The sequence below is a fragment of the Lutjanus erythropterus genome, chromosome 4 (assembly GCF_056507025.1).
Source record: "Lutjanus erythropterus isolate fLutEry1 chromosome 4, fLutEry1.hap2, whole genome shotgun sequence".
NCBI classification, from domain to species: Eukaryota; Metazoa; Chordata; class Actinopteri; order Lutjaniformes; family Lutjanidae; genus Lutjanus; species Lutjanus erythropterus.
Genome location: NC_139320.1, coordinates 20,994,972 through 21,139,150, shown reverse-complemented (window position 1 = coordinate 21,139,150; position 144,179 = coordinate 20,994,972). Strand labels below are relative to the sequence as shown.

At 39.9% G+C, this 144,179-nt stretch overlaps 1 protein-coding gene across 2 annotated transcripts; it reads right to left on the bottom strand.

Moving 5' to 3' along the window:
- Window positions 1–52,928: 52,928 nt before the first annotated feature.
- Window positions 52,929–141,451, bottom strand: zbbx (zinc finger, B-box domain containing). Of its 2 annotated transcripts, none has more exons than XM_084716384.1 (21): window positions 141,323–141,451; window positions 132,970–133,103; window positions 132,369–132,482; window positions 118,096–118,198; window positions 116,821–116,872; window positions 115,987–116,102; window positions 111,101–111,196; window positions 103,406–103,621; window positions 100,466–100,691; window positions 96,635–96,791; window positions 90,299–90,399; window positions 81,615–81,736; window positions 81,361–81,413; window positions 80,419–80,627; window positions 79,146–80,012; window positions 74,110–74,339; window positions 70,669–70,837; window positions 65,768–65,932; window positions 62,547–62,777; window positions 59,458–59,539; window positions 52,929–53,215 (listed from the first exon to the last, which is right to left on the bottom strand). In XM_084716384.1, exons 2-20 carry the CDS (start codon window positions 133,032–133,034, stop codon window positions 59,475–59,477), a joined length of 3,357 nt encoding a protein of 1,118 aa, XP_084572510.1. In that variant the 5' UTR covers window positions 133,035–133,103; window positions 141,323–141,451; the 3' UTR covers window positions 52,929–53,215; window positions 59,458–59,474. The 2 variants fall into 2 exon arrangements, with proteins under 2 accessions (XP_084572510.1, XP_084572511.1); XM_084716385.1 differs by lacking the exon at window positions 52,929–53,215 and adding an exon at window positions 54,095–54,233.
- Window positions 141,452–144,179: the final 2,728 nt, after the last annotated feature.

The following is a 144,179-nucleotide window of genomic DNA, read 5'->3' as shown; positions in this document are numbered from 1 at the left end:
AGCAAAGACAGGCCTGGAGCAGCCTTTTCAGGCTCAATCCTGATGAGGGATAGCGGGTCAGTCTACGGTTGACCTCAGGCATCCTTTACTCCTAAGTACATCAAGAGATTTTAAGGTTTGGTTTAGCCGATTGCTTTTTGTGCTCTGTGTTTCAGGGATGCAAGATAAGAGAAGTGGTTTTGTTTGTAGCCTGTGTGCAACAGAAACATAGAGGCTAAAGTTAGAAATATAAGAGAATATTTTGTCAAATAAGAAGTAGAGCTTAGTTACCCCTGCACATTGTAGAAGCACTGGAGAGGAGTCAGGATTTATTTTGTCAAAGGCAGGTGTGCACCACATAAATAGTCTGTCACCTCGAAAGGTACAACCTAACCCAGCAGACCTATCACTTGTGTGTAGAGGAAGCACTTGATCCTTAAATTGACCAACTTTGAAGAGTCTCCTTGTTAAAAGCATGACTCCTGACATGTGCTACTGATGAAATGTGGTGGCAATATCATGTCACCACAGATACCACTCCACTTAGTAGATATTTTAAGCGAGAGAGAAGAGGGAGAGGATCAGTGAAAGAGTGCATTCAGCAGAAAACATTTGGAAAACAATTAAAAAATTGTCTGGGATTTTAGTGGCAGTGCGAGGAAAGGGGACTTAATCCACTGAGCCTTCTGTCCTGCAACTTCACCTGGAAAAAAGACACTAAAGCAGTGTCCCCCATCTCAGTCCATCTGTGCTGTGAGGATCATCTGAAGTCTTGTGCCATACCTTACTAATAAGAGGTAATAAGCATTAAAGAGAATGGCAAAAACAAAAATATGACTACTTTTGTTTGAGCAAAATTCACTTTTAAGGATTTCATACAGCTTTAACCAAAACATTCTGTACTATCTATTTTGGATTTTTTGATAATCCCTGGGTGTCATCAGGATTACTGGGGTCACACTGCCCCCCACAGGCTGGGGATGAAGCTACACATGGCAGACTGGAGAAGAGGGAGCTTCTTTTTGAACCTTTTGGGTATGATATAGAGGTATTTTTTCAAGAGCATGGACTGTCCTTCAACTCTCTCTTTGCTGTGTCTCTCACTGCCTGCGTCTCAAACACATGCCCATAAGATGCATGCACATACCCACACGCACACACACACACACAGGCTAAATTACTGTGCAACACACAGTCATGCTCGAAACAATACTTCACACAAGCACACACACCCAGACACAAAAGGAGACACAAACACACTTAAACTCTCAAGTCAGCAGGGACACATACCTCTGATATGATAAATGGGAAGTATGTGTTCCTCATCAACGTCACAAGCACAAGGATACACACACACACACACACACACACACACACACACACACCCTCACAGCTGGACAGTGCAGAAAGTGTCAGGGGACCTAATTACGAACAGGAATGAGGGAGAGTATGAGGTGTAACATGAGGGTGAGGGAAGGGACAGCACAGAAGTTGATGAAGTCAAAGGATGAATACAAAGGAAGTGCTCCTCAGAAGAGATGTCATTTAAAACTTCTTAACTCACCAACTGTTCATTTTAATAGGATGTCTACACACAACATCACCCATTAGGTAGGTTAACCGGGGAGCCAGTGTCTGCTGTAAAGACGGATACAGCAGTATAATAGGGGAAATACATGTATATGACGCAACAGCCCTGTCCCTGCTAATGTGTTGGGCAAGTTATTTGAGAACTGCAATCAAATTACTCATTATATGTATTACTCACTGAAAAATAAATTCTTACTTTCTTACTTCTACATCCACAGACATAATATATTCTGTATTCTATAGTAGTATGTAGTATATAAGACATGCTCATTAGTCTACATTTACTCCATGTGACACACAGCACTGCGGAAGCCATACAGGAGCCACAGGGCCCTATGTTACGCTGGTCACTGAGATAAATAAAAGATGGACGACACGTCTTTCCTTTCTTCCACCATACAAAACTGAAGCCAAAATATCTGGAATACAATGCCATCTTGCACACCACCCACATAGCCGACTGACTCACCGGTGACCAGAGCTCCGCTGTCAACCACGGCATGATGCGTCCTTTAAGTATTATCAAAAACTAATCAAAACCAAAGTGATCAGATAAATTAACACTCGAGCAAACATAAGTGAGACAAGAACTACTTGAAATACCAGAAATCATCTTTGGGAGAAATTTATTTGATGTGTACTGTGATGTTTTAGTTTATATAGGGGAGGCAGGATTTATGATCTGTACTGCAGCCCACCATCAGGGGGCGACAGAGATGCCCTGGACTTTTAGGGACCTCTTATGTTATCCATTATCATATAGCCTACGGAGGTGCCCCCAAAATACTTCCAAAGACTTCACACTGTGAAAAAAGCGGCTGTAAAATTGTGTATTTTTTTGACCGTTACAACTCCTGTAAAATGACTTGCTACAGTATCAGTGTAGTAGTATCTACTGAACACAAAGAGACCAAATGTATCTCAATCCTCCATCAACCTCTCAGTATGACTCCAAAAAAAGCTAATTAGCTAATTAAGAGATGTAAAGGTTTCCCCAAGCAAAGTTTTTAGGCCCAGTGGTAAGGATCTTTTAACAGAGGGCAGTGAGCAAGTGTCTTTTTTGTTGTTGTTGTTTTGAGTTGTTTTTTCTTTTGACGTGCACTGGATACATGCTGCAAGTAGACGGGGTTGAAACAAAAACAAATACTGGGAGACTCGCCATTTCTGCCTTTGATTTTTGAAATTGAAAGCTCATTTCGATCGGGTGTCAATTTAATATTAGGGATGTCCTGATAGAACTTTTTCACTTCCGATACAATGCCGATATTGCAGTCTTGAGTATTGGCCGATACCGATACGATATCAGCACGAATCATACATACTTTTATTACTTATTTTGTAGTGTGGAATGCTAGAAAAGGCTTGATCAAGTGATGTTACTCAAACAGAGAACAATAGTTAGCAACCAGAGTCACCTATGGATAGAAGTGCTGGAGCGGAAAATGGACTGCTTATCGGAGCGCTTATATCGGAGATTTTAGATGGAGTCCGATAAAATCCGATACTGTTTTTTCGGCTGATATCAGGCCGATATCCGATATCAAAATCGGATTGGGACACCCCTATATAATATTGAAACTGTGAGCCCAATATTTGTTCAGAAATTTAAAAAACATCATAGAAACATATCGCTCGGAAATAATAAATAAATAAAAACAATTCTTACACTTGATGGGTGGTCAACTTATAGCTTGAATCCACTGGGCATGGCTGCATTGCATTATGGCTGTGCCGAGGCCAGTACAGCTGATTGCGGTCGTTCTGCACAATGCTTAATTCCACCAGACACACTAAAGTGCGTCCCACAAGCAGCACTCTAATCTGCTCCAATTCAAATCTACATAGAGTATATTTCTGACAGATGCCGTGTAAGGCTGCACAGAGCAAATCGAGCAGACAGGGAGTCAGAGACAGAAACAGGATAGAGAATCTAGTTAGTTTTTAAAATAAAAGACCATGTGCAGACTCACGACCATACAAACAGACAAAAAAGAAACTACAAAGTACGATTTAACTATACGTACCCATGGTAAAGGCGCAAAAAAGGAAAGAAGACCAAATAAAGCAACTCAAAGTAATCAGGTGGATGAAACTCTCCGCTTCTTAAACATCGCTGGTCGGGCATGAAGCCTTGTGAAAGACAGATCAAAACTGTGTTGAAGACACAACAAGTCGAGTGGAATCAAGGGGGGAAATCCTGGCTGTAGTGGGAATTTCAGATTCTAGGCCTAAACTTGTAATCATATTTGAATCATGAAACCATGTAACAGGTTACTGTCCAATACTCATGCCAAAAAATAGCACCCACATGCAACCTCATCATTTATAGCATGATCACAGAGGTGTGATTGTGTGTGTTTATAGGAAAAAACATTATTAATTTTCAGGCTGGATGTGTTGCCTTTTGTGTTCATGCAGTTCTTCACACAACACATAGTATGTTGTGGCCCAGTGGGAAATTACTATCAATAAATAGCTGCATCAGCAGTCAGTGTGAATGTATTTACATGCTATCAGGACTGAAAATAACCTGCCAGTATTTCCCTCCTTTGGCATTATAGTTAATCACTTCAAAGTTTAAAGTCTTTACACATCTCCTCCGCTGGATTTAGTAAGTGAGGTCCGTAACACTTACCAGCCCTTCACCTGAATTCAACTGGCCAGTCTACTTCATGGAAAACAGGTGTTCCTACATCACTATTTTTCTTGCACCCGCTGTGTATTTTTCAGCATCTGAGATGCAGTATGCAGGCTTATTATTCCAAACAAACCAACTCAGGTGAGCTTGTATCCCACACCACCACAGGCTCTGGCACTGCTGATGCACACACACACACACACACACACACACACACACACACACACACACACACACACACTCACAGACTCACTACCTCAAACAAATAGACTGTAATGCTGTTACCGCAGGCCCAAATATTGCCAGCTCACACAGCTGATGAAATATTCTCTGTTTACTCTCCTCCAAATGTCCTGCTAAATCCTGCGTGTGTGTTTGTGTGTAGAAAGTGGATCCTGAAATAACACAACGTAGTGAAGGCCGCTACCCAGGGCAGAACAACATTTAGACTAACCCATACACAAACACAAAACAAACACACACGGAGGGGAGACCATAACATGATTAATATGATCTTCCATGCTATTGGCTGTTTCCCCTGTAAATATAAAACCAAGGACGCGCAGCCTCATTGAAACCCAGGCTTGACTGATATTTCATGTTATTCCAGAATAATGCATCAAGGATACCATCTCCTTCAAGTATAGCTCTCTTGCCAAGCACATCAGGTCCAATCCAAATCAGAAAGCTTTTTGTAAAATTCCCTTTGAACATGAAAGGCGTAAAAGTCTACCAATATGTCTTTTGTGAAACACACCATTCATTTTACGCCAACTGCAATTCATCTATATATGACTGGAAAAGAAAGTTATAGCAGCTGTTCTGTAAAGGCTACCACTTTTAAAACTGTAGCCTAACTGTAGTATAAGTTTTCTCTGATTAATTTATCTTATCTTTTACGGTGGAGCCAATCAGATTATCCCGCAAACCAGCCCTGCAGACAATCTAAAAGAGGTAATCAATGTGATTGAAGGGACATGAATACATCAGGGAGTCGGCCTAAGATGCAAATTTCAGAAATTGGGTCTCATGCTGGGACTGTGACTCGAGTCTAATTATTAGTTCTTATTGCTGATCTATACATAAGAAAGCCCTATACTGGAGCTTGTTATATCACAAAATCAAATGAGCACCTTTGATTGGTAGTTATAACATTAAATAATACTATTTCCTGATGTCTGAGGACACATTTGAGTTTATGAGCTTGCATCAATTAGAGGCCTAACCAAGAGAGGAAAAGGCCAGAAACCACATAAGTGATTTGCTAAATTGATAATGACACTCTTGGCAGTTTAAGCCAAACCTAAAATAGATGGTGATTAAGAGCTGAGCTCAGCTTTCTTTTTTCCAAACACTGTCTGAAGATGCAGCAGTCCTAAAGGAGTAAGAGTACTGTCTTGAATATCAGCTAACAACTTGCCGAAAGGAGTTGTCAGTGTTGGCAAACTAAGTGTGTTGACATCCAGTAGAGCTTGCGGCAGACCAATACACAGAACACGACAGGAGCGACCCTACTATCATACTGTGATACCAGTGATACTAATTATGGCTCTGTTCCATTCAGATCAAACAGAGTCAGGGTGTTGCTATTGTGCATGTTGGCTGACTGGAAAGTGTCTCATACGCTAACTGCAACACGCCCGTAATAATACAGTTTTTACAACAAAATTAATGCGTATATGCAGTTTTTTTTAAACATGGAATAACTCACTAACGATACTTAATTGAAACTTTTCCAAGTGCCAGTAGACAAGATTGCCTTTTCTGTTTTTTCTGCTGTGCACTGGAAAGCTGAAACACAAATCATGTCTGTGCAAGAGAGCAGAGAGAGTGAGGTTATTAAAGTTTCTGTGTTCAGCCCTCAGTACTTTTGTAGCTTCTAGCTGAATCTCTGTGGTTTGAAGTTTAGTTTCTCTCCTGTGTCACTGTTTGTACTTTCAGGTATCTGCTTTATTTTAGTGTTTCATGTTTGCTCTCATCTGATAGGAGTTGTGTTAAGTTACTGCCAATGAACATTTCTTGATTTTGCTGCCACATAATAAAAGCTTTTAGATAACAAAATAACAGGGGACTTTTACTGTAAATAATTTAGAAGAAATAAAATGTTTAGCCACCATTTTACAGGGGCTCAACTAGACAAACTCATCATCAGTTAAATACACACCTTCAAGTGGGTGCAAACTATGCTGTGCTGATGCACAGAATCAAACAGAGTCAAGGCAAGCAGCAAACATATGAAAAATGGGCAAAAGCACTGCAGGGGTTACCGACAGAGGCAACAAGCTTTCTTTGCCTCTGCCAAAAGGGGCAAAAATTAGCAAGTGTTAATCACTGTTGACTGGAGCTGAAGCTGATAAATACCACTGAAAAGTGCAGTCATTTAACCTGGGAGTGAAAGCCAATCATACCCTTTTCCATTGTTGAGTGTTAGTTGTTTTTCATCCAGAGTAAAATAGGCTTTAGTATCATTGGTAACACTTGCGTTTACCCTACAATATGGTTGCTGTGAAAAAGGTCTACTCTAAGTTCATAATAATGTTCACTATGTTCACCATCTTAGTTTTGCATTTTAGCATGCGAGCAATTGCTAACTAGCACTGAACTCAAAATATAGGTGAATGAAAATGTGAGGCATTTGTTTCATTAAACAAAACATTGGGCAGACTTTGCCCTTTTGATGGTGCTAGATAACAAGTCAGAGAATCATCAGTGATTCAAATTAACCCTGAGGTGGACATGATTGTACAAAGGCTGCTAGCATTACTAAAAATAGTTTTTAAAAAAAAGAAAAAAAACCTAATTTTTCCCATGCTTGTAAAATGGCAAGTTACAATTATCCACCTACAACAATCATCAGCGACCCAGAGTGAAGAAATTGAATACATACTTCATCACTACTGCGCCTCATTAATATAAATGTGTGGCTATTAGCTGATAAATGTTGGATTCCTCAGAGGAAAAAGCTAACAATAAAGCTGACTCCAATAATCAAAAGCATAACATTTAGCTGCTGATGCAAATGTAAGAAAAACCCAGTTTGTGAACATAAATTTCTTTCCTTGGTTTCTAATTTCCTTTTCAATTTACCTGTTTATATTGCACCTACTGTTTGCATTATCTGATCTTCCTGCTGAGTGATTTTGAAATGATTACTTGAAATGGTTCTAATACAGCGGACTCATTACCAATTATCCAAGTTATTGCAGCTTTGTGAGTTTCCTGAATGGGCTTCCTCAACCAAAGCAGGAAATGTGTCTGTAAACATGAAATTGGACTTTAATGATTTCAATTCTGCCGAGATTATGATTTGCATCCCATACTGAATAAATTTATTGTATAGGTCTGTTTGAAGATTTCAGAGGATGTTCACTTCAGAGCATTCAGTACAAAATCATTTTGGGCGAACAGGTGATGAAACTGGAGATAAAAACAGTTGTTGAGCCAGACAGGACCTGTGTCATGATAAAGAGTTAAAGGCCTGCTGCCATGATGATCGGTGCTAAAACTTCAAGGCCATTGAATGGTTCATGGACCGGGCAGGATGCTGATAGTGATCCTGATGCAATATTCCAACTCGTTTGTTTCCAGAACCATCAGAGTCTTCTCCAATGAGAAATGACGGAGGCAGAGAGGCATTAGGAATCGATTCATACACACTCTTTCAGGCGCACCCGCTCTCGTCGAAACCTCCTGCACAAACTCTTGCTTTCTCACACTCTGCAGCAATCAGTCAGCGAAGCCCATAGCTTTGACAGCAGACATATGAGCAGCAGACGCAGAGTGTGCCGGCTTATCAACCATTTAGCAGCCGATGACCTGTGTAGCGAATGGCCCTATCATGATAAAGTGTGTGAACCCTGCACATTCAATTACAGGTCAGAGGGCAGCGCGTACATCAGCATGCAGCATCCATCACCACTGCTATTGATTGCCCTACGATAAGTGTGTATGTCGCGCGCGTGTGTGTATGAGGGCATGTATGTGTGTTAAAATATGTGTGATGGGGCGTGCATGCTGTTGGAGGCAGTGAGGGGTTGTGCTGCTTTAGTGGGCACCATAATTCAACTTGAAAGGCACAAATGGTTCCTGCCCAAACTTAAGCAAAAGTAAAAGAGAAAAAAGAAGGCTAAACGAAAGCAAATTTGGCAAAATGAAGGCAGTGAAACAGCACAATTAGATTTGAGTCAGACGGCCAGTGCCTGCCATTGTAGTGAGTGACCTGCTTGTGTTTTTAATTTCTGTAATCCAATTCAGTTGGGTCTGTGGTTGTCATCTTGATTTTATGTGATTGCTCCCCTCCCTTCACTGCCCCAATAAATTAATTCAAGGTTGATTTTTTTTTATCTATCTGATGCTTATTTGTAATTTATCTTTCCATGGGACATCATTCAGTTTTATCAGTGCAAATAAACATCTAAATTGAACAATATCCTCTATGATTTACCTGCAGTGACCCAGCTTTGATGGCAGCCACAGTTTTTGGTATTATTCTCTTTCAATTCTGACTCAGGTTGCAAATAACTCCCAGTATCCAGTAGCATGTATCAGGGCTGCCTCCTAATAGACGACAAGAACGAAAGAGTCTTCAGGCTCATTTATCCTCCCTTTATGTACGAAAATAGGCACGTCCATTTGAAACAGTAACCGTCACTGCCCACATACTTCCACATGCCCTTTATGTTGCCGTGGATATTAAGCAATACATCCACTAGAGGGTGCTCCTCAGAGTCAACCCAAAAGAAGAGTCAAAGGTTTCTAATAACGGCAAACAACGACACTGGAGGAGGCTGTAATAATGTACCTCTTGAGAAAAAGGCAATAGCAGAGGCACTAGAGACAGAGGTCATCTGTGCATACATACATCATCATCATACATCATTTACAATACTATGGGATTTTTACGACTTCTTTGTCATATTCTGTGGCCCCGTCTTGCTTGAAATACTGGCTACACTGCAACACTGTCCCTGCAACTATAGAAGGCACTGCAGCGTTTGGTACAGACAGAGGGCCCCATCTGTATCCGTACGCACATCTAACATAGAGCATAAATGAGCCTTTAGTCAACGATGTTTTCACTTATTCATTAGTCGTACAAAAAAAAACTCCACTAAAAAAAATGTCCTGGAGCTGCACCTTGCTGTTTGGCCAAAGGGGTTGTTTCATCACAGACCTATGCTCTTGTAAATCTGTAATCACCAGTGAACTTTTGTTAACTGTGCTGTAGCCACCATTAGCTAGTTAGCTCAGTTAGCAGTCTTTTTAGACTGGGATGCAGCCTCTGAGACTGCAGAGGCCAGAATGTGAAGTGATTTAAGGTTACAGCGGCTCTGACCGGACTCTGACACATTCAGACTTATTTCTCTGTAATAGACATCTTGTACTGTGTCCCAAAAATATATATTTAAATAATTGAATTGATATCATAAATATGCAATGACTGGTAATGTAATGGCAACGTTGCAGTTCCACAAACATCCTGATTTTTTCCACACCTTTTAGTTCAACATTCTACAAAAACAGCAAACAGGAGTCATCGGCAGCTATCTACCAATATGTAGGAGCTCTTGATATTTGGGTTTACTAAGCCGACTTAAACTGCTAATGTGATGCTTACAAAGAACCAGAAAGGTGGATTATGAAAAAATTAAACTGCAACAAAAATTTAGGAGCGAATGGAAGCAGGAGTTAGGAAATACGCAGTGTACTGCTCAGAGGTTGCACTAGACTTTTTCGTTGTCTGTCATTTTGACTGACAGGGTCATAAAAATCCTGTCATAATCTATTTTTAACCGTCACTTTAATTTTTAAAATGATAATAATTACATATTCAAAAGCATTTACTTTTCATTCATTTTTAATTAATATTCAGTCCAAACAAGCTGAACAGAGAATCCACACCGTACCTCTTTTATCAACACCATCATCGTTATTGGGCTTTTTGAAGAAACTTCAGCTGCTGACACTCAGCTGCCATGACACTTTGTTGCGTTCGAGATGAGCCAGGCCTGCCCAGAATTGATCAGCGGTGATCGCCGCATAGTGCAAGCCGGTTAGATTTGTGTCCGACTTGATCCCGACTTGCACACGTGGGCAACGATAACCTCACGAGATCGAGGCGGCCACAGTTTGTAGAGCCAGATGCCGCAGCTGCTCTCCACCAACTGCAAACGCCTGGCTGTCACCTGATTGACAAGCTGACAGGCTCTGATTGGCTCCTAATTTTGACAACAAACACCACGTGTTGTATACTAATTTTCTGTGTAATTGTAATATTTAATGCTGGACATATCAGTCTTCTGTTGTGCAATGAAGTTTTAATCTGTCAGCAAGCAGATATTTTGTGTCTGATAATAATAAGGGTTATATATATGATTTATCAAAAGAACAGTTTAGTGCTTTACAAGGCTGATAAAAGAACAGATGTTACAAGTGTCAAAAGGAGAATCTCTTCTATTTTAACTTCAATCAATGATCAAGAACACACTGTATTTCTTCAGCTATGATCATGATCTGCAGACTACAGGTAACCTACAGGTGATCTGACAGGATGTTCGTGTCTCTTCCTCTACTCTCTCCTAAGTCTACTGAAAACTGTCCGACTTGACTGCAGCTTTTTGTCTCCACCTCCTGCTGTGGCTGCCTGAACTTGTCTACTCTCCAGGCGAGGCGCAGTTCATCTCGAACGTACCTAATAGCTAATTAATATGCTCACTCGCCACCAATTGGTCAGGGATGTGAATTGCAACCTGTCAAAATGACAGATGACTTTCAGATTTTTCCGTCACCGTTTTAAAAAAACGGTCAACGACGGAAAATATTCGGTTAACGCAACCCCTGGTACTGCTGTATGTGTCACCAGTTTCCTCAGCTAGCCAAGAGTTAGGTCTTTTCTCATCGGAAACAGAAATGCTTTCTGTCTTGTTTTTACATACACTTTCATTTGGGCCATGAGAAATGTACTTTGGCTACCAAATTTGGGGACTTATATCAGCATCTATCCCTGTATTTCCTCTGTCATGTTTACAGTCACTCAGATGTTTACATGTAGGTTTCATTAGTCAATTCTCAGGTCTGAATAACACATGGATGTTAAATGTTAAATTCCACTGAAGGCTGATCTGCTTCTTCCACATCATTCCTGCTTTCTCCATATCTGATAGCTGCACATCTTCAATGCAGCATTTCTCTTCAGCTTCGTCCCTCAGTTTTGAAAATCAGAGCCAAGTGTGGCGGTACAGACTGCCCTTCCTGTGCGCCCACTAATCTCCTCTTACCGATCAGTCCACTGTCACGCTGCCCTGCACATTATTATATTGTATCTGATAGATTTCATATTGCTTGCCACACTAGAGGTTGCAGCTCATTTACCGGTTATTGATCACCTATTGTTATGAAGGTCCGGGATCCCAATTGCCCATCAGACACTAATGAAGAAGTTACCTAAGTGCCTAACATCTCTTCTTTGTTGTAGAACAATTACTCAGCATACTTCACCTCAGAGCATTTAGCTATGGAAATTTCATGTGCCAACAGTGAATTGAGTTGATCTGCCCTAAGATGTTCTGCACATATCAAATGGGAGCTTCAGCATTTCATTAATTCAGCCTGTTTCTGCAAGCTAAGATTTAAAGTTGCTCCTAAACTTTTATCTTTTTGCTGTGGTTTTGTTTTTGTCTGTCATACAGACAAAATCAAACCATCTAAACTCAGCCAGAAACACGTAGGGCAAGAAGCTGACCATTTAGAGCAAGAAGTGTACAGTTAAATTTGATGGAAAAGGCTCTGCTCTTTGAGAGGGCTGTCAAAGAGTCCAGGCAGCAACAAGGATCCTGCTGGGACAGCTGATCCATCCTTAAAGTTATAGTGTGTAAGCATTGTTGGGATTTATTATCAGAATATGGCAGAAATGGTATACAATATTTATGAGTGTGTTTTCACAAAAGGATAGTAACTTGAAAATAGGAATTGTTGGCTTTCCATTATCTTAGAATGAGCCCTGTAGAGGCCACAGGTCTTCCTCCCCAGAGGCTGTCATGTTGCACCACCATGATTCTACAGTAGCCCAGAATGGACAAACCAAACTCTGGCTCTAAATGGGGCCTTTCACCCTTTTCTTTATTTGGCAGCCACCACTCTACACTGTCGAAAAAGGAAAATAATGCCTTCAGAGCTAACACCCTTGCTAATGGTCACTTAGCAAATTAACAGTTAGTTTGTTAGCTTAGCTTGGCCAGTAACAGGACCAGCAACATATTGTTGTTGTCAGGCGCAAATCTCGTACCTCCATATTTTGACATTTTTATTTTTTATAAGTTAATGTTATTGGTCATCCTTTATGCCTATTTGCCGGTTTTACAAATATTAAATAATATACTGTTGAAAAGTATTCAGAAGAGCTACTAAATTAACTAGGAAGCATTCAGTTGGTTTAAAAACTTTTTTTTCTCATTTCCTAAAAAGTTTTGGACATACCAGGTTTTTGTCTGTCCAACAGCGACAATAAAATTAGAAGCGGGCAGGATCACAGCTCCCCAAAAGTGAAGCCAAAGCCTCTCGGTTGCCCTGTGGTGGAAGTTAAGTTGCTTTACTGTGTGTTACTGGAATACATGCTGATATTCTTTTATTTTGGTTGAATGCATTAACATATACAGTAAACACAGACACAGAATACATTCACTCTTGCCCATGAGACATGCAAAAAACATTGATGAATCAGGTCCAACTATCCAATTAGGCAGGCTCTCTTGTTGACAGTGCATGACTTCCATATGCCCCAATGGAAAATAAGCTATGATGTGGAGCCAGTAAGCTCTTAGAAAGTGCCCAAGACAAGATTATCTACATTATATGACAAACTATACCACAACCATAATGTCTTTATAGCTTGCTTAATTTTTCTTTTCATGGTTTTTTACAGTTACATGCATCAAAGTAAAGGCCCGTGGGCCAAATATGACCCAGGACCTCATTTTATGTGGCCTGCAAGAGCTTGGAAAGAATATCATTTGCGTAATACCATTCTATGATATATTACAGAAAGACAGTGTCCATAAACTACAGAATGTGTCCTAATTTTGTTATCCACACACTTAAGGCATCAAACCATCCGGTTTCAGTATAAATTATAGTGTCTCAATATCATATATCCATTTCCAGCAGTTGCACAAGTGGCTGTAGTTAGTCATGTTAACAGTAGTAGCCTAGCAACATGCTGCTATTTTGATTTTTGAGCAAAATTCACTGCCCAAACTAAAACAGCCATTGCTGTTGTTTTGATTTTAATTATACTAATTTGTATTTCAGTTCTAAATATAAATTGTATTGTTATACATTTTTCTCAGCCTTCTGCCTCCATTGCTAGTTATTAAGTTATTACTTAAACCAGTAATTATTTAATGCACTGTCAAAATGTAATATGATAACAAGTAGATACATGCACTGTATAGTCTTATATTTTTTCTTATAATTCTGATGTATTTTGGGATGAACCTGAGTGACACCACTTCTCTAGGGATGATCTGAGGGATTATAACACATAGGTTTAGTATTGCAGTAGGGAGGGAACCATACATAACTAATAATAAGGTGAACATATAAAACAAACAGGTTAAAATGACTGGAAAGAACAGGGTGTGTGTGTCTGACAGAGAGAGAGAGGCTGTTGAAAAGCATTTATAAGTGCAGATGTATGGATTTGTCCATGTGGCAGTGAGCCTGTCAGCAGTTTTCCCACATCGGCTAATTCCCTCTCCTGCTTCATAGCATGTGAATACGTCACTTCCAGCGACACCACGGCCTGGACATTTCCTGCCTCATCAGGCCCCGTCCTCTCTCCATCACTCTCCCTCTCTCATTAAAAAGCACTTGGACTCAGCACGTTAGCATAAATACATAAATTCATGGCTCGCTAGATGAGACGCTCTCAACATATTGCTTCTCTTCTAAACACACACACACACACACACTTGCATGTGCTTACACATCTCAAAGGTTTATTCTGATGCCTTCCTTCCTTGGAAAAAGACTTTTTTTTCTCGATGTCAAGTCCTTCCAGCTCGCTCTCTTTCCAACAATCAGTTCCAAAACACTGGTTGAGGAATTGCACATGAAGACATGTCTTTTGCAAGCACAGAGGCAATCAATATGCCGATGAATACCGAGATGCAGTGTCGATGGAGATGAGGAGGAGATAAAGAAAGGATCTAGTGTATTGCCGAATGTTTTGAAGTGATATGAAATGGAGGAAAAAAGGCAGGATGAGGAGAGAAAAAAGGTGTGCTTGAGAGATCAGTGTGTGCTCATGTGTGTGTGTTTATATGTAGGATTTTTGCACAGCGGTAGCGCCTTAACTCAGTAGCACTGGAGCATGTATTGTAATCAATAGCACTTCAGCCAGAGAGCAAATCAATGGAGGCTGCACTGTAATGGAATCCATGGTCAAGAGAGACTGGATGGGTGAGCGGAGAGATAGAGAGCAAACACAAAAAGATGTGAACGTGGGCCAAGAAAGACTAAGGAGAGGTGAGGAAATGTGAAAAAAAAAGAATGAGAGGATAAAAATACAATAACTGAATTATAGAGGAAAAAACACAACAGAAAATAGAGGAATATGAGTTCATGGTGGCAGGTAAGAGGAAGGCAAGAGTAAATTTAGGTGTGATGTAGAAAAAAAAAAGCATTTATCAGCATAGGCAGATTCCTGCATAATTGTGCTGCCTTAGCAAGCTTGTTCAAACCCCCTATGAGGCTTAAGAAAAGCAATACAGAGAAATTGGCTCCAATGAGAGAAAAATTAACGATAAAGAGAGACAAAAAAAGAGAAAAGTCAAAGAAAGAAAACAGCATGGAAAGCAGGTGGAGTCTTTTGTGCGTCTGTGATTATTTGCATAAAAATGAAAGAGTAAAAAACTGCATGCGTGTGGGCATTTGTGTGAATGCATCCTCACTTTCAAGTACTTTTTATCCTTCCTCTTTGCTTACCTGACCTGTGAACGCAGCTGACAGCAATATGGTGCAGACATGACTCCTGCCCTCTCAATTATTGGAGTTTATTTGGGGTCTGGTGAACTCCAATAGACACTGCCTTTATGTCCACTGGGACTTTAATGGCAGCTTCACTATTATAACAGCAGTGGAACAACTGTATTTCAACTTAAACACCAGAGCACTCTAACAGCCAAGTTGTGTTCTTCAGTTTAATTGTATGGAACTGGCTCTTAAAAATCCCATTGTGTGTGCTCTTCAAAACACTTTGTAGATAAATACAGGTACAGTCACCAAAACCCCTCTTACAACACAAATGTGGCAAAAGCAAAGTGACAGGCACTGATAGTTTGGAGACGTTGAGTAAGTGCAGATTATGTCGTAGTGCTCAGTGTTGCTCACTAAAGTACGGTTACAGAAAACCTTCCTGCCACTCAAAATCACTTTCTCACTTTACTGGCTAAATGTGTCTGACATCGTAACCAGCTGGACAAAAACATGTCAAATCACAGAAAAGACAGAAAAGAGCTTAGCTGGCATGCAGTGTGTTTACGTATGCAGTGATGGAAGAACTATGCAGATCTTTTAACTCATGTATGTGTGTGCGTATACACACATATATATACATATATATGTAATATGAGTGAAAATTGGTCATATTTAATGTAGAAAATACTTTCTAGTTTTCCTAATGATGTCCTATATCTGCTTCAACTCTTGGTGACTTACAAAGTGTCCTGTTGCTCAAGTAACTAACCGCTAACTGTAACTGTTTTGCTGTTGTTAGCAGGCTCTGCAGCCCCCCTGTGAAAACAGCCGAATGGAGACCGAACAAAGCCTCGGATACTGGAAAATACACTTCATAGCCAAAAAAAAAAAAAAAAAGCCACACACTAATATTTGGTTGGACCGCCCTTAGTTTTAATTACGGCACGCATTCACCATGGCATTATTTTGATAAGCTTATGCAATGTCACAACATTTATTTCTGTCCGGAGTTGCATTAATTTTTCATCAAGATCTTGTATTGATGATGGGAGAGTCCGACCGCTGCATTCAGCACATCCTAAAGATTCTCAATGGGGTTAAGGTCTGAACTCAATGGTGGCCAATCCATGTGTGAAAATACTGCTTCATGCTCCCTGAACTACTCTTTCACAATTTTAGCCCAATGAATCCTGCCATTGTCATCTTGAAATATGCCTGTGCCATCAGGGAAGAAAAAATCCATTGATGGAAAAACCTGCTCATTCAGTATATTCAGGTAGTGAGCTGACCTCATTTTCCCGGGACATAACGTTGCTGAACCTCGACCTGATCAACTGAAGCAACCCCAGATCATAACACTGCCCTCACAGGCACTAGGCATGATGGGTGCATCACTTCATCCGCCTCTTTTCTTACCCTGATGTGCTCATCACTCTGGAACAGGGTAAATCTGAACTCATCAGACCACATGACCTTTTTTTTCCATTGCTCCACAGTCCAACCTGTATGCTCCCTAACAAATTGAAGCCTATTTTCCTGATTAACCTAACTGATAAATGTTTTTTTTAAGACTATATGGCTGTTTAGTCTTAATCCCTTGAGTTCTCTTCACATTGTGCTTGTGGAAATGCTCTTACTTTCACTCTTAAACATAGCTGTGAGTTCTACTGTTGATATTTTAAGATTTGATTTCACCAAACTTTTAAGTGATCTCTGATCACGATCATTCAAGATTTCTTCCAACTACATTTCTTCCTTGAACATGATGGTTCACCACTATCCTTCCAGGTTAGTTGTTTTCTTTGCTTGATGCAGGCCAATATTTTGACCCTTATGAAACAGAGTAACATCTTTTACACTAAAACAGGATATGTCTTCTGACATGCTACTCACTGCATCAGTTAGGGTTAAATAACTTGTTGCCAGCTAAAACATGATGGAAGATAGATATTAAGGATGGTTTCACTTGCTGCTGAAATAGCTAACCACTAACTGCCGCTAGCTCGGTTAGCTGCGCAGCTAAGCTAGCTAGCTCAGCCCCGGGGTGCCAGGAGCTAAACCACGGAGCTCCCAGTCTGGCAAGGGTCAGCTAATAGGACCACTGCCCTCCATCCATGTGAGGGAGGTGTAGCACACATTCAGCACTATTGGCTAATGTAAATGCCAAACATCTGTGACATATTATGGTAAACTGCCGAGGTACACTGTGAAGATAGTTGTAGCTAAACTCATTGGAGCCTTCTGTATATGCCCAGCACCAAAAAGCAGACAAGTTACCAACTTGCTGGTAAACCTGGTGGAGCAAAAGAAGCTAATGAGACAGATATTTCCTCAGGTGTTGATGGATTAAAAAACGTTGGACAAAAGGACTTAACGACTCAAATGAATGCTAATGTTGCTGTGTTTGCTGGATGTGTAAATAAGCAACACCTTAGCTAACATGTGAAGGCGATAAAATGTTATTGTTGTGTTTACAGCTTGTGTTGTCAATTAATGCAGGTTTATGGAAAAGTACATTAGCATTGTGAACAAATGTAAAACCCAATTCCAAAAAAGTTGGGACACTGTAAAATGTAAATAAAAACAGAATGCAACAATTTGCAAATCCTTGAGTACAGAGACAAGACAACAACACACAACACGTTTCAAAAAAAGTTGAGACAGGAGCAACAAAAGACTGGAAAAGTTGTGGAATGCTCAGAAAACATCTGTTTGGAACATTCCACAGATAAACAGGTTAATCGGTTGGTGATGATATAAAAACTGGCTGGAAAAAGGCATCCTAGAAAGGCTCAGTAGTGCAGCAAGGATGGGGTGAGGTTCACCACTTGTATGTGTGGGCAAATAGTGCAACAGTTTAAGAACAGCATTTCTCAATGCACGATTTCAAGCAATTTAGGGATTTCATCATCTACAATCCATAATATCATTAAAAGATTCAGAGAAGGGGCAAGGCCGACAACCAACACTGAATGCCTGTGGCCTTCTATCAGGTGCCTCTGCTTTAAAAACTGCATTAAAAACTGAAATGTTTATATGAAGAGTTTTACTACATGGCCTCAGGATATCTCTGAAACTGTTGTCAGTAAACACAGTCTAAAAATGCAAGTTAAGACTTTACCATGCAAAGCAAAAGCCGTAAATCAGCAACATCCAGAAATACTGCTGACTTTTTTGAGCCTGAATAATTTGAGATGGACTGATGATGGTGAATGTATTTTATTTAATAAAGTTATATTTGAATTACTCTAGAAAAATGCTTGAAAAATATCCCTTTAAGGTACATTTTGAACAAATAAAATCTGCGATTAATTTGTGATTAATCGCAATTAACAACAGACAGTTAAGCGATTAATCACGATTAAATATTTTAATCGATTGACAGCACCAGTGATCATATGTTGTTGTGAATTTCCAAATTAATTAGTAACTAGAGCTGTCAGATAAATGTAGAGGAGTAAAAACTAAATTTCCTAAAATGTAGTGGAGTTGAAGTTACATACGTCAGAAACTTAAAGCACCGCAAAGCTGTACTAGAACAGTCCTCTAGAAAAGTGTAATCATTTACGTTCCACCACTGTGTGTTTGTGTGAGGGTTTGCCGGTACATTAAAATTTTCCAACAAGCCATCATCAGCCCATTGACAAAAAAAATTGCCTCCCCAAAAAAATCCAACCTGGGATGGATGCAGCCCAACGTGGACAGGCGATATATTCGTCCAATCACCCAACACCAGTTTGCGTGTGCACTCGCCTGCAGAAAACTCACACAATTGGCAGAAGATAAACCGTCAGAAATAAAACAACACAATAATAAGTCACCAAAGTTAAAGAGCTTCCCCTTTATGGAAATGAACTTAAGTGTCTCAGACTGCATTAAACACTTATTATTTGTTTGCTGATAGATGGCTGTGTGTGTGTGTGTGTGTGTGTGTGTGTGTGTGTGTGTGTGTGTGTGTGTGTGTGTGTGTGTGTGTGCGTGCGTGCGTGCATGTGTGTAGAGTGGCGGTTTAATGGGGATTGATAATAATGCATTTGTGAGTGTTTTTTGATGAGCTAGGAGATGAGAGGGTATCTCTCTCACTCTCAGCTGCATACATATTAATAACAGTTGGGGTGTTTGGAGGGAATACTACTGCTATTACAGCACGCATGCATGAATGCACACACACACAAGCATGCACACACACACACATATGGGGCTGAACACAGACTTGAGTATTTCTTCTTTTTTTTTTTTTATCTCAATGTCTCTCTTTCACACATGCATGCATCCACCTATTAGGATGCATAAACACAGCCAAGTCAGTACTTTCCCTCTCTCTCACACATACACACACTCTTGTATTTGCTCTCTCTGGGTCTGATAAACTTGCTTATGACAGCTAATAACTCCCCTATTCCCTCTGGTCTTAATTAGGGCCAGTTATTACAGTGTTTGATGCTCTATCTCTCTGTCTCTGGCTTTATCTCTATCCTCTCTCCCATTTCTTTCTCTCCCTTCTTCTCACACTGTTGCACAGCTTGAATCCTGCGTGTTGTTGAGAGTGAAATGTGAAGAGGAAGGGGGGAGGATGACTTCGAAAAACTCCTCTCTGCCTCTCGGTCGGGGGTCTGTGCAACCAGTCTGCACCCCACACACGCATACAAACACGCCATAATTACTATTCCCTGCCTCTTTCTATTTTGCATTTAGGTGTCTTGGCTTAACTTGACTCCATGCAATTTGTAGTTTTGCTGCTTTTCTTGCAGTTCAGAGTTGAGAGTGGTATGATAGATTGAGGGAAGAAAGAGGGCATGAACTGGACTTGAACCCACAAGACGACTGGTGGCAAGTGTGCCTCTTTCATCTCCAAAAACTCCATGTTTGAGAGGAGAAAAAAAGGTGTTTTTTCCTCATTGATATTCATAAATGTTTTCAAATTATACAGCCCATTTTTCAAGTGTTTGCGGGCCCAGGGTCATAAAACTTGTTTAAACACACAAAGAATGCCATTACCTTTAATTTAAAAAGTATTTCAAAATAGCTGAAGTTAAGAATAAAGAGGTTTTTAGAGAGGCTGTGGCATGTGCTTCATCCTAATTAAACAAGGAAGTCTAAAAATGGGTGAATTAATACAAGTCAAAGTCAACTGGTTTACCCCTTGGTAATGACGTTAGGCAGGATGCTATTATTTGATTTTACATTAATAGTCTAAATTACCAAATATAGAATATAGGGAAATAAACTCAATTAAAGCTGCAAGCAGCGACAAACAGGCTCTCACATCCCCCAAAATGTCAGGGTGTGCAACAACCGTGGCCTTGAGACTGGACGGTGACCGGTTGACACGGCTCTGAATTTTCATGTGTTTTGGACACTGCAGGAAGGAGTTCAATATCACTTCCTGTGTCCACTATGTGGTGCCTGAGAAGAGCCACTTAGTGCACATTATAGTCCAGTTCATCAAGTTAAAACACCATTAAAATATCATGTAAATCAAACAATCGTCACACAAGGCTGGCTTCCTGTAGGTGGTGAAATGACTATGACTCCTGATTAGTATGTAGATATCCTTGAGGTGTGACTCTGATCAAGCATGTGAAATTTGGGGTAGATTGGACAATGTGCACTCAAATTACAAAACTTCAAAATTAACCTTGTCACCAGGGCAACACCATCTGATTAAAAGTCACAGTCTTCACAATGACGCATCATCAAGGTCTTAGGGTTTTTCTGATCAGGTAAGAGTTGCATCTGGTCACCATGCTAGGAGGACACCAATGGGTAAGCATGTAATTTCCTGTGTCCTGCCAGTAGTTGCCGCTATGACTATGGCTGACTATTGACCAGTTCATGCTTTCAAGCGAGGACTGTCATCAAATGTGAAGTTTGGAGTAGGTTTTAACATGTACGTTCAAGTTCTAACAACTACCTTTATCAAGGTGAAACACCTAAATATTTGACACAATGCTACAAACACACTATCCAACAAAAACTCACGCTTTGAGGACATTTATATCGTGAAAGTATCAAGACTGTGCACACCATTTCTGAGGTCAATCTTATTAATTCTCTAGGAGGAGATTCTTAAAAAACAATGCATGAAAATAACAAAAACAGCTCAAAAAGTGTACAGTAAATTCTGGCTGACTTCCTATGATTTAGGCTATGGTTCCTAGAGACTATTTTGTAACTCAGAACAAGATACATGTGCTCACCAAATTTTGTACATCTGTGAAACATACTGCAAGGGCTACTTTGTTAAAGTTTTGTAGGGAGGCGCTATCCAGCCATTTTGCCACACCCATTCACAAGGCCCTTAAAACAGCCTGTATAATTTTTCACCACTTCTGACACGTGTGCCAAGTTTCACAAGTTTTCAAGGATGTTTAGCCCCTCAAAAATGTGATTCACTTTGGTTAAGAATTATTCCTTGCATTATAAATAGTAGCATCCTCAAGATAAAGGATAGTTAGTGAATTATACTAGACAGAGAAATTATGTTTTTTTTCAGTGATAATCTGGTAAAAATATCTTATATGGGGCCATTTATTTGGGCCTACTTTTTCCCTGTGCACTCCCCACAAGTTTCAAACTTTTTTTCAGCCACTCAATATTTGATGCAATGCCCCCAGTGTATGGTACACTAAAAAAAAATATAGAAAAAATAGAATACGGAGCAAAGAAAGAGGAGGAAAATCTAGAGGCAGAGGGAAAAAGTAACACGGACAAGGGTTTCAATCAGTGGTAGTTTGATTTGATGAGCGAATGACCTCATGTATTATGCAGAAATTATCTCTGGTCCCAACATGATGTCATGATCTGAGAGAGGAGCATGTAGTGAGACTCTAAACATCAAATATTCATCACACACCCACACACACTCATTCACACACCATCTTACAGCCTGTTAATTGGCTGTTTTGATTGCAGTAGTCTTAAGTTGGACACATCATGCTGAGTCCTACATTCAATACACAAGTTGCAGTCTAATTCAGGAGAAATTTTGCCGGACAACAGCTATTTGTTGAAACAGCCTGTTACTTTATTGTTTCTTTCATACAGTGCCCAAAAGTTATTGTGTTTGTTATAAGCTATTGTAGCTGATTTTCTGTGAAGTGATAGCCAGGGTGTCTTTTTATGGCACAGTCCTCTGTGACTACAAACTGTTTTGCCGTTTGGCCAAACCAGACAGCACAGATGAGCAATAAACCACTGATCATCAATGACTCTGAAATAGTTACTTTACTATACCTTTTGTCACCTGCGATTACGCTTGAGCATGGTGATGTATGGTGATGATATTTCCGTTTAAAAATTTAAAAGAATGGCATTTAAAAAGCCCTCTGTATCTGAGGTAGCATGTTCCTTAGAGCTGCTGTGAGCAGTTGTTGGTGAAGCTACGTCGTTAACATGTGGGAGAAAAAATAAAAAGAAGCCATTGCTACTGGTCATCGCACTCATGTTGTATCTCCATGTCCCATTTATTACTTTGTTATTAAACCTGTGCAGTTCGGCAAATCCAAGATGCTCAGTAACACTGGTTGCAGCGGTGTTTCTTTTCTGCAGACCACTGTTGGTATGTTTCTTCAATCGCAACATTGCTTACGCTATTGTTTTCTTAGCTTAGTTTTCTCAGTATAGCTAGCCGACTAACTTTGTTTCATGCTTCAGAGGATGAACGCAACTCGGCACAAAGATGTGTGCCAGAAACCTGCCAAACAGCGATGTGAAAGTTGATATGGCTGGTGATCAGAGCCACATTTTTCTCGGCTGGATGTTGTCATCAGAGCGACAGTAGGAAACCATGGTGACGACAACAGTAAGCTGATGAGGACGTTGTTATGTGCCAGTTTGGTTGACATCACCCAAAGCCTATAGACACTGTCCTCATTTGGCGATTGTTGTGCACAATAATAAATTGCCTCAATATAGCATCTCTGTATCAGTTTAACAAATTAGGCACAGAATTAAAAAAGGGTAGAGATAATACAACATAATATAAATTATGGAAAGAAAAAAAATCAAATGAAGGGATAATGTATATTCTGAAAGAGCTTACACATCTTAGTGTCTACCTGTATGACACATACTTAAGAAAGATATCTGCCCCAAGAACAATGTAGCCAGGTTTGGAGTTTTCTTTTTTTCTTCTAAATAAGTTATCATGATCTTCTCTCAAGTGTCCTCACCTTTTATTTTGAAGTTTTAGTTTAGCTGCTAGTCTGCAGACAGCTGAGTTGATATTTCTCTTTGAAAACCTTTGCTAGAAGACAGAAGAACTTTTGTTTCTTTCAATCTGACTTGTGGCTATTTCATGTTGGATGCCGCATGCAGTCCCAGGCTTCATTTTTTAATAAGTCAGACTGGCTTCACAGTCCACCCCACTAACTTCATCCCAGAGTCCAACCTGTCTGCCAACCCAGTGAACATAAAAATTTTGGTGTTGTTTATTAAAGTTGACAGGGAAGCTGAGCTCTCTAAAGCTTTTGCAGAAGAAAAAATCTATACAGTACTCAGGACTGTGGTGTCTCTTATCCAGTTTGCCAATTCAGTGGTTTTAATTTCTGTGTTAAAGTTGAAAGTGTCAATTAGAGTGTCCATGGATATCATTAGTGCTCTCTCAGTCTTTTCCATAGTCGCAGTCGGTAAATTGAATGGCTTGTAATTGTGTGTCATGGCAGTCGATGAGGTTATAAGCTGCGATCCAGAATGATCATGGCACAGTAGGTTATAGCCCACATTAAGACTGACAGGCAGGGCTCATTTGAGAGGGGGTACAAGGGGATTGTTGCATCAGAGACTTATCTGGATTCAAAGACTACGACTGGGATGCAATATTTGCTCAGTGTTGTGCAGCAGTCCATTCAGTTGAGTTCACATGGCACTGACTGCCCTATTCTCTGGAATAAAGACAAGATGAGAAATGATGAAATATATTTGTGAATCACTGCATGTTTGTCCAACACAACAGCCGCCTGTAAGGTGGCCAACGAGGCAGAAAACAAGCTCATCAACACTGTAGGTTTGCACCTGGTCAGCACAACTTAAAGAACAAGGGCTTGTATTATCAGACACACAGGACCTAGAGTGTTGGCTTCGGTGGGGTTCAAAAACAGAAACTGCTCACAGTGAGGTGATGGTGCTAACAACTGAGCCACCAGGTTAAAGGTTTCTAAATAAATAGACTTGCACCGATTAATCGGCAATGCTCGGAATCGGGCCGGTTTTCACGTGACTGGCCTTGACCGGTGACCGGCCGGTCAGCGTCACAAATCCGGTTCTGTGCCCGTCATTGTCACACACATGTTCTGCACGATGGTCACGTCATGCGCGCAGCAGACAAACTGACCGTGACGTCAACACAGCGCTGATAACAGCTACACACTCTGACACATGTCTGCTGGCACATGAAGCTGGTGTCAGAGACAGATTCCAAGAACAAGATAAAGAGAAGACAGACAGTCTACAACGAGACAGAGCAGCTGACAATGTCGCAAAACAGCCGTAAACTCTCTGGCACTTCAGGCTAATGCTAGCAAGCTAGCAGCAGACTGCTGTTCACAGAGGGACAGTTAAAATCTCACCTCCTGTTCTGGCTGAAGAATAAACAACCTGTGTTGATGCGTCTCCTCAAACATTTTCTCATCCAGACTCCTTTAACTTCTGTGTCTGTTTTTCTCACGGCAAAGTTTTACTTCAAACTGTTGCACCGCGTTAGTCTCCGGTTTGTTTACATCCGCTTCCACAAAAGATCACGTGAAATCGCGTCCTGCGAAATCCCGCGAGATGATGTCGCGAGATCACGTTCACCCAATTCATAATCTTAATATAAAATTATAATAAGGCCTGGTTGTAATCTGGATGATTTTGGAGAAAGTATTAAATGAATATTTAATAGTCAGTGTCTTATTATGAACACATTTACAAGAAAAGTTGCAAAAATGTTTGTGAATGCTGTCAATTACAGTTCTTAGAAAGACTGAAAATCGGAACCGGCCAAAATCGGAATCGGTAGGTCAGACCCCTCACAAATCGGAAATCGGAATCGGCTAAGAAAGTTGAAATCGGTGCAAGTCTATAAATAAAATATAGCCAGTAAATCAACTTTTCTTACTTTTCCTACAATGCATAATGCATAACATTGAATAATGCCGTTACGTGAAGTAAATCTTGCACTGAACAGATCGTGAACAGCTCACCAGACCCTTTGTGTACCGCTGGCTGTGCCTTGTCATTTCGTTTGTAAAAATCACAGACAGAAACGGCAACAAGGCACATCCCTGACGTAGCCCAGTGCTCACTGAGGATGCACTGCCAAGAATGCAGACACAGCTCTGACTCCCGTGACTGAATGGGTCAAAGTAAAGGTCCCCATACGCCCACATTACAACTCCACAAGTCAGCCCGTAGGACATGGTCAGAAGCCTTCTCCAAGTATACAAATCACTTGAAGACTGGATGGGCGAACTCCCACAGCCCCTCCAGAAATCCTATAAGCACTGACCACTGTTCCACAACCAGGGCAGAATCTGAATTGCTCCCTCTGAATCCAAGGTTCCACAGTTGGCTTTAGTCTCCTTTCCAGCCCCTTGGCATAACCTTTCTCAGAGAGGCTGAGCAATGTTATGGCCCACGAGCTGGAGAACACGCTCAGACCCCAACAACAACAAACAACAACAACCTGTCAGTCCGTAGGCACCTCCACTTAATATTAAGGACAAGCCCCACAATATCCACAGTCTTCACCATCTCGGGGTGAATATCCTCCTCCTCCTCGGGTGCCTTGCCTCGGCAAAGCTTTATATCTACCTCAGCGACCTTCACAGGAAAAATCGACTCTACGCTCTGTCTCCTCTATGGATAAGGGTGCATCAGTAGAGATAAAATAGTATAAAAAAAAATCATATCACGATTATAGTGACCATTGAAATTATCTCTGTTATTATCACAGTATTGTTAAAATATACTGAAATCATTTAAAAAAGCAAAGATACGCAAACTGAAATCACTTCACAAATGATTTGAAATGGCATCTGCAATGTCAAAGTTGTCACTTACGCAAAAAACAAAACCACGTTGCTTCGTTGCCTGCGTCTGGAAGACTGTTGCTAACTTTGGTTGATGCTGGACAATATTTAGTGTGAGTTTTTCAAAGCGTGCTGATCAACCTTGGTTATTACAAGAAGTTTATTTTGAAACTCATTATCGTTTCAACCCTTTTCAGCAGTTCCACTAAGTGTTCCTTACACCGGCTGACAATATCTTCAGTCCAGCACTCAGTTTGGCAGTGGTCTGTGTTTTTCTGTATTTTAAAAAGTAAACGTGTTACAGTTTTATTTACACAGTAATCAAACTAATACAGTATTCTAGTGGTGAGGCGTATGATAAACTGTCATTGTTTGGGTCTAATATAAGACATGTGATGCTTGGTTAGTCTGATAGATGGACATTGACCTTATGGTACTGTACTGTATGTTAATCACCATAAACCTTTCATTCATAGTACTTACACTGAGCGCTGGGCAACTGTCTGTTACCATAACTTTCACTGACAGCAAACACATGTACACACACACACACACACACACATTCAAACTCACACTCATGAATCTCTCACAGACTTAAGCTTGGATGGCTCATTGACTTGCCATTAAAGAAAGAGGCTTCATTAGTTAGGATGTCGCTCCTAAAAGGACACCAACTGTGCACATTTTTGTGTGTGCATGTGTGTATCGGAGGGTTTTTGTATGAGACATATGCATGTAACCACTCGACTGGTCTGCAGCACAACACGCACCCACGAAGGCGTATTCATTAGCAGGAGGGGTGCCATTCCGCGGCACTTGGAAACTCAGTGGAGCGTTCATGGCTGTGGCTGGATGTAGAAAATCAAAACATATTGGAAGAGATTCAGACGAACGGAATGGAAGAATGCAAGCGGAACATTAAAGAGCATTCCAGAACAGAGTGTTAGCAAGAGACAATCAGCTCCAGTCAGGGACAAACAGGATCGGAAATGAATTCAGGCAGAAAGCTCAGACATTTTCCAGGCTAGAAATTTTACAACAGGAAGGACGAATAATGACAGAAATTATGTTCAGTGGCTTGGACATAATATAACGGTAAGTAGGTTTCTATGTCAAGGAGTGATTCTTTCTCACCGGCCTCTGATCTCAGAAGGAGAACTGTAGTCATCAGTCATCAGTTTAATACGTATTACCTTGTAGTAGCTGAAATACATTTTGATTAGTCTCACATGCTTGCATAATAAAAAAAAAAAAAAGCCACCATATACTACAGGTACAAAAGCAGCTAATAAAAATACTGCCAACATCATGCTTGGTTTTCCAGAAAGCTATCCAATTTAGCACTTATGGAAATAACAACAAATAAAATAAATGAATGAAAGACTTTTTAGATGAGAGGGTGAATATTTCGTTTTACATTTACACTGACACAGAAACCGCTGTTACTACGAGGAATTAACTTAACGTTTTTCAGATTGATCAAAGACAAATATTACTTTACGAGCTGTTCTTTCCTGTAAGTTAACTTACAAAGTGTACAGCTTTGCCAGCCTCATGCAAACTATGTTCACTGCGGTAACAGGAAGTGTGATTTGCAGCAAACACTCCTTGAGCAGCGGCTGTATGTGTATTTGTTTTGTATTGCTGATGTGTCTTTGGATGGTTGTTTGAGCACACACCAAGACAAATTCCAATCAATGTTTCATTGCGATGGTAATAAATGATTGAATCTTTAATCTCAACTTCGTCAGATGTACAGTCAGAGATACAACTGAATAACAACTGGTGTATCTGTAGAGAAACCAAGCAAACCAATGTTGTTTTAATGAAGTCAGTCAATAATAATGGCAGCCTCAAAACACCAGGACACAGTAAAAAGCTGGTTATCTTACTGACAAGTTGGCGATGTGCAGATTGTTGCCTGCAACTCTCCATGTTGTTGTTTGTAGAAGCTGCATGATAAAAGCCGCCCCATGCTTCACCAGTTGAACGTTTTTAATGTGACACAGCTGCGTTTGCATTAGCAGTAAGTAACTTAATACAGCTCTGATACAGTAAACAGTGAGGCTTTTAAGATAAGATAATCCTTTATTGATCTCCCAGAGGGGGAATTTGGGTGTTCCAGCAACACAAGGACAGAATATGCACAGAAATGAAGGGTTCATTTGCAAAAACAAATGTCTCAGTTTTTATCTATTTTCCTAAATCATGTTTTTATATTGTGAACTCAAGGGAATATCAATCAAACTGGTGTCGGTTTATTCATTTTAAGAATTGCATTTATCTGGTGCTTCTTATGGGTGGATGCACAACTGGCTGATCAGTGTGATGACAGTCTGTCACCAATGAGTGACTGGCTGAAGAACTACCCATCTGCCACAGCTCATCATGAACAGGGTGAAGGGCTTTCCAGGGCGGCTATGATCTTTTCCTTCATCTTCCTCTCCGCCACTGACTCTAAACTGTCTGGTTCCAGCGCAACCCCAGAGCCGACCTTCCATACAATCTTGTTCAGTTTGTTGGCCTCTCCAGCACTGACGCCACCACCTCAGCACACCACTGCATAGCACAGAGCGCCGGCTACTAATGCAAGAGCCTGTTGCACAAAGAACAGTATGTTCTGTCCAGTGTTGAAGAGGGCATCAGTGTTTTGTGTCCAGTCCAGTTTTTTTTTTTAATTGATTTGGACCCCATGGTACCTATATGAGTCCCCCCTCTCCACTTCCATTCCTGGCTCGTTTCCACCAACAGGGAACCTGATGTGTCATAAGAACTACCTAAAATGACAGTAACCATCTCTGGGAAAAATGTATTTGAAGGGTACTTTGATATTTTAGTTTGGTCCATGTCCCACATTGGGGAGGCAGGATTTATGGCCTATACTGCAGCTTGCCACCAGGGGATGATCGAGATGCTTTGGCTTCACTTTATTGTCAGATTTCTATATGTACAGCCTCTGGACCACACCACCAGACTATACTGGATCACTGAACAAATCAGATGTGGGTGGTATTTCAGAGCTCTGGAATCAGGCTACTTAAAAAAGCATATGGATATGGAAGTCTTGTGTCATTCAAAGTCAGTTCAAAGTATTTTTAACCCATATAAACAACTCTACAGTATTACAACTGTCTTGTGTTGTCCGATGATGTTAGCAAGTTGGAGTGGTAGTCTTTCCTGTCTGTACCATCCATCCCAGATGCAGTGATGCTATGTTCCACCTGAGCTTTTTATTTTTGCATCTACATAAAACCTTGTAGAATAATCTTTGGTCAAAATGTGTTGCATTTTTTATGAAATGCCTAAATTGTGGGCAAAATCTTGCATATTTAAGTGGTGTTAAGAAAGATGCCAGAGGAAGAGGAATAGTGCCATATTTCCAAGACACTACAGTGACTCTTGTTTAGAGGCTTTGATTCATAGCTGTTAGACAATAAGTGGATCGTGGCAGTGGCAGATGTTACAGCATGAGTCGTCCAGTCGCAGCATGTGGTTTCGATGTGGATGATGATCAGGTTACATTAAATATGACAGATGCATACAGTGATGTTAATGCTGTTATACAGACACCTGCACCGTGTTTATGCCTTACTTGAGTCAATGTCAGGATGTGCTTTCAGGTTAACGCACTTTCATTTTCACTGATTTGATTGTTGTGACACGATCACAGCAGCATTAAATTATCATTGGCTGGAGGAATAATACCACTGAGTTCCTCTCAGGTAGCCTACGCTATACTGTCAGACTGAAAGTACAGACAGTTATTAACGGAATAGGTGGGTGTAGTTAATTTAGTCCATAATTAGAAGGCAATTATCAATAAGAAGGCTGGAAAGAATAACGACTAGCAATGATTTAGCTCTTTAGCTTAGCTACCTTTATGACATCTATCGATCTTGGCAATAACAACACACTGATGTTTCTATTTTTCTCCAGTGTTTTTGGAAGAAAATAAAATTCCCTATTCACACATTACCATCCATATTAACATGCAGTCAAGTCTTTAGAGTGTACTTATCCTGAACATATTGCACAATTAGTTTTGAGATAATTAACACAGCAGTTTGACACCAAGCCACTTGAACATGTAAGTAATGAAATGTAAACAGACAGTACTTGCACACATGCTTGTACATGCACACAAACAAAAACAAAACATTATAAACGCACACCCCCACCACTTCAGAGACAAGCACAGGGGGATAGAGCAAAACTCAACAAACCTTGGAAGTTATGAAAAGTAATAACACCTTGAACATAAAGGCTTGAACTTGAAACTGCAAAACAAAAGATTGCTTCACACACACACACAGGCACAACATAAAACTCTTCAATGTGAAAATTAAAGTGTCTCTCTCCTTACACAATCCAGCACGCCTTTTCACAAACCAGATGTCTCAACTTGCCTTATTAAGTAGAAGCCCCCGGCTGTTTGATCATGACCTCATACACTGACAGTGCCAGCTACTACCAGCAACACTTCTTATTATAGAACAGACTGACCAGGTGAATCCAGGTGGATCCCTTTCTGCTTTAACCTTAATTCCACTTTGATAATCAAGCAGAGATGTGGGTAAAGTAGAGGAGACAGGATAAATAAGGATTAAAGCTACAAAGACATGGATTGTGCACAAGTCAGTATTAGGGAAAGGCTTCTGAAAATTTTGCACATTGATTACGTCCTCCCCACCCACCCACCCTCCACCCCCATCTGGGCATTTAGCCAGCATTGCAGCTGCAGCGATCACTGCACTTTATCAGTGGTCAGGCCTGACAGCAAACTGTGTCTCAGGAAGGAAGTTACTCATTGCTGCAGCCTCATAATGGAAAAGATGTGCATGTACACAATATATTTATCTTGCTACCTTGTGCAAGTGTCCACAAATATCTTATTCATTTATTTCACCTTAAGGCAACATTTTCCAAAGTGGGGTACACTAGCTGCCTCTGGAGGTAACATGTAACGGTGGTTCATTCTTAGTAACACAAATTCTTTTCAGGAGCTGCACCCTGCCATTAGGGCCAAGGGACTGTTGCAACACTGACCTTTTCTCTGGTTACACAGAAGTCACTGGTCCACTGCTGCAAACTGTGCTGTAGCTACCATTAGCCAATTAGCTCAGCTAGCAGTCGTATTAGACTGGGACACAGCCTCTGAGACCGACGGAGGCCGGTTTGATAATTGGATTTTTGGTAACGTTAACGAGATGATGTACAGTACAGTACAAGTCTGCACCTTAACAAGTTAATTTGTAAGTATACATCAGCCATTGTGTTGATAAAAATAAATTTAAATGTACAACATGTAAAGCCTCCTTCTGGTTGTTCCGACACAATCATTACATTTTTTTTTTGTTCATAGTAATGTACACTTATCTAACTGAATTAAAATCATGAATGGACAATGACTAGTCGACTAACGGTTTGAACTGACAAATGCTGGCAATTACGAATCAAATGATCAAATGATTATGTGTAATGCAAAATGGGTTGCTCATAGTGGCAAACTCATAGAAAATTACCACAAATATCAACCCAACACCGCAGTACCCCTTATCTACATGGAGCGTTTTAGCGTGATTCAGCTCGTTTTAGTCCTAGCCCACAACTTTATTGTTGTTATGTAATGTTATGTTTATAGACATATTGTTTGATCATAATTAATGATGTATGGTTGTTTTATTCCTGTTTTTCAAACTTTGCCGATGTAAACAAACCTCAGCCATTCAACTATCAATCAATAAAGGTTTTGTTTACGTCTAGCTCAAAAAATGCACCTTCAATAGTACCAGATGTGCAGTGTTTTTGACAACACAAACTCCATTTCTAAAAATCAATCCATTCATGTGGTTCCATCAACTTAAACTGAATCAGTCTGATAACATAATTCTCCAATATTTCCATCTTGTTCATTCTTTTTTCTTCAAAACACTTCTCTGTTTGCCAACTGAAATTGAGCAGCTTGTCTTTTATTCAGATCCTTTTCCACTTCTAAGCACTTTCAATGTTATTGACAGTTCCTCACCTGCTTGATCAGGACCGAAGTATTTGTGACGAACTGGGCCACAGTCTTGCTACAGCAATCTTACTTCAGTGTGGACTGGCGCAATAAATAATTTAACTCGCACCATGACTTGTATCACATGGTGACTTTTTTTAATGTAGAAATTTACTCTCCATCTCTGTGATTAACGCAGTGCACTCACACCAGATGAAAAGAAATGTTACTCCATATATGATTGAAATGTAGCATAATATAGTAGGATCCCCAAGAAATCTGGGTTGAGCGTGTTCAAAGAATAAATGTTCCTTATCACATGCTGCCATGCATGTCATCCATCTCATTATCGTTTGCATTTTCTCTGGATTTGAGTTTGCTCTTTCTCTAAATGGGTCTCCATGCTGAGTAGGTGGATGAGCCTCATGAATTTGCTCTTATAATGTTATCAGAGCTTTCTTTAATTACTTCCGCTGCAGCCTCCTTAAAGGGCCGTCTACACCAAGAACAATATGAACAATTCCTGTAAATATATTGTTTAAAAAATTCTTCTAACTCACCACAACTACAACCCCAATTGTGAAAAAGTTGGGAGCTGTGTAAAATGTAAATATTCAATTTAATATGGTACAAAGACAATAGATTCAATGTTCAAACTGATATACACTCATTCTGAATTTGATGCCTGCAAGACATTTCTAAAAAGTTGGGACAGGAGCAATGAAAGACGGAGAAGTTTGTGGAATGCTCAGAAAACACCTGTTTGGTGTTTTTTAAAAATTAGGTGACAGTATCATGATTGGCCTAGTAGTCCACCAGGTAAAGAATGTTTTTCAGCACAAAACTACAAGAAATTTGAGGACTACACCATCTACAATCCACACCATCATTAAAAGATACAGAGAATCCAGACAAATCTCTGCATGCAAGGGGCAAGGCCAAAAAAAGACAACACTGAATGTCTGTGACCTTTGACCCTCAGACAGCACTGCATTAAAAAGTCACATAATTGTATAAAAGATACTGCATGGGCTTGCTGGGAATGCTTTGGAAGACTGCTGTTGGGTGACACAGTTTGTCACTGCTTCTTGTTAAAATTCTACCATGCAAAGTGAAAAGCACATACCATCAACATCAAGAAACGCTGCAGACTTCTCTGGGTCCTGAGCTCATCATCCACTGAGTGGAAAAGTGTGCTGTGGCCTGATGATTCCCCATTTCAGATTGGTTTTGGGTGTCGTGACCTGCAGGCTAAAGAGGAGAGGGACAATCTAGATTGTTACCAGCGCTAACTTCAAAAGCCAGCATCTATGATGGTATGGCGGCATGTTAGTGCCCATGACATGGCTAACTGTAACATCTGTGAAGGCCCTATTAATGCTGAAAGGCACAGACAGGTTTTGGAGCAACATATGCTGCCATCCAGACCACGTCTTTTCCACAATTTTATATTCAGTCATTATTCTATAGTCTTTACACTGTGCACACTTATTTCAGAAGTATAAGCTATAGAAAAGAGTTGTCAGCCTTTGAAGTGATAGCAAATCATAGATCCCCATGTCTCACTTAGTAATATGATGTAAAAAATCATCCGTCCTCATTTGTCTCAATACAGTTCAAGCTAACTGAACTTTGACCTGTGAAATGTCCAGCCAATTTGAACTGAGTTTGGATTCATTCTCATTCAAAAAGTGCAAATAACCACATATAGGTGTATATTGTTGGCAGTGATCCTACAGGACATTGAGGGCAATGACACTTCTCCACATGTGGAATGTTGTCATTAGCCTCCTGTCCATACTGTAGCTGCTGCAACATTATTTCCTGTTCTGTCAGCTTTCTGCCTCAGCGTGTGAGGACATTTTACCTTCCCAATTTGGCCAGTGTGAAAATGAAGCCTGCAGAGCACACCATTTTGAACACACACTCTATTTAGCAATGCATTAATCCTTATTGATGGGCTTTGTGCGTGTGTGTCTGTGCATACAGTACATATGAGGACAGTTTGACCTTTGTAATTGTGGCGGGGGATGGATGGACGAGCAGATGAATAATAGATAGAGAGCAAATTGAAGATGTGGTACCAATCCCGCGTTCAGAAATGATCTACTGCCTGACTCGTCACACACGAGACCACTCATTCAATATTCGGATGAAGAGGATGTGATTGCCTTCTTTTTCACTACATCATCATCTTGCTTTCTTTCTTTGTCTGCCCTCTTTGTCCACACTAATTCCCAGTGTATCAGTTTCAATTACTCCAATATTTTTATTTGTTTAGTAATATTCTATCATCTCTGTGAGGCAGATGTACCACTATGTCTCCTCCTGCTCTAATCCCCCAAATGGGTTCTGCAATTCATCTCCTTGTAAATTTATATCAAGAATTCCAGCAGTGCTCTTTTTGTGTGTTACCAAACCCGCAAACAAGGTAGGTACTGTGGGCTTCTGCAGTGAAGTACATACTTCAAATGTACACACTATTGCATGTTTTTTTCTGCTGCTGCCTATGCTGGGTGACTCATAACATGTCAATGGGAAAAAAATAACAATTCATCTACAACATGCACTCTGAATGAACCTGTCTCTCTCTTAGCACAAACATTCCCCCCCTTTGAAAACACTAAATGGGAAAATGAGATGACTGCAGGGACAAGAAATATCAGGAAAAAAAAGTGGCACAAGAGAGATTATGTTCACATTTGAATACAAGAAAAAAAATCTTTCATCTCATTTTAGATTTAAAAAAATTACTGTAATGCTGGACCCCTAAATAGATGACATCACATCTCATCTCCTTGGTTACTCAGTCGCCCCGTTTCCATGGAGTCTCAGGGGGAACTGGTTTCAAAAGCAGATTTGATTTGTCGCTGGGGCTGCTTCCCTCTGTGCTGCTAATTAGCAGTCTCATGGCTTCCCTCAGGTCTGTAGTGTTGGTGGGACAACGGGCTTTCATACTGAAACACACACACACACACACACACACACACACACACACACACACACACACAGAAAGAAACCATGCACGCAAAATATATAAATATGTTAAAAACACACATTCTTCTCCAGTGTGGTGCCGGCATGTGCATGTGGTGTAGTCAGCGGGACGACTACACTTCTCTACTTTTATTGAGTTCAACTTGAACACAACTGTCTCCCTCCTCCTCTCGGAAGTTTGTGTGTGGTGTTTTTCTCAGTTTGTGTGTCATCATTTCCACCCCCCATCTCTGCCTTACTTAGGGATGTAATAATAAACAACAAAACAGAGAAAAATAGCAAGAAGGCAGTCAACTCCTGTTGCAAATGAATGGAGACTGAATGTCACAAAATAATAAAAATCTGGAAAATTAAACTCACACTCCGTAACATAATTTACTCTGTTGTTTCTCTCTGTGATAGCTGCATCCTGCTTTGTCTTCCCCATGTAGCTCACTTTCTCTCTACAACTCCCCGTTCTGCTCCTTGCTGCTTCTTCTCTACTCCGCTTCTTTTTGTATCCAACTGAGGAATGAATAGGTAAATAGCTTTAACCCTGGAGTTTCTCTGTTTCACCTCTCATGCTACCATGAGCTAAATTAAATCATACTTACACTACTCTGGTGGCACAAAACTCTGCAGTGTGTGTAGGTAACATTAATAAGCAATGGGAAATATCTGTATGATGCGGCCATGTGTGAATGTTGCGCTGAGGCCAAGGTATAAAATCAATACACACACGTGTGTAAACACTAGGGATTGTAAGGAACATAACAAACAAGTAGAAAAATTAAGGAAACAGTTTACAGAACAGAATACAGTTTATTCACAGGTATTTACTGGCAGAAAATGGCAGAAAATGAACATAATATTTGCCTGAAAATAAGAATTATGTTTTTGTTACATAAGAATGAAGCATTTATACCTACTGATGGTGCGGGTCCTCCACTGAGGCCGCCCTGTTGCATGGCCATGTTTCTACAGTAGCCCAGAACAAACTAACTAAACAACCATACACTGGCTCTTGCAACTTGAGGCTAAGATGAGGTGTCTGTTGGAACAACACTCCTCAACTTGTATTATCCCAGGCGGAAATCTAATATTCAGGGTGTGCCTAATCCGGTTGAAATTCATATTGCCTACATTTTTTACGAGGTAGGAATCCAGTCATCACTAGAGTGTATATCATGCAAGAGAACAAAAACAAACAAAAGTAATGGTGAAAATTGTCATGTGTTGATTTATTCACATCAACTCATGCACTGAGCAGCGTACAAGAAAACAATCTACCTGAAAAGTTGCCAGCAGCCTTTGACTGGCACGTTGAATTCAATTATTTTTCTCTAATCTATAGCTAGTTCAACTGGTAAGGATGAAAAGGCAGAAAAAGATCTCATTTATCCTTCACTCAGCAGATGGTTTCTTTATTTGTGATGCATTTGCAAAGAAACCTATTAGATGAGTCTGACCTCTGCCTGCACAGCAACTTTTCCACAAAACGGATGTTTCAAATGAGGCTTCATTTCCTCTGCACATGAAAATAAATTCAACTGTTCAAAGCACAAACTACTTGTGTTCATTTGCCTACTACTAATCACTACGTACTACATCCATGGTATCACTGCTTAGCATGATGTTTGGCTGACTGCCATAATATTCTCAGTTTTATATAACAGACCGTTCTCATTCCCAAGTCATCAAATACCAATGTTCCACCAAGTCCCTCTGCAACTCATACAGCTATTCCTTCAACATGGGAACACATAATATCTACAACAATACATCAAATAAAGTCTGCTGAGGGCTTTAAGTATCTACAGACGATCACGTTCTAAAATATGTAACACCTTCCTCTGATAAGTAATACCTTCATTAGCATCTATTAGCGTCCATTTGAAGCAGCAGTGGATCTCATTTCAGAACGAACCCCTTCGCCGACATTAAAGGCAGCGCTCAATCTAACAAACAGGATCTCAGAGGCTTTTTTCCCTCTGATGCACTCCCTTGCATCATCCTTCAAACCAGTGTTTATAAGGATCATATAAAAATAAACTGCCATTCTCTGAGGGCCTACATGATGAAACAAATCATTGTCAGGTGTGATGGGATTCATATTCCCAATCAATATGGGCTTATACATCAGGCCTCAACGGCTTCTAACACTTGTAACTCTGTATACTGCAGGTGGTGCATTTAAGGTCTTGATATTTATTTTATTTTTTTCAAAGAAGAGAACGGGGCCATGTTAGGTGAAAGGGAAGTGATGTAAGTGAGAGGTGAAATTTAAAATGCAGTCAAAGACATGGAAGTAGGAGGGATAACTGGGGATGGGACATGGAAAAAGAAGGCGGAGAGCAGGAGGCTTGTGCATAATTTTAAATGAACAATATAAGACGTTCTCAGGTTGTACAAACATATGGATGGGAGGTAGACAAAGGGCTAAGAGAACGCAGGATCCAGAGAGGCAGACGGACAGACGGCAAGAGATATACAGCAGGTTCGAGAGATAATAAAGACATGAGGAAAAGTGAGACAGCAAAAAGGATGGAGGCAAGGAGAGGGATGTTTATCCTCCCCATGATCATGTAGCCGTCTGTCTCTCATTTAGCCCAAGGTTCTGATTAAGTCGTTTGTGTTTAAAGAGGAGGAAGCCTCTAATTCCCCTCCTTTCATCTAATTTAATTATGTGCTGACATTCTCCCTTTCTTCCTTAGAAGGATAAAAGCAGCTTAAGCTTTTATGTGGAGCTTTAATGACAGCAGCGAGGAAACTTTACTCGCTGATTGCTTAGCCTTAAGTGTGTTTAGCCTTAACACAGCGCTGCACCAAACACAGTTGTATACGAGCTCTCGCAGACACACATACCGTATTCTGCAGGGCTGTCCCACATGGGGACATGGCAGCTTTTATACATGCTTTCACACACAGAGTGAAACACTAAAAGTCTTTTCATGTTTAACTAGAATTCAGTCAAGGAGCCAGAGAAATAGTGCTTGGTTTAATTCAAAGCTGTGTAAAGGCCTTTAGATGTATTCTAACTATTGTGTTTTAACCTTGCCAGCATGTTTTTCATGTGTTTTTCTGGATTTCTTTGCAAATGCAACAAAAATGGAGTTTAAGTAAATTGTACAATGTAAATTAACCAGAGATGTGAATGTTTTTTTGTGTTAGTGAGAGGGCTTGCCTTACAACCAATCACAAACATTTGATAATTGTGCAAAACCCAGAATACGTTCAACGAGGAGGCAACATTACACTTGATAAACAGGGATGCACCGATCGACCAGCCAGAGACCTGACGGTTTTCAGCGTGACTGGCCATGACCGGTGACCGGCCGGTCAGCTTCACATATCCGATTCTGTGCCCGTCATCGTCACACACGCGTTCTACACGATGGTCATGTCATTCACACAGCAGACAAACTGACCGTGGTATCACACCCACCACAGCGCTGATCACAGCTACACACACTCAGACACATGCTTGCATGAAGTTGGTGTCAGCGACAGATTCCAAGAACAGGATAAAGAGAAGACAGACAGTCTACAATGAGACAGAGGAGCGGATAATGTCAAAAAAACAGCCGCAAACTTTGTAGCTCTTCATGCTAATGTAAACCAGCAGCAGAGTTCACAGAGCGACAGTTAAAATCTCACCTCCTGTTCTGGCTGGAGAATAAACAACCTGTGTTGATGTGTCTCCTCCTCATTATGTCTCCACATTTTCTCATCCAGACTCGTTTAACTTCTATGTCTGTTTTTCTCATGGCAAGGTTTTACTGCAGCAAACTGTTGCATTGCATCTGTCTCCGGTTTGTTTTCATCTGCTTCCACATGAGACCACGTGAAATCACGTCCTGCGAAATCCTGTGAGATTCCATGATCTCGCGAGATTGCCTTGCCCCTATTCATAATCTTAATATAAAACAATAATAAGGCTTGGCTGTAACCTGGAGGACTTCGGGGAAAATGTAAAATAGTATTTAAAGAATATTTAACAGTCAGTATTTTATTATGAAAATCCAATTTAATTTTTACAAGAAAAGTTGCAAAAATGTTTGTGAATTCTGTCAATTATAGTTCTTAGTGAGACTGAAAATCGGAATCGGCCAAAATCAGAATCAGGAGGTCAGACCCTTAAAAAATTTGAAATTTAAATCAGCCAAGAAAATTGAAATCAATGGATCTCTATTGGTAAACTTTTTAAAAAGATATTTTTATTATTCTTTATGCATGGGTTGCCATACATCCATGCCATTCTTGTGATGTGATATTTTGGGAACACCTTAACAGAATATCTTCAAATTTGGCATCAATGTCCACTTACACTCAAGGCGTCATAACCCAAGAGTTCATGCACTAGTTTTGACAAAATTTCACACACATATTTCATAACATAAAATTATGTAATGATGACATTTTATATCCAAAAGGAGACAAATCAAATTCACTGTAATATAATGTTAAGCAAAAACTCTTAAAGCTCTCTATCAATTCTCTGTGGGAAAAAAAAGACAGCACATTTTTCACTGGAAAATATTCACTGGAATCAAAAGACAATATAGTGAGAGTGAGGGATATACAGGTGTGGTCTTGTAAAGTGTGACATCACAGTCAGAGTATACATTCTCAGGCTGTGTAAGTGAGGATTGGCCTGCCCTGGCTCCTAAATCAAAAGCACCTGGACTACACTCAGCATCAGTTCAGTTGTACCTTCATGCAACAATATGAGATTCCAGACCCAGACTGTGATAATTTCCTGGATTGTAATTTGGATGCTTAGCTGAGTTACTTTTTGAAGCTAGCAAGAAGTTTGGTTGACCACCCAATTCCAAAAAAGTTGGGATGTTGCAGAATGAAATTATTTGCAAAGTTTTCCACCTGCATTCAGTTGAAATGATGATGTTCAGAGTGATCAACTTGTACACTCACTGTAATACATCACATTGTCTTTTAACAACTCTCAGTAAGTTTGGGAACTTTTTAAGGACGCTTTTAAAATGAAATCCTTTCTCAATCTTGCTTGATATACAAACTCAAATGCTCAACAGTCCAGGGTCTTTGTTGTCATATTTTACGCCTCATAATGCACCATACACATTTTCAACGAGAGACAGGTGTGGACTAGTACCCAGACTCCTAGGAAGTCACACTGTTAAGATGTGCAGAAACTGTTGTGGTATTGTCTTGCTGAAATAAGCAGGGATGTCCCTGGAAAAGACATCTGGATAGCAGCATATGTTGTGTAAATTACCATGGCCACTAAAACAAGCCCATACAATCACAAATAATGGTTTTTGAACTATGCATTTGTAGCCATGTGGATGGTCCATTTCCTCCTCATCGGATCCGACATCCAGAAACAAATGGAAACGTGGACTCGTCAGACCACAGCGTACATTTACACTTTGTGTCACTCCATCTCAGATGGGCTCAGGCCCAGAGAAATTCTATTTTCATTTACGATTTACGGGGTGTCACAACTTTTCTTTGGAACTGGGGCTTTGGAATTTCCCCAACCCCCCTTTCCCCATTATTTCCCACACTGGTGGGAAGATGATTGTGAAGTCATCCAAGATTGATGTAAGTCCTATAGATACTGGCCTGGGTTACACTAGCATGTCACAACAAGTTCAATTTATTGGAATCACCACAATATGTATTTTCACTCATAGCATGCTCATGCTGAAATGGAAACACAGAGATACAGCATGACAACATGAAGAGAGTGTTAAGTTTGCATTAATCACAAACACACTCACACAGCAAACAGGAACATACCAGGAAACAGTTAAATAGGCTGAAATATGATAAAACACAACAAACAACATTATGAATAAAATATGAAACATACAGGTCATACTCAAATAAGAGCCAGTCTCAAAAACTATTCTCAGTGGAGGTAAATACTGAGATAGGCTCGAGCCGCATCATAAGTGGTTTAAAAGTGGTTAGGGGAAATAAAAAACATTTCAGTCAGCTCATTGTGGATTTGATATGAGAAAGAAGCTTTTATGTAATGCTGCACGGCAAAAATGTAAAAAATTGAATAAATGCTGTGCAGTGATTTTTAAAAGACGAAATATACTAAATCAACAATATTTCCATTATATCCCAGATATATCCTAAATCTTCTAGACTACACATACTTGTTCTGCTGTGTGGCACATTGATCAATTGCCCTACCTTCTGTTGAGTTTCTTAAAAGTGTCCCCCCCTCAGTCTAGGTAAAGTGAAAAAGAAAAACATCTAACTGTAAAGAAAAAATAAAATCTGTAAGCAGTTCTGGGAAAGATAATTGGGACGACAAACAAAATTTATATATAAACACTCACGTGAACTGGCAAACGCTTGCATTTTTATACACACACACACACACACACACACACACACACACACAAACACATTCACAGGGAGCTTCATTAACACTCTGGGCATGTCCACACTTCACAAAAATAATCATCCCGTCCCCATCAAAAAGTTAGTTTAGAGACATTCATCAAACTACTGTAGAGCATCGGCTTAACAGCCCTCAGCAAGAACTGTATTGTAAGAATCAGCTGTATAAACAGCGCTACACGGGCGGGGCCCCGCCAAATCAGCAGAAATATCTTTAATTAGGATGAGGGGTATGGGCACAGTCACACAGACAAACAAACAAGCCATTAATCACCTCATTGGCAGTCTCAGACACATATTTTTAAGAGGCACACGAGGTGCGTCGGTGTGTGTGAGGACGAATTCAGAAAGTGAGAGCAACAGTCAGAGAGACAAAAAGAGCAAAGTGAGAGTGACCTTGATAAAGACGGTTAAATGATAGAAAGAGAACACATTTAAAGAGGCCAAGAACAAGAGATGGATAATGAGACGGACGGTAAATGGCCGAGTGTTAGAATGACAGAGAAGCGAAGAAAAGACAGAAAGAGATAGTGAGAGGGAGGGTGGATAACATAATGAACAAAAGTGGGAGGAAAATTGAAGAAGGGCTGGGAAATAGAGAAATATATAAGCGACTTAATGGAAGATGTGAAAAAGGAGAAGTTGATCCAGTTTGGTATCATGCTGCGACATTCGCTCGTGTGTTATATAGGCCAACATTCGTCATTATCATGAGAAAGTTAATGAACCCCATTGGCTTAGGAGGATCCATATCTGTGCAAATGGAATATTATATTCAGTGTAACACTCACTCACACATACTGTAACTCTGTTTCTGTCTTTCTATCTTGCACACTCAAAATGAAATACACTTTCATGCAAGTACACTCGCCCATCTAATTCTCTATTTAAAGCGTGTACAAGTAATTTACAAGACCTTGTGATTAAAAAGCAGCCAGCCAACATTTAGGGGGTATTACTGACCATCAACAGCTAGCTTAATGTTAGCTTAGTGACCGCACACAGCACTACAAATGCTTCATCTTCACAATGAAGCTGCAGAGTTCACATACTCTGACTCTGAACAAAACCAGGCACCATATTACACAAACTTCCCAACTTGCAGATCCTGTCTTAACTGTTTGGTAACCATGGTAATTAGGGCTAGGACCTGATTTACAAATGAACAGTTCCTAAGTCAATTTTCACTTTTCCACCTGTAATAGTTTCTAACTTACTAAATGGCTAACAGTAATGTTCGCTAACAGTAGTGTTATTCAACAATATTATCTAACAGTAGCTAACATTAGTGTCATCTAACAGTAGCTAATGTTAATGTTTGCCAGTTGTAGCTAATGGTAGTATTCACCAACTTCATCTGTATGGCTGCTCTTCAATTGCTTTTACACAATGAGTGTCAGATACAGCTGAGACTGAGTCTGCTACCATAACCCACTCTCTTTGTTTTAACTATCTCCCAAGTTAGCACTGTTGTAATATTCCCAAAAGAACATCCTTGGATTTCTCAACAGATGTTATCAAAAAGTCTAACTCTTCTGTCTTTAAGTTAAGTGCCCATAGTTGTTTTTGCTCCATTGTTTGTGCGTCTCAATGTATGTTTCAGTAAAAACAATGGTTACAAAGTTTTTTTAAGCTCTGCAATATGAAGAAAAATATTTTTAGTAGCTAGGCAACAGACATGGCATCAGCTGCAGGTGTCTCTGTGATCTGGCCAAGTTGGGTTTCACCAAAGAGGCCAAGGTGACCAGTCTGCAGCTGGTCAGTTACAATGAAATTTGAATAAATCCACTTGAAAATCATAGGAAAAAAAGACACTTCACAAAAATGTGGATTGGTTACTAAATAGGCCTATATGTTGGTGTTTGTATATTTCCATCTATCAGGTTTGCAAAAACTTTTTTCACTTTATTCCATTTTCACACACAAGTCAAATTTCACAGAAGCAGCTCCTCTGACTTTTTCCACTTTAAAATACAAGAATGTCACCCCAGACAGGATTTAAATTACAGTAGGTTCAGCAAGTTTGCCAAAAGAAAAAAAAAAACAAGAGGTATTTGTGACTGTAATTATTGCTGGTTGGGGAGTGTTAACCCCACATATAATCCAGATAGGCGTAACCATTTCTAAATCAGCAACAATGTATGTATATAAAATTTACTGCATTGCAAAGCTCAATTCTGCATGACCATGCTTCTTCAGTGGCCCAAAAACATGTGTTCTCCACGCACTAATTTTGATCTCACCTTATAGTAATGTGACAAACCAAAACCTCAACCTCTGTGTTTTGAAGATTACAAAATGCCATCCGCATAGGTGCATATTTTTATAATTGAATCAAAGATACCACACTGTACAGAGGAGAGGGACTGGATGTCTAGTGGGAGCTGAACAAGGGATGTCTAACGAGGAGCTGTAACAGGTGTTTCTCATTAAAGCTGGAAGAAACGAATATCTCGTGCAGAGAGAGGGAGAGAGAGAGCAGAGTGTGAAGAGTGAAGAGGAGAGAAGCAAACGATGAGCTGATATATTCCCGTGTTATTCATTAGTGTCTTACAGGCTGCTGATATTAATGATTCACTGTCCATAAGATTCCACATCCGCACCCCATATACACACACACACACACACACACACACACACACACACACACACACACAGAAAACAAGCTCGCAAACACACTGTATCACCCTCTATCTCTCCCTCTCCTGTCTGCTCTATGGCCTCATGCACTCCTTCAGCTGAAAAACGGATTTGTCTTTTAATCTTGACTGCCTCTGCTTCTTGTTTTTTCTAATTTTGCCTCATATTTTTCCTGAAATTCTGCTGCCGCCTCTCATTTACGGTTCACTCTTGCTTAATGTTATTCCTGCCATCTGTGTGCGAGTGTGTGCCTATGGTTATCCAGTGCAGGTGTGGGTCAAAGATAGAACAGACTATACTCGGTGAAGCTGCATCCAATAGGTTAACACAATTATGTTGTCAAAGAGAAGTAGCATGATTGGGTTTCTCCGAACTAAGGAATGATCGAGGCGATTTGTCAGCGTAATTCATGTAATTGATTATGGAAATATGGCAATTTGCATAACATGCGTCGGCGTGTCTATGAACGCCAGCTATGAACTCCAGTGTGAAAGCATGCATTCACAATTAAAAAAAAGCTGCTGGAGATCATGCATTACTCACCTGTGACCATCACAAGTGTGGGAGCATTTTAGACAGGAACACAAGCATATAGTTTTCTATAATCTCAGTACAACAGCTCTGCAGGAGGAAGTGAAACAACCGAAGCTCTTTGTCAAGCAGCAGCAGCAGCAGCAAGACAGCAGCATACCGTTTAGCATATTAGGACTAGAGTTAATCACCAACTATTTTGATAATCAATCAATTGCCTTGAGTAATTTTAAGTTCAAATTATCTGATTTTAGCCTCTTAAATGGAAATATTTTCTGCTTTCTTTACTCCTCTACAACAGTAAGATGAATGTTTTTGGTTGATGACAAATCAAGACATTTGAGGACGTCACCCTGGGCTTTGGGAAACATTTTTCACCATTTTCTGGCATGTTATTGACCAAACAACACACCAATTAATGATGGAATAACTCCATGTCCTAACAATTATAAGTCTTAAGTCAAGTATTTCAGTAAAAATCTTCATTGTCCAGTCCAGGGTTGACACAGTGAATAAATTAATATGCATAACAGCCCCTTTTGGGGTCCTGTATATTTGTCTTATCAGACATCCAACAAATGGGGTCCATTAAAGAGGGCAGAAATTAGACTAATTTTAAAATATACCACCATTGTCTTTATTTTGATGTGCTTTATGTGATTCTTCTGCAGAATTATGATTGAATAAAATATTTAAACATTAAGGAGACAAGTTTTTGATATTTGTTTTGAATAAATTAGCATAATTGTTTTACTAATGAGAAATAAAACAGTCTTTGGAATAATCAGTAAATTAGTTGTTAGATTAGTCAACTAATCAAATAAAAAAAAGTGAGGCGCAGCCCTGAACTAAAAGCACAAATGATCTCTCTCACACACACACATCCTACCTGGCACATGGTGCTTCTCTCCCAGAGCCAGACGTTTTACATCTTGCCTTTACCTGTCCTAATTAACCAGCTGGACCAATCCATCACCTTGGGAACTGCTCTGATTAACCCTGAACGTCTAAAAGTTGCCTTACTTCCCACGAACCCCTTCACCCACCTCACCTGTCTCACCCCCCAGCCCCCTTCCCTCACCCACCACCTGCAGCACTACACCACATGGGCGCCTCCAGTCCATTAACCATTAAACCGGCCTGCGCCACAGCCCATGTGCAAAGAGGATGAGGATGAGGAAGAAGAGAGGGGGGGGGGGGGGGGCTCTCATTAAACACTTTGAACCCCGACAGAATCAATTACAGTGATGTATCGATTTGTCAGCGGGTCCCAGCGGCTCAGCCGGGGGACCGGGGACCTGCCGCTGAACAGGAGGGAGCAAGGGACAAATGGAGGGATTACAAGGAGAGAGGAATGGAAGTGGAGGAAGACATGAGGAAAGGAGAGATGAAATTAGGAAGGGAGTGTTGATGAGGAAGGGAACATGCAGAGGGCCACAGCAGAGGAGAAAGCAGGTAGGACTTTAAGAGGTGGAGTTAGGAAGAAATGGTTGAAGGAAGAACAATGAAAGAAGTCTAAGAAGAAAAATCCAGACAGACAGACAAGGGTGGAAAATACATTTCCTTATCAAACTAGATAGCATTCTCCCTCATAGTGCTGCCCCATTTCTTTCATGTCCTCTGTTCACCCTTTCTTTAATTTCTATCCCCCACCTCCTCAACCTCTCTGTTCTTTGTATTTTCTCACTTCATCTCCCTCTCTCCTCCCCTCCATTATAACTCTCTCCGCCTGAACTTTCTGTCCAGGGCGTACTGTACTTCCATCTCTGGCGTATGGGGGTCATTTAGGTGTAGACGGGGCTATAACCTTGAAAGTAATACCCAGCCGCAACTTGGTTAAAGCCAGGAGGGCTGCAACATGTGAGGACGCCTCAGAGAGACATTGAGTGAGACATAATAATACTGTATGTCCATGAAATGGGGATTTGTGTTTATTAAAATGAGAGAAATATAGAATCCTGTGGGCTCTAGTGTAATAAAACGGTATAGCCGGCTTGAAACAATTTAATCTATCCACCCATCTATACTTTATAACAACTGAGCTCATGCTTGCGGTGTTTTTTTATGTGTGGAGTTCATGCATGCACAAACAAGATATCCCATTAATATCTTTTGCTATTTGCCAAAGTCATCCCACACCTGTGTTACACTTTGCTGCTGCGTCTATTCAGAGCCGGGGAATAATAGGGTAGACACATACGGCAGCCCGCACAAACTAAGTAGCTACGAGGCTTTTTATGTTTCACAGATGACAGACAACACGTATTCTCTGTCTCCTGTAATGAGCCAGCAGGGCCCAAATAGACAACATGGGACGTGATTAGATGGCACATCCATGGCAAGTATGCCTCCAACCTGACAACCACAGAGGGAAAGCAGCCAGTCATTCATATAGCCGTGCAAATAGTGTACTCGAAGAGGCGTACAGGTACAATACAAAAAGACTGATGGTGTTTGCTTCAGTCCTGGTGTGTTGTCAGGGTCAGGGGTCCCTGCACCTACACATACACAGACATAATACCAGACCTGAGAGATCCATCAGCACACTGCAGTGTAGTGAGAGACTCAATATTGTCCACTATCATTTCCACACACTGGTGCTACTACAGCTGCAGCAATTAGTCAATTAAAGTTGAAAAAAAATTTGTTGCAAACTATTTTGATAATCGTTTAATCATTTCAGTAATTTTTTTCAAGCAACAATGTGAAACATTTGCTGGTTCCAGCTTCTAAAAAGTGAGGATTGTCATTCATTGGGTTTTAGACTTTTGGTTGGACAAAAGATGCACTTGATGGAAGATGGAAATTGTTATGCATGATGTGCATTTTTCACAATTCTTTGTCATTTTACAGACAATCAATTGGTTTATAAAACTGAGAAAATAATTGGCAGAATAATTGATTATGAAAATAATCACCAGCTGCAGCCTTGGGGCCTCAGAAACTTCGTAAGTCTGACATCCTATCTTGTTTCAGTTTAAGATGACATTTAGGAACTTTGGTAGTACAGAAACATGGCTCAAACTGCATTAAGGAAAATATGCTACTGTATCTTAAGATGGGAATTTAGCTATCAGAACCATCCTAACTGAAGAAGGTGCTCTGACACAGAGCGAAGTTCATAGGCAGACAGTCTCACAGGCAGAACCACACACATATTAATAATAACAATAATAATAATAATAATAATAATAATAATAATAATAACATACTTCGGTTATTGCTTGCTTTTCATGGTTGCAAATAGAACTTTTATAAGATGACTGGGATGCAAAGGGACAGTAACTGGTTGAGTTAAAGAATATTTTTCCAAATACATTTTGTGAAAATGTATTGGCCCGAATTAATCACTACAAATGTCCTAACGCCAGAGTGAAATGTGTGTAACATTTTATCTTTATAGTTTATACAAGGACTTTAAATCAACTTCAAATCAACTTTCTAGTGTAGACTGGACTGACAACTGCTTCGCTTTTTACAGATCCTCTTTTGGCCAAATATTGGTGAAGCTGGACAGTTTTGCATTTTACCCAGAGTTTCTTTTCCCTCTTTTTTTTTTGTTTCATGGGGGACCAAGTACACAGGTGAAGCGCTTGTTTCCATACAGCCAACAAGTCTCACACGAAGCAGAAACAGCAGCCATAGGCAGAGCTAACAGAATTAGCAAGCTGCTACACAAGAGCCACAGACTGAACAACTCACATTAGCCTTCCTGCTAAAGCCTCCCTCTTGCCTAGCTAACTTACCAACATGAAAGCGCGTCTCGTCCTCCATGTTAGCTTGTTGAACAGCATGAAAACAAACATTCAGCTGCAAAAAGCTGGTTTCCTAACTTGTTAGCTGATTTATTTAGCCACACACCTGCAGCCCATTAAACAGCATGTAAACTTACCTGGCGGTTGTACTACGAAGTGAGATTAGTGATTATACGTTTATATCCTCCAGCGTCCCCATGACAACTTCTTTCACGTTGCGTTCACGGTCAGCCTGCCAACTACTGTCAATCAAACCTTTTGATTTCAGGGACCCGCCCCTCCAGCCAGCTGAGGGGGAAAAGGAGCATTTCTGTCATTTTGCTAAAGATATTTTCCCCTTCCTTTTGTTATTTTGTAAAAAAAAAACAGATTTAAAATTTTATTGCATTTAAATTGCATAGAAAGGATGACAAAATGTGATTTAAGATGGACTATAAAATGTTCATGTATAGTCACATTATATATTAATATATTTATACTATTTTGTTTGTACACCAATAATTTGCTATTGCAATTGATATTCTGTAATTGGTGGTGGAAAGAGTGCTGAAAATCAAGTACTAACATACTCAATACTCAGTTACAAGTAAAGGTAACAGTGTTAGAAGAATACTCAAGTAAATGTCCAAAGCATTGATCTCAAAAACTACTCAGAGTTTTAGTTAACTTTTTTTTTTATCTGTTGATGTTTGATGCATTATCAGTTATGGTATTCAATCGAAGGGGTCACAGAAATGTTTACTTTTTATCAGATACAAAAAATTTCCAATTTTTCTCTGTTTTGTTGTTTCTCATTTTAAGTTTGTTTACTTATTTATCAGATGGCTATGCCAGACAAAACAATGTCCAATGAGGTGCAATAACTGCCATTTCTGGACAACTGATTAAATAGCCATGAATACATTTTTAAATGGTTAAATTTTCAATGGTGATTGATTGATTAATTGATCTTAATTTAATTTACTTCAGTTTTTTTTTTTTTCTTCTGCCCTATTGGCTACAAAAATGCAGATGGATGGTTTGGATATTAAGTCAAATTATACTCAGTACTCAGTATACACTTAGTAGTAAATAATTTTTCTGTAACGTGGTTACAGAATATGCTTTGAATTACAAAGCTACAGTATTACAGCGGGATCCATTAAGAGTCAATAAAAAGGTGAAGTAAAGACCAAGGAGTAGAAACGACCCCTTTCTACATTAGGGGTGCCTTTTCTTCCATTTTACCCAATTCACAGTTTATTTGTGGACTTAAATTGTAACACATGGATGCAGCTGCTGTCCTTTGCAGCTCACTGCAGGTGACTTGTGAGTCTCTGTGAACAAGAGAGGCCTTTCAGGGCATTGTGGGTGAGGAAAATCGAATGGGTTTTCATCAGAAACAAGTGGACAAGAAGCCGGAGGCAGAACAAAATGTTTCCACCGTGAGACTTTCTGTCGAGGAAAATGCCAAAACCCACGAATACCACAATAAGTAATATGGTAAAAATCACAGCAACTCTGGAGGGGACAGAAAGAAGAAAAAAGGGAACCGCATTCTTCTGTTAGATTTTCCAATGTGCAATGTGTTGTGTTTAAAAATGAAAAAGGTACAAGATTTCTATCAAAATTCACTGTGAGAAAAAGTTTCCAAAAATCTGCAACTGACGACAGCAAAGAAGAAAAAGTTAGTTTCATAACGCGGCGTATTTGTCCGTCTGCTTCTTTTGCAACACACCCAGTCTGAACTGCAATTCCGGAGAAGGGTCAGTTAATATAGTGAAGTTAAATGTCAACTCCTCCGGTTTCACTGTCTTTCTGACAGCATCAACAACATCACAGACAGCTCCAAATCTATCAAAGGTCAGCTCTCTTCTCCACTCACTGTCCCTGTTTGTATGCATGAGTGTGTGAATGTGAGAAAGAGTGAGGAAGAGCGAGAGCCGGAAAGTGAGTGCGGATCTCAGAGTTGTTTAAACCCAGCCTAGTGGTTCAATATCCATCAGATTTATGTCTCTGTTATTTTCCTCTCCTAAACAGTAAGTGATAAACTCAGTGAAGGACACAATAACAGAGATCTACCTTTTCACCTTTCTCTCTCCTTGTCTTCCTCTTGGTCTCTCGGTCTTTCTCTCTCCATCTCCGTGCCATCAATCAGTCTTGCGGTGATTGCCGTTGGATTACAGGGCTTTTGCTGTCCGCTTCCAGCGATTAACGTCAGGACAAATAAAATACCCTTATATCCCTCCACGGTGACTGAAGTAAAGAGCAGGGCCACATGCACCCACGCTCATATTCACTCACATAACCACATGTAGTGCACAAAATGAACCTAAATATTAAATGCAATCACAAAGTTGGCATCTTTGACATCTATTCTACCTGAAATGTGTGTTTGGTTGTGTAATACAGGTGTGATTTCTTCCTGTTTGTTTTTGCTTGATCCTCACATACACACATCAGCTAGAGATAAAGAAGCCGAGGTAAGTACACATTCTTTGCTTGTGTAAAAACAGAAGAAATGATTCAACTTCTTTACTCTAATAAAAGTGAAAAAGTGCAGGCTCTGAAATTACTCAGAGTATAAATGTAAAAAATCACCCTCTGGAGAAAATTTCAGCCGTTTTCTGTGCAAAGCTAACTGAACCTTTTCTTCTCAGTCAAGTCTGTCTTTCTTGTCTGGTTCCATCTTTTTCATCTTGTTACAGCTTGTTACATTGTTATCCTCTTGTTATGTAATTTTGTTGTTATGTTTTTTACAAATTGTTATGTGTTACATTGTTTTTGTCTCAATTCATCTTGTTACATCAAAGAAAATGTCTTTATCACAAAGTTTCTCTGTCTGTGTTTGGTTGAGGCAGACATGCATGATCAGTCCTCCTGTTTGTCTTTGTTTGATTTTCACATTCTCGTCAGCTAGAAATAACATAGCAGAGGTGGCAAAAGTACACACATTCTTTACTGAAGTAGAAGTAGAGATATTTGTGTTAAAACAAAGGACTGGTGAAGGTTTCAGAGTTTGATTCAACTTCTTTACTGCAGTAAAAGTGTGAAAGCACAGGTCTGTTTGTTTCGTCCTCTTAGGTCTCGTTACATTTTTGTCTCGTTGCACCTGATTTAGTCATTTTTGTCTTGTTACGTCTTTTATGTTGTTTACGTCTTGTTGCATCTTTTATGTTGTCATGTTTTCGTCTTATTACACCTTGTTATATTGTTTTCATGTTTCATGTTCATATCTTGTTACATCATTTTCATCCTGTTACGTTGTTTTTGTCTTGTTGCATCTTTTATGTTTTCATCTTGTTCTGTCATTATTGTCTTGTTACGTTGTTTTCATACTGCTATGTCTGCTGTGCATGATATGCGCTGATGGACACACCCATGAAACTGGCCTTTCTGTGTGTTACTGTGCCATCTAGTTAGGCTGAAATCGATCTTGATGTTGGGAAGGCATCTGTGCTCAGTGACACAAAATATAAATAATCAATAATTCCCCTTAAAGTATTACAACTTAAATAACAAGCCTGTTTTGACAATGTAAGGACTAGAAAGTACAGATATTTGTGTTCAAATGTAGGGGGTGGGCGCCCCTGTAGCTCAGTTGGTGAGGATGTAAGTAAAAAGTATAGACACTCGAAGACTCAAGACTTAAGTACAGTAAGAAAGTATTTATACTTTGTTACTTCCCACCACTGTAAAGTAGTGGATGTTGTGAAGTCAGGTGAGAACAGTGACAGCCATGAATGATTAGGACTGGCTGTGGGGAGTAAAGCAAAACAGCACAACTGGGAGAGAGAGAAAAAAAAAACACTCACTCACTCAAACATCCACAGGACATGTACACGTTCACCACAGAGACGACAAACCAGTTCCAGTGCCTGGTGTTTATCTTCCCTCCACTCCTGCACACACATACAGACAGATGGCAGCAGCGGCCATTGGCACAGTTCCTCATTCCCTCCCTTGCAAACATAATTTATCACCTGCAGCAGCCTCTTTAGTGTGTGTGTGTGTGTGTGTGTGTGTGTACTTGTGTAGACAGTCTGACCTGATCCAGTGCCACCCCAAACATTATTAAGAAACAAACTGATCACAACAGAGAAAAATGCTGTGCCATCTACCCCTGTAGGTAAAACTGGCACTGCAGCCAACTGTGCCCTCAACGCCTGTCACTTAACACACACACACACACACACACACACACACACACACACACACACACACACACACACACACACACACACACACACAAGCAGACTCCAGCTGAGAATTGTCTTTCCGACCCCCTCTCATCCTTTGCCTGTCCGTTTGTTTGTTTTAATACCTTCAACAATCATGTATCTCACAGCACACATAACAACGTAAACACTGCTCACAGAAATCATGGAGGCATTTAAAAAAAAAAAGAAAGAACAAATCAAAACCAAATTTAATCAAGGTCCAGCCATGTCTTTTCAAAGCATTACATTTTTATTTTCATCTATTTGTCACATCACATCTATCAGTTGCCTGCAGATTCAGTCTTAGAGGTCTTCAGGGCATCTGTACCAGCCTTTACGCCACGTGAAAACAATTTAATTTACATCCATTGTGTGCTTATTGTTGCATAAACATGCATCTATGACGGCATGTTTTCTTGTTTAACAAGCACGTGTGTTTATTATCTCAGTGTAGTAAGAGGACACTCTGCAGGTCTCTCTGTGCAGCCGCCTCTTCCTCCTTTTGTTCCTCGCTGACTTTGCCCCTGCAGAGACCAAATCCACCAGTCAAAGGCAGAACATCATACATACACACAACTCAAATACAAGCCTAAGATTAAAGGACAGACGTACATCAGACATCACGGATTTTGCTCCAGAAACATTTGTGATATGTTTGTATTGGTCATCACCAGGGTTGTGGGTTCACAGCACCAGGGGTCACGTTAACTAGATTTTTTCTGTGGCTGAGTGAACTTTTTAAACCAAATCTAAAGGCATTTTCACAGATTGAAACACTGCTATCTACAATAACATTAAGTAATTCAGACACTACACTGTCAAACAGAGTATATCACAGAGGTAACTATATCTATCAAATAAAAAACCCACCAAAATTAGTGTGTATCTGCAGGTTTTTAAACCTGCTAAAATTAGGCAATTGACCCTTTTCCCACTGCCAGTAGACAAGTTTGCCTTTGAGGATGAGGAGGTTTGTTTGTACATTCAGATGTTTGCTTTATTTTACTGTTTCATGTCCACTTTCAGCTGGACAGGAGTTAAGTTACTGCTGATGAAAACCTAACTTTTCTTCATTTCGCTGGTTCATAATAAAAGCTTTTAAATACAAAATAGCAAGGGACTTTTATTGTGAGGAATTCATAAGAAGTAAAATTATCCTCTGTTCAGCCACTTGAATAAAGACAAACATGTCTCAGTTAATACACACACTCAAGAGGCTGCAAACTCTGCTGTGCTGAGTGATGCTCACCAGCACGTGTATGAAAAAGGACCAAAGGGTGTCAGTAGTTAACGATGGAGGCAATGAACGCTTGTCGCCTCCGTCGAAAAGGGGACAAAATTAACATGTCCACTGGTGTGTCATGTTTCCATCACTGCCGATCAGAGCTGGAGCAGATAACAGTGACTACTCCAACGTCATTTGACCCACAATTTAATGCTGATTGAATCCTTTCCCATTGAAGACAAAAGCCAGATGTTGGTGGGTGTTAGTGGATTTTTTTTTGTCCAGTGTAAAACAGGCTTTAATGACCTCCACTGTCACTGTGGGAAAAAAAAAAATCATTCATCTGCTTTGTGTGGTGTCGACATGAAAAGTGCTTCACGCTGTCAGTGTCTCTGTTCATCTTTTCTCTGCATCAGTCGTTCCCAAACTTTTTCTGGCATGCCCTTCTTCAAAAGCTGAAAAAATTTCATGCCTCCTCACTGCCCAATTATCATCAGTCATTGGCAATAAATGAGGAAGTAACTGATAAAAAAAAAAAGATTCAAGATTAAATTTAATGAAATAAAGGTAAGCATGATAGCATCTGCAAACTCTTGTTTTATTTCCTCAACATAAATCACATTCATTTAACTTTGTTTCACCCTGAGGTGCCCCTGTAGCTCAGCTGGTAGAGCGTGTGCCCCATGTACTGAGGCTATCAGTCCTTTGCAGCGGCCACCGGTTTGAATCCCACCTGCGGTCCATTTACTACGTGTCATCCCTTCTCTCTACCCCTTTTCTTATCATATCTTCAGCTGACTCTATCAAGTGAAGGCAAAAATGCCCCCCTCCAAAATCTAAAAACAAAAAATAAATATAAAAAATATGCATATAAAGGCATCTGTAAGTTTATTCTGTACTGTGAATGCTATTGTGATAGTTTTTTTTTTTTTTGAAAATTAAATGCTATTCAATAGGCTATGTCTCATTATTATTAAAAAATGAAAGTGAAAATGTTGGGTATTATAGTGATAGATGGCAGGACTTTTCTGACCTTGTCTGTCAAGATGATGGACAATGAGAAAGTCTGACGCAACCACTGCTGAGCCCTTCATCAAATCTGAATTCAGAATCAAATTTACCAACAAAGTCAAGTTTTTCCATACTTTGATTTTTGAGGGAACTTTCTCTGCCTCAAAAGAACAGAAGACAAAAGTAGACAATTGTAAATAAGAAGGTTCTTGCCAATAAAACACTTGCATAGGAGGAGGCACAATTAACTGCACCGATGGGCCTGCATACTTTTTGTATTGAGACATTTAGGAGAAGCCTCTCCCAGTTTGCATTCGACTATGACAAGGCCAAATTAACTTCAGATTCTATAAAGATGGCAGGCATATCAATGCCATCCACGCCGCCCACCTGATCTGTCACTTGTGTCAGTGAAGTGTCATCTCAGCCTGAAGTTATTCAACAACAAATGTAGTCGCCTGGGTTTTATTATAAAACCTTTTCTCTTTCTTTTTGTCTCATCAAGCATCCTCTCATTTTCCTCAGGTATTTGATGACACTCAATTCATTATAGTGTTGGATGCCCAAACAGGTTTTGTCACTTAGATGTGTTGCTTGCTCTTAAAAATTCAGTAATAAGTATCTCTTTTGAAGCATCACTACATTTTCCTTTCCTTTTCTTTCTGAGCTTGTTGACAGCTGCATCTTTGATAAAGTCCTCAACTGACCTGTGTCTTTTACAGTCTACTTTACTTGCAAATTCCCACGAGTAAACATGAATTCCCACTCATTGTTTTTATCATAGCCTGCAGCTTTTGTAAATAATCAAATTCATGCCGATTTTGTACACACTAAAACACCCCCAGCAGGCTTCAAATGTTGCAAGATTTATGTATGGACTTCCAGCCCTGAGTGTAAATGCTAACTAGACAGCAGGACCTGATATTCAGATTTTACAAGAAGTCAAAATATTCATGAAGGGACAATTATCATGCATGCTTTTCACAGTTTAAACATATTTAAAGTAAAAGCACAGTTCAGGTGAGGTCTGAGGCTAAATGTCAATATTTACAAGCATTAAATTACATTCAGAATATATCACTATCACATAAGCAAACACAAATTAAGGTGTAAATATACCTCTGTCTCTCAAAAATGGTGAATCTCAGATGCCTAACCACTTTAAAGCTAAGTATAAAGCTAATATATAGCTAAGTTAAAGCATAAACTGAAAATCTAAAAATTTAAAATACATCTATTTGATTTTGATTGCTGTGCAAACACGCACTGGCTGAAGGTTAGATTAAAGACAGCCAACAGACTGAGGCAACACGAAAGTACAGCCAGGCAGCTGGAAGCGGTTGAGTCAGAGCAAAGAAAGATGATGAATAGTTGTCCGGATATGAGGCAAACATAGTCTAGGTCATAGCAGACACACACATCAATGAATGCTCACATACTGAACATAATACAGTGGCACAGTATTCACTTTAGAGTGTGCATGTTGGATTACTGGAACACTCACTAAAAGAAATCTATATTTTATGTTCTATACAAGATACAATAATAGAACCACTCATATTTTCCTGATTACACTGTTATTCTGATGAATGGTGGGCAGCGGAGACCATTCGACAGAAGAACCCCATTAACATGCACAACTACACTGCAATGCAACTGCAGCCACCACTCAACATGGTCTAAAAGAGCAGCTATCTTGAAAAATAACAGCTCCTATGAGTAGCTGGTGGCTGATTGAAGCATTAAACTGACGGGTCCTGTGGGAATGGTACCATAAACCTGCATTAATGGGATTGTTCTCTTCAAACAAACCAAACTCCATTGCCAAAATCAGTCATTTTACCTCACAGAGCACGAGAGTTGCTGGTCTACCACCGCCCCGATCTGTTCGTTCGTTTGTGTTATTGTGTGACTTTGGTGAATCCGAGCTACCCTTTTAGAGCACCAAAGTCACACAACAACACAACATACAAACAGATCAAAGCAGCAGTAGCCCAGAAACTCCTGTGATCTGTGAGGTAAAATTATTGATTTCCCCTATGAAGTTTGGTTGACTTGGAGAAAGCAGCTGTCTGAAGGCAAAGTGGTGAAAATATTCTATATAAGGCATGCACTTAAACTGATATTGATTTTTTTAGATGGGTTTTTTAAGATTTTTTTTTTTGTCCACAACAGTACCTTGCTTAACCTCTGTGATAGTTTACCTCAGCATTTTGGCCACCATCTACTGTAGCTAATACACTGACTACCAATAAGTACCTCATATAAGCTCAATACAGATAATATGAACTGTCTATTTAAAGGTGCAGTTTTGTAGTTAAGCATTTGCAATCTTACTGTACAAACTGCATTTAGTAAGGAAAAGTGAAAAGCATTAAATCCACACAAACTGAATAATGTTGAAGCTATAATACAGTTTAAGAACCAAATGTTTTAAGTATTCTATGAACTGAATATTGTCAGACTAACCAAAAACTGCGTGATGGGAGAAATCGTGACGGTAATGACAGAAGCCACAAAAGACAATACCTGTACAGTTATGACAAACTAAGTCCATATGTGTATACATGTGTGCATGTCTGAGTGTGTGTGTGTGTGTGTGTGTGTGTGCATGTTTGAAGGAAGTAAGGAGCTGTTTTGGGAGCCCTCTGTGTAGTATGTGTTAATCCGGTTATTACACGTCTCAATGTGATATTCACAGTGCTCTGCTCAGCACAAGGCCTCTAGCGCTGATTATGCCCACTACACACACATACACACACACACACACACACACACACACGAAACATCAACAACGCACAGACACACACACCCACACGCTCAGTTTCAGGAATACAAGAAAAATACACTGACACTCTGGCTCTCTGTCTCACACACATGCACACATTAAGCAGCACATTAAGGGCCGATACCCAACATGCTGTCAAAGTTGTTCTGCTGGCTAACGATGCATTACACACTCCATATATCCAACAGAGAGGGGGATTGACAGAGCACAGAAAAAAAGAGGGATTACCCCCCATTGTGACCACTGGAATGGTGGAGTGTAGGGAAGTGTAGGGGGCGAGAAAAGCAATGGATTACATGCCGATCATGGTGAAACGATACAGACAACAGTATGAAAACAGAAAGCTACGAGGCTATCCTCAGATTCTCACATGGGAGAAAAGCACATTTAGCTTTCAGGATATCAAATGGGAATGGACATTTTAACAGCTACCAAAGCTTCGGTTACTACTTTTAAGTTCTAAAAGGCATGCAAATGTCCTAAATGGGCAGTAATGGATGCATTAACTTTTTTTAGGTTCAGTGACAATAACATATGGGGCTCTATTTTCCAGTGTATCCATTGGAGTGGCCAAACACAGCTTTGGTCATTTCATGGCCAGCTGGATACAGGGTGGAATCAGAGGGAAAACATCATCATATATTATAGGTGGTTGCGTTGGAGGCTGTGACAGTCAAAGCCAAACATTTTCCACACTTGAACACAGAGTGTGATAGTTTGGCAATAAAGTGGAGAGTTTTTCTCGGTTTTCTCATGTTTTTGTGTGTAATAGTGCACAGTTTTACTTGTCATTACAATGATCCATTTCAATACCACTGTAGTTTCATAAGTATTTTATGTATAGGTAGGCAGTTTATTTTAGGAGTCACTGGGAATCCTGCTCTTGATTTTTCAGGCTTTAGAAAATATAGCTCATGACGGGAGACTTTGGCCGATCACAGGTTAGTAAGATAGTCGATTGCTGAGTCTCACTCCAAAAACATCAGTATTTGACAACCTGGGAGTGAGACTCAACAATCAACTAATCAGCTCACTGTACCTTTAAACTTCATGTTGCAACTCAATTGCAGTCCTGTTAATGATCCACACATAAACAGATACTGTAAAAACAACAAGTTTGAGTTTCACAGTCACACGTGATGTTTGTTGTTTGGATGCAGACAGCAGAAGAAATGTAGCATGATTATAAATGATAAATTTTACATGAACATAAGCACAGAAGTTTTTGTGGTTATTCTACAAATATCTGGCGCTTGTTGCACAAAAATTAAGCAGCAGATCTGCCATGTTTATTGTCACTTGACGGTAACAACACCACTCCAATTAGAGAATGCAGATGGAACAGACACCTGCCGCCTTCAGATGGCTGTAAAGAGAGTCAGGCACAGGAAAGGCCTTCAAGGCCTACTAACTGTCGTGGATTACAGAGCTGGTGAAAATCATTCATCTTTATTCTGCCTTGCCTTTTTTTAAATGTAATTTGTGAAACTGGGTATTATAAAGAAAAAACATAAATAAAAAAGTTTCTGTGCTGTTTCTTTATCAGATAAAGTCAACAAAATATTGTGGAGCAAATGTGCACTGAGCTGTTCATCTGCTCTGGATAGGCAGGTAGTGGAGCTGAACTCATTTTTAGCACATTCTCGCTTTCTTAGCACCAAGTTTGCATTAGTTTGTGTGTGTGTGTGTGTGTGTGTGTGTGTGTGTGTGTGTGTGTGTGTGTGTGTGTGTGTATAACCCACCATGTGAGATGATGACTTCATGGCTGATCTTGACTTCCACTGTCTCTTGTCTGACCAAATCCTGAAGACTGCCACCCTGTTTCTGAGGTAGATATTAAGAGAAGTTAATGCTTATGGCCTTATTTTAAAACCATCATCACCACTGTAATTCATTAGGGCTGCACAATTTGGTGAAAAAGTCATAATGCGGTTATTGTGCGCAATAATCAATAATCATGTGTCTACCTGCTTGGTTACTTGCCTGGTTATTAAGGAAAATGCACACGTTACTGATAATATTGAAATATGTATTGCTGAAATCAAACATACAAAGTTAAACTTGCACAGAAAAATACAAAAACTAAACTCCTTCTACAGTGCTGTTTTCAAAATTACTTCATATTTTACAAAATTAAATAAATAGTAACAAAAAAAATCTTATCTAAATATCTAATGAAGGCACTACTGCTACTCAAAGTAGTACAAAGTAGTAGAAAAAAAAAGAGAATTCAAAATTTCAAAATAACACATTTTGAATGGCCAAACAAAAAAGGCCATTTAAGCAGCAGAGTGTAACTTAAAAATTAGTGTCTAAGTTACAAAACACAAAAAAAGTTCATGCAACCTTTAAAAATTAAACCAGAAATAAAATAAAGTGATGCTTCAGGTTCATTAAATCATACCCAAAACATTAAAACTCCTGTCTCTTCACAGGTTCTCTGCTGAAAAAAACGCAGCACATCCACCTCGTCAGCTTTCAGACAGGAGCGATGGGCGGACACAACATTACCACTCATGTTGAAACCTCACTCTGATGCAGAGCTTGCTGCTTGTATACACAGATATTTCTGTGCTCGACTTCACAGCCTGGGGAAGTTTATTTTTATTTTCAGTTTTCAGTATTTTCTTCTCCATGGTCCACACAGAGCATATAGATCTAAGTGTTCAGCAGCCACTGCCTCTCTAACCAGGATCACATGCGGTGGATGCTGAGGCTGATTATGTTCTCGATCTCCTCTGCATCAGTGTATTGTGTTGGGTTCCTTGGGTCCAGGGAGTCTGTCACGTTCAGCAGGTCCTGTGTGTCTTCATATTTTCTTGCTGAGGTAGATCAGAAATTTTTCAGTGTTTTGGTCAGGGCAGGGTCCTCTCCCCCTAAGCCAGCACTGAGGTGTTCAGACGATGCAGAACACACTTCAGGCAAGATATGCTCACATAACATTCACCTGAGAGGGCATCTGTGAAGTCCTGGACTGGGCTGAGTGGCCTGTTCAAAGTTTCCAGGATCTCCAGATCCTGCCAAGGGGGCAGCAGGTGTCACACATTGCGGTCTGTAGAGAAAACCTTGGACAAAGCACTTTCATGTTCCAGGACCTTTCCTATGATCCTCTGTGTGGAACCGCAGCGCCTGTCACCATGACGTGCTCTGGAAGGTTGAGCTCTCTCTGTCACTCCCTCAAGGCAACTCTTTTTTTTCTAGCTGTGGAAGAAGTGGCCCACAATCATCCTGCATATCCCAGTAGCCCTGTTAATGTGCTGAGCATCATTTTTAGAGTATTTTCTATGAATGAGAAGAGGGTGAAAAAGGTTTGTACTGTTTTGTTGTGTGTTTTTAAGCTGCTGTTTTTCTAACTTTTATCTTCTCTTACAGATTGGAATAAATATGCTAATATCCGAAGCAAGCTTAGAGTAAGCTTAAATATTAATAAATATTTATTTTTAATTAACCATTTTGTCATGGTTGAATAATACCTCTTTAAAAAAAAAAAAAAAGGCTTTGACACCACTTTAATGATGCTTCTGCCGTTGTTGGTTGTGTGTGATAGTGACTTGGTGCTCCTCAGACAGGTCCTATGCAGCCAATGCCTCTTTCATGCTCAAGGCTATCTTCTCTTCGGTGTGATCCTTGGGAAAATACAAGGTTCGCAAAGCAGCGGCGTTTCAGTTCAAAGTTATCGTCCACAAAGTTTACAGTCAGGCTGATATACAGTTGAGTCATCCTGCTTGTCTACAGGTCTGCAGTACAAAACTTTAAAGAAAAAAAAAACTTCATCACAGCATTTCCACTTGAACTTCAAAGCAGCATTTATTGTAAAGAACAGGGATAGCAACTTGGAGGAAATGTTTCCCTAAGGGTAGCTGGCACCTCTTATCCAGGATGCCAATCACTGTCATCATGTCTCTTGCCAAGTTGTAAATTACAGAGTCTGTGATTTCTTTATGTCTAAGTGAGCACCTGAGACACCCGAAAACACGGTAATTGTCAGTAATTGTGTTTTGTGTAGTCTTGGCTTTCACTTTAAAGCATTTGTTGTACTTTCCTCTGTGCTGCCTCAGGTGCTGATAGAAATTTGTCACGTTGCTGCACGATGTAGCAACTTTCATTTTGCATGTTTTGCACAGCACCTCTTTCTGCTCTGTGTTGCTAAGCCAAACCCAAAATAATGCCACATGGGGGACCGATGATTCAGTTGATAGTGCCTGCGCCCTGTGTACTGAGGCTATGAGTCCTCTGAAGCGGCCATCGTTTTGACTCCTGCCTGTGGCCCTATGCTGCATGTCATCACTCAACTCCCCTCTTCTTGTCTTGACTTCAACTGTCCTATCATTCCCACAAAAAACAACAACAAAAAAAAAACATCTAACACAGGTCACATCTTTGGCCACCAGTTCATTGCCATCTGGCTGCTCATTGGCATCCATTTTCCACCTGGCATGTGCACTAGATAGTCACGCGACCACACACAACACTTGCTTCATTCGCCCCTCAGAAACTGACTGGCCATTTCTTTAAGGTGGGCACAGACAATGAGCAGACTGCACACAAGCAGAGAATAGGTTGTCACGTTCTCTCACGCATGTTTATTTAATTAAATCGCAGCTTTTTCCCATCATGTAATCGCACAGACTGACATCGCGATTGCAATCAGATTAATCGTGCAGCTCTAATTATAATTAACATCAAATCAATACACCTATATTTGGTTATTGTTATCAAAGCATCAAATACAGAGTAATATGTTGATCATAGGAGGCCATATCATGATGGTGTGTTTGCACACAACTTGTGAATCTACTGTGTGTGTGTGTGTGTGTGTGTGTGTCTATACCCTTGGCCATGAGTCTGAGCTCCTGCTCAAGTTCTTGGAGTGTGTGTGCAGTTGTATCAGTGTCCAGGTCAGGGTCCTCACAGCCCGTCTGGTCCACATAACAGATCTCCATTATCTCCTGGGCTGCACGGGACAACGGATGAAATTCTGATCCCTGCGCAGGACAGGACGGGTGGTGTGTAGCAGTCACCTGAGACAGAGCTGGCACGGACTGGCCAGACCGGTTAGGCCCTGGATAAGAAAGGAAGGAACAGTTTAGAGATAATGTGATAAATGAACAGAAGGAACGATGAATGGATGTAGCAATGGATATGAGGACATACGGACAGGGTATCTAACAAAAACAGCCACAGAAAATGTGAGTGCTAGAAAGAGATAAGAGGAGACGTAGAGGAAGACGGGAGAAAGTACGAGGAAGAAGGGGACGGACACGCAGCTCGGGACTCAGGGAAAGAGGGTGAGAGACAGAGAAACGATCACAACAGTCAGTGGAATGAGTGGTGTCTCATCCCACTCCACTGCGAGCCACATCAAATTGAATCAGATTGAACACCCATCCCCACCTGCTCACTGTAAATTACATCGAGGCCCCCATTGAGAAGCTATGATGGTGTGTGTGTGTGTGCATGTGTGTGATTTCTCATGCTGCGTGCTGTCTAACCAGCTCCAGTGTTAAGTCTTTCATTCTTTCAATCTTCCATTGTCTCCTTACCGCCCCCCCACCTCTGTCCCTACCTTCTCCCCCCCGACAGTGCCTCGCTCTGTCTTTCAACTGGCGCACAACCTCCACTTAGTGCTTCACAACCACCTGCACTGTCAAACCAAGCAGCATGGGAGGAATGATGCACGCAGTACAGTGCCGCTGCTAACACGTGCGCTCACACATACCAGTAGACTCAATTTACTTCCATTTCGTTTCAAAGCAGATAGGACATATCCAGATTGCAGTTACTGATAAAACTCTGTGCTCAATTTAAAATGTAATGAGTGTAAACTGAGAGTGAGATTAAAATCTGATCTCTCTAAATTACCTAATTCAAGAGTTTCATAGGAAAATTTAAGTCTTTCTTATTTTGCATGCAATGTACATATATGTGTGTAGAGAAAAACTTAGAGGAGCAGCTTGTCACTAAAATAAAAATAGCTTAACCACTTTCAAGATCAGTCCAGTTTAAGTGAACCTGGACCAAAGTTGTTGGTAACTTCAGGACTAACCCCACTCACTTTAATAGCAGGTGACAAGCTTAGTACAGGCTTATAATACATGACCTCACACAAATTGAAACAGAAACTATTTCAACTGTTCTAGTCTAAAAAAATATGTCATTTATAACATATCAAACTTGTTAAATTTAATTTTTTTTTGTTTTAAATTTATGTTAATCGGTGTCAACATTTATAAGAATTGGTGGTAATTTATGTTGCTTTGTATGTATGTGGTTAAGAATCACATTTGAACCATCACTTGGATCTCAGCAGACACTCCACTGCTTTTGGTTATGGCCGTCTATTTCCCTCTCCTTTCTGTACATTTGTACGTTCACGAAGTAAAGTACTCGGACCAGAAGAGAATCCGATGTAACGCGGGCTGTCTATTCCTCGAGAAGCTCCGCTCTGCTGCTGGCTCTCTCCTCCAAAGCTCCCGCAGCTCATCAGCTGTCTGTCGGTGAGCGGTGGCTCTGTCCTACTGCTCCACCCACTCCTCCCCACACAGTCTGCAAAGCAATACACGCAAACTCCTCGCTCAAGTTGAATATTTTCAGTTTGTGCTTAATGCAATGTTGCCTGAGACACTGTATGAAGTGCAGATTATTTTGGGCTTTCACTGTGGTGCTTTTTAAAATGTTTAATAGTAAACAGTGAAGTATATTGGTGTAATAGTTAATAGTTTAACAGCAACACAGGTCTGCTAGCACAGCGACAAGTAGACCTTTAAACCACAGTGGCTCTGTAGTGTCAGACAGAACAGCCATCAGAAAAGACACACTGATTCCGATTATATTAACATGCATTTTTTTCCGCATGATTTTTACATAATTCAAACATCGGTATAACATACATATGTCTAAAATGAAGCTTGCAGAAAACAAAATGGTAAACCAAAAGCTGTGAACTTGAAAATGACTTCCCCACTCACAAAGATGCTCGGGAGCACGAAGCTATTTCAAGACTTCCATTAATGGCACTAGGGAACCAAAACACAGATGTTTCGGTGAGAAGCCCTCCTCAGAGTGCTGTCAGACAGCACACTGGAGCGTCACACTGACAAGACGGCACAGTGAGGCACACAGAGTGAGGCGACTTGCCGAAACGTCTGTGCTTTTAGTCCCCTTGTGGAATTAAAAATACTGAAAACATGTTGAGCACTCAAGAGTGCTTCTGATGCTATAATTAAACATGTTGAAAAGGGTTTGAGCTTGTTAGTTGTCTGCAGACCTGCTACAAAAGTATTCAACTTAACTCCACCTTAGGGCAAGTGAGCAAAGTGTGGACCTCAGTCCCTCAGATGATTTGCTGTAGAGGTCAAACTGCAAATGAATAAAGCAAGGAGAGGAAAATAACATAAAAAAAACAAGAATTCAATAAATGTGAAAATTTTGAGGGCATGGCAGGACAGAATAGGCAAGATCAATGAAGAAAACACACAGCAGGCATTATGGCCTGGCAGTAAAGGAAGAAACGAGTGGAGGAATGAAATTATCATATTTAAACACAGTTGTTTACAGTAAAATGAGGGAGGAAGGAAAGACGAAGGGAATCCTGTGAACTGATCAGCAGCGGGAGGGTATTAGATATATCACTGAGTAGAACAGATTATTATCTTGTCTTTCAGGTGTGTGTGTGTAAATGCAAACGTGTGTGTGCGTATCAGCATAAACAGATCACTGCAGTGTTTCTGGGATCTGAGCGAGTGAAGTGATGAGCGGACAGATTCCTGGACTGACTCCCAATCCTGTATGTGTGTGTGTGTACGGAGTGTGTGCCTGTTTGTGTTTGAGAGTGATACAGTATAATCTCTTCAGGGAAACTGCAAAATCATTGCCAAGAAAGTGTGGCTATATTCAGAAATGGGGTGTATTAATTGCGTATGAAATGAAGAGAAAAATAAGAAATAGGTAGAGCTCAGCGAGCTTGATAGCGTGCACGTGGACAAAACACACACACACACACACACACACACACACACACACACACACACACACACACACACATGTACTTACCAGATGTTCTGGATTGATTTGCTGATATTTCTCCTCTCCTGGTGGGTGTGGCTGAGTGAATTTGAATTCCAGTTGGCTGTGTGTGGTTGTCCTTCATCATTTTGAAAATCAGGTGTTCCTCAGTGTGGGTAGTGAGACTGCTGCTTAGCCAATAACCCCCCAGCCCTAAAAGATTGAGAGTAAAAGTTACAGGGGGCATACCAAAAACTCAGTAATTCAGTTGGCAGAATATATGCCCCATGTGCTAAGGCCATTAGTCCTCAGCAGCGACCGTGGGTTTGATTCCAGCCTGCAGCCCTCTGCTGCATGTCATCTCTTGTCTCTCTCCCACTTTCCTGCCACATCTTCAACTGTCCTGTCGTCATACAGACAACAAAAGCCCCAAAAATACACAAACACAAAAACAGCCATAAATAAATGCAATCAATCAAAAATCTTTTATTGTCCCTGTCCCAGCTTACGTACAAAAATCAATGAAGTGGATGATGTACAACATGTCTTTGTACAGTTTTAAATTGACTATATATGAAAAAGGATTAGCAAATGATCACATTCTGTTTTATTTATGTTTTACACAGGGCCCCAGTGTCCCAATACTGTTTTATATTCCATAAACGCCTCTGCTTACCCTGTTACAAAATCATCCCACCACTGTATCCACAATCACAAGCTCTGACTGTCATTTACATGCTCTAAGAAACATTTTGAATATCTGGATACAAGATAAATGAAATACAAAGACAGATCATGTAATGTCACACTGCTATCAGTTGGACGTATGGCTAGCAGATGGAAATAGCAATGCATTTGCTTTGCTATCTGACTCCAACAGTGTGTGATTTTGTATTGATCTGATGCATGGAATAAGTTTTTGGCTATGACAGTGCATCAGTGCTCCAAAGAATACAAAGCTGCTGTGTAAGTTATAGAATCCGGTTATTCATTTTCATGGTTTATATATTTAAAAAGTCTGCCCACACTCTTATATAATACATGTGATGATTGAACAAATTTAATAAAAGGTATTAAGTGTCATTTTTTAGTATATGAAGGACTGAGAGAGCTTCAAGTGTTTTTGCAGAACATTATGATGCAACAGTGAAGTCAACTTTTGACCTACAGATATTAAATGTCAGCAATTTATATCATTTTATCTTATTAGACATTTGTGTAAAATGTCATAATTTGTGAAGAAGTCCTTCAGTTATGGCCAAAAACATGTTTTGAGAGGTCACAGTGTAGTTTATATATACATATAGTGACCTAAACCATCATCATTCATTGTCCGTAATCGCTTATCCTTGAAGGATCGTGGGGGCTGCAGCCTATCCCAGCTGACATTTGGCAAGAGGCAGGGTACACCCTGTATAAGTCGCCAGTTCATCGCAGGGCAGTGACCTTAACCTTTGATCACCAAAATCTAATCAGTTCATTCTTCAGTCCCAGTTGATGTTTTGCGTGATGTTATGAATCCCCTCAAGGTGTTCCTGAGGTATCCTGTCCACAAGAATGGGATGGACTAGAGGTCACAGTGACCTTGAGATTTGACCACCAAAATCTAATCAGTTCATCACCGAGTCCAAGTGGACATTTGTGCCAATTTTGAAGAAATTATCTGAACTTCTTGAGATATTGCGCTCATAGGAATTGGACATACAGATGGTGGATGACCACAACAGTTGCTGGCACTGTGGCTTATCTACAACATGGTTACAAATAGATGAGATAATTAAATCTTTTCACCCTTATAGTGTGCGCTATCAGCCGTCTCTTTTTGGAATTAAGAGCAAAAGTTAGATGTATAAATCCTACACACAGAAGCTTTTATAAAATCACGACGCATCCATTACATTTGATACAATAATCCATGTGTGCATTGAGCAGCAGCATCTGTACCAGACCATTATTGCTTAACAAGCCTGTTCAGCCAATCCTGACAACTGCAATGCAATTACCGGAGTTTTCATCTTTCTCTCCAGTGGTTAGCCAATCAATTAATACCACTGACTGGATGGTGGATCTACTAACCAGTCCAAATCAGCTGCAAATGAAAAGAGGAAGGAAGGAAAAGGAGTGAGACAGGGAGCTTCAAAACTCACACAGAAAATGGAGAGGGTTGAAGCTCTTTGGAAAAAAAGAAAATGCAAAAATTACTTAGAAATGCTGACAAAGATACCACTTTTGAAGTCTGTTTTTCTGCCTGTTTCTTCATCCATTTGTCTGCTTTGATTTGAGCCGCCTGCCTCTATCTCTTCTCTCTTTCTCTCTATAGAGGTTTGGCCATTGTCCTGCCTGTCTGACTGTCTATCTGTCTGTCTCTCTTCCTTTCTGTTCGACTGGATGCACATGAGACAGAAACTGCACACTAACAACCTCATTTTCTGACTGACCGGGTGACAGGGAGTAAGAGCAGAATGGAGAGAGAGGTGGAAAGGTAGAGCAGGAGACATATAAAACCTGTTGGATCTCAGCCCTGCCTGGAGAAAAAAAAATACAGGAGACAGATGGAGGGATGGAGGGACATAAATGAGTGTGGAGTGTTGTCAAGGTGATATTCCTCCTCTCTAACCTTTCTCTCTCATTAACTTTGGAGCTTTAACGATGGTGGCAGAGACAGTGCGGGGTTTGACGAGCGGCTGGCTGCACGGCGTGAGGAGGGTGGTGGTGCCCTTGTGTGAGTCTCTCACTGTCAACCTTATTCATTTACCGCAGGCCTGACGATGAAATACTGAAAAGCTGGGCTTTCAGACCAGCTGAAGGAAAAGGTTGATGGCATCACTTTGGCCCACAGCAGTTTACTTAAGCAAACAAAGTATGAATTAGAAATCAAAACAGTAAGTGCTGTTTGAAATACATGTAATTCAACAGCCTTGGACAAAAGTAGAAGGTATAATGAGCACCACGATAAATTATTCCGTCTGATTCAATCCAAATATTATTACTTTAACTCTGATGCAATTTGGAGGTGCAGGCTAGACTTCCAACAGCCTTGCCGGACAGTCTTAGCACTTCACAGACATGACTCATTTACAAATCATTAGTGTAAGAAAACAGAAAATCATTTTCAAAACCCAGACTCAGTTAATGTCAGAAGAAGTTCCTAAAATCATCTTCTTACAGCAGTATTTGTCTGGTGTGGTTCAAGGTGAAAGAAGCAATGAAAGAAAAGAGCAGGAGGAAAAAAAAACAATCCAAAGACGTAGAATTAAATGTCTATGTATTCTCTCCCTAGCAAAGGTAGTGATTGGTAATAAACTATAAGTACAATAAAACAAAATCAACGTAAATACCTAAAATACAAAAAACCCACAAGGTTGTGCTGCACAAAGCTTTGTATATATTGTAAACTGCATTTTTCCAGCGTTTTCTAGACAGCAATGACTGATGTTAACAATTTGTTTTCAGGGGTGTTGTATAAGAAAGATGACATTGCACTGACAACATATGCCTTTCAACATCCCTCTCAAAGGTAAAGTCAAAGTAAACTTTGTGTGCCATGTGAAGGACATGCATTATTATCTACACGTTTCAGCTGTGAAAAAAAAACAAGAAGAAAAGGCTGTATTGTCTGTGAGTGTGCCATTTTGATGAAATATGGATATTCACAAGCTTCTGACAGGGGGTCTGTGTAGGTCTGTGTGTGTGCCTGTGTTCACCTACAGTTCAAAGGGATAGTTCAGACTATTTAATGTGAGGTTGTATGAAGTACTTATCAATAGTCAGCATACTGGCTTGCCTACAGTGGATGGCGCTTGGCGTGCCCTCAGTTTGGAGATGCAGAGAGGAGCACCAGCACAGAAGCCGAGCAATGTAACGCTGTGGAAAGGGTCAGCAACCAATGGTCTTTTAGCCACTTATAAAAGCTCCACCTAAAAAGAATCAATATCAGTTTAAGTATATGCTATATTTTAGAATATTTTCACTTCTGCTATTAGACAGCCTTTTCTGATGGGAAACAACCATTATATGAAGCAACCAAACATCATAAGTGAAATCAGTGACTTTATCTTGCAGAACATGGGAGTTGCTGGTTTGTTGATCTTTTGTGTTACTGTGTGACTTTGGCATTTTAAAATGACAGTTTCACCAAAGTCACACACTGACAGAAACAAACTAATAGATCGATCCACTGGTAGACCAGCAAATCCTGTGTTCTGTAAGGTAACATTACAGATTTCCCCATGGAGTTTGGTTGGTTTGGAAAGGCTATTTCATGGCAAGGCAAAGTGGTGAAAATATTCAAAATATAGCCTAACTTTTAGGCAGACTCTTTTTAAAGTGGTTACAGTACCTTTTGTCGTTGTACACTGCTAAGCTTCTATGCTGATACTCTCTGCCTCTCCAAACCAGAGGCATGCTGACTACGATCTATTATAGGCAATACACTGTTGATAAGTACCTCATACAACCCCACATTAAATACTCAGAACTATCCCTTCAAGAAATATCAGTAAAAAAGAAGCGTGCAGACGTAGACAGACGTATATGTAGGCAAAAAAAAAAAAAAGGTGTCTCAGGAAAGCTTCCCTTGGACCCACCAGTAGTAAATTATTGGTGTTTGTCCCCCATCTCTCGTTTTCCACCAAGCAGCCAGCGCTCCTCTGGGTTTAAAACTCATTTTCATCTCTCTTGTAAGCTCTACGTTTTTACATATTTGTTCTAAATCCTATTATGAGGCCTTTGTGATATGAATAACGCTTGCAAATTGGAAAGTATCTCCAGGCAAATGTTGGACACAGAGGTAATCTTCACAATCTAATCTCTTGAAGCACAAAAACAGCAACGGCACTTTCTGATGTAGTTTATAGGAAGACATGAACCAGTTTAAAAAGGAAAAAAATCCCTTAATGAAATAGGAGCATGAAAATTCAGACACACGCACGCTCTCTCTTTTAACCTACCTGTTGGGTCTGAATCATACAGCGAAGTTTTGCTTGTGTGCGGCGAGTCACAGTGTGTGTGCTCTGGTGTGCCGGAGTGACCAGAATTCACGTCCAAACCCAGAGGCGGAAACCCGTCCAGATCACAGAGCTGCTCTGATCCAGACCCAGCACCCTGTTTGTGCATCACCTACAGGGATATGGAGACAGATGGAGGGATCCAGGAGAAGGAGGGATGGATGGAGGAAAGGGGTAGGTGGAGTAAAAGGGAAGGAAAAGAGATCAAGTTATTATGAGATGGAGAAATGATACACAAAAGCATAAGGATAGAAGGAAGAAATGGAAAGAAGAAATAGGGTGTATTTGGGGGGCATGGAATTAAGTGAAGAGAGTCCAGGATAATACGGAATTAATAGTTTGGTCTCACAGTTTGAGTTCCATTTCTATTTTAACTAAATCAGTTCAAAGGACAAACTGAAATTCAATATCAATTTAACTTTTATTAAGATAGGTAAGTGTGTGAAAAACTGTATTTTTCCATTTTCTACTGTGTAAATGCATATTAATAATCCAACATCTTTCACTAGAGATTATTCCCTTCTCTCCCTGTTTCCTTTGTTTCCACTTGATGAATTGATTTTTAATTAACCCCTGGAGCTGGTGAGAGCATCTCACAACGGCGTGGTGGGTTAGCTGTTCTTTCCGCGCAAGTGTCCTCCTGTGAGACGAGGGGGGGGTGAAATGAGGAAGCTCTGTTTAGTTAAGATTAGATCTGATGCATTAACATGCTAGCCATAGCACCGCAAGACACTGCAGATGGGCCGGGAGAAAATAGGAGGGAAGGCATGAGGGAATAGTGCTGCTAAGAGCGAGGAAAGAGCGAGGATGGGGAATGACAAGAGGAAGACAGGGCAAAAAGAAAGAGAGAAAGAGAGGCATAACAATGAAATGGCAAGAGACCAAACACAATGATACTGTGTAGCAGCAAAAATTGGAGTTGTCTTTGTGCAGACCAATGGCTTCCCATATCAAAAAGGATGTTGCTTTGGCCTAAACTAAAGCTAAAACAAAAAGGAGCAAGGGGCAGAAGACAAGAGGACAAGAGGACGGAGAATACTGCCCTACAATGGCAGAAAGCAGTAACTCCAGAAAACTGGAAGTTGGGGAAAAAAGGGTTTAAAGTTTTCAAGCTGAGTAAACTGTAATGGACACTTAGGATTTAATTCCTTCATGTTATGTCTTTTTGTACTGATTATATCACCACAAAAACATAACTGACGTAAACCTTTGGAAATTTTTCAGGAAATATGATCCAATGGAAAGCAAAATACCAGCAAACAAAACTTGTTCTTTGAGCTAAAATTAATGTCACACATTTAATATGTTTAAATAAGTGATTTGAAAGTAGGTCAGTCCCGCCCTTTTTCGATCTCTGCTCCGACAGTTGAACAAGCCTGGTCAGTTTTCTCTTTCCCTGTTTCCTGTATTCAGATATGCGATCTGAAAAGAAAACCAAATTTGGTAGACGGTTAAAAGATATTGCAGGCTGACCTGTACAAATGACATTTACTCACATTCTAAGTTAGCTAATGTTCGCAATATATATTCAATTATTATTTAACACATAGGGATATTTAGTCAAGGCTAGTTGTGGCTAGCTCTAGCTAGCTTTAGCAGGACTTGGTTGTTGTTTCAACTGCACATTTAACATGCAGTTTTCTTTGGAATTACACCTTACGACAGCATAAAAAACGTTTCATGGCAAAATGTCAACAAGCAAGTGCACATTGCCTTTGTAGGGCAGGGTAGATAGATGACCAAAGCAAAGACAGGAAGAGAAAGGTATAAGAAATATATAGAAGACAGGAGAGGAGAGAAGAGATTAGGTCCAAGCAGAGAAAGAAAAAGAGCTAAAAAAAAAATACTATCTAATCATTTTAGGAGCAGTTTGATTCAGGTCCAGAGGCCACAGATAACCACCATCTTCACAATCATGAACCTCATTTTGCTCCAGCTTTTTAATAAAGCACTACCCCCCCACGCACACCTTATTTTTTTCATTCCTCTGTCACACTATAAAGGATTCATACCATTAAGTGGCTGATAGGTCATTTGGGACCATTCAAGCAGTGTCTTTTTAATCCACTCTGTTTCTCTTTTCTTCCCTCAATGGTGCGCACCTTTAACACGACTGCCTTAGGTGTCCCTGAGCTATAGATGAATAATGTAAAGTAATTAGTGTGATACAAATGTTATCTAATAGATCAGGTCAGCTACAATAAGAACCTCTAACTGTATGTCACTTAAGACTTTTCATTCTATGGAGCGATTATGTCTGGTGTAATGATGTGGCTTTCTAAAACTTGCCCATTTATTAATTTTATTATCCAGTCTGAGATACTTCAAAGACAAACTTTAGCATATTATTATCACAGCCACTTTGGAAAAGCTTTCACTCATTTGTCAGCAATCAAATATTTTAACTCATCTCATCATCATCAGGTACAGAAGCTGCAGTCGGTATTCTTTGATTCAGATCCTTGTGTTTCAATATTATATATGTTGTTTTTGGATGAATCTTACTGTTGCATTAATGTGTATGCTGCATTTTATTGCTGTAGATGTTTAAGACTGAGCTAATTTTCACTGCTTTATATAGCTTAACTTTTAACTTTCGGGTGGTTTAATCTACAGCAGTGCATCATATTCTGTAAGATCATCATATGCTTGTAGCATCGCTATCCTCTGAGAACCATGAATCTCTAAAAAGTAAATTTTTTGTGACCAAAAGAGCCCTGCTTTCAGCTTTGTGAAAATGCAGTTTCCAACTAATCCATAGGATTTTTTTTAGTTTATTTACCTTGAGAAGTAGGAGAATTTTCTCAACCTAGATTACAAACATTCAAATTCAAGAACAGTACTTGAACAAATATACTTAGTTACGTTCCACCACTGCAATTTTATGCAGTCAAAAATTGTGTATGCCTATAAATTGTGATATAACGGTGATGTGTACCACTGCATATAAACAAAGGGGTATGCTGGCTTCAACAGGGTGGCTGTGAGAGAGAAATGTCTCAACAAAAGTAATGAGTTGGTATCGCATTGCTGGTCACACAGGAACAATGACTTCACGCCTTTACCTGAGTGCTATTAAATTTTGGTGTTTTCTTTTGAAAGTGATTACCATTGGTTGCAAGTGGACAAAATTATGGATTGAATCTCACAAGCTAATGTTATTTACACTGATCTGAAGAGAAATCTCTTTTGTATTGATTACTGATTGTCAGCTTGGCAACCTCTTATAAAACATTCTTACAGCTGAACCCTGTGAATGCATAATATTCCTTTACTGACAACAGACCTGTGCTGCCTAAATTAAAATGGTGCTATTACAGCTCTCCAGCCCAAGGTCTTCCCTCCAAGAAACAAAAAGCACATGGGAATATGGAAACATGTTACCATGGATGGTTCTGACAGCTGTTCTTGCTCATCCGTCAGCAAATCTTTTTCTCTTTCTGCATCTGCAGCAACAAAGGAATCTTCGAGATGAGATATGGCAGGATTCCCTCGCTCTTCTTCTCTGGATCTCCCTCTGGTTAAACGCCCGTGTATCTGTGGTTCCTCGTCTGAGGAGTCTTCTTCATGTAGAGCCAGACCCAGGCTATCGCTGGACATTTCGTCTCCACTATCTTCATGAAAAATACACACACATACAGACGCATTTTACTTTACTTTCACCATAGGTACATTTTCATCTGTAACATCAAATGAATTTTTAAAAAAATATGATGCAAGTGTCCTTGACAGTGCCACACACGCGTCAAGCTCTAATAAGCTGATAAAGCAGGCGTTCAGTGTCAGAGTGGTCAAAGAGCTGTAGGAGGGAGTGAGGGAGATCCAAAGATGAAGGAAAACACAGACATGATGGATGAATAGAGGACGAGAAGTAGAAGTGTGAAATCAGGACATGGGACTAAGTGAAGAAAAAGCAATTCTAAAGAGACAGAAAATCATACCCTATACAGTAAACTCACATTAATATTTTATACTGTAAATACACGCACACACAGACACACACGCAAACATTCAGAGTATTTCTGAGTACTCTTCTCTTTATGTGCAAAAAGCACTATGCACAAATAAATTTCTCCAACATGTGTATCTAAAGTACTCTTGTGTGGATATCTGGGTGTGTGTATGAGAAAGAAAGTGTGTATTTGCATCAGTGAATTCTAGTGTGTGTGTGTGTGTGTGTGTGTGTGTGTGTGTGTGTGTGTGTGTGTGTGTGTGTGCTGTATACTAAGGGAATTCAGGGCCATTCTTTATAGTGTAATTACCTTCCTGTCTGTTCTAGCATTATGTCAGGTATTTACTTAAAACCCTAATCGATATTAAAAAAATAAAGAACACTTTTTATGGTCGCATCTAAATTGGCTCTGACAGCCCGGTGGAATAAAGGGAAGCCATTACTGCTGAGATCCAGAAGCGTTTTATTCATATAAACTGCCTGGCCATTGAGAATTGTGTTCAGGCAAAATGTAGCCTGGCACTAAAGTGTTCTATCAGGAATCACTTTACTGCAAGACCTGTGCCTCCCCAGCCATAAATATGAATTCTTTCTTCCTTTTTTTGTCACCTAAACCTTGGCCCGCAGACATTTTGTTCGGTCTCTGGAAATCTCACAAATAATACTGTCTTTGAAAAGCAAAATGTGTCAAATCAATATATGAGATTCTAGCAAAAACAGACTGCAGGATAAAGATATGCTGTATGTAAAAATAGTAAGAGTGCCATGAAAACCTACATCTACCTCTGATGTCATCTACCTCTACTGACTTAAAATTTTATCAAAGAGGTAATGTGCACTTAGACATGTTTTTTGAGCTCTAAACTAAATGATTTTACTGTGCTGTGATAAAACACATCAATGCTGGTGTTAGTTTTGACATTTCTAAAGAAATTTCTAAAAAAAAAAAAAACTAATCATCAAATCATCCTGAACCTTGCACAGCAGGATAGCTGAGATAGAGTTGACAGTTTAGGACTCCTCCACGTCATGAGACTTATATTATTAAAAAAGAACAGCAACAACTGTCTTGACTGGGAGTCTGTTAAATGGCACTAATTTTCAAATGCATCCTTCTCGAGACTCATCATATGAAAGGACTTCACGGTTTTTCTAACCTTCTGCTCAGTATTTTTTCAGTTTTGGCACTTTTGATGACTGTAGAAGCACCAGCATTCTAGTTAGTGACACTCCCCCGCAGAAACACACACTGGAGAGCATCGAAGCCTCTCTGAGCTGCTAGCATTGGCTTGATTAGCCACAACACAGGAACAACACAGGCATGTTTTCAAAAAGAGTCACGGTGCTTCTAGTAATTCTCGGACTCTCTTTATCTCAGTGTTGCTCCACAGACACAGAGTCTGAAAGCGGCTGCCCATGGTTGGTCAGCTCTGACTACTAGCTGTGGCTACACAACGCAGCCACAAAAGCACACCCCCTACAGTGGTTTTCTTGTGCATCCCCACTTCAAAACCCTCCTCGATCCTTGCCACCTATTAGCATTTTTCAAAATTATGCAGAGCCTAATTTAACTTGTCTACTTGGAATTTCATGCATGCCTCTTTAGAGATCACTCTGGTAAGAGCCTAAGAGATTAAAAAAAGACAAAAAAACAGACATGAGAATAAATTCAATAAAGCTGAGTCACTGTTAAACTTTCGAGTATGGTGTGGGTGGCTGTTGAATCAGATGTTTGTAAGATGTGACAACAACAGTGATGAAGGTCAAAATTGTTGCAGCACTTGTAATACTACAGAGGAGCAACTTGACTCTGAAATACAACACATTTCAGTCTTCTGACATGCTGCTTGTCTGCCTTTGGCTCCAAGTTGTGTTTATCCTTATTACACCAGTGGCCTTCATTAGGTAGTCAACAACTTCATTTGAACAATTCATCTATTTCTTTGCTTTTATAAAAAAAAAAAAAACGATAAAGCACAGCAAAACAGAAGGCCTGAAGTTTTCACATTTCCTTTTTCCTTTGCTCGTGGGTGAATTAAACCAGAACCCCACTTTGACAACTTCAAGATCTATGCCATGAGAACTTTTTATAAAATGCTGAGTAGAGGTGGAAATGTTCTTTCCAAATCACGTGATCTTAGTTAGAGCTGTTAATTATATGAGGTTTAAATTGGCAAATGCTTTTTGAATAATGAGGAATCTTCTGCGGAGAGCTGAATCTCATGAGGGACCAACAGAGAAGAAGAACTGTATCATTGGCATACATATGAATGTAGGAGGGCTTATTTCTGATTGTATGTGTTGTTATTTATGTAAATAGCAAAGAGCTGTGTATGAAGTCTTGGTAACAGGGAGTAGGCGTGGCACCTGATGTTCCAGTTGTAGTCTCTGCCCCCAATTAGACACACATTCTGAGATCTGAAGTCCAAATCAAACTCCCATCACAAAGTAGTGGTGCATCATAGCTTGCATGTTGCTTAAGTGCACTGATACAACTGATACAATCATGACAAGAACAAAAAGCAGACTGCATGCAAGACAGACCCTAACCATAACCTAAAGACTGGACAAACCACACATAACAATTGTTTCCACTAACTTTCTCATTTTTTTCAGTCTTTGAAAGTCAGGAAGGAGCATAAAACCTGCGACCGAGTAAATACACAAGACAACAAACTGAAATAGGGGTCAACCGATATTGTTTTTCTCAGGGCCGACAGATTACTAGAAATCAACAAGACCAATAAGAAATATCTGGAACCGAACATTTGCAGTAAAAATAAATGATCTTGGTGTCAACATCAAGAATAACACCACTTCCACAGCAAAACGTCATTGAAATTCCTCTAACTACACGTTTAATTGAAATACAACTTTTCACATCAATCAATCAACCAATCATATAGTGTTGTCAGCAGGATATTAAGTGACATCACAGAATGGTAGCACATTTCTAAATTGATTTGTCTTACCAGCAATCAGATTTAAAAAAAAAGAATTGATTCTAGATGTGAAAATGCTGAATAACGGATCCAATATTATTATTATAATTGACCAGGCTAATAATCAGAATGGTCAGTTCCCTACACCGAATAACTGGGCAGTAACGTCTGGCAGTAGATAACCCTGCAAGAATGCCAACTGTCAAATATCCTTGTATCAAAAGAGGCACAGACAGCAACCAGCAGCTTTGGCTGAGATCCTGGATGGAGACTTATGAGCCACACAGACGGTATAGTTTTATAGTCTACAGTGGGAATTGGAATTGAGTGAATTTTCTGAAACAAGTGTCAGATGCTAATATAAAAGATGATATGAAAAATTGTTATGAGATTGACTGTTAGTGATTGGATCTGAAGACTAAAGATTATAATCTTTACATACACCATACGACTTTATCTGCCGTCTGTCCGTACCAACTGACCCAGACTGGAACAGACCTGGTCCAGCTTGGTCCTAACAGTTGTCATACCCAAATCATATTAACAGTTGTAATTTGTGTCCCTGCCTTTCACCTCTAAGAAATCTCAGAATTTCTGACACAGGCCATCTCCTATAAATAGTAAACTTAATAATCTTAGCACCCATTTAAATAGCATATTTTTAGTGTATGAATTCTTGAGTTATGATAAGTGTGATCAGTTCATCTTTGAGTCCATGTGGACTTTTGTGCCAGATATAATGAAATTCCGTCAAGGCGCACCTCAGAGATTGCATTCACAAGAATCGGACAGGCATGAGTGAACTTCATCTTTGTGCACCAAAATTTAATCAAGTCATTCTTGAGTCCAAGTGGATGTTTATGTCATGTTTGGAGGAATTACCTCAAGGAGTTCTTGAGAGATCGCGTTCACAACAGTGGGACAATTGGACAAACCCAAGAACATAATGCTGCCACAGCTGTCCCCAGCACGGAGGCTTAAAAAGTAAACTTTGTGTGTCTAATTCAGTGGTTCCCAACCTTTTTTGCTTGAAGCCCTCCCATTTGTATAAAAAATAAGTATAAAAAATAAATAAAATAAAATAAATAAATAAATAAGTGGTTCATTCAAAAACTTCATTTTCAGAAAGTAACATCAATTCTAACTGTTCCCTTTCTAATAACCTTTATGTTTGGTAAGGTCTCCTTTCTAGTGTAAGCTTCATATTTCTTCTTTTAACAACCCAACAGAGTAGGCTTACACATTTATCCTTGCCAGAAGAATAATAATAATTCATTATCACAGAGCTTAAGAGGTCTCAGAGGTACGGCCTTATTTAGTAGAGGACAAACATGTATATACTTTTGTTTAAATTGTAGTTTAAGTTAAAACTGTTCAAATCTAATTTTGACAACTTCAGAGCTGGCAAAGCCTTAGGAATCCCATGTGATTTTTGCCGCCCCCCCCTCAGCCGGGCTTGGACCTCAGGTTGGGAACCAAAGGTCTAATTGATGTCATAAGGTATGTCATTATTACAATCCACTTACCTACTGATAGCTCCTCTTCCTCTTCCATTTTCACAGCTAAAGGGGGATTCTGGATGACATCTAACAGATGTGATGGGAGTATCGGGATACACTGTGCATCCTGAAGTGACAGGGCCGACTTGTTGTCACCAGAGATGAGGGAAGAGGATATAAAAACTGCAGCATCCTCATTTGTTGGTGTTGACCTGTGTCTAGAATCTGAATGCTGGGGGGACTCATTAAATAGGGATGCACTGGATAGGGTTTTTACAGGCGGACTTGGCTCCAGATGTTTCAGTGGTGGATGTGGACTGGAGGACACAGGTGACGGAGGCGACTGGAGTTGATTATCTGATATGAGCGATTCCAGGTCACAGAGGGAATGTCGGGATTGGCTTGAAGATTCCAGATTGCTTGCAGTGGATTGGGAAAGCTTCAGTGATGAGATTGGTTCTGGGCATAACTGGGAAGATTGGGGTTGTTCTGATAACAGAGATAAGTCTGAGCCTTTTTGAAGTGGGGTTGATTGGTAAACTTTGGGCAATAAGCTCGACTCGGTGGAACCTGATGGTGAGACCGTGAATGTAGATCTAACGGAGAAGGACACAGATGGAGACGGGGAGAGATGCTCTTCTGGGATTGGTGTTCTGGCACTAGCCAAAGGAGAACCATCAGGTGGAAATGAGACAGGAGTACGTAAAGATTTAGGGATCTCAGTTTGAGGATGTGTTAATGAGGGAGACGATGAAAGTCGAGGTTTTGATTTATGGACGGCGGGGGAACAATTGGGCTTTTGTGACGCTGAGGTCGGTGTCTTGATTGATTTCTTTGAAGTCCTTGGAGTCTCAGCAGTGGGGCTGGCTGATGGCTTACTTTTAGAGGGCAATGCTGTGCAAAAGACAACACAAATAACAATAAGGACAGTAGCTGCTTTTGCAGGCATGTGGACATGTTATTTTTTCATTAAAGAAAAACACACAACAGAGTTTTTCACCAGCATAGTGAATGTTTGAAATGTTTGTCCTTGACTAGAGCTATGTGCACAACACTGATTTACAATCCAATATTTCATTATATTTTCCAGCATGGCCAATATTCAATACATGTGATCAAATCAACTTTCACAAATGACTTACATGTATAAAGGACAACACACCTCCAGTGGATCTTCGCATTTCATACAATACAGTTTAACTTATCATAACAGCCAGTTTTTCAATAGTTAAGAGTACTTTCTTAGTTTTACTCACAGCACAAAAACCACACCACCACACACAAACCACATACAGCTTACATTTTCTTAAGTGTTCTGTTTGTGAAGTCTGAGGCTTAGCTAGACGGAGCTCCTGAGCTGCTTTGGGTTGTGCTGGTGCACTAGACAGCCTGGGCTGTTGTGCTGGACTGGAAGAAAAGCGGCTGACTCTGGAGGATCCATCACTGGTTAAGGATGTTTGGGACACCAGTGTTCTTTCTTTACTGAGGGCCTCCTGAACAGAGGGAACTCTGTGTGGGAAATAGAAGACTTTATGCACCTGTTAAGGGCTACACACCTCCCTAAAACTTCACATTGCTATTCTTAACAAGCTTGTGAAAGATTAAACAGACGTTTTGAACAATGGGATTCTTTAATATGTACTTATTATGTTACAGTAATGTGAGGTTTATCCTGCACCCACTGACTATTGAAAACAATGTCTTCAAATCCTGCTCTTTCTATTGTGTTAAGATGTTCATGCTAAGACAAATCGGTGACTGGACGGGAAAACAAAACAAAGTATTTTCTTTTGTCTCAAAAGGAACAATTCACTGAATTCACTGTGGACGTCCACAGTTCACTTGAATGTTTACCAGCTGCTTGAGAATGTTCTGTAATCACACCTCACATAAATTTTTGTTTGTCACCTCATCAGTTTCATCTACTAAACTGCTACACAGGTGCTCAAAATTTCTTCATACATTTCCCTCCTGATAGACATCTTTTATAAAATCTGTGTGTTTGACTGTAATCTCTTGACTACATGTTGAAAAACTGATGAAAAACACCTGGTTGCTAATAATTAGACACGCTTTCAACCTTTAGTAAACGAACAGTTTACAAGTCCCTAAATGAAATGCCTTGTTCTGTCCTACAGTCTTGACACATCTAGTCAGGTAAACCTTTCTCACACTTGTAGGGTGAATCTAGCAGCCACCTGTGATGTCACAGTGGATACTTTTTTCCAAAACTGATGCTTACTTTCTGTTGTTGTCCATCCTCTGATCAGCAACAAACTCCCCATCTATGTCTCTCTGAAGAAAACCAAAGAGAGCAGCAACATCACACACGTGAATGAGACAGAGAGCGAGAGAAAGAATATGCTGGTATCTGTGAAGCCTTGTCTGCAGGTGTAAGTGCATGGGTGTCAGCTCCCCCATTTGTCCTGTCTAGACTCACTGCGTGTGTTCATGAAGGTAAAATACTTTTGTAAAAAATGCTCCAGTCATTCTTACCTCATCCAGGACTTCTATGGTGAAGCACGACTCAGGTGGAGTAATCTGAGGCTCAGTCCTGCCCCTGCTGACAGGGACAGCAAACAATGATGCACAGTAGCGCTGGAAATCCTCCTCCTGAGCTGTAAACGCACACACACATGCACACACAAATCAAGACAGGGCATGAGGGAAACAGAGCAATGTAATGTGTTGCAATGTGAGGGACTTGGGGCATTAATTTTGTTTGTTTCTTTTTTGTGGCCATTTTGTCCCACGGTTACATTTTTCAGGTTGTTTTTTTTAGCTACTGTGAGAAAAACAGTCACATAAATGAAATAATTAAAAAGCATGAATTAATTTGTCCTTTAATGATGAAATTCAATACTTGCATTGACAGCAATGAAGGTGACTGAAATGCAAACTTGAATGACAAGTGATGAAACCGTGATGAAAGATAAACAGAAGAATCAAATCAAATTTGTTTTAATTAAATAGATCATTTAATTAAAATCTCGCATTTGAATTAAACTTTTATAAAATTAGGGTTTTTTTTCTTTTGTATTTGTGTGTGTGTATTCTTCACCTCAGGGATCCACCTCCAAGCTTCAAGGGAGGTACCGCACTGTCACTTTTAATTAAGAAACGACCAGGCAATTAGAACCAGTTAATGTGAATGTTTACAATAGCGTAAAAAAAGTAAAAAAAAAAATTAAAAATATGAAAGATGTGAAAGATTCCACTGAAAATGCCTGGAAACCTGATACTAATGGGGGACATTTTCTTCTCTTGTACCCTCCTTCTCCAGGGATCACAGAGAGCCACACACTCGGGTCTGCTTTAATCCGATATGTTGTTTCAGTTGAAAGATGCTGCCGACACAGCAGGGGGTGAACAGATATTTACACCACCCTGCTGCTCAAAGGACAGCAGACACATGTGGTGATCTACAGTACCTGTAAGTCTGTGTGATTATCTGTTGTTTGCATGTGTTGATATCAAGCAAATCTACAGATAAGATTGAGCCAGAATATTCTTGAAATGGTGTACAAGAATTTGGTGGAAAGCATCTTGCCCGTTAACATGGTCGCATGATAGGGACATTTGGATGTTAAGTGCAAAAGGAAAACTGTTAAGAGTGATTAACACGGTCAGTAAAATCACAGGGAAACCAAAGAATCAAATAAGCAGATATTTTTTTTTATCACTAACCCAAGTTGCCTTCACTGCAAGACAAGCTTCCCGCTTGGGATAATAAAAATTGTCTGAAGTCTGAGGTGTGAAGCAGCAGACATGTACTACATGTCAAAATGAAGGCACTTGACATAACAACACAACAAGTTCCATCCTTCGTACCCAGAATTTTAACCATTAACCTCAGGAAGGCGCTTCAGGCTGCCATAAGCCACCAAAAATGTCTATAAGAAATCATTTGTCCTTACCTCATACTGTACCTTGCTGAATTTGTACATTTGTTGTTTGTTTTTTGGAGAATTTCAGCATTTTGTACTCTTTGTAATAGGCTAATTAACTGCACTTGAATTGTATGTGATTGAACTGTAAGCTCTCACAATTTTTGCTATGGCAACAGTAGCTCCTTTTTTTTTACTTAATTGCAGAAACAAATATCACCTATGACAGAAATACAATCACAGGCATTGGAAAAGGAAGCATGGGGTATGGATTACAGCGCAGGGGACCCTGAGACGATCATCGATGGAGTTGGCATCTTTTCAACATGCAGTCGGATCAGCTAGACGCACCGCCGAGGACTACCTCAGGAGGAGAGGGGGGATAAGAGCCATGGTTCAGCTGGCACTCAAGGCTGCTCCTCGCTAATTGGACCCAGGCTGGCCAAACAACAGGAAACCAGAGACTACTGTACCACAGAGAGACCTGCTCTACAACAACTTCGATCAAGGCGTGCTGCACTTGACGGGTGGATGATGCACCAAGCTGAGAGGACCCGACACACAAGAATCTGATAGGATGAGGGGAGGAGGACGCTGATGATGCTTTGTGCACAAATCCATTCATACATTCAACTTGATGCTAATTCAAAAAATGCAGTACAGAATTATTTACTGGGTGTATATGTTCATATGTAAATAACGGATTATACTGGTTTATTATTTAGTTCACATATACATATGTATATAATTTAATGAATTATCTGTATACTCTGTATGTTGTACTTGTGTGTAGCATGAAGGAACTACAATTCTAATTTTGTTGTACAACCCTGTGTTGTATAATGACAGTAAAGGACCTTGAGTCCTTGAAAATGTCTATAATAAATCATTTGTCCCAAGTGTAATTTAACTGTTAACTTTTTTTTTTTTTTTGCAGAATTTCACACTCTTTGTAAGAGAACTGATGAACTGCATTTGAATTATCTATGAGTGAATTCTAAGCTTTCGCAATGTACTGTTTTTTATCATTGTCGTATCTGCAATCTATGGTAACTGTGATGAAGCTAAATACTTTCCACATCATGGATAATTCATTATATTTTAATATTGTGCAACTGTCCTGTTTTGTACTACTGTCTTATTTGTAACCCATGTTTATTGTGGTGAAGCAAAAGACAATTTTCTTCATTCTGGACAATAAAGTTCTGACCTTATCATGGTTATTACTTCCTGACAGTAACAATAATAACACTGTATGTCAAAATTTCATTTTCTTTCCCTTGATTTGTTTCCAGTATATGTCTTAGTATCATTGTAAGTTACCTGTCTGTGCCACCTCCCTATCCCTCTCTCTCTCTCTCTCATACTAACAATCATTTGATCATGTCACCACATGGGTCTGACAGCTCAGGAAAATGAGAATTTAAAACGAGGGAGAGCTCCCCCCATGATTCCGGAAAACAGCTTTTATTATTCATGGGCACACACGTATGCCACTCTTTCATATTCAAAGACAATAGAGGAGGAGAAACTGTGCAACCTGTTGTAATTGGCATGCGTTAGAAAAGTTTGAAGCAGGTGGAAGGAATAGTTTATCAGCTGCTGAGCAGCTCTACATTTCCCAAAGACACTGCTGTCTTCCTCACATCTGCATATCACTGAAACAATAGAATATCAATTATTAAGCTGTGAGCAAAGAGAAATGAAATTCATGATGTGAATAACTGTTTTTAGTAGGAAAGGATGGGTATATTGAAGAGCGGAAGTGAAATAACCACTTTTACGATGAATAGTTTGAGAAAGCTTCAGAGGTGTGAGGGAACAATAACTTGTGTGACGCTCTATCTTGTGTCAAGCATATAGTAAGAGCTGTGAGTAAAGTTATTTTTTTAAAGCCACTGGAAATTAAAATCCTCAACAGCCTGCTAACTGTGTAATTTAGGGTCTTATGTACATAATAGTAAGCATCTAAAAAGTAGTAAAAATCTAGTTTTAATCCAAAGTTGAAATACTGTCATTTTAGGTTTGTACACTTTCCTGGTATTGGGTTTGAACTGGGCATGATTATGCAAAAATTATGCAATTAATTCCATCAGCTGTCACACAAAATGGATCGACCAAAACATCTGTGCTCCCACTAAAACTTGCTCTTTGAGTCTGAGCTAACTCAACTGTGTGGAACAGAAGCTGTTATATAACTTCAGATTCTTTTGACAAATGCAGTGGGCTAAATTCACCTCGCTGAACACGGTAGTTGTTGATCCATCGCTGACTCGATCCACAGCAAATAACTTTAGTTCGGCTTGAAACTAACATGTTCAAACACAAAAATCATTAATAAACTAGCCAAGCAAGGCAAAGGTCCAGCAACTTCTGTGTTCTGTGAGGTAAAATGACTGTTTTTGTGTTTTTGTCAAAGATGTCTGGTGCATTTGAAGAGAGCGTAGATGGCTGCTTCAATAGACAGCCAAGTAACGTGGTGAAAATATTCTAAATATAGCATTAACTTTAACAAAATTGATTTTTTTTAGGTGGCTAAAATATTTTTTTTGCTGCTGCCCCTGTCCACAGCAGTACATTGCTTAGTTTTCATGCCAGGACTCAAGAGAGAAATGTCAATTAAAATGTGATCTGCTACGGCAAAGAGAAATAGTCTAAACAGCAAAATTAGCTGTTTTTTGAACTAAGTTTTACAGTTAAAGTTACGAATGTTTCTCTGATTTTAGTGGAAGCTTAATTAGACACTCAACTGTGATATCATATGTGCATTTTTACCATCTTTTAGCCACATTTCCAGAGTCTTTAAAATATAATTGCCTGTCTGACTTTATGGGAAGCACTGAACATGCAAAACAAAATTAATGGTAATTAAAGTCTGTGTACCGTCAAATTTTATGTGTACAGTATGTAAAGAATGTGCATGGGTAGTGCAGCAGGTTTGTGTGTGTGTTTAATTCTCCCAGCACACATCTGTGTCCTTCACACTGTCCCTTTTTATTTCCCTTCCTATCTTGAACCCTAGATGTCTGAATGGATAAATGGAAGTATTGATGGATACATGTATACGTTCTGATTTGGTCCTCTTGTCAGATCACCCCATTCACTGCAGCACCACCTAAACAGCACACACGCGTCTCCTTCACACTGTCCCTCTTGATTTCAGAGCTTACCTCTGCGTCCTCCTTCCCAGTCTAACCTGTGCAGTGCAAGGCCAGTGAGAGAGTCTTTGTGAGAAGCTCCAGGCTGCCTGTGAGGGGTGACTGGGGAAGTTCATATTTTTCCTCTTACTTAGTCCACATCCTCAAACCCAGCAGTGTTTATCTTCTCTTTGTCTATTTAATGTACTCAGAAGGTTATGTTTAATCCCGTCCCTCACATCCCATTTCCTATCCCTTTGCTCCATCCATCCATCCATCTCTTTTTCTCCTTACATACTGCTCTTTACATGCAGCAGCCTCACTAGCCTTAGGCTGTTTGCATTTAGGCTTTAGGAAGGAAAGAAAAATCATATTTCACTTTTTGTGTCCTCTGGTCTTGCATTTTTATCTTATGCTATGTCAAACTGTATGTGTAATAAGAAATACACGCGAAAAAGTGTGTGTAGTGCAGCAGGTTTTTCTCGCAGTCTTGCACCGTCTGTATGTTCACTAACCTGTAACATAATGTAACTTACTGTAGAAAAGTCCAGCGCTTCCTGTAGAAATCCTTACACCAGGCCTATTCAATGAATAGAAAGGCTAGATTTAAAAAAAAAAGTGCCAAGGTGCCGGACATTTACATTCCTTGTCTGACCTGTCGGTTAGGAATATGAATGTATAAATCAATTCACATTTTTATTTTTTTCTCCAATTAATAAGTTTTCACATTTGGAAGAAAACCATTTAATAAAAAAGTTATTTGTTAATTTGTAATCCTAGATTAGAAGTAGAGTTTTTTTTTTTTAATAAACACAATGTTTCATTTAACATCTTTTTTCATTCTGTGTCACTCTGCTAAATCCCCCCTGTATAAACAGTCTGATTTAAAAAGTTTTACAATAGTAATCTTTGTTTCTGATGGGAAATGAGCTCCTGACACCAGCCAAATACTGGTACAAATACTGGTAGATTTCAGACTTAAAATAATGAGTGCTAATGAATACCTACTGAACTGGAACATTTATCTACAAACTTTTTAATTTCAAAAAGAGAATTTCCCACCCTGTTAACAACAAGCATAACCAATCAAGCAGCTAATTAGCTTACTAGTAAAATTATGGTCTTCTGTAAACTTGTTAGAGGGTTGTTTAAATAAATAATAATAACACAATAATTTATACTTTTTTCATATTTCGGAGTGATCAAAGGGCTGGACTGAGGTCATTAAAGGTCCGGATTCGGCCCATTGGCCACCTAATGAATGAGCCTTCCTTACACACTATAGGGCAAAATAACCCAACCTCGGCTTCAGGAAGGCTTTCACTTCATACTTCTGTTTGCTTAATACATCTTTTGAAACATCCTTGAAAACCATATGACTAAAGTGTACCATACTTTCATAACAAATTGTCAATTTTCAGGGTCAGTGTGGGGTTAATGAGAATTTTGTGACTACAAAACTGGGTCGTGGGACAGAGGAGGTTGAGAAAACCTCCTTCGGGGGGTTTTCTCAAGAGCAGAGCATTTTCCACTAAACATAACTTCAGCATATAACGACTTGTAACAAATGTCCAATCTTCTGAAGTAAATGACTCTGACTGAACTTTGAGCCTTCAGCCTCATAACAACCGACATCTGACCAAAACAGTCTGGTCCCCTAGTAGCGCTCCCACCATTATAAAGTATCCAGAGGTTATTCTTAAATTTCATGTCTGTTTTTCTGTGTGTCAAACAACAAACAAGAAATCCACCTAAAGTTCAGTGTTGTATATTTAAGTCCTTCTTCAGTGCTGCTGGTCATACTGGGGGCTAAAAGCTTTTTTGAACAATCAACCACAAAGTGGGAAGAGTGTTATTTGTATGTTTGGAATGGGATTTATAAAAGTGCAATCCCCGACTGAAAGGCAGGCATTAATAAAGACGCTGAGGCAAGAAGAGCAAGAAGTGAGAAAAGTACAAAGCTGCCTATGTATAAAAGTTGTAATACTTAAGAGACACAAAGTTGTTTAAAGCTGTATAGTGTTACTTTTTAGACTATTGTTAAAGTATCTCTGATTTATTAGATCAGGCATGATGGAGAGCTGCAAAATATATTGCTTATTTATAATACGCACCTTAGTCCTTTAAGGACACTCCAGTTAGGATGAAATGTTAGTCAGAACTCCAATTTACTGCATTAAATTTGTGTGGTTGTCTTGCCACATATTAAACGTGTCTTCAGGGAGCACAGGAACAATTTGACCTCGAAGATTTTCAAAGAAGCGACTATTTGAGATGGACAGCTATGGGGAAGGGGGCAAGCAAGGACTTGCAGATCCTAACAAGGTCGAGATTGGAGTGAATCTTGATTGATGTGATGAGAGGCGGTTGACAGCCCCAGGGTCCAGAGGTTTGGAAGGGGAGAGATAACCGTGGTCTACCCATCTCCTGACAGCCTCGGCTGGGGGCCAGACAGCCAGGACACTCCCCTGACTGATGAGCTCCAGGCCCTGGGCTTCAGACTCGCAGGGCAAAGACCCCACCCCACCCCCTCTCCCTGCCCCATTCCTTACCCAGGCAGAGTGCAACCTGTCAGGCATGAGCCGCCTCTAACGGCCCTCTGCCCACACAATCACAGGCAGTGATTACCCGTCACACCGCCACGGATGGATGGGCAGGCACTGATACGTCTGACCCGCTGAGAGGGAGAGGTTTTTTACTTTTGCTATCGTGTGTTTCTAAATGCGTGTCTGATGTGTGTGTGCGTGTGTGTGTATCATCTGTCAAACTACTCTTACTACTCTCCTTAGCTGTTTTCTTTGTTTGGTGTGAGAGCCTGTTTGAGTATGGACACTGCGTCAGAAAGGTGGTGTGTAAAGCAGGAGCACACAACTGTCATACTGACAGTATGTCAACATCATATTTTAGTGTCCAAATGTGCTCAGGGATGTAGATGATATGCACCAACATCACTTTCCCTCCAGAGCACACACCCCGCAGTCAGAATGAGTGGCAAAACATCCTACAACACGGCTGCCTTTAGCAGGGGAAACCACACAATTCTCAGAGTAAAACAAATCATTATCTGCTTAAATTGAAGGTAGTTGGACTCAACAGTGAGCCTTACAATTTACCAAAGATAGATGGACATTGACATCTGGCATGGAATCAGGCTTCCTGACATTTATATGTACCTGATTTCAACATGGGAGAAATGCACAAGGCAAAGAAGGCATCCAAAAGCCTGGATGCTGGTTGTGAAGTTACTTCAAGGCGTGATTTGATGGTGAAAATGAAGTGATGAGAACACTAAAAGTAAACCAGTTCTGGACAGGTTTATGCAGATATTTTAATTTTACTTCACAGGGGAGTCGTGGGGGAAAATGACCCTACTTCTCACTTAATTTATGACTTCAGTAAACAGTTTCCTCATGAGTTTATGGTCTCAATTGCATTTTGTACATTATAGTCTTATTTAGAGTAAAATAGAAGATAAAGCAGGGTGAGTGAGGCTACCCTGTGATTTAAAGGTCATTTTCATGAGTCCGTCCAGTGCCACATATAAATTCACGAAACCCGGCTCAAACTGTCAGACCAGACAGTGCTGATCAATATTCTGTTACTAGATTGCCTGTTTCTTACTTACAAAGGTTTTAAAAACATAATTTAATGACTGTTTAGCTTTAATATGAGAAAGCAACCAGGCGGCTGGCTCATGTCTGGAAGGGAAGCCAAGATTTTGAACGTGTTGTTTTTGCATTCAGACACTGTCTTTTTCTGCTTTCCAACAGGGCCTCCTGACACCCAGATCAAACTGTAAAAGATAGTGCTGATCAAACATGAATCAAGATTCTGATCCCATATTTCTCCCTTAAAAAGTCTTCGGTGACTGTTCACTTGTGGTACGAGAAAGATCACTACAAGACGGCAACATTCCTGATACAAAATGGCAACTGCAAATCCATGGTTCAGTGCCCGAATTCCATGTGAATTGCAGCAATTTATTTGCTTCTCTGTTCTTTAGCTTTTGGCAGCCTTTAAAAAAAGTAGTTCCGATTTTGTATTCAAGCTGAGTGCTAGCGCTGCCACTAAGTAATCTTTTTGCCACTCAGTGGGTGTGACTGCCACACACAGAGGTGTGTGTCTTTGCATGTGTGAGTGAATGTATGAGTATTACCTGTTAGGCTGCTTGCAGTCTCCTCTTCGGTGTGTCTGTTAGGTAATGAGGTTAAATCTGCACCAAAGGTCAACGATGAATGATAAGGTTCGATTGGTGTTCTGGAAACAAAAAAAGCATGCACAAATCAACAAATAAATGCTAAATTGAAAAAAAAGATTTGAGGACGAAAAAATAATACAGCTGTCTTATTTTTTCATTAATAGGTTGCTATTACATTTAATGTTGATGTTTTAATATAATGTGAAATATTACTTTTCATTATTATAATGTACAATTATGTTTAACATCAGGTGCTATTTTTACATTCATTATCTGGTGCAATATAACTTTTTTATTACCTCTCAAAATCGATGCCAGTATCACTTTCAATGTAGTTGCCATTGCTGCTTTTTCTATTTAGCTTACTTTTGTACTTAACTTATCTTACTTCTATTATTTCATTAGACACTGTTTCTTTTCATTTACTTCTTACACACTTTAATTTTTTTATTGCACTCATATTTGATGTTATTTTATTGCTGTTATTATTATTATGTTAATGTAATTTTGGGGCAACTTAGCACAAGAATTTCCTTTGGGATTAATAAAGTTTTATCTTGTCTTATTATGTTAATTTATGCTCCCTTTCTTTTATTCCCTTTTGGATAAAGGGACGTGCTGATGGATACACATATACTTTCTTATTTTGTTTGCTTGTCAAATCACTCTACTGTAGCCCCACCTAAACACCACACACCTGTGTCCTTTATGTTGGCCCTCTTTATTTCCCCCCTCACCTGTATTCCCTCCTGCCCAGTCTAATGTGGCCAAAGCGCAAGGCCAGTGAGAGAAACTCTGAGAGAAGCTCCACGCTGCCCATGAGGGATGACTGATGAAGTTTCTTATAGTTTATATAATTTCCTCTTACTTATTCGACATCCTCGGACCTGGCAGTGTTTATCTTCTCTCTGTCTATTTAATGTACACAGAGGGTTATATTTAATCCCGTCCCTCACATCCCATTTTCTATCAATTTTCCTATTTTCTATGCTCCATCCATCTGTCTCTTTTTCTCCTTACATACAGCTCTTCACATGCAGTAGCCTCACTAGCCTTAGGCTGTTTGCATTTAGGCTTTTGGCAGAAAAAAAGAATCATATTGCCCTTCTGGCTTCCTCTGGTATTACACTGTAGCCCTCCTTTGGTGATACATGTCTGAATCCATCATATTTAGATTAATCAAAAACGAGAGCGCAGAACGAAGAGACCTTCAACCACCTGGTTTAAGCATCCACAGTGCTAAAAACCAACTGTGGAGGATTGTGAATTCTTTGCGAATTACCCAACACCCTATAAGGGCCAGAGAAGAGTTTCCCTACAGTAAATGTATCAAACCCCTCTAAAATGGAGAATGTGACATACAGTGCAACTACTACCATTCGAGAAAAATTATGGAAGTGTAGCAAATAGGGGGGTTGCTGCATTGCTAAGTGATGTATAAGACATGCTCTCTCAGTTTGTCAGTTTTTTTATGAAACTTCATCAGAAATAATATTCGAATCAAGCATCATTTAAACATATCTTAAATTAATGGAAATACCCTTGTTTGATGCCCTCTGCAATAAAGCAGAGTAAAACCAAGAGCGATTTGACAGAGATGAACCCTTGAATAGGACCATTACTGCTGCTATATTTGCCCTGCGGACAGCGGGTTCGCTCAATCAAAACTGACATTTGTGCCAAAAGTGCTTTATGGAAGTCACCACATCTATCAGAGGTGATATTTTGGCCATTACTCCAACTAGTCAAGCTTCTATTTCTGTAATTGAAGCTAAAACTTTGGCTCTGAGTAACTCTGTGGCACAGGTCAAATTAGTTGCTTCAGACCAGGCAGAGCTGTCACAATTGACAGTTTATTATTTGAAAAAATAAATAGCTCAGAAATAAGTGTAAGGATCTTCAGTCTTACCGAGGAAACAATGTATAATTATTTGGTATGACAGATAAATGAGATGGAAACAATCTAGTGGACATTTTAGTTGATAGAGTTGTTTAGAGGTATCTTTGTATTCTCAAGCACGACATTATCTCTATTTAAAAATTAGAGTTTTCCTCTACTTCAAACTAACAGCCTATTGAAATGGCTCTGCCTTTATTTTTGTACTTTCTCACATGGACATGGAGCGACATTATCACCCAATAGAGTTGTGTTAAATAAGCCAATAATGGCTTTATGGCTATTGTAACGTGTGACAGGCCATTTGCTTCTGAATAACCCCTCTATAAAGAAATGGTTCTTCAGGGGCTCTTTGTAAGACTAAGGGCTCCATTAATAACTATTTTCAGGCAAAGAATACCTTTTTGGAAAAAATATCCTCAAGGATTGTTGAAATCATGAGAGTTAAAAGACCCTCAAATACACAAATGTTCAGCTGTGTTTCAAATGGTGTGTCTATGTATCTGGAATCTCCTTCAGTAATGAATTATACTTGTGTTCTACCACAGTTATCATTGTTGCCCCTCTAGAAAAGTTATTTTTTTATCCCCCTGGGTAGATTCTACTGATACCACTGAGATATAAATGGGTTTTCCATAGAATCCCCAGGGTGGGTTATAATTGAAACCTTTGGGACATAAAAATGTTCTCAGTAGAACCCCCTCGGTGGGTTCTAGATGAAACCCTTGGAATTAAAAAGGGTTCTCAGTAGAACTCCCTGGGCGAGTTGTGAATTAAACCTATATGGGATAGGGGATTCTGGGTGGAACCATTTACAGGTGCTTCTAGATATAACTTTTTAGGTTGAGTTTCTAGGTAGAACTCTCTAAAAGGCTTCCAGGTAGAACTTTTAAAAAAGTTTTTACCTGGAACCAGAAAGGATTCTCCTATGGGGACAATCCTATAAGGTTCTAGTAAGCACCTTTATTTTCAAGAGTGTAGGTCTACCATAGTGGCCCCAGATCAGTTAGTTTTTCTTTGGGAAAGCCTGTTAAATTTGTCTGATGTAAGCATATATGTCTTGAAAGTGATCTAGACTCTTAAGTGTTTAAAAAAGTAACTCTGACTTTTTCCTTAGACAAGACATAACTAAAATAGAACATCACATCAGGCCAGATTTGGGTTTTAAATCTGGCAGTACAAGACACAGTCAGGTCAGGTCTTTCAGATGTGGGTAGGGGCCAGTTCAGTTCTCAGGTCTATGCTTGTGCAGACTTTTATTTCAGGGTTCAGTGCCTTGATCACAGATACTTTGACTCTGACAGTTGATGGAAAGGCGAGCGTTCACTTTCCCCACCTACACTGCCCAGCCGGCTCAGGAAATCAGATTGATGCCCCCCCTGGTTGCGAGCTTGCTTTCTGTAACCTGCAGGCCACCCACAAATCTAACAAGGTGATGGAGTTTATGACTCTAATATAGCTGAGCACTTTTAGCAAATTCTTTAAAACTCCTTCCTCCTCCACGCTCCCTCCTTCCCTCATTCTCTTTCCCATTATTATAGAAGCTTGTTAAAATTCAGCCTCCCACTCTTTCTTTCTGCAAGCCAGCCAGTCTCTCTGTCTCTCCATTAAGCTCTGCCACCATCACCGCTGCAGGCTTATTGCACTCTAGATTGGCTCTCTAGTCTATTCCACAGTTAAAGGCTGCTACAGCTGGGGACTTAGAGCATTCCAGCTCCGGCAGTCAGCGGGCCTAAAACTGCACTCTGCTCTCCTCTCCTCTGGCCTGCTCTCCAGTGGGCTACTCAGCCCAAAAGGAGCCGCTTAAATAAAGGGCTGTAATAATGGGACCTGCTGAAGCCAGGCCCTCAGGCAGTCTACTGCACAATAAGTGCCGAGAAACTGCTTTGTACACTGGTGGCTTATGTAGGCTGACTTCAGAGAGGCAGGACGGGCATACATGGTGGCAGGAGAAGATGTGTGTGATGTGTAAACTGCGAGCGTATATGTGGGTGTCATTTGTGTATCCAGTAATGGAAGAAGAAGAAAGAGAAAGCGTTCGCAGTTAAACAAGTGTTGACCTGAACCAGCTGTCACTAAGTGACCTCTGAATGTGTTTATTTAAGTGTTGTCATGTATACTATACTTCCTGTAGTCCTGCCCCTTTTTGCTCTGTGCTCCAATCACAAGCTTGCTACCCTGCCAAGCCTTGGTCAACTTCCTCCTTTCCTCTTTCCCGTACTCATATATGCTATGCACTAGGCTCATCTATGCTGAAAAGAAAAACACATTTTGAAGATAACTGAAAGATGTTGCTGGGACATATTGTCTTAGGTCAGTTAATGTTGACATAATGATGAAGATTAGCTAGGTAGTTAGCTAGCTTTAGTGTTTTACTCTGTAGAAAATGGATGGCTAGCTAGCTAATGTTTGATGTAGGTTAACTTGGCAGTTAGCTAGCATGTTGCTAATATTAGCTATCAAATGTAGCAAGGTAATCATTCATGAAAATTAACTAGCTAGTTAGCTAGTGTTCTGCTAACACAAGCTAACTTAAGGTGTGGTTATATGTCACTTTAACCATCTTCAGAATGTTGTTTTCAAGCCTATCACATAGCATATTCAATTACAGGAAACAGGAAAGATGAAAGTTGACAAAGTATCTCAAAGGGGCGGGACTTAGGAAAGGTCATTCGTCTGAGGGCCATGGGCACATGTACACAGGATTGTAAAAAAAAAAAGTTTAAAATAAATAATACTACAACACTACATCACATCACAGTTGGAATTTGCCAAACCTGAACCCAAATTCACGAATACACTAAGTTAATTTCCTCTAATCCCTCTAAGAAAAAGTCCATACTAGAATACGTGGAAATCATCCTGGTTTGTGAAGAAGGAATTACAACTGCTTACAAACATCAGTTCACACCAGGGAGGGAACAGGATGATATCAAAGTAATAGAAGGATGCAGGGAGACACTGAGGAGTCGATTGTGACATTTCTCGATGATTAAAAAAAAAAAAAGGCCACTAGCGCACCTAACTTCTGACTTTCAAGTTCTCCTAAAATTGTGTTATGAGTAGACACCGTCTGAATAAACCCAGCATAGTTGTTTATCACATGGCTTTTCTGAACACTCTCATTGGTCTGACTGGACAATTACAGCATTCTAAGGTCTGTTATTTCTGAATAGCAGCAGACTGTTGCTATGGATACAGTTCTGATCATAGACTCTGCTGAAGAAGTAAATAATGTAGCAGAAGCTAAAAAAATATTTTAAATCATTATTTTGTATCAAATGATCGATGTTTGTGTTAATAGCCATGTAATTGTGTCATAATGTACAGTGAGCAGAACATTTTTATGAAATAAATCCTGACAGAGTGACTGCAAGGGTAATGACCAGTTTACTGTATATTACCCTTTACATACTGCATACTGAGCACTAATTATATACCACTGACTGCATATGAAGATGTACAACACATCTCCACTCCTCCCAATGTTTGAAAATTAGCCAAAATATCCTGGATTTGGGCACAGTTACCTTACACTAGTGATGTCACTTGAGCTCAGCTGTCAGTCATGACGTGAACCCTGCTTTCAATCAAAAGTATCAAATAACTAATTAAAATCTTATCAAAAAAAAATGAAGACTTGATAACTTGATGTCTTAAGAACTACCTAAAATGAAAGAAAAATGCATTTAACGTGTACTTTCATATTTTAATTTAGCCCAAGTCCCATCCCTTAACATGGAGGCTGTGGGATTTATGACCTTCACTGCAGCCAGTCGCCAGGGGACACATTAAAATATTTTGGCTTCACTTTTGTGGAGCTGTTATGTTGTAAAAATATGTAAACAGTTCTAAAAAGTTTGACACAACAATGACAAATATCAAGCCTACAACACCACAGCAGAAGTGGAATATTTTAAATGTAAATTAGTCAGTTAGTTTTGTCACATTAAAAGCTGTTGTAAAATGCCTTATAATATGGATGCCCAGTTCCACCAGTAAAAGAAAATCAAAATCATGAGATACAACAATAAAATGTGTTACTTATCTCATAATGTTTAACTTTATCATGCAATTATAATTTCTTATCCCAGTTTTTTCAATTTTTAGCTAATAATTATGACTTTTTACCTCACAATTATGATGATAACAGTTTTTATTTTTACTGCCAGAGATCGGCGCCCATATGAGGAAGAAATAAGTACATAACAGTCACTGAACATAACTGCCTCACTTAGCAACCACATATTTTTGGTGTAAATGCAAGTCAACGCTATTTTCTCAAGAAAAAAAGGATTTTGTATAAAATATATTTATTGTATGTGTATATGTATGTGTGGTGCATACACATCATTGTCTGTCTGTCTGTCTGTCTGTCTGTCTGTCTGTTTGTGTACCTGCGGTGCTTCTTGAGAAGCAATCTGTCCATGTAGGTAAGGCTGTTTTCTGTGAACTCCACCCTGACAGGTACTCTCCCTTTTTCAGCTCCTCTTCCTCGTCCTTCAGATTCTCTGTCTGGACCAAGGTCAGCCTGGGTCGCCATCGCTGACACTACTGGAGAAATATGCGGAGGGAGAGATCAAATAAAGTTAAGGTAAAAGAGAGAGGAGGAGGAAAACATAGCCAAAAGGAAAGAAAGAGTCAAGCAAAGGTAGAAAAGAAGGAGAAGGAAAACATCATTCGCCAGCTTCTCAACACCTTCCTCAAAACACCTCCCCTCAAGAAGTGAGAAAACACCTTGTCACCACGCCAAGAGTGCCAAAACACAAACAGACAGGAGAGAGCCCCCTGGGAATAAGAAAAAGATGTACACAATACAAAAGGAACAAAGTAAGCGCATGAGAGACAGGGAAAGATAGAGGTAAGAAAGAGAAATGTTATGATTGTACTCCAGACACTTTGGCAGTCCACTGTGGCGGCTTTAAATTGGGCCTGGGTGCCACTGGCCTGACAGAAATAATTAGGGCTGGAGGGGCTAGCAGCAATTTGCAGAGCAGAGCGGAGGGAGAGAGGAGCAGAGTCTGTCCAAGCAGCAAAGCAGAGAAAATAGGAGGCCTAATAAAAAGCACAAACACCTCGACACAAACACACAGAACCTGGAATAATAGCGCTAATAATGCACACCCACAAAAACCTGGGCACACAAACACTCTCGCACATGCGCACGTGTACTGTAGAAACACAGTATGTGTGAAAAGGCATAAAAATTGCCTGACGCAGTGGAGCTTGTACACATATGCATGCACACAGCTGAGGCGATTAGTGATGTGGTGTGGAGTAGGGCCACCCCTAACACTCCTCTCATTATCTCAATATGCAACAGCCATGGATTTACCCTCCTACTGCAGTGGTAAGCACTTTCTATAAGGCCCTAACAGATCAGAGCACAGGGAGAGGGGCAGCTCAAAAGCTGAGGAGTAGGGGAAAATAGCACAGACGAAGAGCCAAGAAGAGAAGGATGCAGTGGGCAAATGTGTAAAATAATATAAAAACATTTACTCAAGTGCTATTGTATACATAGAATTTTGAAGTACCTGCATTTAACTTGAATGTTTTTTTGGGAGATATACTGCTCTACAAAGCCTGACTGCAATAACTATGCAAAGGGTAAAACTAAGGAAAATGTCATGTTTGTGCTGGCCTTAATTGGTAGTTAGTTACTACAATTTTTAAACTGCTTTTTCTTTAAAATAAAGCAAAACTGATCTCTGAAACTGAAGAAGCCATGGGTTAAATGCATTGTTCGCACCTAATAAAATCACGGTGACTCAGTTCAGTACGGTGGTTTATGTTGATGATTATATCTGAGATGTTCCTGCGACCAACCAGCACCTTCTCCCTGAGACTGGCTGTGCAGAGGGAGTTCTGTTTATTTATGGTTAAAATCCTATTTAATATATGATGTGTGGTTGAAGTGAGCTCCTCCCGAGAGTCGAGGAAGCTCAGGCAGGCTGCAAAAGCACTGCCAGAGTTCAAGACGAGTGCAACATTATAATTTGACAAAAACAAGCCATGACAAGTCCAACACTGTAAGTTGATCAGCTGTTTACAACTGTCAGTTGTCTGTCCATGTAAATCTAAGCCTGTTATCCAGAAAACAAATGCCCACTGCTCTTAAGATACACACTCTGGACTTGGAATTCTGTGACTGTCTTCTGCTTGCCAGACTCCATTAACATTTTAACATTAACTATTTAACATCTCCTCCTTCTGAATTATTATGAAAGATTTCTTATGACTCATAAACAGACAGTAACTTGTTTGGTGAACATTCAGCATTAATAACTCTACTTAATGTGAAATGGGCAATAAAAAACAATTATTCTGGCCCAAAATTAAATTTCAAAGGAGAGCACTGTGGCTATAGCGTTGTTGTCAGAGTACTGTGTATTTTAACTTAGCATGCTTCCTTAATTTCTGATGACATATGTTCATTTTATGATTTATTACAGTAAATACAGTAAAGTGTTTAATGACAGGAACTATCCTCATCCTCAAGCTCACCAGTATGCAGAGGCTAAACAGGCCAATCTTGCTGACAGCCAGAGTAAGTTCAGACTTTGTCAAGTTTTCGCAAAACACAAAGTTGTGTCTTCAGGGCTTCTGCAGTTCAACAATGGTCCTGAGAGTTACAGGGAGCTCTTGAATGCCATAAGAGGTCTACACCTCACAGACAGTGAAGAGATGGACCTCTTGGTGAAGTGCCTAGGTGCTGAGTCAGCTGAACAAGTGAGAACAATAAGAGCTATGCATGTCCATCAGAATGGTTTTGGACAGACTTGACAATTCTTATGGGTCACTGGAGGTAACTGAGAAATCGCTGGGTATTTGCTGGTATGGATAGTTTCCCTAAGATCTCTAACAAAGACAGCAGAAAGTTATGAGAGCAATCCCTACACCAGAGGCAGCACTGCAACATGCCATCTGAATCCACTGGTGCAAAAGATCCCAAAGCTTGACCCTCAGGCCCCTATCTTGATCCTGCTTGGCAGAGACATCATGAGAATCCACAAAAAAATGGAATTGGGATGGGTAATTGTTGGAAAAGTTCACAAGCCAGCCATTGTGACCACCTACTATACCAACACTCTCGAACATGGCCACCACTCTGTCTTCAAATCATGCCCTAATCGCTATGGAGTAAAGGACAAGTAGCACAGCTGCAAGGCTCCAGGTCTTCCAACACTAGTCTGCGCATGTGCTTGCTACGGAGAGCAGCTGAGATGTGGCATCTTTCAACAGACAAAAGATGCTGACAAGATGGTCCCTTCAGTTGAGAATATGCTCTTTCTGAAGACTATGGAATGGAGAGTCTATAAAGATGAGGACAATAGCTGGGTCGCTCGCCTACCATTCCAAAAGCCACAACCTCATCTTCCCAACAACAGGTCACATGCAGCAAACCACCTGTCTTCACTGTGCTGCTCCTTTGATAAGAAGCTGGAGATGAAGGGTCATTTCATCTTATCTGAGGAAAAGATATTTCAAAGTGGCCATGCAGAGGTAGTGGCTCCCCTTGGAAAAAAGTAAGAATGTTGGTACCTCCCTTGTTCTGGGGTTTACCACCCAAAGAAAGTGAGCCAGATTGGTCTTTGATTCAAATGCTCAACACAAGGGAGTCTCACTGAATCAGGCCCTCCTGACTGGCCCGGACCTCAACAACACCAGTCCTCTTGGGCTACTTATCCACTTTTGTAAAGACACCACTGAGGACCACACCAACGTCCTTAATGATCTAGATCTTGGTGTGAACTTACTCATACAGCACAGCCGTGGAGTAAAATACAGACTTTTCTTATACCATGTAAATGTGCCACACAAACCACAAAGGGGGGGGGGGGGGGTTCTAAATCATGAGGCACCCTAGCAATCCCAGTCTTGTACAAATCTTACTAGGGCCACTCTTCCCAGCAAGTACTGTAATTTCCTTTCTAAATACAAGACTTTGGCTTCTTAATGTAGTCAGGTTTGTTATTTTTACATTAACTTTCACTTATCAATAATTCTGTCCTATTAATTAATGAAATGACTATGTGTAATTTGAAAGGGTTCACCCACAGACACAAACCAACACAAAGTTTCCACCCAACTCCACAGAACATTCCAGCCTGGTGGGAGACTGACAAGAAGGTAGAATGAGTATAGGACACTAGAGAAGGAGAACAGGTATGCATGCATGCATGCATGCATGTGTATGTCTGTGTTCTTGCCATGTCTATGCAGTTCACCTGGTTGGACAGGTGTCCACATTGCATTCTCACTCATGGGTTCCCCTGCTCCATCACTCTTCTCTCCTCTCCACTGTCTGAGGGCGTCCTGGAAAGATCTCGCAGACTCCTCCTCATTGTATTCTCCTCCAAGCAGAGTGGAGGGAAATCCCCTCTCATCTTTCCTTATTGGCCTCTCTTCAATCATTTCCACCTTTTCCTCCTCTCCATTATTCACAGCCAACACCTGCAACAAAACAAATATCTCCTCATTCTAGTTACAGTAATGGATTGCCAAGATTTGATGTAAGACTAAGAAGCTTTCCTATCATTACTAAAGGTTAGCACTACCATAAATCAAATACAGGCCACAAAAATCCTGTTCTCTGCTAACAGAGAAAAATCTAATTTGTATGCCCATGTACTTTACCTTTAAATTACCAATTATTCATTTGTTGATGAGTGCAAAATAACGGTGGGGACAGTTAATGAGATTTTCACTGCCGCTGGCACACTAGTGTCCGCTGATTCTACAGGCAAGGGCAAGAAAAAAACATGGCTCTAAAGTTTGTACACATGCAACTTTGGCTGTGACCTTAGCTATACCTTTGTTAAGACACCATTAAAGGTAATGGGGAAAATGCCTAAAAATATTTATCTTCATATTAGGCCCCAAAAAGTAGCTTGGTTGGGATGAATGTGACAGGGTCAGCAACAAGGATTGCGCAATGGCCCAGGGCCAGTGAGTTAAGTCAGGCCAAGAAATTCAATGAGCTAGTTTCCCAGCAAGTAAAAAAAAAGGTTTCATTTAAAAATTTTCAATATATTTCTTTGCAAGGTTGAAAGGCAAAAAAATAAACAACTGGTTTGAGAATGATCATTCAATACACACAGCGCAGATGTACTGTCAGGTTAGTCAGAAGCACCCAACAAAGACTGACAAGTCAGGACTGATTTTCACAGTGACAGAAAACTATCGGAAACATTCGCTTGAAAGTAAAATACAAGTACTGTACTTCGAATTTGAATTTACAGTACAGTACTTGAATAAATGCACTTAGTTAGATGCCACCACTGTATACAGTATTTACACTATATAAACATACCAAATGGTGTATATAATTCCTAATGATGTATATTAATTATTCAGAGTAATGTTTATCAGAGTAGAAAGTACAATATTTGCCTTCCCAAAGCAACTGGCTACCAACAGTGAGCACATATTACCTTGAATAAATTACAGATTTCTCTGCGGCTGAGCATTGTTGGAAACTTTTGGGATAATCTAAGTATGCAACTTAACAAAATATGCAAAACACATGTCTAGCATTTTTTTTTGACATTTTAATGATGAAATGTTACCATGATAGCTTTAAATACATTATATTCACACTGAATAAGTAATAGATCAGTTGGAACTTGGCAGTGTTTTTTTAATTAGTTTTTGATTTTCTAATCTCAAGCTTCTGGAAATCACGGTGAAAAGATTAACACAGTCTCTTCAAAACACAATTTATGAGTAGTCACTTTGTAAAGTAAACACTAGTCATTGTTCCAACGGCTATTTAACCCAGGGCTAAGTGCAGTGTGAATGGCATCGTCCTGGGCTTAAGTTAATTCTGAGTTAACAATATGTGTGTGAAAAGGGGCTAAATTATGTCAGGGTCAACTCTTAGCTCAGAGGTAAGGATAGCCCCAAGCTAAGAATATTAAGTATGAAAATCCAGAGAGATGGTTTCTCCTACTGGGCTCTTCTTTACAGTATATTAGAAGCATTCTTGAAACCTTCAGATATGAAAATTGTGTGCAATGTGCACCCCTATATATGTATGTGTGTATATATAAATATATATGTGTGTGTGTGTGTGTGTGTGTGTGTGTGTGTGTGTGTGTGTGTGTGTGTGTGTGTTTTAATAAATATAACAAAGAGAAGATGTCAAGCATCTGGAACAGTATACTGTAAACTGGGTTCATATTTCTACATATTCATGTACATATCCTATCAGGCTATTGCTGTACTTGTTGCTTTTCAGGCTGGTGGCATTGTGACAGGTCTTGGCTCTATTTACGGTCTGAACATATAAAATACACGCTAGATTGATATGTACAGTATACCAGGCTTCTCAGTACCGTCTGACCCCAGCTGTTCAAAATGACTGCTGTGTGAATAAGGTCAACTGAGCTCTGTGGTGTAAAGAGTCTGAAATGTCAATCTCACTGTTTTTGCCAGACTTAGACTGTTGGTGGGGGGGTATTTTTTAGTCCAAAGGTACATGCAGTTCACAAACCTGCCTGTAGATACAGCCTGTGGATATAGCGTCAATTAGGGTTTGTTTGAAGTCTTTTCAATTGACTCACAGGGTGCGGAGGTAAGACACACACAGCGCAGAGGCTTGTTTGACATGTTCCTGCTGCATTGTCACAGCAAGTGAACTATATAAGGAGAGAAATTTCATTCACGGGTCGATAACCATTTGAAAAAGAGAAAAACAAACTATTTTTTACAAAATAATTGTTGGTTAAAGTACACCTCCCTTTTATGGATTCTATTAAAGATTTTGAAGAAAAAGTTTTCAAAATATATTTGGAAAAATATGACAATACAGTAGCAATTGTAATTAAAGATTCTGCACTGTTGAATAATCACTTGGATGAACAGAAGCACAAACAGCAGATTGGGAAAGTAAAAGTTTTAGTTTAAAGGACCTGAAGTTGGAAAGAAAAAAAAATACTAAAGCTTTCTTTTTTGTTTCACCAAAAGCTTAAAACAACGGATGTGCTTTGTGCTTTTATGTGCTTATAAGTTAAAGAACAGACTGTTTAAGTACTGTTTAAATTTAGTGACTCTTTAACTCCACAAAATGTATTTTTTTTCTCAGCCCTTGATCACATGCAGTATACAGTACGTGAAATACTGTAGTATGTATTACTAAATAAGTGACAGTAAAGATTAGGACCTACCTGGATGGGACCAGGGTGCAGTTGCACAGGTTTTGCCAAAGCCTCTGTTCCTTTTTCTGGTCTCTGATCTTCATGTCTGGTAACTGAAGTGATGGTGTGATTGGGACTGGGTTTAGAATTGGGACTTGTAAAGGTAGCGGGATGGGAGGTAGGGTTACTCTGTTTCTGGAAGCAACTGGCAACATCTCGAGCGCTCACATGGGTCTGTAAGTCTGTCTGTAAAACAACAAAATGGCAGCAGCTGGCACTTGAGAAAGAAGTGATACATTTTATATAAAATACACCAAATTAAAAAAGCAGAGAAATTAACAGAATCAGGGGCAAATGAGAAAAATAAATAAATAAATAATTTGCACATATCACATAAAAACAAGAGTTAGTCATGAGTCAGTTATAAATCCAAGTAAATGCAGAGGCTAAATGAGGCAATCGTATAAAAAAGTTTTTGTGTTTTAAGTTTAAGAGACTGAAATGATTCAGCTAAAGTGTTTCATCATATCCATCAGACACTTAGAGGATTACTCAATCCCCTGTTGAATGTTTACAATGCTAGAATGAGATCCTGTTCTGTCCATCCAGCAGTAAAAATATTATTACTTTTTTAGTTTTGAAAAGGCAGTACTGGGCTTTCTGTTACAGAAAAATAAAGCCACAGAACAGATGAGGTAGACTCTTCATCAGGAGTGTTGCTGTTGCCTACAACGTAAGCTCAACAACAACAACAAAGCACCTGAATTGACAAAAAAAGAGAGATGACATGAATCAATCACAACTTTTCCACAAATTTTCATACAATTAAGTATATTACCAAGCAAGATCTCCTTCACGTGCACTAATGACATGAAGGCAATAAGATGAACCCACTAAAGATAGCTGCCATGAACTCCACTTAGAGGATACAATCTAATCATTTTAAGTGCTCCTACCTACATCGCTGTCATAACCTTCAAAGTCACGACGATGAACTCCATTTTATAGAGTTAACATATGCACCTTTATTTTATGTAAATGAAAAGAGCCTTTGCAGAGTGTCACTGGTAATGTACATCACATGATCAAGCTGGTCGTGCTTGGTCTATATTGGCTTTACATTACATCCCATTTTAACCACAAAGCAATAAGGATCCATTGACAAACTCCACTCAATAACACATCAACACCAGTCCTCCTTTTTTACCCTGGAAAAAAATTCATTTACATAGAGTGTGATCAGATATCTCCATACTTATGGACAAGAGAAAAATGGGAACCACACTGCATAGGAGCTGATTGCTGTCCTCTATACCACAGGCTGAATTCATTACTCTGTTCCATTAATCACCGCAGACCAGTGGGGTCGCTGAGGTTAACCCGTCTGTAGACTGTTATCCTGTCCTTGAAGGTGTCCAACAGTAACACACAAACAAAGTCAAGGAAATGTGGAGGAAGTGAAACTGAGAAAGTCGAATGCAGCATTCAAGCAAGGCCAGGGAGATATAGTATATTTGTGGTCATTTTATGATACATTTTGTTGCTGGTTTTCAATTCTCGAGGCATTGAAATCAGCCCTGAAGTCAGCAAACTAAGTCACACACATCCAAATACCATTAAGGCAAGTCTGAACCAATACAGCAATGGATATAAGGATGCATGATTAATATCAGGGTCAATAAATTATCAGCCAATATTGGCCTATCTCACTGTATCAGTCCATAACAATATTAGGGATGTTCCTGGCAGCTACTTTCCCTGTTGATTAAATGTAAATTTTAATTTTGACTGGTGGACTATTCTAACAGTGTGGAAAAACACTCAGAAAACTGTTACAATTTAATTCTTCAATAACCAAAACATATTTTAAATGCTCCTGAAATGTGTGCTGTGGCATTATGAACATTGCACATCATCCTTCAAAACATGACAACAGCTCCTGAAATGCTTCACCTTTTCAGACAGGATCACAGTGTCTGTGAGTTAAAAAAACATGGTTCACCCGGAGCTGATGCAGGCTGCCAGCCTGCCACACAGTGTGGCTAACGTGAGCAGTGCTAGCAGCAGCAGCGTGCTCTGCCTGCAGGTTAATGTCTGGTCTGTGTTGAATAAAGTTACAAATTACAAACCGCACTGTTTACTAGCTGTCATCTGTCTCACTTTGCTGATAACAACATCGAGGCCATTGGGACATTCATGCTGGGTGAGAGGGGCTTCTGTCCGCTGGGGCTGCAGCACCAGCTTTTTAAAATACAAAAGTGATAAATTATTGGGTATCCTGTCCTATCCAGCCATGAAAACATGTAATAACCAGTTATCTGCATCGTCTAAAAAATATTCATATGCACATAATAAACATAATAATGAACATAACAGAAGGTCTGTCCACTGTAGCTCCCATAAGAGCAATTTATTTGCACATCCAGAAGTAACATTTTAAGCTAATGCTCTTCTCAAGACTTATTTGTACATACAGAAACGTCATCTTTAAATTATCATTCTGGTCACATTAAGGGATGCCGCATGTGGCACAAGATCACTTCTTTTGGCAACATTAGCCATTTTCCCCTGCAGGCCAGAAGCACAATCATATGTTTAATGTCTCCTGGTCAGGAGCTCTTTGTTTATGGCTGTGATAGATTCTGCATCTGGTCTTGAACAGTTGCAGACAGTAATAATGTCATTATGGATGGATGAATCAGTGAACGCCCAATCTGGCAGAGACAGGGACTTGTTCCTCGGTCTGAAATATCTCTGGTCTCATCAGTGATGAAAGCTGAGCGCAGCTCATTCAGTGACACTCTATCCATATGTTGAATTAGTTCATTCAGTACCTCCTGGGAGGGAACTTGCCCATGGCCATGAAATCTTTAAAAATCAAATCTTTGTCTGCAAACAATCCAACAAGCCTAGGGACATTACTTTGCTCATCTTAACACCCTCTGAAGGAAAATCCTTGCATTGCAAGAAGTTTCAAATAGAGCAACTTCTGAAGTCACCCTTCATGCTGTTCCTATTTTCTCTTTTGGTCACCAGCCAATTACGCTTACAGGTACACATCAATGGATACTTAAGGCCTCACTATGCTTCAAAGTAAGAGCTTGTCAGACCATCTAACAGCGTCTGAAACCTCCTTTCTGGCAGTGTATTTAGAGGAGGTTGAATCTGATTTTTCAAGTTTCCCAAACATACAATTCTGAAAATCATACCAACTTCACTAAAATACCAGGTGTGCTGAGATGTAAGAGTAGGAATGGCTTTGAACTACTCTCTCAAGCTTTCTTTTTCATTCTTCAGACAACTTCTGTCACTTTTGTGTGTACAACTAATTGCAACACAAAAATTACCCTCCAGGAAGACACCGCTGTGTGGCATTCACAATAATAATCAGTCTGTGTTAAAGCAGTGCTTTGGATTTGTCTTCTTTTGAGACAGAATATAAGTATTGTGCACAGGGTGGGAAAAAAAATCTATTCATATATGTACTGTGATTCTCTGAAATGATGAAGAAATGTCAAAAATCAGAAATTGATACCACAGTTCTCTACATTATAATTGCTTGTAACAATTTTGTAAGACAGAGCTTTGCATTCCTTGCTTACAGTTTCACAATATATAGCAATATAGTGAATCATAATGCCTTTATCATATTGTATCACCAGACACTCCACCACATCTGGAGCAACTCCTACTACACCAGCTCTTGGATACTGTTCAGCAGTTAAACTAGCTCTTTTCACTGGATTTATTAAGGGGCAAGAGAAAGTAAAATTTCCCATGTTGGGCTCCACAGCATTCAAGCAATGCAGGCTTTGTGCTTCTAATGTACTCAGAGAGAAAAATTAATAGGTTTGCAAGAGGAGACAAGCCAATAAAACTATTTCATAATATTTAAATTAGCTCAATTAAGTTTGTTAATTTACATTTTAAATATTACTGTTTGAATAAAAACTACCTGACATCAGAAATATTTTGATAGAGACGACCACATCCATCTGATACTTCATACAGGTCAGACTAAATCAAATACCAAAACTGCTTTGAAAACATTAATTTAACTGGGTGTGTGTGTGGGTCTGTGTGAGGCTGGAAACATGAGCTGATGAGGCACTGACGGAAGCCCTAACACAGCGTACTGATGAAATTAATATTCTTTTTCCTCTCTCCAATTCTCATTCACCATCTCTCCCTCCCTCATTCTTTCCAGGGCAAATGAAACAGGATTAGCAGAGGGGAGAGAGAGAGAGAGAGAGAGAGATGCCTGCATCAGCTGCATGTCTATAATCCCAGATCTTTATGTCCTGCCAAAATACACAGTTTTGCATGTGCGATTGTATAGGAGTATGCATGTGTACGCGTTGGAAACTGTGAGTGAGCTTCCGCCCTGCATCACTGAGCGACTGAAGTGAGGAGAGAAACAGAGATGAACGCTGAAGAGATGTACAGAGAGGGAGGGTTGTCCTATGTGGTTTCACAGAGCTGTTTCACTGTGTGCACTTTTTGTCTCTGTCAGTGTGTATGGCTTTGTTCCACCATGGAAGCTATCCAGCAACATACTGGTGTGTTGACCCAACCAGCAGTCAGGTAGCACATGAACGCTGAACAAAGAGATGCCTCCGTACCAGGAGCTGAGCTACACTGCAAACAGGCTAGTTAAAAGTCCGCTGTGCGCTATAAGCTTCTATAGTTTCACAAACACATTTATAGACACATATAGACATGAACACAAACACACACCTTTAGACAAATCACAGGATGCATATTCACACACTCACAAAGCACTCACACAGCCTACATCATAGCGCAGTCAATCTCTATGTGAGTACTTCTAGATGAAAATAATAGCACCTGAGAAAAAAATAACATGAAAAGAGGCCAGCAAAATCACACACATCCTGGGAGCTGAAAAAAACAGCACAGCAGAGGATTCATATAAGCCAAAGGAACACAGAGTAACTACGTAAAACACAGATACCAGCAGACACACTAGAAAAAACAAACTAGTTACAGAACTGAATATGGCAAGAAAAACAGCTTTCTAGTCACCTGTGTGTCATGACCACAGCCAATCAATTCAGCTTGGTTAGTAGTGGAGACGATAATAGCTTTGTCTTGCAAGAAAATAGGACCATAATATCATGGGTCGCCGCAGTTATATGCAGCAGTGGACCTGATAACAGGTTGGCATGACACAGTGCTTCTAAAGCCCCGTAAAGCACAAACAAGCACTAGTGGACTCACCTCTACCTTGAGTTGTTGATCATTTGAAGCAGTTGATTTAAGCAAAGCCTAGATAGGACAGCAAATCAGTGTGTTTGATGCAACGAGGCAACAATATGTTTACTGGTGGGGGAAAAACGTTGTTCAACAAGCAACATGTAAGACCCTTGCATTAAAAAATGATTAGTACAATCCAAATAGCAAGTCAGAACCATAAATGGTAGAATAAATAGATTGAATCTGTATTTAATATACTAACTATGGTTAACGTGAATTGTTTCCCCCTGCTCCTTCATCCAAGACTCGGCTGCCTGCAGCCTGCAGGAAGACTGAACCCACACGAGCGAGAGACGAGCACAGCAACAACAAGCGACGAGTCCTACACTGCAAGTTGATCAGCCGTTTGCCAGACGATGCTTACATATTGCACAATTGCAAAACTGTTATAAACATCGACACCTTCTAAAAGATTATTAATGGTTTCTTATGACTCATAAACAGACACTTGCTCATTCGGTAAACATTTAGCACAATTTGAACTCTGGTAAACTGAAATGAGCTAACTAAGATGATCCACACCGGAATGAAAATGTCAAAAGAAAACAAACTGCCTGTTACGTTGTTGTCAGAGAAGCAAATATTTCAACTTAGCATGTTTCCTAAATCTCTGATGACGTTTCATGATTCAGTACATGAAATATATTAGGGATGCACAATATGGATTTTTTCCAGCTGATACTGATAAGTGAGAATTACCTGCTCCTCGTGGCAGATTTTGTTTTCAAAAAGAATTTCCTATAACCTTCAATTAATGCACACTGGGGGTTAAAAAAAAAGGCCAAGATGTAGTGAAAAACCACAATTTAATATTCCATAGTTCTGACAGAACCAAATCTAACTGGCATCATTATTACAATAAAAGCAAAGAACAGTTCTCACTTGACAAATGGCGTTTTTTGTTTTCTTGTTTCTGGTGAAGTTCATCAAAAAGCTTCCCAAATATACCTTGGCTTTCATACTTGTAGAACATTTGCCTACAGATTTAAATTAAATGATCTAGCAATCTGTCAAATAGCCAATATTTATCAGCTAATATACACTAATTAAAAATACAGACCTATATAGCTGGATAGGCAAAAATCAGATGATAATTTACCATCCCAGATATTTATTGTGCATACCTAAAATATATTACATATTTCTCCTTTAAAACTGAGGAATAAAAAAGAGCAACATCTGCTTAACATCGCATATTGCCTAGTATAAATCTGACATGATTTAAATTTGATTTATCAATATGGTATTGATAAATATCAATATTTACATAGTAAAAATCCATAGGCTTATAGGGTGGTTTATCAACACAGATCCTGTTTGTTACAGCTTTGGAAAAATGAGGTTCCCTTAATAAAAATGCTTTCCATACAAATTTGGTTTAATGGGCCATTGCTTGATAAATACAACCCATTGTTTATTTGTGTGTGTGCGTGTGTGTGTGTTGTACATGTGTGGTTACAGCTGCTTCTGTTCCCGTATTTTGTTCCCAGTGCAGTGTGCATTCTCAGCATATAGATCAGCGGGGGTTCATGTGAAACTTTTCAACATAGATACAAGTAACACTTTGTACAGATGTGTGTCTGCAAATCTGTCACAATTGACATACGTGTTTTGTACACAAACATTACTATAATACATTACAATATTATAGTATGTTTCTTTCGAAATAACCAGCAACAATATGTTGTTCCAAACAGTTCGAATATCATACTGATATCAAGTCCTAACAGATGAATCAACTTACTTTTCTTCTTTTCCTTTTCTTTATTTCTTTAATATTAACAAATAGGTGTAGGATGTGACCATTAGTTATTACAGTACTAGATATATTCAAGGCAGAGGCACTGCAGAATGTTTGTCCAGTGTGTTGGCTTAATTAAACTCTCTGCCATTGACCTGCTGTCTTGCCTCTCTGTTTTATCTTTGACTGAAGACTGCTGATGCTGGTCTTGAGTTGACTGCTGCCTGAGGCCTGTTGTCTGTTTTTTTGTCTCAGTGTGAGTGTGTGAATGGATCTTAGTATGCGTGTGTGCCTGAGTGTGTGAGAAAGTGCGCGCATGTAAGTGAGCTTTTGTGATCAAGGCATTTGCAGCTGAGGAACATCCATTTTGTTATCCTGTTCCAGGACACAGCAAACCTGTACACACACAGACACACACACACATACATGGACAGTGCAGCCTTGCCCTCCAGTTAATATTGTTTGTGTGTGCGTGCACAAAAGTGAGGGTGCAAAAAGGGAAAAAAAAAAGGAAAAAAAGACAAGAGGTTGAGGAGACAAGAAAGAATAAAGAAAGCAAAGAATGAGTGAAGCAGGAGGAGAATGGGACCAGGACAGATATTATTGAAAGTATCTGTGAAAGAGAAAGAGAGATGGGGAGAAACAGAGAGAGAGACACAGGCACAGAGGAGAGGAGATGGACTAGGTGCGTGTGGGACCATGCTCACCTGAATGGGGATCATTCTGTGGAGCTTCAGTGCCCCCTTCTGGTGAAACTTGGTGAAGCAGCCAATGCAGTAGTCCTCTGTGCAATCAGCACACATCTACAATACAGAGATACACAGTGAAGTCAGTGTGCGTGTGTGTGTATGTGAAAGATGGACGTGAACATTTGTGTGTCTTAGAGAAACAGAAAATTAAAAGAGCGATCATGTTTGTGCATGTGCAGTATGTGCACATGTGCATGCATGTAACTATCTGCAGTGACAAGCAGGAGCTTAAGTAATGTTTGTTAAAGATTTAAACCTAAAGCCGGATATCTTTCCCTTTCCTCTAACCTCAACCTTGCCAAACAAACTTTGACAGGAGGGATGAATATTGAAATGGATTCTCTGGCTGGATGCTGCAAGGTGTGTGTGTGTGTGTGTGTGTGTGTGTGTGTGTGTGTGTGTGTGTGTGTGTGTGTGTGTGTGTGTGTGTGTGTAAGAGAGAAGGGTGCATCAGAGGGATTGCCTGTGTGTACATGTATGCATTTGTGCCAACTGTGCGTGCGTGTGTGTGTGTGTCGTGTACGTGTGTGTGTGTGCATCTTAAGGGAGGTCATTATCATATCTATCTGTGAGAATCCGGTCTTATTAGTGGGGAAAAGTCCTTGCATCAGCAGTTTGGGGAGATAGGCCTGGACCGGGTGGACGGAGCACACACAGGCGAGGACAGGAGGAGTGGAGAAAGCCAATGAGAAGGGAGGATTTGCGTAAGGTAAGGCGGGAGGGAGAAAAGGGCCGAGGCTTCTTAAAATTCAAGAAACAACAACCAGTAAACAAACAGCCAGTGTTCATTTGGTTACCTTCATTTGACATGCAGGTTTACTTTTCGTTATGGCCCATGGTTTCATCATCAATGCCATGTCAAGTTCAGAAAGTAAGTTAAGTGCGCTCTTTGAAGGAGCATCCTACTTATCTGCAGTTGGGCTTTAACTGCTTTTTTTTTGGTGACAGTGTGATATGATTTCTGAATCTAATGACTTATAACCTCCCATTTATTCCCTTTCTTCCTTACTTCTGCATTAGTTTATTCTAGAGACAGACAGATATAACTGTCGGCTGTTATCATCATCCCAATATTGGCCTTCCACACCTATACTGGTCTATATAGGTACTGGTGTGTTTATTGTCCAATATATCAGCCCATATTCTTTATACAAAACACACTTTACACACTTTTTTGCAATAATCCCTCAAAAGTGGTTAACACTTGTGACAAAAATATGTAATGGAGGCAGGATAAACATTATTGTTCAAAATGATATCAGACCACTTACAGTAAACCATTATTTTTATATTTAACTATGAATAAAAAATACAAATGTATGTATGTAAACATTATACCTGAATTAAGAAAAGGGATCAAATTTACATAAAATGCTGTCTATAAAGCTAGCAAATAAAAACAAACTGCATTCTGTCCTGTTAAAAGTAAAAATGTTTTCATGTAGGCGTATATCGGAAAATATCTGTTGACCAATATAGACTGATAATGCTGCAATATATATGTGAATAAAGAATATCAGCCAATATAGTGGTTGATATGATGATTGGCTGATTCCGATTTCTGATTTTTTTTTAAGGATCTGACCTGCCGATTCCGATTTTGGCCAATTCCAATTTTTAGTCTTTAAGAACTATAATTGACAGCATTCATAAACATTTTTTCAACTTTTCTTGTAAAGATGCAAGATCTCTTGCGAGATCATAGAATCTCATGGGATTTCGCAGGACATGATTTCACGTAATCTCCTGTGGAAGCAGATGTAAACAAACTGAAGACTGATGCGGTGCAACAGTTTACTGCAGTAAAACTTTGCCATGACAAACACAGATGCAGAAGTTAAATGAGTCTGGATGAGAAAATGTTTGAGGAGACACCTCAACACAGGTTGTTTATTCTTCAGTCAGAACAGGAGGTGAGATTTTAACTGTTTCCCCGGGAACAGCAGTCTGCTGCTGGCTAACATTAGCCTGAAGAGCTACAAAGTTTATGGCTGTTTTGCAACATTGTTAGCTGCTCTGTCTCGTTGTAGACTGTCTGTCTTTTCTTTATCGTGTTCTTGGAATCTGTCGCTGACACCAGCTTCATGCAAGCATGTGTCTGAGTGTGTGTAGCTGTGATCAGCGCTGTGGTGGGTGTAATATCATGGTCAGTCCTAGTCTGCTGCGCGTATGACGTAACCATTGTGCAGAACACGTGTGTAACGGGCACAGAATCGGATGCGTTGGCCGGTCATCGGTCAGGGCCGGTCATGCTGAAAACTGGCCGGTTCCAGTCTCTGGCTGGTCAATCGGTGCATCCCTAAAAACTATGTAAAATTTATTGTGGATCAACTGAGGTCTTACAGTGCAAACCAGCACATTCACCAATTAGTCCCAGTTCATTTTACTCATACATCAATTTAGTTCTTTATTACGTCTTAATTAATGCATTTATTTGTAACATTGTGTCCATTCTTTTACAGCTCTTATTTCCTTCTCACATGTGACTGTGCGTGTGCATACACATGCAAGCCTACAGCTGCGACATTGCCCTTTAATGGTCCCATAAAGCAGGGCCTCATTTTCCCTCTCAGGCTTGAGGATAACTTACAGCTACTCCCCAGGGACCAGGCATCCCTATCAGGCTCCAAGCGGCATATCACTGCACTCCCCTGTGCTACGCAGAAGGAAATTAGGTCCTTTTTTTGCCTGGATGACTCTGGAATACAGCACAAGGCTAGGCGTGCAGTGTGTGTGTGCGCGCGTGTGTGTGTGTGCACATGTGATTTTAGTAGTCTGTGCCAGTATGTGTGAGTCATAGTTTAAAACAAGCCCAGATGTCTATATGATTGTGTGTGTGCATGTGAGTGTGTGTGCATTTGTGTGCTTAAGTGCAGTTCCAGACAGAATGGCAGAGACAGACTCGTAACGCTCTCCATTATTGCCATCATTATAGGGCACAAGGGCTATCCAAAACGTGTGTGTGCGTGAGTGTGTACGTGTGAGTGGATTGTGTGTATTTGTGCTTGCCCAGACTACTATAAGCATTGCCATTAAGCCCATCACTATGGGGCACTGGGGGCATTGGGCCCTTCATTGGACAATTCAGCACCATCATCATCAAACGCACTATCAAGCAAATTACCACATTACATTTTAACGCAATGTGTGTGCTGCACTTAAAATAACTTATTCCACAACAAAAGGGGCAGAAAAATGGTGGCTGTCAGCTCAATCAGTTCAACCCCTCCCTCTCTTTCATCCCTCCATCAATCTCTCTCTGTCCCTCATTGCTCCCGTTCTCTCTCTCAGTCAGCAGCATCCGTTACTCAAAACTAAACTCTCCTGGTTTCACGGTCAGACACACAAATTACACATGAGCAGCCGAGGATCTAGAGGGCGGGAATGTGGGAGCGACTGGTCTTCAAGCATGTATTACTCAGCTCAGTCCACACACATACACACACCCACAGCGTGGCTTTTCATTCATTTCTCTCCCTCTGCCTCTTGTATACACATACAGTTGCGGGCCGCGGTCCCTCCTCCCGAGCATCAGTGGATGAAGAGCGAGAAAGAATAAACAATGGTGCCCTCAGAGGTCTCGAGTATCGATGAACGGATCCAGCTAAACTGTTATCAGTGCAAACACAAACACATAGATAGACCAACAGATAGGACAGAAGAGGAACAGCAAGACAGAGAAGCAGGGTGAGGAGAGAGGAAGACGGATAAACATGACGGTCAGAGTGGTGAAAGGAATATGACAGAGGGGAAAAAGCAGGAGGAGGAGGAGAGAGGTAGAAATGTGTGAAGGAAAGAAAGAAAGAGGAGTGAAAACATCATGTGAAGAGGTAATGCCCACTATCTCACAGGAGACAGCAGGCATCATGATGTCAGAGGGAGATAACAGTTGATGTGGGAAAAGGAGAAAGAACAGAACTTTAACCTTTATTTATTCAGTATAGGTTCTCTGAGAGTGATGCTCTTTTCTGCAGGAATGCCCTGATGAGATTCGCAACTGGAGGCTGCCCTGTACAACAAGCTTTATCTGCCAGCCACTGAGCAGCTCCACCAGTGGTCATAGTGAGGGAGGAGCAAATGGTGCTTTTCACTTTCCCCACCCAGACCTATCCTGCCAGCTGAGGGGTCACAAGCTCCCTTCTCTAACCTTTAGGCCACCACTGCCCAAAATGGAAAGAGACACAGTGCAGAAGGGATGGCAAAGCATCAGAAACAAACAGATAGACAGGTGGAGGGTGATGGACAGGAAGAAACAAAGAGGGAAGGAGGGAAAGAGCATTTTAGCTATGAGTGTAGGTCAAGTTATTTGACTCATGGAGCCAGATGCATAAAAACTGGGTTATTTTGTGTTTTTTATACTCCCTAACATCTATAACGGCATTGGCTCCAAAAATCCAGTTTCAGTCGGGCCCTAAACACAATCAGTGAGACAGCCAAACAACCTAAACAGACAGTGTTTGACAGTAAGGTTACTTCTCTTACCTTATATTTCATATCCACCTCATCATATCACCCACAGCTGTCAAAACTGTGTACATCTGGTCTGAAGCTTGAGTGAGGTACACACATTCTCACCACACAATCTTCTTTTATAAAGGTATGTATGTGTGGGGAATGTGTAGTTTTTGTGCACAGATATATTATACACATCTGGCCACTGATTTTTATTAACAATGGGTAATTGTGTGTCTGTAACTATCAGTGTAAGCTCAGCCTACAAAGAGTTGACATGTCAAATGGTGACCAGAGAGGAAACTCAACTGTCCAACGCTGGAGTTACAACATTTTCAGCCATACAAAATCTTGTGTCTTGTGTGTGTCTATGTGTGTGTTTGTGTGCATACTAGTCCAGCAGTCTTGACTTCGCATTGTCCACAGTATGTTCCCTTGAGCCTGTTTTTTCTTGTTGTCCGAAGTCCAACAGGAAGGGGTGGAGGTTGAGGTGGAGGCTGAGGTGGGACTAAACAGAACAAGTGTACTGCTGTTAATACCTGGCAAGGGGAATTCATTTAATACTTTTGACATTTAAATTATATTTATGGTACTGGCCTAGTCCAACAACAACATAGAGATAAACTGAGAGTGCCAAAAGTACTCTTCAGTTTACAAAGATAGATTCTGCAACAGTCAGAAGTGCTTGTTTTTTCTTCAAAAAATTTTAACATACAGCAAGTTGGAATTCTGAGACATGATGTCAAATGTACTAAATAGTAAATAAAAAAACAAAGCACAAAGATTCATCACCCATTACAATTATGAATAACTGTATCCAACAAAGACATAAGATTATACAGTCGCTCCATTTAACACATATCATTTTGAAAGATCCTGGTTCAAGGTGGGATTTTGTGCCTCAGGCATGTTCAAAACATTAATAATTCTGCCAAGGTTGTGTACTGGTTACAGAGATCAATCTCTGAACAGGTGAACCCCACAGTGTGGCCCATGAGGCGAGTATCCACCTCCCTGAAGTAACCGGGCGCGAGACATTGAACCTTTTCCAGTTCGCAGGACGCTGCTCTGTGCTGTAGCCGCTCTTTGATGCTAACCTCTGTTCCGTGGGTTGAAAGAATTTCAGCACAAGGCAGCGTATCAAACCACCAACATGAGTGTCGAGTCGACCTGGTGCAGATAACACACCACAGCTGAAGCTCAGGTTGTGTATGTAACCTACTCACCTGTCAGCGGTTCATCCTTCAGCACTCGGATCTTCACCTTGCCTGCTGACAGCTGTGGAGGAGACAGGGAGTGACAAACCAGTGGTGACAGTTCGTGTAAGTTCTCAGCTGCCTAACACTCCTGCACAGGCCTTTTCTGTTAAAAAATGTATATGTAAGCGTAGTTATGTTTGTATTTCTGAATTACTCTGTGTTCATATTATCACCTTTACCTTTACTGAATTTTTTGGTACTTTTTAATAGTTTTTCAGGTTATACAAAATAAAATTTGAAGTGGGGCCTATTGTTTGATATACGTTAACAAAATCCCATTCCACAAGTAGCTCTACCCTACTGCTCCATTACAAATTTATACATGTTAAACAAAAAGTTGAATGGTAAGTGTGATAAATGATTTACAAACCCTGGTCGCCAAATGATGTAAAAGTTGAGGGCATAGTCTCCTGTAGCGTAACCATTTTTTTCTAAGGCTAATGCATAAATCTCTAATCCACAGACTGAAAATTGGAAGCCATCTTTCTTTCCATTTAATTAAAATTAGTCTCCTGGCCAAAAGCGTAGCAAAGGCCATTTTTTAGGCTATATGTTTTCATAACATTGGTTGAGATGGAGATCCTGCTGTACCATGCCAAATACTGCTATTATGACATGAGGTTGTATGGGTCTTCCTAGTTTGTCAGAGAGAAATTTGAATATAGATATACAGATCACCAATTTTGGAGGAGACCCAAAACATATGTGATATAGTGGATGACATTATTCCACAGAAATCACAGTCAGGATCGACATTTGGTATCAATTTGGCAAATTTTGCTCATCGCTGCATTTTTTAACATGGAAACAAATAAATAAAAACTGAGTTTTTCAATATATTTTCATTTCGTCTCATAACATTACTTAATTTATTCTTGATTATATTTTGTAGATTATTATTGCCTCTCAAGAAGAATCTACATTTTTACAACCATTCTGCAACCACTTTTTTTACAAGAGGACATTTAAAAGTAGTGGCTGTTCTCTGCTGAAATGGAAATGCTGAAAATTCAATCGTTCTTTTTTTACCCTCAGGTAGTCATAACCTTTTACAAGTTTGAAAAGTTTTTAGTTTAGCTTTTTTAGTGTAAATTCAAAGACATTAGGGTTTCTCCGCTGAGATCCAGGGCACAAACTTCTCAAATCAAGGTCCAGGGTGCAAAGGGTGATCTCAAGTCTGCTGTGCTCAGAGAACTGACGGACTGGCACACAGACAGATGTATGAATATATTTCTCTTGTACCTTTTGGAATCTGTTCTCCTTGTCCATCTTGTTGCTGTTTGTTACAGCATTACTGTTTAAAGAACCACATTGTCCAGACTTCCATCTAAATCCTCCAGATTGCCTAAACAAAGAGACAAAGGGAGATAAAGGGTTTTTCTTTGGCAGTTGTAAATCAATAATCTCGAAATAAAATCCCTTTGAATTTGACAGTCATAGCTCATATACAGTATCTTAGCTGTGATTTCTAAAAAAAAAAATGTAAGCAGGAACAGTGATTACTACATCTTCATTAGATTTGTTTATGCTTCTTTTTTTCCATATCCACAAAATGTAAAAGTCACTCACTCATTCTGCATTAAAAGATGTGGATATTGGAGCTGAAAATATAACAATTGAGATCCTTCATTAACAACAAAGTGCAACACAGGCACACACACATCGAAACACATAAAGAAGATGCTTTTTTTCAGTTTTCTATGACAAATTCCTATTATATTTAAGGGCTTTGACATTAACTGTTCACATATAAAGCATAGTGAGTGGTGGATATAGACTTTTTGCATCTGCATTAACTGTATGAAAACAGAACAAAACTATTCTTCAACTGTATTAGACTTGGAGGATTTAGCAAATGCTGCAATGCAAACACCTTGCTATTCCTGTATTTCCAGAGGTGAAAGTGAAGACAGGATAGATGTAACAAAACTCAGAATTAATGCAGTTTAATCCATTGAAGTACTTAAAGAGACTGAAGCATTTTAATAACAGTGTCAGGCTTAAGCAGAGGAGAAGGAACCGATGTTGAGAAAAAAGAAAATAGTATCAGCATGAAAAAGGCGTAACAGCACCACGTAACTAAATCCTAAGTCCCTCAGACTAAATCCATGAAAAAAAAATAAAAAAGAAATTTAGGAAATCACTTTGTTCCATTAGACAGAAAATACTGTTTAATTTATCTTAACCTAGTCCTTGTGTTGTTAAGAGGAACAGCAAAGAAAAAGCACTTTGCCACACACCTTTACACACACACACACCCACACACAAGGATTTGGCTTTGCCAACATAAATTCTGCACATGTACAATGTCATAGGGGCCTAAAATTTCAAACTGAGTGAGTCAGTATAAGACCAAAAAGATCCTTTCCATTTTGCTGTAGGTCACAGAGGTGTATCGAACTTCACACATTAAAATAGAACATGAACGTTTACAGGAACTGTACCTACAAAGGCCTGACCGATTTTGGATTTCTGGGGCTGATGCCAACACCAATATTAGGGAGTAAAAAAAATCCAACATCAGCTGGTATTCTTTATACAGCAGACTGAATATAAAAACATTTTTGCAGTGACCCTTCAAAATTTGATATGTAATGAAGGCAGGATATTTTAAAGGTAACTTTACTGTGATCATAGACAGTACAGTTTATAGTTATACAGTCATACTGATTCTCTGCATTTAATCCATTTTATCAGGAGCAGTAGGCAACCACAACCACTGTCCATCTCTAAGCTAGCATCTTGGTCACGGGCACTGACTGGAAAATGTACCTAATATACATGTTTTTGATGGTGAAGAAAACGGAAGCACTCGAGGGAAACTCATGCAGGCCGTGCACGATATTAAGTTTGGGCCAATGGACCGTCCATCAAGATTGCTGACAGTCATCAACAACTGAACCCTCTACTATCATAACATCATGATTTAAAAGCTATCTGTATTTGAGGCGGTGTGTTCCTTTAGAGGTGCGATAGAGTTGTTGTCCAGGTTCTATTTTTGACATGTGGGAGAGAAAATAAAAAGAAGCTGTTGTTTAGTATAAAGTTTTCATATAGGCACATATTGAACAACATGTACTCACACCCATACATACCGACTTTGCTGTGATAGGCCGATATTGGGCAGATAATATCGGTCAACCAATGTATCGTTCAGGCTCTAATACCCACTCAGGCATTATTACACACAAGCATAGCTGCAGACGCAAATACAAGAACATGAATGCAAATATGCAAACGCACACATACACACACACACTCATGCAGGATGCTCCTGTCGGTTGCAGAAAGTGAAGAAATGGAGAGGGATCCTCATTTAGATTGGAGTTATTCATGCTCATGTTGTTGAATTATTTATGCTATTTATGCTATTGTGATGTCTGGCTGTCTTTGAAAGAAGTTTATTTTGGATTGAGCTGGCAGCCTGTCAAGGCACAGGAAGTCTGACTCTATTTGTGTGTGTTTGAGAGAGAGAGTGTGTGTGTGTGTGTGTGTGTGTGTGTGTGTGTGTGTGTGTGTGTGTGTGTGTGTGTGTGTGATGGCAAGAGTTGCCAACACCCCTGACGCTGTTGCTGTGTTGTGCTGACACTGAGGGTGGGCGTCAGGTAATCACCCTGGCGACATCACCTTGGCAACTGGACTGTCGCTAGGGGAGACAGTTGAGGCACACCCCTGTCAGTGCAGGATGACAGGGTGTCCCCTCAGGACAGGCAGCCTGGAGAGATAAAGTGTGTGTCTGTGTGTGTGTGTGTGTGTGTGTGTGTGTGTGTGTGTGTGTGTGTGTGTGTGTGTGTGTATCTCTGTGGACTTTGCATTAGCAAAGATCTCATTATCTAATCCACACACTCAATTACACCCACACACACACACACACACACACACACGCGTATGAGTAAACACACTCCAAGATTATAATGGCTTAAAGTTGTTTTTAGAAATATACAGATACAGAGTCAGACACACAAATATACTACTGCATGGAATGTCAGTGATGCTGAGAGACTGTTCCAAATTGTAAAGTTTAATCAGCACAACAACAGTACTTTTCAACACTTTTAACATAATACAGTGTGTGTGCAGGAGTGTGTGCGTGTGTGAGAAAGAGAGAGAAAGACGCAGAGGGATATCGCAGTCAGTGACCTGACTACACCTGTTACCCAAAAGAAGAAAAACACACACTCAAGACACACACACTGCTATCACACATATCGCAGTGCACCTTTCACTGTCTAGTGGGTGGATAGCAGATGACAACCTCCGAGTCACAGCTTGCATATTGGAAACAAACATCAAACGCGACACCTAATGCCACCTCGTCAAAAAACATTTCTTCATCAAAGTCTAAGCGGAAGAAACACACTGAGTAGAGAGTAGAGAGTACAGTTCCACATCAGGTTAGACCAGCTCATATTTTTAAATGATAAAAAGATATACTGCGATGAAAGGCGAAGAAACGTCAGAAGATCCAATGATAACCCAAGGCAAACACCACCTGTCTTACCTGGACACGCTCATGTCTGACACAAGGACATACACCCAAACATACACATGGCCATCACCTTTAACTGAATCATATCACCTAAAGGGAGAACTGACAACATCTGCGTCCCACACGTACACACACATGCAAATGCACACACACTTTGAAGTCTAATGCCAAAGTAATCATGTACTCTCTCGATTCCTTCTCTCCTACTGCAAGTTGAGAGAATAGGGAAAAACAGGAGAGAAACTTACCAGAGGCTAGAACTATTTAGACACAGAATCCTATAAATACAAATGTTAAAGGGATAGTTGGGATAATTTGAAGTGGGGTTATATGAGGTATTTATTCATAGTCAATGTATTGCCTATAGTAGATACCTGTCGGCACAGCCCCAGGTAGGAGAAGCAGAGACGTGCACCAGCACAGAAGTTAAGCAATAAAATGCTGCTGACAGGATCAGCAACAAGCGGTTTTAGATAATTTTAGTATAATTTTAAATATACACTATAGTTAGAATATTCTCACCACTTTGTCATCACACAACCTTTTCTGACAGCAAACTGTCCTTACATGAGTTAAATACTGTTCTCTCCAAACCAACCAAACTCCATAGGAAAAATCAGTAATTTTACCTCAGAGATCGGTGAGAGTTCCTCGGTTACTGCTGCCTCAATCAATTACTTTGTTTGTGTTATTGTGTGACTTCTGTGTTTTAAAAGGATAGTTCAGGTTCACCTGAGTAAACACAATAACTCATACAAAGCAACAGTCAGGTCAAGCAGGTCCTGTATTCTGCGAGGTAAAATTACTGATTTTCTCAATTGAGATGGATGGTTTGGATGGTTTGGAAAGAGCAATACTTGACTTATTTAACAGTGGCTTCCCTTCACAAAAGGCTGTCTAACAACAAAATGAAATGGTGAAAATATTCTAAACATAGTGTCCACTAAAACCGACAGACCATTTTTAAATGGCTAAAATACTTTTTGTTGTTCACCCTATTTACAGCAGTTGCTTAGCTTCCATGCTGGTACTCATCTCTGCCTCTCCAAACTGGGGCATGTCAACCAGCATCTAATATGGGTAATATGCTGATTGTTGATAAGTACCTCATACAACCCCACATCAAATAATCTGAACTAACCCTTTAACACATTTCAGTCCAGCATGAGCAGTTTCAGGTCGCAGGGTCCACATGTATGTATCCACACTCAGAGACTGAAACAGATGCTAGGAGGAGCAAAGGAAACAAACCAAACAACTACACATACTGGCAAAAAACTTTAAATAAACAAAGGCTGGAAAAAGAAAGACGAACAGAGGGGGCAAAAAAGCCAATAAAAAGAAAAGCACAGCAAAGAGACAGTGGAGAAAGCAGAAAAAGGGGATCCTCAACTGTACTTTTAGATAAGACGAGAGCTAGTGTCTGTAAGCCATGTAGGCCTAAAGACAAAGCTACATTAAATCTGTGATTCGGGCCGGCCAAAGCAGAGAATGATGTACTGCGTTTGCCCCAAGCCGCCGGTCTGGCTTTATTATCGCCTGTGTACTCTTCACAAACTGATTATACCGCACCTCCTCTCAGCAAACTGAATTTGTACGCCTATTCTTTGGCTGGGTAAGTGAGAGTGTGTGTGTGTGTGTGTGTGTGTGTGTGTGTGTGTGTGTGTGTGTGTGTGTGTGTGTGTGTGTGTAACCCGACTCTAAGACAAAGATGAACAATTCATCTACTCCGGGAGCTCTGCGATCTGAGAGAAAGGCAGAGAGAGAAAAACAGAGTGGTGCATAACACAGACACAGAGTAACACTGCAAAGCCTGAGCATAAATCACAGCTTGAAGATCTCCAGTAAAGACTTGTCAAAGATACACTCGCATGTTCTGTGAGGAAAAGACAGGTGAGGAGAGGAAGCTTAGAGAAAATCCAGGTAACCCTCGCATCAGAACACCTGATTAACCACCAACATCCACCCCATCCTTCCTGCTTTCTCCCATGTCAGTCAAAGAGGAACTGATGAGAATCTGTTTCCTCTTTTTCATTAGAGGTGTACCAATTAATTGATTCAAACTGTTAAGCTGAGTTTCACATCTAAGAGACTGCTGCATCGCTACACACAGCTCTCAGATAAAAGGTAGGAGGGGAACTGCAGCTCCATTAATGTGAAGTTCAATTGTAAAAGCCTGACAGGACATGCGCTTCTGCTTTATTTTAGTGCCTAATAATGTAATTTACTCCATGACAACTCCTCCTCAATCTGACCACATATGTTGTCAGCTTCATCCCATCCTCTACACAAGGCTCAAAATAACCTTTTTTGCTTGGAAATCAGCACCAATATTTTTGTAATGATAAGTTTCTCTACTGTCCCAGAGTTGACTCTTCCTCTTCCTCCATTGACAATTAAGCAAACTTTGTACCTTGGTCAAGTCTCTCTTTGCCTCATAAAAGCAACCAGGTCGCCCCCTCAGCAAAGTCTTTTAACCGTCTTCAAAATGACATTTTCTCTCCAACACAGAAGCACCTAACACTTGAGTACAGTAAAGAGGAAAGGAGAAAGCTGACCAATGTACCACACAAAAAGGGGCAAGACTAAAGAAGGGACAGTTGTCCCAGTAGCCATATCTTTGTGTCCCAGGTGCTATTTTTGTTGTCCCCAGGACAACAGGACATCTCTACTTTCAAGCACTGCACCTACAAAGGTTTCATCTATCTTGCATCCTCTTCTGCTTTCTGTTTTTTCACTCTATATTCAAGAAAATCAACCAACAGACAGCAAATATGACACACAAACTGGGTTTGGAAGTATGGCAGTCTGTTAAATCTGAAAGGCAGTGGTTAAATATAAAAGGTAGCACAACTAATCTTCTGAGCCATCTCAACTGACACAAAGGACTTGCTAAGACTCCCTATTTCCCCTCTCCCTCTGTTCTCATCAGTAGTGCTAGAAATGGAAAAAGGTGTTAAAATGTTCCACTATGATCTCCTTGACAACAGCTCTGCATAGTGAAGACTGATTTGTGACACCATTGCACACGAAAACAAATCATCAGAGCAGTATTAAATCAACAATGGCCTGTCTGACTAATTTTCTATTGTAAAAGGGAAAGTAAAAATTAGAAAAAAGGACAATTCTAAATATAATAATACGACTTTTCAGTTACCTCTCTGCCACATCATATCCAGAGAACACTATTTCATCTATTTGCACTTTGTAGTTTAGCCAGCTGACTCAAACACAAACTCTCGCTGAATCTTTCCACCTCTTTCAATCTGGCTCTCACACAAAGCAAAATCTTTCTCAAGCTGGTAATATTTCAAAGACATACTGTAGGGCTCAAGCAGGATTCCTGTCCTGTAGCAGAGTTGAGTGTGTCTTGACTGATTAAGGAGCAAAAGACAGACAGAGACAAAAAAAAAAGTGTAGTACCCACTAAGAAAAACAGACAAACAACAAAGTGGCATTATTTATGGAGGACTGGTATCAAATGATACACACAGGCAACCACGCACGCACCTTGTCGTATCTTGGGGCTGGTGGAGCGGTAAATGTTGCAGTATTTCAATGTGACAGGAAACACTGTGTTTATGTGCTTATCGTTTGTGCAGCCTGGACAAGATGGCCCTCTCCCCATACTGATGTATAGCTCTTTAATTAGAGCCGGGCCTCCGCTGAGAAACAAAGTGTCCTTGTATACAAATAAACACACACAAAATTCATCTCCTGAAACAATTATTCATTAACCTACAATTATAATCTATGGTATGCATTTCTTTGTTTGGTTATGTTATAAGAACGTAAACCTGTAGAAATATATCATGTGAAATGAGTGGCTCCCATCATACCTCAGCTCTAAATCACTGATATGGTAATTAGCTGTGCTGCCTGTAAATCTGTGTGTGTGTGTGTGTGTGTGTGTGTGTGTGTGTGTGTGTGTGTGTGTGTGTGTGTGTGTGTGCGTGTGTGTAACCTTTGTCTGGCTGCTACTATTTGAGGAGTCAGTGTGCAATATACATACTCTGCCTCTCCCTAAAAGCTGTCCCTGACTTATGTGCTCATATATTTTGATGTACGCCTCTATTAAGCTGTTCTCCATAACTTCACATTGGGTAACACATCTCAGAGTTATCAGTGAAGTTAGGTGAGCACAGAATAAAACAATCACATTAATAACCAGTGTTTGTTTTCATTCTGCAAATTAATTCCCTGCCACACCGGCTGGGATGCCCCTCAATCTGAGTTTATTTGATAATACTCACAGTAATGGGCCAGGTAATAAATGCTATTTTGTGTGTTAGTCTGTGTGCTACCCAATCCATTTCCAATTAATGTGAAGATGCGTACATAAGATTTACATTTTAATAGTCTTGTACACACACACAAAATAGTAATGGGAATTTTGTGGTAGCATACATTTGTGTGTCTCTCTGTGCATGCGCCTGCTCACTAAGTGTAAACTGTCATAGTTTGGGTTTGTCATGATAAACTTTAGAGGTACCATGCACATTTCAAGGCAGTGAAATGGATGTGCCCTGGCTCTCCTGGCCCTTAAAAGAATATATAAAGAAAGAAATAAAGAAAGAATACAAACAATAGATAAGACACTGCACAAAGTCTGCAACAAGTCACTGAGTTATGTAAGGTGCCTACTGTTCATTATTCTGACCGCCTGGGGGTACAAAACGGGCTTTAAGGCCAGCTGTCCGATCTTTGATGCTCTGTAAGCCTTCTCCTGAGGGGAGGAGTGAGAACAGACCATGTGCTGGGTGGGCCTTCATTCTACAGCGGGTGGTATAAATGTCCTGAAGCTGTGGCAGTTATGTTCCTATGATTTTTAAAGCCATCTTTACTGTACCTCTAAGTTGTTTGTGGTTTTGTTCAGTCAGGTTCCTAAACAGCACCAGTGGGGCTCCTGGGAGGATGTTCTCTGTGGTAGCCTGGCAGAAACTGACAAAGGTTTCTGTGGACATTCCAGGCTTTTTAAGAATTGTTCTCTCTGTTGTGCCTTCCTAACGACAAAACTGGTGTTTAGAAAACAGAAGGGTGAGTCTGACATCTGAAGGCCTAAAAAATCTGAGGTTCTTTGCAATTTCAAACACACAGGAACACTACTGATGGAAACTAGTTTATGGACCATTTTGGATTTCTTCCAATCAACAGTTACCTGCTTTGTTTTCTTAACATTTAGGGAGATGCTGATGTCTTGACACCATATAGATAGGTCCCTCACCTCCGTCCTGTAGGCATCCTCATTGTTATCATGTATCAGTCCAATCACTGTGGTGCTGTCTGTGAATTTCACAATGGTATTATGGTATTTGGCAAAACAGCCATGTGTGAACAGACTGCAGAGTAAGGGACTAAAGTAACAACCTGTGGAGCTCCTGTGTTGAGAAAAATGGTGGATGAGTTGCTGATATCTGCTTTCTGTCTGAGGTCTGCCTGTCAGAGAGTCAAATAAGCATTTGCAGATGGAATTACAAAGTCCAAGGTCCCTACACTTTTACGTAAACATAGATGGTACAGTGGTATTAAATACACAGCTATGGTCAATAAATTACACTCTGACATGGCATCTTTTCCCTTTTATTTGACAGATAAGCAAACTATAGCAGAACAACGTTGGCCAGAATGCTTGTCTTAACTAGAATTTTATTATTACTACACTTAAAGCAACAGGTCTGTAGTCATTAAAACAAGAAACAGATGTATTTTTGGGGAGTCAAGAACAATAAGGGTTTTCCCTTGTGTTTTTCACTTGACTGGTCGGGAAAGTGGGTCAGAAATCTCCTTACAAAAACTCAGTGTTTACTTGCCCCAGCACAAACTGGCCTATTTATTAGTGGTTATCAAACACAACAAAGACTAGTTAGTTAGTAAAGTTAGTTATCATGTTTAATCTAGGTCTGCAATGTTTATAAAATATCAGAAAAAACTGAAAAATGTCCAAGACAATGTCTTTAAACCTCCACTTTTTCCATAATCAAAGATATTCAGTTTAATATTATATAAACAGACAAAAACAGAACATCTCCACATATGAGAGGCTGAAAACAACATTTGCTGCCATTTTGCATGAAAAATTACTTTAATGATAATCAAACTAGTTTAATAGTATAATTCTGGATTTTAGCCACTTAAAAAAAGGTCCACCCAAAAGAATTCAAATCTAGAATTTAGGATTAGAATTTATAACTAGGATTTAGAATTTGGAATTAAAAGTTAAAAATAAGAATTTATTTAGAATTTAGAATTAGAATTTAGAACAACAATTTGTAATTAGAATTTCTAATTGGAATTTATAATTCAAATTTAGATTTAGAAACTAGAATTCAGAATTTAGAATAAAGAATTTGAATTTAGCTGATCACAGCCATTTTACACAATGTTTGTGATTCCATCAGCAGAGTTACAACTCGTTCCAGAAGCAGCTCTCTGTGGAGGATATGTACTGAGTCCATTTTTGACAGATGTCTTGTCCAGCTGCACAGAGCAGATCGAGTCGGCAGGAAGTCAGACGCAGTAACAGGAGAGATAATCCAGTCAGTTTTTAAAATACAACACTCCAGACGAGAAAGAAATTATTTAACCACGTGGCCTGCTTACCCTGTGGCACAAAATTCAAGGAAAGAGGAGCAAATCAACAAAAGTTGAACAAGTCAACATAACCAGGTGGACAAAATGCTCTGCTTCTGAAATGCTGCTGGTGTGGATGCAGCTGTGTTGCAGGATGGATTAAAACTACGCCCCAGACAGGACATGCCTGGTGGAATCAGCGGCTGAGAATCAATATCGGTTTGAGTGTACACTGTATTCAGAATATTTCCACCCCTTTACCTTGCCACCAGACAGCCTGTTCAGGACAGTATGGATTTGAATTGGCCTTGTATGAAGTACTTAAGATATTGTTGGCATACCTTGGTATGTGTTAGCATGACAGCCTTTCTATATAATTCACTTATGTGTGATGTCAATGACTCAGCTATAGGAGACCTGGCTCTATGACAGCCAATACATTAACGTATATTCATAGCCTCTTGAAAGACGGTGTTTACCACTGAAAACATGCCTGCTTTACTCTGCCCACTGTTGATAATCAAAAAAGAATCGCAGACAAACCATAATGCCTTTTGTCATAATGAAACCTGTCATTTGTCATTTGAGAAGTAAGAATTTGGAAATATAAGTGTTGGAGAATAGTGCCTGTGCCTGTGCAGCCTATGATCAGTTTGCACAGTGATTCAATTCCATTATGTGCAGGCCTGGCCTTTACAAGAGGAAAACAAATCTACCTCCAAGAGAACACAATCACAATGTGTTCTTAGGCAAGTTAAGCCAAGACTTGTGTGAATATGATGTATGGATTTGGGAGACAAAAAGTTCTCAATCTGAGTTCTCGTCTGTACTTGTGTTCTCATAGACTTGTGAAACATCATCAGTCACAGCTCAAGTACTATATCAATTCGAAGTCCACATCTAGCCAAGCACAGTCCAAATGACAGCTGAAAATTGATCACACTGCGTACTCCCGTCCTCACAAGTTTGGACTCCCAAGTTGAACTTGCCAAATTCCATCTCCAAATGCAAATCTCACGGTACTCTGTATTGATGAAGGCCTGCTGTTTGTTAGGTTTATCCACCTAGGTGCAAAACGTCAAAGAAACTGCATTAAGTTTTAATCTATTAAGTTAATACTGTATTCTTGATCTCAAGAGCACCTTGTTTTTTCAGATGAGAGACTCAGCTCAATTCATAATTGAAGGATAGCTGCTTGTGATCTGAATTCTTACTGAAGAGTATCATGAGAATAAGGTGTTTCATCTGTTTTGAAGTGTGATTTTTACACACAAATAACTGTGCTCAACTGTCCAGAACTTTTAGATATTGAAAGTTACTTCCCACCTTTATCACTGATTTGTGTAAAAGGCCTTTTTGATATTGATATTGATATGAAACAGGAATAAGTTGTAAAACACAGAAATTAGTTAGCATATTAGCACTTCCATATTTGCCTGAGATAAGGTCTTTGGTTCACACAAGCTTAAGAGACTTTCACATTTTGTTCAGCGTCATACAGTAAACATTGTTAATGTCCAGTTCACGAACTTTGAAGCTTTTATATGTCTTAAAAGGTTTGTTAACAAGTTGCTAAATGAGAGTCCAGAGGTTGTCGTGAACATCAAATGTCATCACATCTAACACCAGTCACTCAGTGGGGACGACGTTGAGTCACGCAACCATGGTGTGGTTCATTTATAACCTGAAGCTTTTTACTTCTAGTGACTGAATTTACGCTTCAAAAATCACAAAAGCGGTGTTCATTTGTGAAGGTTATCTTGTTGAAATGCTAACATGTTCAAGTATCTTAAACGTTTGTTTGCTAGAGAGTTTATTTTCTGCATTAATCCAAAATCCAATGGAAAAATCCCATTGGCTTTTTGCTGAGGGGAAGCAGAGAAACGCTAACTTCTGTGTTGTCCTACAAAAACATGTCATACCTAAAGCATTCTGTAGTAGGTTAAGTACAGGCGATCACATTGATACTAGTTAAGGTCCAGTTCCATTTAGTGTACCACCACTTTGACTCTATTTGACCTGAATGGAATGGGGCCTTAATTAGTATCACTGTAACACCTGTGTTTACCCCACTATTTCCTGTCAAAATGGCTGCTGCCTTCACCTCTCAAACTGGATTAAATATAGAAGAGTTATTTACAGAAATAAATACAAGCATTTGCTGTGCAACACTGCACATGTTACACCAGAAAACCTGTGAGCGTCTGAAAACGCCTTGCAATTACTCTGAGGGAAATTCTTATGTCCCCTGTCTGTGCTTATCACGCCTGCCTATTAATGTCTTTCACATGTGCGGAAGATTGTTGGCCATCAATTCCAGTAAGGGGATAATATAAGTGAGTATAGTCGCGTACAAGTTGTTAGGACGAAGAGTCTGTAGGGCTCCACTGACCTTTAGAGTAGTCCACTATGTGGACATGAGCCTACTTCATTTATGAGTGGCTTTTTCAATTCTGACTGGTCCTTTTTTCCTTCCATGACGACCTTTTCTTGACCTTTGTAGGCAGAGAAGTCATCGACCTTCCCCTCTCTCTTATTTAGTCTCCTCCTCCATCTATCTTTATTAGTCAGTGTCTCCACTTTCTTGTCACTTGCTCTTTTACAGCTGTTGTAGTCTTTTTCCACCTTCCTACACCCCTCACTGATTCTTCTCTCTCCATTAGTCACCTGCTCCGTTCCCTTTGTGTTTAGCTGTGACAGTCTGGTCTTGATTTTCTTCAGCATCTATACATTAAGCCTCTTATCTCCCAAATCACTGTATTCATTCCTCAGTCCCTCTTGTTGGTATAGACTTCCTCTCAGCAGTCCCCTTTTTCTTTTAGGTCTACTTCTCTCCTCTGTCATCTCTGATCCCTGTCTTTACCTGCTGTAATTTCTGGCCTCCTTCTGTCTCTTTTCTGCCTACCTGTCTGAGGAGGTTAATCTTTCATTTTCAAGATGACACTGGGAGTTACTATAACTAAGAAAGTGGTACAATTTTAATATTAGCAAATGCCAAACCAAATACTGTATGTATTCCAGTACTCAATTAGACGTACAATTAAACGAATATTAATCAATAATTTTGGCCTCCCACGATTAAAGTAAAATGACTGACTGTGACATTGATGTTTAAACTGCATACCAGATCAAGTACTTTCCTAACTAACAGCCAGATCCCCTGCAGCCACAGCCTGTGCAAAATTTCTGGGATATTGCAGCCACAGTCCAGAGTAAACCAGTAAAATACAAGAGAAAGCAGATGGGTGAAGCGAAAATCAAACATCTGGAGTAGAAGGTGAAGAGCTAGACCTCAAAATGTACCACTGTTTTAAAGTATTTTGGATTGAGATCAAATGATGTTTAAGGTACAATAAGTAGGATTTGTCAGTTGCTGTTTGTAAATGCACCAGAAAGATAGTTGATTGTTGAATCTCACACTTTTGGTGGCTTGTGGGTGATGATTGAGAGGATATTCTATTTGCATGCGTCTTTGCATTGTTTTGGGGGAAAATCATGCATTGTTTGCTTTAAAGCAGGAACAAATCATATAAGGGTGCATGAGACTTGTGTCTGCACTGCAAAGCAACACTACTTAGTGTCAACAACCTGAAAAAACACCATAAACTGCAGTATGATGAATGCATGACAGCCAAGAAATATACCACTAACGTTACCTCACTGAACCCCTGTCCTTGTCTAGTGTCAGTTCAGAAATCCATAACAGTGAATCTAGACAGGACATCATCATATGAATGTAGCACAACATGAAAGTGAAAGCACAGCTCTGTTAATTTCATATGGGGTAAAATGTTTTAGTACAATTTTACTTTTTTTTTTTTACTTCTGATGTTTTGCTTCAATGAGATGCACTGTGAATAAGGACTGGTCTTTCTTTGATGCACAGATAAGTACACTGTAACTCTGTGTATATTTTGTCCATAAAAGACATGCATTATCATGATTAAATAATGGTGTCAATCAAATGAATCGTGATCATCAATTTGGCCATAACTGTGCAGCCCTAATTAGAAGGGAATTAGGCATGTAGTTGTTGAGATTTCTCGCTCTGGATTGGAGTGTTGGACAGTCAGACAGACTAACAGATGGACAATTTAATCCCTAGAGACCCGTTGCTGGTGGGGTTTAGAACAAAAGATCTGACAGAAGGCAGGCTAAAAAAATATTCCACGTGATGGAGTGCAGACAACACAAGGAGCAATAAACTTATTTCTGCACTAAACTGAACTTGATTGAGGGATATGTGATCTCTGTTACAGCTGCCCATCTTGCACATACTTATTTGCTACAGTCTCTCTTCCCCTTTTTTCACACCCTGTCTCCTCTTTCTGCCTGCTGCTCTTTACTGTACTTTCATTCTCACCTTCCAACTTGGGTCTGCCCCTCTCTCCCCCTCACTGCCTCCCCGTCCTTTCTCCTCTTATTCTGGTACACTAACCGCAACACTGATACTCACCCCCTCTCCTCCTTCTCTTTACTCATGCTCTCTTTCAGCTGTTGTAGTTTCTCCTCCATCTCTTTGCTCTCCTGGGCCAGAGTTACCGTCTCCATGTGCAGCTCTTGCAGGTTCCTATGACAACACACACACACACACACACACACACTCACTCACACATATGCAATCAATCGACAGCAATCTATCATACAAATGACCTACTCCGTCAGATTGGACAGCCGGGCTTTCATCAATATGTTCAATTCATCTGCTGCACCAGCAGATCCCTGTTACCATGACTGATCAATACTTTAATCAATTAGTCACTGGATCAGGGTACCACCAAGGCAGACATCAATTAAGTCAATTACCTGTTAGAAAATGAGAAACTACGCAGGAGACTGGACTCAATTTGCATCGGGCAATATGAAAAAAACCAAAATGCCGCACTGAATCAGAATCCAGGTCACATGGTTAACTTGCCTCAAAGTCCATTTTGTCAAACACTCATTCTCTGGCAGAATTTGAATGGGAACAGATGACAATAGTATGGCAGCCAAGTAACCATAATGGGCTTCTACCTAATGCCTTAAATCACATCACTGATCTTATCTCATCTTACCTGGCATTGAGCTTGACGGATCTGGCCTTGTTTTTAGGAAGCACCACAAAGTTATTTAAATTCATGCCTCTTCTTTCTGGTGGCTCAGGTATTCCTCCTGCGTCTTCCGCTATGCTCTTTACAAAGATTCTTTTCTGCAATAAAGACCAACAGTAATGGAATAAAACTGACTATCATGCTGGGACCAAGCTAAATCACGCACTGCCATAAAGGAAACTGCTGCAATGAAATGAGCAAAGTAGCAGGGACAGAATTGTATGAGAGGTAGTTAAAACAAGCAATGCTGTGTGTTTAAATTGTATCTGGCAGACTTCTATGCTTGACAAATGGCTGGCAACTCTTTCAACGAGTAAAAGCAGTAAGGTGCAGTTAGTGATTCTGGAGAAAGATAGGTGATTGTGGAGTATCATTCCCAGGTCATCAAATACTGACATTTTTGGGAATGAGGCTCAACAACTCATCTTACCAAACTGTGACCGGCCAAAGTCACAGGCTACATTTTCTAAAGCCTGCAAACAGAGTCAAGAGGAGGAGCAGAAGTCTTGTTTTCTCTCAGACCACTCGAATTATTAATTTTAGGAAAACTGTCATAGCATAAGGAACACACCACCATATACATAGAATCTGTGTTAAAAGTTTACTTTTTTAAGTTATCATAACAGTGATGATAGATGAAAACACTGTTTTCTAGCAGCTGAGGGTTCAAATACGACACAAAATGAACCACTGTGACCAATCACTGAATGTATCACAGTATCTCGATAGTGTTTTTAAGAATGAAGTATCACAAAAGATAATGTTGTGCTACTGAAGTGTATCAGTGTTTTGTTAAACTCCTAAAAATGGCATTAGGTGGAGATGGTTAGCTAAGTTTCATTCAAGGTGGGTAGCCTCTTTAAAAAGACCCTGAAATTTCACCTTCTAGTGACCTATATGAAACTTAGGTATAGGTGTATGTAATAATATCAATGGTGGCTCTGCTGCATTTACATTAAGTGCTCCTTGAAGCTATATCAGCAGACCATTATACACAATATCAGGGCAAAAGTGAAGGACATAGTGTTGATTAATAAAATTAACACCTGTTTTACACCCGTGCTTTTCTTGCTATGATAAGAAAGCGTCTGTTGTAGGAATTCTGGTGACAGACACATTAGGGCAGCAGCTTTCTCAAAGCTACACGTTCAACACACTGACTTCAGTCGAGGGAACAAACCCCTTGGCAAGCACGGTGGACATCCTTGGTTTTTTGACAACAATGGCATCATGAACTCACTTCTGTAGTCAGTTGTCTTGGCTGAAAACAAAAATAGACCTTTTTCAAGCCAAAGTGTGACTGAATGGAACAGGAACTTAATTAGTGTCACTTGTAACACCTGAGCTAATGCTACTGTTACATGTCAAAATGACTGTCATGAAAAACGTGTATATCTTCACTAAAATCAGTGATGGAATAACTAAGTACATTTATTCAAGTACTTTATGGAACTACAATTTTGGAGTACTTTACTTGAGAAATTCCATTTCATGCTACTTTCCACTTGCATTCTATGTCAGAGCTAAATATGGTACGTTTTACTCCACTACATTTATTTAACAGTTTTAGTTATTAAACACATTTGGATTAATAATTTAAAAAAAAGTATAGCCGCGCCTTCACTAGCTGAACTGAAATGAACTGAATTTGCACTTCTTCTGAAATAAAATTTTGAATGCAGTATTTTTTCAAGCCTGTAATTTTACTTGGTCTTAAGTATGCATTAGACAGTGTAATCTACTCTGTTACTTTTAAAATCATATAGAAGAAAAAGAAAAATCCTGCAGCAGGCAGAGGCTTGGAGAGCTGACCACCAACCATAACATTTAGAGGCCAATTATGTGGAGAAACAGAAACCCCTTTTAATTGAATTCTGGCTACTGCAAATGCATTTAACATTAATGGGTACAATTTACTAACACTCTCGGTCAATTGAATAATTGATTACTTGTCAACCATCAGTTTGAGTATTTTTTTTAAGTGAGAATTCTCTAATAACAGCTTCTTAAATGTGATTTTTTTTTCTGGTTTCATAAGTTCTTTATTAAAGTAACGTGAGTATCTTTGGGCTGCGGACAGAACATTTGATAACATCATCTTGGGCATCAATAATTCTAATCCAATAATTTAATGATTCAGTGAAACTAAACTGGAATGAACTATGAGTACTTTTACCTTTTGTATTTTTAGTACATTTTGATGCTCATAGTTTTGTACCTCTGCTTAAGTATACTCTAACAGAGAAGTAAAAGATATGGGTATTTCTGCGATCACTGGCTCAAACAGAGTGTGTTCAGACTTATAGTCCATTCTAACTAATATTGTTATTTGATCAAGATAATGACAATGAGCTACGTATGCTAAGTATGGCTAAATTTAGCTGCCCCTAATGAGAAATACACCGTCAGCGTTAGCTGCCATTAGACAGGCCTAACACTAATGTCGATGTAAACGTTTTTCTACAGCATTTTAACAGGAAAGAGTCAATGTAAAGCGAAAGTTACAAGTGACAGACACGAGACGTTAACTTAAGGTAAGCTACATTAACTTTAAACACTGCTAAGAAAAAAAAAATACTTATGAACTTACCTTACGTGACTCCTCTTAGTTTACCAACGTGTGCACAGTCAGTCGTTCACCTGCATGCTTTATTGTCATGAAAATTAAAATGAGCTTTTAAAAATTTACGATTTGTTGCTCAATATTTCAGGTTGTCGCCAGCGCCATGCTCCTGCCTCTGTCGTTTGTGTTGAGCAGTCGTTGCTAAGCAACCAACGCCTCTCCCTCTCGCGATAACCCCGCAGCTCGTGAGTTTAAACAGGCTGCGTCTCTAGTTTCCCCTGGTGTGTATGTTGTTGTGAACTTTTCCCCGCCTGAATTTGTTGACTAATCTTCAACTTTTTAAAAGAATTATCATCGTATGCTTTTGTTTGTTCAGGGAATCGGATTCAAAGACATCAAGTCCCCTATTGCCTCAGTAATCACGGGCAGCGGGAATTCCCATCTAATTAAAATCCTCCCAGCATCAAGATAAATGTTATAGCTCTGATTGGAGCTTTGAACCCTTGTTATTTTTTTCAGCAGACTTCAGAGTTGTCTTTACTCCTCCAAGATGATGTTGTTTAGATCTTTCATGTTGACAATCATTAGAGATCAGAAGCAAAATAATTTCCCATTCGCCCCGCAAGATAAATGTGCTAGAATGAATTTGATAAGACCAGCACAGTGTGCATGTGTGTCCACAGTGCTTATTTTTGTTTGTCTACAGGAAAACTGAGCCACCATGGAGCTGTTCATTATGTAAAAGTCTACAGTGTACTTACAAACGAAGAGAAATCTCAATTATTAAAAAGTCAAAAGGCCACAGAGAGTAAAAAAAAAAAACTTGACAAGATGGTTAACTATTTACACTGCCAGGGTTTTTTAATTTTACATAGAGTAAGCTATTGCTGTAACATTAAACATTCAGGGGAAAAATATTAATTTAGCATGGAATTTGACCATTTTGCTGTATGAATATGATATTTCTCAAGTAAACCAAACATCTGAATTACAAAATAACATTTTTTATGCGTCATATAAATAAAACAAAACATGGAAAAAGTTCAGCTTCAGCAGTACCAAGTATTAGTGTCAAGACATAGAATATTCTAGTGTAAATATACTGAAAGATTCAATGGCAGATGCTTTCCTTGACCATTCCACAAAAATTACACCTGCAATCCAAATCATTTTTTACTCTGAGTGCATTATTCACAAGATCAATTTTTTGTTTCTATATTTTATATGAAACTTCCTTGATCTAGTTTATAATGCAGTTTTATCACAAATCATCCAAGCAAATGTTTCAGGTTGTCTTTGAAGGCATTGTTTTTTTCTCTCATTAGTTTCTCCTAAATATATAAAGAAATTCAAGTAGTCCAACAGACCAGCAACAGTCAGCAAATGTGTCTAAGAGTAATGTGAATAAAACTGTAATATTACAATGTTTATGACATGATTTCTGCCTCGGTCACATTGGTTCGATGTTCATAAGCAATGGTGGAGATTTGAAAGTGATCCCGTGATCCTATGTCACTTCACAACGTCAAGTCATGTATTTTGTTATCGTTTTAATGTGGGAGAGACTCCTGGTGGCAGAATTTATAAATCGTACATTTAAAGTTTGTTCCATTCAGGTCAAACAAAGTCAGAGTTCTGTCTGCTATTGTGCATGGAGAGGCTCTGCATCACTAAATGGAATGGAACCTTAAATCTACTTCAAGGAACTGTCATATTTTGTTGACTGGTCATTTTTCCACCATAATAACCACAATAAATAAAGTAAAAAACAAAATCATCTGCATAAAAATCTCCTCTTATTTCTTTTTATCTGGCTAACATTTGCTGGGAAAACATGGGCTCATTTCATCAGAATTCAATAAACATCCAACCTGGTGGATCTTCTTACTGATGGTCTTGTTTGTATATGTAGGTCATATAGAGGCAAACTCTGTGTAGTAGTTATATATATGTATATATATATACCACTATAATGCACGTGTGTGACAAAAATGCACAAAATGTAGAAGGCCGAATTATTTCAGGAACGGTTTCTGTTCATATATGGGTATCAAATTAAGCAGAAAAAGTTATCAAATGAAGTACTCCGTTGGTATCAGGTACTCCGATGGTATTGGTACTGGTGTTCTAAATTTTTAACCGATACCCAGCCCCACACGTCTATGTGCCTAATGGAGGAAACTGGAACAGACCCGGAGGCTGTGCTTGTGCATACATGAGTCTGTCTGTCCCGTAACAGTGCAGCCAGGCAGTCATCCATCCAGTCCTCATTTGTATTCCAGGACAAAAGAAACTTTCTGACACTGTAGCAAAAGCACTCCTCCAGTGCAGGCCATGCCCCTTCCATCACCTCTTTTTTCTACGTCTCTATCCCTCCTCGCCAGCCACCCCACCAGACCACAGGACAATTATAGCTCAGCAAGCAGTGAACACACCTCCACCTCATCCCTAAATCCTGCTTTTTCACTCTCTCCCTTCTTCTACTTTTGTCTCTCCCTACATTGTTGGCGTATGACCTATTGCTCCTGCCATCAGGGAAGTGTGGGTGTATGACTTATTGAGCGTGCCCATGTGCGTGTGAGCGTGGATGGTCATTTAGGGTCATGACCCTCCAGCTGGATTCTGTCTCTGCTGCTAAACAGTGACTCTCTCCCTCCATCCCTCCCTCCTTCTCCCTCTTTCCCTCCTTCTCTCAGCTCTGCCTGCATAGACAGCTGGGCGTGCAGCGGCATACCGATGAGCAGACGAGTGAGAAGAAGCGAGGGAAGGAGTAAGAGAGGGATAGAAATGAGGTAGGGAGGGAAGGTGGGGGGATAGCAAGAGGCCAGAAGGCTCATGGAAAAGCAATGCAAGAGAAAGAACAAGAACAAGAGAGCGACAGAATGCATGAAAGGAGGGATACAACAGCTGAGCAGTTGCAGGAAAAGGACAAGCGTGCTGTGAAATGTCAAGGCTATTTAATTCATTAGGAGGCAATGATTATGGCGCTGTACTGAATGTCATCTGCCGGGTTAAACCTTCCTCGGCGGCCTCATGCTGGATATATATTGACTGTTTGGCAATGCTTGGAAACCTTTTAGCAATGACAGAGCTGCAGCAACAGGGACAGAGAGAGAAAGGATGGAAAGAGAAAGTAGTCAGCCAGCCAGAATCAACACCGTTTTTGTGACTGCTGGTATGCACAGGGGGGTTGTAGATAATCCTGGGAGTCTACTGACGAAATAATGGGGAAATTGTTAAATAACCTTGAAAAAGGTGGTCGGGAGCTTTTGCACATCCATCTCCTATACCTACTTATTCCTGCTCAGAGTCACGGGGGGGTGGAGACTATCCCTGCATGCACAAATGGCAAGGAGACAGGTCACCAGTCCATCATCGGATTAACACCAGGCAAACGCTGTGTATGGGCAATTTTAATCTGCTGGTTCACCTGATCTGCATGTGTTTGGACTGTGGGGGGAAAAACACAGAGTAAGCAGCAGAAAAGACATGCAAGGAGAAACAGCTGGCCGATGATTCAGGAACTTCTTGCTTTGACTGTCAAGGCAGCAGCACGAACCACCACAGTGTAAAAAATCATATAGGAGTTTAGTGGAGTCAACTAATCTTTTCTCATTAACTTAGCATAAATATACAAATTTTATTTAGTCACACAGATTAGACTTAAAATTTCTAGTATTTATTTTCAGAACACTTCAGAACTTGTAAACACGAGTTCTTCTAATTTGTTATGACTTGAAATGATGAGTTCCATGAACAGACTGAAAAGAGTATGATCAACTTTTTTGTTTTTTTTCTGGCTATGGACCCCAGCTGATAGAGAGATGGAGCAGGGACCCCATTATACAAATACTGCATTCAATATTTTTTGGGCTTCGCTCCTTTAGGTTTACCTGTAGCTGCTGGGACAGCATCGTGGCTAACTTTAGCCATGTTAGCATCACCCTCTGCACTTTTGCCTTTGGTTTCTGAGTTAGAGGGTACGTCAGGGTCTTCTCCTCGTGAAGTTACAAATGATCCATTGTGGTTCACAAGAATGTCTGTACACTTGGGGTAATAATACAGCTTATTGCTAATATTTTTCAATAACAACATTGTTATCGTAGATAGTTTGCCATTATGGATAGGTGTCACACAGTAACTGAGTAGCTTAGAAGGCTGCTTGCACAAAGATTCACGGGTAGTCTTTTGTCAGTGTTGTGTAAATTATATGCTTTGGGATTTTTTTGGTTGATTTTGTTTGTCCATGTCCTGAAGATACAAGATCAGCTATTTCTTTGTTTGAAATGAAAAACTGACTTTTAAAACAGAGAAAATGTAAATCTATTTGTAATGTTCAACTGAAGAGATGTTGGTTCAACTTAATGTTTTAAAGCCTCCATACACCTACACGGGTGTTTTCTGTTATGCTGGCTGATTACACTCATAAATCTCATCTACTGATAAAACTGATAAGTCTGTGATTTATCCCACCCTAACAGGTATAACAAAACTAACAGGAGACTGGGGATGAGAGTAACACTTTTTTGTTAAAGCATAGTAAATGAGTGATTCCTCAAACCCTGGTACATCGTTCCCATATTTGTCTACAACAAATAAAACTCACTTGGTCATTTAATCATATGTTATATGAGTTCATCTCAAATACCCCTCCCCCCCCCCCCCCCCCCCCCAAACACACACAAAGAGATAATTAATGAATAACTTGAAATCAATCAATAATCCAGGCAAGTCATTATCATTATGCCAAGTAAATTGAGGAGAAGAAAAGGCAGAGGCAGAGAAGGAAGAAAAGATGTGTGGAATGTGATGCAGAAAGATCAAAACAACAAAACAAAAAATAGTACTAATCCGGTTTCATGTTTTAAGACAACTAAATGGCCAACTACTTCATCAGCAGCTGAGAAATCTCTGGACAGCCACAGCTCTCGTTGCAATAAAGGCTATAGGAAATGTGTCATTTGCAACTGCTTTAAAAAGACATATGTTTCAATACCTGATGGAGATGAGAAGAGATTAGAAAGAAATAACCATTAAGGCTTAATGTGACCTCATAAAGGACCCATGTACCAATGTACAAATGGTGGAAAGTAACTGAGTGTATTTACTTGAGTAGTGTACTTGTGTATGATTTTGTGGTATCCATTTCTATGTGTCAGGTGCAGGTCCAAGTATTGTGCAAACTCACTTGCTTATTGGTATACTGAAATGGAACAGCGCCATCATCAACAGTAAGTTTCATCTATGCTTTTTATGCCATGTCAAAATGTCTTCTGCGAAAATGGCCTCTGGAGGTGAACAGCATTGTTTTTGTCGTGCTCACAGCCAGAAGAAGAATTACATTCCCATGTCCCAGAGACCTCACTTTGAGCAGTTTTCATTGCAACCTTCTACTGAAGACATAGTACCTGAGAAACTGATGGCAGCAGGTCTAAGGGTAATCCAGAGTAATGGGGACAATGATTCTGTAAAAAGTTGGGACTGACCAAGTGTTTTATGTCCTTAAACCTACCATATTTATTTAACCATAGCGTTCCCACACTTAAAACTAAATTGGGTTGTACAAGGTGCACAATGAAGAAACAGACGCACAAATCTCATGAGAGTTCCACAAATCAAGGCTTCCCTTCTAGACTTGACAACAGTTCAGTTCAGTTTTCTCTCAAACAGAAGAATCAGACCCCAAAAGTTTGTGAAAGAAGAAAATAAATGGCAAGAAAGGGAAGAACAAAGACCTGGCTTCCGCAGACTCACCTTGCCATGGAGGGAGTTTATTGATCAGCTGGTTCTTTTCGGAGGACTGACTGGGTCTTCTTCACTCCCCGGCGTTCAGACGTCATCACGACTTTTACCTCTCATTTAAAAGGAAGCTACGTGGGCCGCCTACTCGAAAACCAGTGAGTGATTGGCTGTCAGGATGGACAGGTGACAGGGGTGTGAGGTTAATTAATTAAAATTAATTAATTAGTTATTTTCCCGGGAAAAGCGTATATTAATAAACATTACTGTAAATATGCCAGAATTAGCCAAAAGGCTAGTTTTTATTGGTCAGGTGTAAAGTTGGCAACCTAAAATCAATGTCAAAATTAAGAATGAATTAAATTAATTAAATAAATCTGCCTGAATTTGATAATCTGGGACAGGTCACTTCCTGACACAGCTTTAAACACAGTTTTCCAGCTTTTCTCAATCGCTTTGGCTTATTTTTTGAAACAGTCTTAACATTTATATAAACCAGAGACACTCAACTTGTTTTGCCTGAAGGCCACTTCTGTAAATTGACAGGAGGCCAGGGGCCAGTTAAAAAACAAGCATTAATAATAACATATCAAACACAATGAATAAACATTCAAAGGCCCATAACTAGTTCCAAACTAAAACAGCTTTTTAAACTGTCTAAATTCAAAGTGACTTGCACAGTTTTATCTTACAATAGTCATATTTACCTTTTTCTGGCTTGCAAGATGGAGGATTAGAGCTGTTCCTCCATCTGTCTATGTTTAAACTCATATTATTACTGCAGACACATAAACCTAGAGTAGTAGGTAAATTAGGTACCTTTCTGAGCAATGTCCTGCCTTTATTTAAATGATCTAGTTTGTCATATTGGTCCATTCTTGTCGTTTACCACTGTGTTTTTGCTTTATTTCATGTTTGCGTTCCATACCACGTTGTGTGGTCTGGAGTAATTAAATAAACTTTAACTCGAACTTGAACTTGGAAATAAGGGCCAAGATGTAGAGAACAAAGATCAATGATTTGATTCCTCCCACTCCTAATAAGGAAAACGTCAAGTCTCCTAGGCATGCGCTCACCAGGAGGCTGTAGTGGTTTGCTGTTGAAGGCCGCTGCGCTCCCCTCTAATCGGGACTGGATTTTCGCCTCTGTGGATGCCCCTGCACTGCTGTGGATGGCATCGTCTCCCCTTGTATTAGTGAAGCTGATCCCCACACTCTGCTGTGTCAACGCTAAAGTTGACAACTTAGTCTCTGTTAGATCTGTATATGAACACACTGAGCCAGAGATCAGGAGGGAGAGTGAGAGACGACATGAACGTCTCGATCAGGAGATCTGGACAGAAAGAGTGAGAGAAGCTCACTCACTCTTTGAGAAGATTCAACCAACAGAAAGGTTCAAAGTGAGAGTGTCGCTGTAACCACAGAAACTCACTACAACTGACCTCCCTCTGCTGCAGCGAGCCTGTCCTATACATGTCCAGAAGGGAACCCTGGATTTGCGACAGATCATTGTTAAAGGCATAGTTCACCCAAAAATTAAAGTTCCATCATTATCTATCCATCCTCATGCCAATATAGAGTTGGGTTTACTTTACCAGTTCATAAAACACTTACAAACACTTTCTGCAATGCTGTTTTCCTGTGAAACTCAGGAAATGGAAATAAGAACTAAACCTGACCTTCAATCAGCATGAGAGTGTCTAGATAATGACTCAATTTTGACATTTGGGTGAACTATGCCTTTAAGGTTTGAGCTTTTTCGCAGTTCTGGGCTTCTCTTCTAGGCATCACCATAAAAATCGATCAATTGGTCCAAAAAAAAAAAAAAGAAAGCTGCACTGTCGCTCAGAGAAAGTCGGCCATTGATGTGAGAGTTTGTATTGTCTTACCATCTGGGTCTGTGGTGACCTGACCCGCTTCAGCACTTGGTCCTCAGGCCTCACAGCCGCTAACAAGAGAAAAAACAAGTCACACACACACAGAGATATATTGTCACACACAGTTAAATGGAGCAAGCTAGCGCACCAACACACACACACGCATACAGGCAAGCACACACACAGGATTCTGATTTAACTGTTGTCCAGAGCTGGTCCAGACCTCCTTTGGGCCCTAAGCAAATTCTGCTAAGGGGCCCTGCTAACTGACCGTAGAGCCATGTAAACCGTTTGCCACACAGTTACACCCAAGTGCTTCCACTACAGTCCTCCCTCCCCAGTTTGCTCCATCTGTCAGTTGAAGAATAAGATCTAAGAATAAGATCAATATAGAACAGAATGAGGTACAACAAAAACAATATTTATTGAATAGAATATTTTGTGAAGAATCTTCAGATAAGTGAATATTGACATTAATATGAACAAGAAATCTTAGAATATATAAAATATAGAAAAACCGATACATATAAAGTAACACTGAGCTTTGGCTCTGCTGCCTGGTAATTAGTCAGTTAATTGATTTTAAATTCAATATTTAATCAATCATCAGTGAATGTCAGTCCATTAATTTCCATCTTGCATTAGTGCAGAGTTGTAATCAGTGGTGGACTTTAACTAAGTACATGTACATCAAGTACTGTACTTATTTTATACTTTACTCGAGTACCATTTCATCCAAATTTATGCTTCTACACTACATCCCAGAGGCACATACTGTACTTTTTAATCCACAAAGCTGAAAAAAGGCTGTTTTCTGACTTTTTAGAGATACATGGTTCTCACAGGACAGTGATGCAACAGACATTCGATGGTCCAAAAATGAAACTTCAGTCTCACCCTCATGCCAAATGAAGACCAGGTTTAGTTTTTTAGTCCAAAAAACTGCTGGAGTTTCACAGGAAAACGTTGCAGAATCTCCCAAACAACAGAAGTGAA

Excerpts from the sequence above, each read along its gene's own strand:
- zbbx (XM_084716384.1), bottom strand. The coding sequence starts at position 133,034 with ATGAATTTAAATAACTTTGTGGTGCTTCCTAAAAACAAGGCCAGATCC. Across the intron at positions 132,483-132,969 it reads TCCGTCAAGCTCAATGCCAG|GAACCTGCAAGAGCTGCACA; the intron begins GTAAGATGAGAT and ends GTGTTGTCATAG. Across the intron at positions 80,013-80,418 it reads AACAGAACACTTAAGAAAAT|CATTGCCCTCTAAAAGTAAG; the intron begins GTAAGCTGTATG and ends TCTTTTGCACAG.